This window comes from Cornus florida, unplaced genomic scaffold (genome assembly GCF_030987335.1).
Source record: "Cornus florida cultivar Cherokee Brave unplaced genomic scaffold, ASM3098733v1 CherokeeBrave_3.0.0_Hap2_Chr04, whole genome shotgun sequence".
NCBI classification, from domain to species: domain Eukaryota; kingdom Viridiplantae; phylum Streptophyta; class Magnoliopsida; order Cornales; family Cornaceae; genus Cornus; species Cornus florida.
Window position 1 is genome coordinate 53846661 of NW_026775574.1, and position 144179 is coordinate 53990839.

Consider the following 144179-nt stretch of genomic DNA (forward strand, 5'->3'; position numbering starts at 1 on the left):
TTTATGTTTTTAATTAATCCAATCTAACAATGATTTTTAAACAAATAAATTTAATCTAAATATTGATACTCAAGGTGATAAACTTATGGATCCTAAGAGGAGAGTTAGAAAAGAACTTGCATGAAGGTTTCAAAATGAAACCGACGCTTCAATCTTGGATTGTCTCCTTCAATTCCAGCATCCTTTTTCTCAGATCCGATCTACTCCTTGTTAACTTCATCTTCTTCTTCTCTCTTTGTTTTTCTTATTTTTCTAACGTGTAAACTCTTTAACCCTAAACCTTATGTGTATATTTATACACATTAAAACCTAAATCCTATTCCTAGTAGGACTACCAAATAAAATAATAAAATAATAAAAATAATACTCTTAAAATAATATAATATATATAAACACATATTTTATTACAAATACATATATATATCTCTCATAATTAACCATTGGTTAATTAAATCATATATATATATATATATATCCTTCCGTAAAACTTATTAATTAATTATATTTTTATATATAATTAAATATATATTTTTATAATTATACCAAAACTAATCATTTAAATCATAAAATAACCATGGGACTTTATTAATTAACCTAATAAGGTTTCATTTCAGCCCAAGACTATATCCTTTTGTCCAACTTCCCTTAAGCCCAAACCAATTAATCTAAATAAATAAAATAATTAAATAAACACTTATATTGAAATAACTAATTACATGAAACACATAAACAAACAAGAATTTACACCATACTAATAAAATTAACACGTCAACAATTAAATCAATAATTATGCACACAAACAATCAATCATCATACATAATCATGAAATATAAATTAATACAAACAAGACCATTAAATCATAACACTCACTTAACTAAAACAAATCATTTAAAAATAAAAATAAAAACGATTAATCCTAAATAAATCAAGCAAATTATTTTAAATTAAAAAAATGATTAATCCCAATAAATAATACCTTTAAAATATTGGGGTATTACATTCTTCCCCCCTAACAAAAGAAATTCCGTCATCGGAATTCACGAATCCATGACATGAAACTCTGGTTATTTAATCCAAATTTTCATTCTTCCTTTTATCCGTGTAGAAATTAACCCATCCCCACATACTCATAATTAGCAAACACATCTCGTAATTAACTAATTCCATATTTATATAATTGATAAATATAAGTACACACTAGAGACTCTCACTGGACTAAAGTAGTCTCAACCGGATAGTGGGTATCTCATGTAAAATGCACACAAAGGTGGTCACTAGTCCTCCTTCTACCAGGGCCCACACATCCTTAAATCCAGCTACCCATCTCAATCGGCAATATACACCTCCATCCTAACCACTGATCCTAAGATTCAAGCTCATATCATGGCACATATATATGTATATATATATATATAATCCATTATATCCAAACATAAAAGTAAACTATCCAACCATATTATTTCAATGGTATGCCATCCAATTATTTCGTTGACCTGACACGAATAAGTAGGACTTAACGCTATGGTTAATTCGTTCCCTTATAAATATATATGTAGGACTTAACTTCTTTGGTTAATCCGTCTCTGGAATACCACCGTCCCATACCGGTGCATTAAACCATACAATCCATAAATAAATAGGTAGGACTTAACTTTTTCGTTAATCCGTCTCTAAAATACCTCCATATTATTGTAATGGTGCATAAATCTATAAAACTCATAATTCATGCAACATATATAATTATACATCAAATAAACCAGAAGTAAGCATAATATAAATCCGATTAATACATGATTATATTATATGCCAATACATGATTAAAATCACATAAATTTAAATTGAAATTGTTCGAATAATATTAAGCAACTAAATCCTTCATTTACAACATGTAAGTTAATTAAAAATTCTATATTATTCAAGTCCTTAGCATATTAATGTATATTATGCCTTCTGAGATTTTAACTAGTTTATTTCAACCATTTAAATCACCTAATTTGATCTAAATAACCTTAAAACACCCCAATCCTCAAAACAGAACTTAAAAACCAATTTTGCAACTAAATTCATCATTCCTGAACAATACTAAGTGTAGAAGTAATAACTTTCCACAATTCAGTTAGCTACTCTATCTCGCATCTGTGTTTACTATGTGAACGTAAACTATCGACCTTTTTAGTCTATGTCATTCAATCAGTTTCTACATTAAATACTGTCTCCCTACGTACTGATTTAGCATACGATCTTGGCACTGATCCTTTTTCCTCCTCAAATACCTTCCAAATCGATGTCATGCTATTTACTAATAAGACTAAACGATTTAACTTTAGAACGCACTAACGAACCGAATTTAGAATACAATGAATCTTAAACTTAAGCTCTAAGTAAAAGAGTACACAACGCGGAAGTCACACAACGAAAAACACCCTAGCGACACTTGAACCTGGAGTGCTCTGATACCAACTATGATACCCCCTAATTTTGGAACATGGGTTGATCAAGTCCGCGTACAAGATTAGGGGATATCAAAATAATTAAAGTATTTAAACAAGCACAGATTACAAATTGAAATTAAGAATAAATAATACGCTGAAGAAAAACTAATAAATAATAATTTCCATTAATAATTCTCCAATGGTTACAACTCGGAAATCCCGTAACTCAAAGACCCCTTAACCAAAATCTATTATCCAATAAAAACAATACTACTTAAAAGTAAATAAGATGAATAGATGAATGACAGTCTCCCAGCTGCGGATCCTCAAACTCGAGACTGGAACTTCTAATAACTTGAAAAATATATCGTGGGTTAAACCCTATGAGCAAGTTCTCTCTACCAAACCTCTGAAAACCAATAAGTAGATCATCTCTGATCAAAACCATTCCTAATAAAGTTTTAATTTTAATATACAACGATACAAATATATATAAACACTTATATATAATACCATAATCCTACCTATTAATAGGTTCATTAAATTATCAAAACCATTCACCAATGATTAATTAATAATTATACATAGACCAATCAACAATTTCTTTTTAAGGAAACTCCTCTAACCTTAATCCCATCCTAGACAACAATTTAATAATTTAAACAATAAAATATAATTAAAAGAACATTATATTTAATTCCAAAACCAATAACGACTTTAAGTATTTAAATCACACAATCCATATCTAGGCTTTGACAAATCATCCATGTCACCACCAGTATTATTTTATTAATATGTCTAAAATAATACATTAACCTGTAAGTACTAGACTATTCTAATTGAAGAATATCTAATCATAATTCAACTTACAAACAATAACCATAGATGATATATTTTAATCATTTAACACACAACATTATAATTACACTTTGGCAAATCAGCCATGCCATTATAAATATATTTATTTATATATTGGCAATTCAACCATACCTCCTGAAAGTATATTTATTTATACCTTGGCAATTCAACCATGCCTCCTTAAGTATATATATTTATACTTTTAACTAAGCAACTCATCCATGCTTACTATTTATATTTTATTCATCCCTATACTTAGGCAATATATTTACGCCTTTGGCAACTTATCCATGCCTCCAATTCAACCATGTACCAAATTTTAGAAGTTAATTTACAAACCAAACAATTCATACATAGGCAAATTAACTTATCAACAAAACAACACATACCTAGGCATTTCATGCATATCATATGCATATAATTAATTTAATAACAGCCTATCCATATATACCAAAAAAGACTAATAATTTAATCATCTTAAGTGATATATACATATACAATATACTATACAAGATATATATGTATAATACCTTCCATATATAATATATATATATATATATATGTGTGTGTGTGTGTGTGTGTGTGTGTGTGTGTGTGTGTGTACTTCATTCCATACTAATCACAAGTTGAATAAACTCACAAGTTAAATATATATATACTTCATTCCATACTAATCACAAGTTGAATAAACTAACAAGTTAAATAAACCACATATATACATATATATATATATATATATATATATATATCCACCTTTCTTTCCATCACAAAAATATTAATTAATTATGTATACGCCAATTAAATGCTACTAATACCGTAGTAGTACTCTATGGCTCTCAGAACACCAAGAATACCCCTTCAAATGGTTGCTCTCAACCCTAACGGCTAAAATATCAACTCTGGGAATTCACCAAACCCCACAGGAGCTTTCCGGGACTCCAAACACTCCCTCACGCGCCGCCACACGTGCCTAGACCCGTTGCATGTGCATCCACGCGCTTCCCTTCTTTAGCAGCCGCGTCCACGCGCTTTCCTTACTCACGGAGTGAGGTGGCGTCTTCTGGTTGGTTGGATCCATTCTGCTTCAATGAGCTCGCCACACTGGATCCATCTTCTTCGTTACACCTCATCCAATGGTCCAAAATCCATGCGCTCTTGAACACACCGACACTGGATTTTCCTACACCCATCAACTCCTTCCAACGACCCAGATCATTAAGTGTAAACTCTTCCCATACACCTGACTGCACTAGATCGTTTGCTGGTCATCAGGATCATCAAATGGTCATGCCTTGTGGTGCACCAAAGTGCTGCACACCGCAACTTACCTAATCCTCACCTATGTGATGCGCTGATGTATACTGTGCATATACTTTATTATAAAAATAATTCAAAAATAAATCCTAAAATATTCCAAAAAAATATCAAACCCATTCTAAAAATATTCTAAAAATCTAGAAAAATTACAGAAAATTTCAGATAAATTCGAAAAAATATAAAAACCCTGATTAATCCTTTTGGGTCACAAATCCACCTATACATTGATTTTAAAATATATATACAACACCTAATATATATCAATTCAAAATCCAAAATTTCAAAAGATCAGTTATAATAATTTATGTTTTTAATTAATCCAATCTAACAATGATTTTTAAACAAATAAATTTAATCTGAATATTGATACTCAAGGTGATAAACTTATGGGTCCTAAGAAGAGAGTTAGAAAAGAACTTGCATGAAGGTTTCGAAACGAAACTGATGCTTCAATCTTGAATTGTCTCCTTCAATTCTGGCATCATTTCTCAGATCCGGCCTACTCCTTGTTAACTTCCTCTTCTTCTTCTCTCTCTGTCTTTCTTATTTTTCTAATGTGTAAACTCTTTAACCCTAAACCTTATGTGTATATTTATACACATTAAAACCTAAATCCTATTCCAAGTAGGACTACCGAATAAAATAATAAAATAATAAAAATAATACTCTTAAAAAAATATAATATATATAAACACATATTTTATTACAAATACATATATATATCTCCCATAATTAACCATTGGTTAATTAAATCATATATCATATATATATATATATATATATATATATATCCATAAATATATATATCCTTCCATAAAACTTATTAATTAATTATATTTTTATATATAATTAAATATATATATTTATAATTACACCAAAACTGGTCATTTAAATCATAAAATAACCATGGGACTTTATTAATTAACCTAATAAGGTTTCATTTCAGCCCAAGACCATATTCTTTGGTCCAACTTCCCTTAAGCCCAAACCAATTAATCTAAATAAATAAAATAATTAAATAAACACTTATATTAAAATAATTAATTACATGAAACACATAAACAAACAAAAATTTACACCATACTAATAAAATTAACACATCAACAATTAAATCAATAATTACGCACTCAAACAATCAATCATCATACATAATCATGAAATATAAATTAATACAAACAAGACCATTAAATCATAATACTCACTTAACTAAAACAAATCATTTAAAAATAAAAATAAAAGTGATTAATCCTAAATAAATCAAGCAAATTATTTTAAATAAAAATAAAATCATTAATCCTAATAAATAATACCTTTAAAATATTGGGGTATTACACAAGTGTCCTTAGGAGTATCTTTCGTTATGTGACTTCCGCGTTGCGTCTCTTAAAACTTAGAGCCCGTATTAGGATTCATTGTACTCTATTTACGGTTTGTTAGGAGGAACTGATGTCAATTATATTTTGTAGTCATAGAATGATTGGCACTAGGAAAAGGATGGGTTCAAGGCGAAAGCGATAAAGACCCAAAGGAGTAAAGGGGTACGTTATTGATTTCGTTGCCAGAAGACAGAGTTGGATCGATGGTCTAGATTCGTTTAGCGTTACTTTAAAAGTATAAACCAATGAAGGATTTAGGTGTACGTGATAGGTCACCGCATATCGGGGCCAACACGACTTCAGTTGATCCTAAAAAAGGAGACAAACGAGGTGTAGGAGCCGAAGAGGATCCTAATGGAGGAGATTTATGTGTATCCAATAGAGAGGGTACTAAATCTTGAAGATGGATGATCGCGCGAGGTGATTTGAATTGCTAGAAGTATAACAAATGTTATTAGTAGAATTGGAGTTGATTAATCTACAAATAATTAAGCTTTCTTATCATCTCTAAAAGAGGTATATAAAAAGTATTGTTCAGGAGTTTGGGAATCGGATGTGTTCTTATCAGAATGAAATACATAATTTTTAAATCACATACAAGAGGGCATTGGTATTATGTTGTGACGTTCTAATTCGCTTTATAAAGACAAGTTAGACAGTTTACATTCTGCATATAAGAAGGATGAGGGTTAAGCCCTAAGTATTTGCTTAGGCAAACATTTGTATTTTTAAGCTATGTTTTAAAGGATATGTTTTGAGATTGGATGATTATTTACAAAACTATAAAAGGAAATTTTGAAACAATCTAGTAAGGTTGATTTCAAAGGAGACTTTCTTTTCTAGAAAGAACAATGTCCTAAGTAGGAGTATATTTTATTTTATTGTGTTTATCAAACGTGTTTTATTTATTTATTTGTTAATTACTCGGAATTTGGTATGTGGATTAGTTGGGGACACAAGTGTGTGATCAACCAACTATTGTTTTAATAATATGGAATAATAGCACTATTTACACTAAATTTGTGAGCGTACGGTTGTAGGATTTGGTAGATACACATAAATCTAGCCAATCTATTGGACCTGGACATGTGTCATTATGATGTGTTTTGGGATGGGATAATTAAACCATCACTACGAGTCAAACAATCTAGAATGATTAGTTTGATATACTTTACGTTAGGTATAGATTCGTATCATATTATAACGCCATGATATTGGTGGTTGTTAATGTTTCGGTATGCGTGAGGTAGTGGTAAATAAAGATCATTGTAACGCCATGATGATATATTAGAGGTGCTGGATTTACTGAACATCTTCTTGAAAATTTTAGATGTTGTGACCAAGTCGGAAGGAGGATTTAGTACTGGATTAAGTACTTATTGGAATGACACTGAGTGAGGATAGGAGACTGAATAAATATTCATCAGTAAATTCCTAATCAAGAATTTATTCAAGATGGTGTGTCATTAGGAGGAATTTTTCAGCGTTGCACATAGAGGAAGAAACTAAGTCTCTTCATTTCCATAAATAATATGGAATTATTTTTTTAGTCACAATTTGCAACAATTAGCTGTTGCAAGGAAATTGATGACTTACGTAGAGGATGAAAAGATTTCATATTCTTTTGAAGTTAGACAAAGAAGTTGGATTGTCATTAACTTGTTTTAAAGAAGCAGTGTGTGTCAAAGACAAGATGGTGAGATCAAACACCTATATAAAGATGAGATGCATGGTATGTATGGAAAGGTCGTAATTTGTTGACTTTTGTTGAGTTAAAGTCATAATTGACTATTGATAATGCAATTACTGATTGATTTTCAATATCGGCAAGTTTATCACGGATCAGTGGTGGATAGATTTAGTTACAAAATTCACTTTTGAAGGTTCTCCAATTTAAACGTTGGATACAAACGAAAGCTGGTATTACTGAACTAATGGTAATTTCTATAGACAAATTGGATGGAGGATGTACGGACTGAGTTTCACAACTTTTAGTTCTTCATCTTAGTGGAAACATGATGCTTTACGATAGGCAGGAGAAGGGAAATAGTGATTTCTCTCTAAGTCTAATATTTATTAGATAGTGGAGATGGACCATCAAAGATCACTAGCTCCTTTGCAGCCATTTCCTATACTAAAGTGGAAATGAGAGAGCATTTTATAGATTCAGTTGCGGGATTTCTGATTTTACACAAGGGTCAGGATTCTGGATGGGAAATTGGTTGACTGATACATTAGGTCAGCTTGATTCTTGTTTATTTCGAACTGGTAGGACTTCAGTTCATACGAATAGAATGGATCACGAGACGGTTTAAATGGATTATAGTGGTGATTCACACTTTATATCAAGTTCCGTCTGGTGGAAGCAATGATGTAAATGGATGCTCTCAATAAACGATATAATATTTTAATCTTTCGGTTAGTTGTTAAGTTATTAGATGCATTTATAGTAGGTGCAATAATAACACTTGTTATTACTACGGTAATTGAGAAGGTCAACTTTGAATATTGGAGCTGACCTTGGAGACAGTGTTACCTTACTCAGATGGAGTTTAAGGTACTCGAAGAGGATTTAGTAATTTATGTAAATAGTGATATGATGGTCGGGCGACTGAGCTGGAAAGTTTAAAATTTTTCTCGGTGTGCTCAGACGGTTAGAAGGTACATCATGACATCAAATATCAGTTTTGGTAAACAGATACAGATAAGGATGCATATATAATTGCCCTAAGTGTAAAACCTGCTACAAAGGTGGAAAGTTTATCATCGAATATCATAGGAATCTTTAGCCACTTCCTATAACAAATATGGAAGTTGAATTAACTAGGAGTAACGGTCGGTGGGAAGGATCGACATTGATTTGGAATTTCAATTTTCCATATGGAATCCGAGTGGTGGAGTGAGAAAGATCGCTTGAGAACATAAATTTGAGTGATGTTTATTTTAGAACTTCATAGTAGTTCTATAGTTCAGTGATAGTGGTATTATAACATGTGGATGTCCATATTAATGGATGCAAAGTGCTATTTCGAAGGAGCTTTATGAAGATTTTGGAGCAGCAGCTCTACTTCATATCTATAAACGAAGGAATTAATTGAGAGATTAAATTAGACCTTAAAGGATATGTTTGAGGTGTATATCATAGATTTTCATGGACAGTTGGAAGTGTTTACTTCACTTGTCGGAATTTTATCTATGATATTATTGGCACAAGGAGGCTAGTGTGACAACTTTGGAGGTTTTGTATCTTTCACAATGCATACCTCTCATTTGTTGGTTGGAAATGAAAGTAAAGATTGTACAATCAGACCTTGGCTTCATTTAAAAATATGTCAGAAAGAGACACTTCCCTTTGTATTGAACTGCGCGTGGTTGGGAGGCGACAATGGGATGTTGTAAATAGTTGAACTCGTATACTAAAGTTTTTCAATCAGGGAGTAGTTTGCTCGTTCTGTTTTCCATGTAGGAAGAAAGACGATTTTTGGAGAAAGGACAATTTTACTTATTATATTGACTTTTAGAGGATTGTATTTTGCAATTGAGGCAGTCGCCTCTGAATTAGCGTTACCAAATTATTAGCGCTGGGTGCATAGGAGTTTGTGCGTATATTCTATGGCACTTGGAGGTATGTAGATCATTCCCTTGTCAACATGGGAGGATTACGTTGTTAAATGATGCAACCTATGCATTGTATAATTATTTTGTTTCCTAAAATATAGGAATCATGTATACCACTTGGTATATTAGAGTTAAATGAAGCCCTTATAGTGAGGTTACGTCTACTTGGGAATAGGAGGATGTTTTTTGCTCACAGTTTCCAAGCATAATGGAATAAAGTAAAGGCGAATTCTGAGGACAGAATTCCTTTTGTTAGGGGGGAAGAATGTAATACCCCTAATTTTAAAAGAATAGTATCGGTATTTATTTATTTGTTTTAATTGTATTTTTAATTATTTAATTGATTATTTGACCAATTGCTTATGTGTTTAATTGAATTAGGTATTACTTGATTATTTGATTACGTGTCTATGTATTATTTGTATTTATCCATGTGTTAATTGTTTAATTAGATTATGTGCTTAAATGGTGTTTTGATTAATTGTAAATTAAATATTTTCTTTTCTTTTATTATTTTATTTTATTTTTCTTTTATGATTATGGTTAGTAGTAATGGGCCAACCAATTGGGTCCCATTGACTACTTGGATATGAGGTTGGATGTGTATGGATTATTGCGCATGGATAGTTGTGTATGTATATATATATAGATATATATTATATACATATATAAAAGGGAAAGTAATTTATTAATTACTTTTATGCTAATTTTGGTAGTAATATTTAATCTGATGTATATGTTTTATATTTAAATAATAAAAATATACATAAATTTGATACGAGCTATGTTTTAAGTTACTTTATAATATTAAAGTAACTTAAGTATTATTAGATAATCCATTAAAAAATAATTGAATGTGTATAATTTATTTATTTAATAAAGATATACATAAATTATATACGTAACATGTTTTATTTACCTTTTTAATATATATAAAAGGGAAAGTAATTTATTAATTACTTTTATGGTAACTTGGATAGTAATATTTAATCTGTGTATATGTTTTATATTTAAATAATAAAAATATACATAGATTTGATACGTGTTATGTTTTAAGTTACTTTATAATATTATGTTAACTTAAGTATTATTGGATAATCCATTAATAAATAATGGGATGTGTATAATTTATTTATTTAATAAAGATATACATAAATTATATACGTAACATATTTTACTTACCTTTTTTAATATATATAAAAGGGAAAGTAATTTATTAATTACTTTTATGGTAACTTGGGTAGTAATATTCAATCTGATGTATATGTTTTATATTTAAATAATAAAAATATACATAGATTTGATACGTGTTATGTTTTAAGTTATTTTATAATATTATGGTAATTTAAGTATTATTGGATAATCTATTAATAAATAATGGGATGTGCATAATTTATTTATTTAATAAAGATATACATAAATTATATACTTAACATATTTTATTTACCTTTTTAATATTTTAATATTTATTTTTTAAGTTGACTTGGATTGGGAAAAGGGTTAGGGTTATTTTATTTAGCCTATAAATATATAGCTATAGGTTGTAAAAGAGGGTTAGAAATATTCACGTGATATATTCTAGAGAGAGAGAGAGAGTTAGAGAGGGAAGAAGGAAAAGAAAGGAAGGAGGAAAAAATTCTTGTAGAGAGAAGATCAAGGAAGAAGAAGTTTAACTTTCAATCCAAAGTTTAAGGCAAGTTCTTCTTCTATCTCTTTCCCTTTGATTCGTGTTTCTGTACATGCCTAGGAAATTCCAGGATTTATTAAATACATAAAATTAAATAATTATGCATGTTTAATTGGATTAGAACATAGGTTTTATGAAATTGGTTCATATCTGTTCTTGTGTTATGAATTGATAAATGCATGATTTTGATTTGATTTCCCGTATGAATTTTTATATGTTTAAATTATGTATTTTTCATATCTGTGGAATGATGGAACGTAGAAACATGCCTAGGATTCCTGAACATTAAATAGGAATTAGGTTTGGGTTTAAATAAATTTAAATAGACTCAATCATAATGATGCTTGCTATTTGAATGTTTTAAACAAACGATCGGATTTAATCTTTTAAAATGTTTTAGCAATTGAGATTAAATGTGTAGGATGAATTGGATACGGAGAATGCTTATTTGATGGTATAATAAAATATCATCATGTATAAGATTCAGTTTGTGTAAGACATATGATATAGGAAGCTTAAATAAATAATAAGTCATTCCTATTTGGTGATAACTTGATATCATATTACGTAGTTATTTTTGGATTGTTTGATGTATTTCCTTTATCGTTACATCAATTGTTAGAGTATGTGGTTTAATGCACCGGTATGGGACGGTGGCATTCTAGGGACGAATTAACTTATCAGTTAAGTCCTACCTATTTTATATAAGGGAATGGATTAACTAAAATGCTAAGTCCTACTTATATTCAAATCAGGTCAGTTGAACAAGTTGAATGACTTATGGAGGATTAATTTATTATATAAGGGAATGGATTAACTAAAATGTTAAGTCCTACTTATATTCAAGTCAGGTCAGCTAAACAAGTTGAATGACTTATGGAGGATTAATTTATACTGGATAGGATGGTTACTAAATTATATATATATATATATATATATATATATATATATAAGTGTGGTGCCATGATATGAGCTTGAGTCTCAAGATCAGTGGTTAGGGCGCGTATATCGCCAGAGATGTGTAGCTAGATATAGTGTAGTTGTGTACCCTGGTAGGTCTAGGTACTCATGTTCACTATATGTGCGTTTTTCATGTTGCCTACTATTCAGGTTGAGACAACCCTATAGTCTAGTGAGGTTCTTTTAGTGTATGTATATATATATATATATATATATATATATATATATATATATATATATATACGGACTACTAGTTACTGTTGGATTGACTAGGATGTGTACGTGTATCGGATCTCTGCTTGGACTGTAGTAAAGTAGAACTTGTTTGTGGACCTGACCCACCATTATTTTTCAAGTGTTTATCAGGAATAGAGGTAGTTTGTGCTGAGCAGGGATCAGTCTACTTTATTCTTCCGATGCTACATAGGAATTCCTTTATAATTCAGTTTCCTGATTTAGACAGTTATTGCTATTATTTGTTTAGTTTGAATTTTCTAGGGTCCACACAGTATGGATTCCCGAGTTGTATTTTGGAGGATCAGTTGTATCAGAAGAGTTTATTAATTAATGGAAATATATTCTGAGGTTTATTATTAGATCATCATTTTAGTTTCTTGTCAGCATTTTATTTATTATTCTTATTTTTTTTGTACTCTGTGTTCGTTTATTGCCGATTTGTTTTTGATATCCTCGAGTATTCGGGCGTGGGCCTGGCCAACCCACATTCGGAAATCCGGGGGTATCACATCCTGTATCACTAACATGAAATTTAAACAAGTTTATAATCAATGAAAATCAGAATTTAAGCAAAAATCATTATCAACCACAAAACAGTTTTATTCAGCGCATTTAAATTTAATTCAAATAAGCTTAAAAGACCAATTTTAATGTCAATTTAAACCCTGGAGATTACCTAGGCATGCACAGAACACAGGTTTAAGGGAAGGAGTTAGAATAGGAACTTGCCTTCGGTTTCAGTTTTGAAACCTTAAACCGCCGTCTCTGAGTTTGCCAACGATTTCTAATTATTGTCAAACCTCCTACTGCTCTTGTTCAATCCACAAGCAGACTTCCTCCCTTCCTCCTTAGTCCGACCTTCAGCCAAAACCCTAACTCTCTCTCTCTGTTTGTCTCGCAAAACTCCCTCTATTCTCGAAATTGAATGTGTGGCTTAAACCCTAGGCAGACACAATACGATACATATATAGGCTTTTATAAAACCAAATTCTAATTCCATCCTAATTAAAAGGCGGCTATATTAACCCATGAAATTTCATAAAAACATAAAACCCTAATAGTATTTTATATAGTTAAACAATTAATAAAACAAAGTTAATCAAATAAACCAATTAATTCATTTAAATAAAATAAATAATACAATTAAACCATTAAACAATTAAATTAATTAATTCAATTAAATAAAACAAATAACATAATTAACTCAATTAAGCAAATAAACAAATAATCAAATAAAAATACACTAAAACAATAATTAAAATGCCGAGACTATCCTTTTAAAATTAGGGTATTACAACACTACAGGCCAAATGCAGTACACTCGTGACAATTTGTGGTTGAAGATTTGCAAAATAATATTTGTGAACTAAACGCCAAACACTTACAAATAACGCTTCAAAAGTAAAGGAAGAGCAGAGCTGGATCTTTAAAGATTCTCTTTTTATATATATGATCGAGGGATACAAAAGACAGACTTTTTCAGCCTGATAAAAAAGAACAAACAACAAAATAAACATTAAACAAAAAGAGAATATCCCTAAACACCCCTCTCGCTCTCTTGGACTGACCCCGCATCATCTCGGGCATCTTCCACCACCTCGTCCCTTCGGGATAGAGAGTCAATTCAGATAACGTCTTCAGAGTTGTGGGCATGACCATCAGATGAAAGAGTATGTGGGGGATTATTCATAGGCTGAACAGTAGGGATAGGAGGAATAACCCCAGAAGTCACTATCTCTTTGCACTCCTCGAAGATCAGCTCGGCTTGGTCAGGAGCTAGATCGGTATAGTTCCCGAGCGGTTCAATGCAAAGATCTCGATTACACTCATTCGGATCAGCATACAACCTCTTCTGTCCTTCGGGAGCAAAACAGTCAATGAACCCATCCCTTTACCCTTGGGCATACCGAAAGGCTCTTCCTAGAGAGAACGACCATGCCAAGCATTCATCCCACCTTCCACTCTGCCTATAACGCCCAAGAGGGCTGTGCGATCATCCAAGGCTTTCTTTTCCACTGCAGTCCGTGCGTCTCGCTCAGACTCCAAGGCACCCTGAAGCTCATCCCTCTCATTCTGAAGGGCGGCCAACTGAAGGTTTAATTGTTTCTTCTCATCGTTGGCTTTCTTCAGGTTAAGGGACACGGACTTGAACCCTTTGGAGAGGTTGAGCGCCCTCTTATCAGCGACCTCTAGATGCCTCTGCATGGTAACCAACCCAAATAGGGTCTGGATACAAACACAAGAAAGCTATTATGCTCAAGGTAAGCTAGCTAGACATAGATAAAAAAGATTAAAAGAGAGAAAAAGTAAATACGAGTTAACAACAAGATACATGCAAAAGTTGGTTTTTAAGATTCTGTTTGGCAATTTGGTGTATTCCTAAGTTGTCTAAGTTGCTTTAAATGATTTAAATAACTGCTAGGGACGTATAAAACTACTGGAAAGCATGATTACATTAATATGCTTAAGAATAGAACAACATAAAGTTAAAACAGAAAACCTGCATGTTGAGTATTGAATAGTGAATTAAATTGCTTACTGGTATTTCGCAATTCTTCTATACATGATTTAATAGTGTTAATCATGTTACAACATGTTATAAACGTAGTTGAGTATTTGGAAGTAATTATGCTTTGATTGGATTAATTGATGTTTATATTACATCAATTATTGGACTGTTTGGAGGATTTAAATACTTAGTCTTATTTTAGCAATTTAAATGATTGGAACATGATTTTTAAATCTTGCATTGGATGCATAATATGGTCATATACATATTAGACTCTATTTATGCTTACTTTGGAGTATAATTGATGAACCACTTATTTCTGTTTTATCAATTATTGGACTGTTTTGCAGATTTTAATTGATGTTTAAATTTATTATTTATTGCATCAATTTATGGATTTGGTGGATTTATTTGATGTAGTACTTTGGGTGTTGCATCATTTATAGATTTCGTGGATTATATGCACCGGTATGGGATGGTGGCATATTAGGGATGGATTAGATCAAAACGTTAATTCTTACATATTCATGCATAACGGAATGGATTTACCAAAAATGTAAATCCTACACATTTTCATGTTAGGTCAACTAAAACAGTTGAATGACAGACCGGATGTTTGTTATTTATTTATTTATATTCTGTATTAAGAAGGATATTATATATACATATGATTATAGTACCGTGATATGAGCTTGAGTCTCAGGATCATGGTTAGGGTGTGTATATCACCTAGGATGAGTAACTAGATATAGTTGATGTTCCCTGGTAGGTCTAGGTATACATGGCCACTGTAAAGTGCGATTTACATGTTACATTCTATTCAGGTTGAGACAGACTTATGGATTAGCGAGTGTCCTATAATGTGTATTTATACATATACGGACTACTTAACTATTGTTGGGGTTGTCTAGGATAAATCTGTGTATTGGGTCTCTACTTGGATTGTAGTTAGATTAAAACTTGTTTGTGAGCCTGACCCACCATTATTTTTCAGGTATTCGTCAGGAGTAAGGATTGTTTGTGCTGAGCAGGGATCATCTACTTCACTCTTCCGAATTATTTACATAGAAGTGTTCTTTTTATTTTAGTGTTCTGATGTAGTCACTGTTCAGTTGGGATTTTCTAAGGGTCCACATAGTATGGATTCCCGAGTTGTATTAGTAATGGAGGATTGGATGTATCAGAATATTTTCTTATTTATAAAATTTTATCTTGAGGTTTTCTTATAATGGATTATCGTTTGAGTTTCCTTTCAGCAATTTTATTTATTCCTATTTATCATATTTGTATTCTGTGTTCGATTATTGCTGATTCGTTTTGATATCCTCTGGTATTCGAGCATGAGCCTGGCCAACCCGCATCCGGAAATCCGGGAGTATCACAGTTGGTATCAGAGCACTCCAGGTTCAAGTGTCCTTAGGAGTGTCTTTTGTTATATGACTTTCGCGTTTCGTCTCTTAAAACTTAAAGCCCATAGTAGGATTCGTTGTACAATAGTTACGATTCGTTAGGAGGAGCGGGTGTCAATATTTTTACTGTAGTTACGAAATGGTTGACACTAGGAAGAGGATAGGGTCCAAAGCGAAAGCGATAAAGACCAAAATGAGTAAGGAGTATTTTATCGATTTCTTTACCAGAAGGCAGAACTTGGGATCGATGGTTTAGTTCTGGGTTAGTATTACTTTAAAAGTATAAGATAAGGAAGAATTTAGGAGTATGTGATAGGTCACCACATATCGGGGCCAACACGACTTCGGTTGTTCTCAAAAAGGGGACAAGCGAGGAGTAGGAGTCCGAAGAGGACCCTACTAGAGGAGATTTCAAAGTATCTAAGAAAGAGGGTACTAAATCTGAGAGACGAATGATTGATCGAAGGTAAATAAGAAGTATTCCTCTAGAGTATGGGGATTAGGTTATGACGTTCTAAGTTACTTTATAAATCCACATTAGACGGTTTGCATTCCGCTTATAAGGAGGATGAGGGTTAAGATTTGGAATTTGCTTAAGTAAACGGATGTTGCTATTAAGTTATGTTTAAATGATATGTTTCAAGGTTGGATGATTACCTACGGAACTATAAAAGGAAATTTTATAAAATAACTTTTGCAAGTTGATTTCGAAGGAGACTTTCTTTTCTAGAAAGAACGATGTCTTAAGTAGGATTATATTTTGTGTTATTATGTTTTGTCATACGTGTTTTTATTTTTGTTAATTATTCGGGATTTGGTATGTGGTTTAGTTGGAGACACAAGTGTATGATCAGCCAACTACTGTTTTTAATAACATGGAGTAATTTCGCTATTTACGCTAGGATTGTGAGCATATGGTCATAGGATTTGGTAGATATACATTATTCTAGCCAATCTATTGGACCTGGACATGCGTCATTATAGTATGGTTTCAGGATAGGAAAATTAAACCATCATTACGAGTCAAATAATCTAGTATGATTAGTTTGATATACTTTATACATAGTATGGATTCCCGAGTTGTATGAGTAATGGAGGATTAGATGTATCAGAATATTTTCTTATTTATAAAATTTTATTCTGAGGTTTTCTTATAATGGATTATCGTTTGAGTTTTCTTTCAGCAATTTTATTTATTCCTATTTATCATATTTGTATATTGTGTTCGATTATTACCGATTCGTTTTGACATCCTCGGGTATTCGGACTTGGGCCTGGTCAACCCGCATTCGGAAATCCAGGGGTATCACAGTTAATCCATTCCGTTATATATGAATAGGTAGGACTTAATGTTTTTAGTTAATCCGTCTCTAATATGCCACCATCCTATACTAGTGCATATAATGCATATGATCCATAAATGATGCAACATCCAAAGTAATACATCAAATAAATCCACAGTTGATGCAATAATTTAAATACATCAAAAATCCAGAAATAAACATAATAAGATCAGGCCAAATATATGACCATATTATTTTGCTAATGTATGATTAAAATCATATAACATCCATATTAATTGCTAAGTTATTTTTAAGAAATTAAACAATACATCAATTAATCAGAGATAAGTATAATCAAAATCAAATAATTAACTGAGCACATTATACTGCTAATACACAATTAAAATCATACAACATCCATTTAAATTGTTAGAATAATTTTCAACAATTAAAACATCCATTAACAAAATGCAAATTTAATTAAAATTTCATATTGTTCCAGTTATTAGCATAAGAGTATAAGTTATGCTTTTAGGGATTTTAACAAATCCATTATAATTATTTAAATGCCCATGATCATCCAAAACAACCCTGGAAACCCAAAATCCAACAACAGTATAAAAAATAGTCATCCCGTAAAAGTCCCAGCATGAGGGCATGCTCCCAAAACAAGGGAGCAAGCTCTATCCTGTTGGGAGCTAGCTCCCTCCAAGTGAGAGTTGGCCCTGTCCATGAGGGAACTGGCTCCCTCCAAGTGGGAGCCAGCTCTCTCCCTAAGAGCCGTGTTAAAAACCATTTGGGATCCGACTCTATGCCCTTGGGAGCCGGCTCTCAACCTGCTACCTCCTTTCTTCTTCGTCTCCGGCATTCTCCGATGATTCTAATCATCTTCCTTAAGGTTCCTAACCTTCTGTTCTTAATCCCAGATGATCCCAATAAACTTATAAAGTTCATACACATCCTAAACACGAATTAAAACTAAGTTCGAAACAATAAATTTTAAGATCAACAAAGAATACATATAAACCCATATAAACATATATATTCCATTTTAATTCAGTTTAAGCATGCATATAAGGTTAATTTATTATCTGATTAATCCCTGGAATTAACTAGGCATGTATAAAACACAGACATAAGGGAAAGAGTAAGAATAAGAACTTGCCTCTAGGTTTTGAATTGAAACCTTAACCTCTTCGTTCTAGCTTTTTCGGCGATCCTTGGCCGCCGTCGAAGCCTCCTACTACTCTGGTTCCAACCCCCAAACAGCCCTCAATCTTCCTCTTTGGTCTGGCCTTAAGTCCTTAGCCGAAACCCTAGTTTCTTTCTCTTTGTGTTTTTCGTATTCTCTCTCTCTCTCTGTGTATATATCACGTAATATCTATATCCTTCTCTCACAGAGTTATACTAGTATATATATATATATATATATATATATATATATATATATATATATATAACATATAACCCTAATCCTAGTTTAACCCTAAGTCTGCCTTAAGGAAAAAGAAAAAAAATAAATAATACAACTAATATAGTAATAATAATACTGCCATATAATATCGCGTATTTACATATATGTATATCCATATATAAATATAATTATATATATATATATATATATTAATATACTAATACCCATGGGTCATAATCCTTACCCATTAATGTCCATCCAAGTAGTCCATATGACCCATTTATTTGGTCATTACTACTATTCAAATCCACGTCCTTTAATTTAAATAAAATTAAATAAACAACATAAACAATTAAAACATATCACTACCACATAATTACAAACCAAAACACAATTAAGTCACATAGATCACATCACACAAATACACGCAATTTAATTCATATCAACAATTAATTCAAATAACACAGACAAATAGACAATTAATCAAGTAACACTTAAATCAATTAAACACATAAGTAATTAGCCAAATAATCAATTAAACAATTAAAAATGTAATTAAAACAAATAAATAAATACCGAGACTATCCTTTAAAAATTAGGGGTATTACATCATAAGGGATACCTAGTGAATGGCAAAGGAATGAGCAAAAGCGAGGAAGAAAAATTTCACAAGGACACTCGCTCTTATGTTTTTTATATTTAACATATAAGGGGACTGAACACTCGCCAAAGATGGTTGGGATGGGGAAATCCCAGGATGATGGGGCTTGCTAGGCCCCACTCACCCCTATGAGGCCTTTCTTCCAACCCTTTTCAGAGCCAAGCTTATTTGTATAGATCGGTCGATTGACTAGAGGAACGAGATGATAATACATATCCTCCTGCCTGATCTTACAGATCCTATAACACAAGAGAAGATCAATGAGGTCAAGGTTAATTTCCCTATCATGATTCATAAACAAAAGGACTGACAAGACCCTAAAGAAATTGGGGTTTACTTGCAAGGGGCAAAGGTTTAATTTATTGAATACAAAGAAAAGAAGGGGTGAAGGGGGAACCTAATTAAATTTAGGTGAAGTGGAGAAAACAGGATCTCCCTTTCAAGAAAACCCTCACCAGTCTTCGCGTTTAGATTCCTAAGATAACGCCTAATGAGAACATCATTGGGGATTTCATACTTTTCACGGATGGACTCTAATCCATTCACTATGGCAACAACAGAAGAGTCACTCGGGAAAAATTAAAAGATAAGAGAAAGAGCTTCCCAAATAACAAGAGAGATTGAAAACCTTAAGGAATGAATTCAAAGAGGTCACCACAGAAAGCTGAGAAGAAAAGGTCTCTTTGGAGGACTCGTCGGAGAAAGATTTCCTCGCTGATAGGTAAAAACAGAAAGATTGGATGCTTGAATGAGAGATGTGAAAGACAGAAGAAAATCTCCAAGGTGCAGGTCAATGGCTTTATAGAGGACCGTCATGCTGGCCGAAGTGTCATAGCGCAATGATGAAGCTTCAAGTTTTCAAACTTAAAGTTTGGATCTCTGTGCAAACCATTCGTATTCCCATGTCATTGCTTTGAGCCGTCACATTAATAATGACGTCCCATCATTAATCTCACCCTCATAAATGAGAGAGAAATTAAGGGGCAAATGAAGGAGCATAAAATCCCACCGGGCCAAGTCCGGCCCGGCCCGCCAATTCAGAAGGAAGCCCAGTGATCTCCCAACCCATTCTCTTTCATGTGAGGCCTGTTCTAACCTAGGAGTCAACCCAATCGAAGGATGAGGCCTATTTTATCTTAGGGTTTAGAAAGGCCCAAAGAGTGGTTAAGGCAAGGAGAAACTTTTATAAATAGAAGAATGAACAAAAATGTAAAGGATTCGATTGAAGTGTGATACATTACTTTTTGAATATAAAGCGCAATTTATTGCATCTTCACTAACTAACGAAACAAGGTTGTTCCATTTCAATTGTTCAACTTAAATAATTTTTCTAATAATTGTTTGCCTCAAATCCTGAAAATATTATGCAAAGAAAGATTTTCACGTGTTTGATTTCTAAATAACAAATTTTGCCTTTCTTTGCTTTTCTTTTTACCCATCCCTTCTCTGTAGCGCTACAGACAAATTTCATTTAAAAATGTGGTAATTATCATTATTGGGCAAAGTATATTTTAATGGTGAGGTGTCCAAAGAATTGAAATATTTACCTAAAGCAGGGATATATGTTAGTTTGTGTGAAGTGAATAAATGAAAAAAAATTAGAATATTTACCTAAAGTATATTTCAATTTTAAAAAATGCTAGACCCATATGTTTTCTTCACATGCAAGTTATGGATTTATTATCAAATCATTTATTTAGTATGAAAAAATGGTTGGGAACATTAGACTTTGAAAATATCATCTGATTGAAGAGACTTACTAGTTTGGGGCTGAAATTTTTAAGATTTATAGGCTTATAGCCGGTATATGGTTTGAAAATTTTATGTAATTAAATGCACGAATTGATTACAGAGTCAAATTTTGTTTTACTTAATTTCACTGAAAATTTAATTAATTTTGATTTTTCGAAGTTGGCTTGTGGCTGGCTGTGGGATTGTTTTATTTAGCAAAATTTCCACTACTGATTTGGTTATAATTATTGACCAGTTTAACGACGTTTTTGAATGATATATATTTGTCTTTTAATAAAATGTGTTTGAGTAAATTATTATATTTTTCCCTACTCATTGTTTGTTCTCATTAATTGTTCAGTTCTTTTTTCTAGAAAGTACTGACATTTTTTTTCTTTCAATTGTTCAAATAAATAAACGGGACAGTAGCTTAGTGGTATCAGTCCCTTACTTCTCAAAGGGAGGTTAGGAGTTTAAATTTCAAAAAAGACAAGTGTGTGTAAGTACCAACTAAAAAAAAAAAAAAAATTCATAAAGTATTAGTAAAAAGAAATTTCCAAAATATTATTATACAAATTCAAAATGATAGTATCCATAAACATTATGAAAAAACAGAAAGAGATGGTCAAAACAAATCACTAAAAATTACTAACAAAAATTAAAAGAATCGAGCCCCGACGTGATCAAAAAAGTGTGTGTGTGTTTGCTTTACCATCTGAAGAACAGATCTTCACATATCAAAACGAGTTGGTCTAACTGCACAGAAAAAAAAATATATCAATATATAGATTCAATACTAGCTGTCCAAAAAAAGAATATAACAAAATAATGACATGAATCGTGTAAACCAGAGAATCATATATCATTACCTCTTACGGTACCCTTTAATCAAGAGGGTGGTAAAAGTAAACTATCCACCAATGAAACTGCATTGGTGTTATCTATCCAAAGCTCTCTTCCAAATTCCGGATATATATACGAGTGGGTGTCTTCATTAGGATAACAGCCCGCCAATTCTTTATGTTCTTCATCAACCATCATCACAATTTGACCTTTCTCCGTAACACAAAAATGTGCGGTGGACCAAAAATTTAGATATGGGCAATTAATCCTCAACTGAGTCCAGGAATTCATCTCACCATGTTCCATCATCACCCATACCTCACCGCATCGCCATTGGTGTTCTCCATAAACACGGCGTCTATAAAATAAACCAAGGCATCCTTTCACATCCATCAAACTAATACAACGTCTATCCCTTTCTATACAAATTGGTAGTGACACTTCCTTGAACTTGTCATTCACTGCATCGAAGAAAAAAATTGCACCTGTTTCTGTGTAGAAACTGGCAGAGGTCATGTCGACAGAGGACATGACTTGTAAGTGAAACACGCCGCTCACATTAATACTATTTCGACCTAAATCAGGAAAAGAAGAGAACCCTCTAACCTGTGTCCAAGCTTTTTTCTTAAAATAGTAAACAACATAAAGAGTTACTCCATTGTAAGGATAAGGTTTACGGATGAGAACCACCTTGTAATCATCAATGGAAGAATCATAACATAGTCCACCAAATATATAATCAATAGGAGATGATAACTGTTTGTATGCTCTAGTGGATGGATTCCACAATATACACGTTTTGCCATAGTCACACGGATCCAATAGTACTAAACCATTACAAGAACCGAGGGTTTCAACTTTCGGTATTTCTTCAGTAAAAAATACAGGTTTTCTTCGGATTTATTGGAAATTTCAGAGTAAAAACAGGATGGATAGAACTCCTGGTAAAAAAAGGTTTGGCGTTCCAATTTAATGGATTGGTTTAGGTGAGTTTTGATGAATTCGGGTTCAGAGACTAAAAGACGCCATGATTTACAAACGCACCTGAATCGCAACACAGACCTGAATCGCAACACAGACTTTACAGGTAGTCTTGAGAGTATATTGTATATGATGTCAAACGGAAGAGTAGGTGTAATGTGGCCGCCTTCTATAGCTGCCTTCTTTTGGTTTTTCCTTCTCCCTATTCTCAGATACTTGACGGCCGGTAGTCTGGAGGGGCAGCCTTCTATTGCTTCCTGTCGTTGCTTCTCCATTCTCTTGCACTGAGAGAGAGGGTTTCTGTTGAGAGGGTTTAGGTTCTGTGACCGAAACTCAAAACACACCACACAATTGATTGAAGCCTAATGGGAGTAAAATTAGGACTGGGACGGGTATAATGAACCATATAAACTACTATTACCTATTTCTTACCAAATTTAGATAATTTTCCTCTATCGCCATGAGTCCTTGGCAAATCTTTTCTAATAAAAATTTAAGGGCATTGCTTAGGTACTCATTGGTGAATAACTTCACCCTACTCATCTCTTAAAGTGTTCCAATAACAAAATAACATATCAGTTTTAATAAAAAAAATCAATAAAATAATAAATAAAATAGATAAATAAAAGAAAAAGAAAGTCGGATCCACCCATTTTAATTGGTATCACCCTTTCTCTTTTCTCTCTTCTCTTTCATTGAATCCCAACCAAAGCCCTCCTCTCTCCACTGTTCTTTTTCACCCTCTCGCTTCACAAAATCAATTGACAAAAATTAATTGTCAAAATTGCCGGGGATGTTGCAATTTCACGGCAGGGGGTTTGTAAGTGAGAGCAATGATTCGGTGGCGAACAACTTCTCCCTGTCGGTGGATAGCAAAATTGGCTTATGTGATTATTCTTGGCAAATCAAATGAAAAGTTATGTGATTGTTCTTGGCTAATCCTTATTCTGACACCTAAGATCATATAACTCACACCAAGGAACCTCAAAGCGAATGACCAGGTTTGCTTTACGAATTAGATCCCCAAAGGCAGAGAAGAAGAGGTATAAGCTTGCGCCGGAGAATCGGTATCTGACGACCTTTGAAGATGGGTTTAAGGTGTTGCATTGGCTGACAAAATAGGCGAATTTGTATATATATATATAGGATTTTTCTTCTAAGGGCTAGGGTTTACACAAATCGGAGAAATTGTTGTGGTGATTGAGTGGGTGCAGAAGATTGCACAATAAATCAATGCCACAAGTGATTTTGATTGACTCTTTAGGGTTAAAGTTGGACTCAATGTAGCCACAATTTCACATGGCCTGTTGTCTTGTTTCAGTCCTGTTTCTTTTTACACTTCTATAAACAGATTTAAGTTATCCTATAAACAGATTTAAGCTATTCTTTTGGTTTAGTTTAATTTTGTCAATTAATTTTGTGAAGTAATGAAAAAGAGAAATAAAAAGAGAAAGGGTGAAGAAGAAGAAGAACAGAGAAGGGTGTGGGTTGGGATTCAATGAAAGAGGAGAGAAAAAAGAGAAAAGGTGATTACCCAATTAAAACGAGTCGATCCGACTTTCTTCTGTTTTTTACTATTTTTCTAATTATTTTTATTAAACTGGATGTGTTATTTTGTTATTGGAACACCTAAGGGTGAGTAGCTTCTCACCTGTGAATAGCTAAGCATTGTTCAAAATTTAAAATATAATTTTTTTTTTTTTTTTTTTTTTTTTTGCTATATCTATAAAAAGGAATGATATGAATTTTGGTTATTTTTCTCAAACACCATTTTATCCAAACCTCTTTACTACTCTCAAATATAGCATTAATGAATTTTGAAAAAAATAAAATTAATGACCCTTATAATGAGACATTCCAAATATAAAAACACATAAGGGGAAAATATAAATGTGTTAGAATTAAAATATTAACGACCAATATTTACATTCCAAATATAAAAACACATAAGGGGAAAATATAAATGTGTTAGAATTAAAATATTAACGACCAATATTTACATTTTTGTATACATAAACATTAACCAAAATTTGCACGAATGATATGAATTTTCAGTTGTTTTTCTTTTTTCTTTCTTTTTTTATTATTTTTTTATTTTTGGAGAAATCTTTATTACTATCAATATGTACAGGATGATATGTTGGGTTTTATTTCAATAATTCATGTAGAAATCAAGTATACTATAATTAATTAAAGAGTAATTTAGATATCATACTTGTTTGATAATTAAACCACATAGTACCTTTAGAATATCCATGCAATCATCTCTGAGTTCCTGCAAAGCATTAGAGTGTTTTACCCCCTTCTGAAAGTGGTCCTTCGATAGGATTGAATAAGGGTTTTAAAACCCTTATATAATAACAACAGGAGGAGACAGATTCTCTACAAATAAACATACATAAGTCTTCCTTCCTATCATGGAAACTTAGATACAAATGGTTAGAAATAAATCATACCAAATAAGTTAGAAAACAACAATCCAACCGTATAAAATCATACTCCTAATTAGACCACCAAATTGGAAAGTACAACCCAATACATCAAGTATCAATAATTACATTGCAATCCTATTTTAGAAAACGTAGTGCATAGGACCATAAATAATTTTTATTATTTATATATATAAAAATTTCCAACAATCTCCCACTTGGTCTATGCACTCCAAGTTTTATAAAAAAAAAAAAAAAAATGACATTATGGATTGCAACAAATTTTAGAAAAGACGAGTGACCACTCAATTTGTTTTATAAAAATAAAATTATCGAAATAGATGAATTGATACTTTAGAACACTCTCCTCCATAGACTTCCTCAATAGTGGATCATGAATACATAGACAAGTAATATATTAGTCTAAACAGTTCCTTGATCTCAAAATTGATTCCATCTAGGATTCAAGCAAATGTAGTGGTTTTTACTGTATTTCATGAGATATGCAAACTGTATATGGTCTAAACGCACACTTCACTATCCTTCCTGTTTCATACCATCGCGGTATATCATCTGAACATATAACAGCAAACTGCTAACCTTCTATTTAGTGTGAGGGTTTAACGATATGGAGCCAATCCCATATCTAGCCGAAGCTATCCTCATAGAGTGTGAAATACTCCCACAAGCAAATTTTAAGATTTATGTTTGGATTTACTAATGTGGTGTCAATCTCACATCTAGTCCAAACAACCTCATGAGTGAAATACCACTCCCAGACAAATCTTATATTTGGATTTACCGATATGGTGTCAATCTCATATCTAACCCAAACAACCTCATGAGTGAAATACTGTAACGACCCACTCCACCACATGGTATGATATTGTCCGCTTTGGGCCTGAGCCCGCACGGTTTTACTCTTGAGCTTCATCCCAAAAGGCCTCATACCAATTGGAGATGATGCACTTACATATAAGCACTTCACCTTTCCTCTACCCAGGCGCTGTGGGACTTGTGCACCCGTAACTCGCCAGTGTGGTAGCCTGACAGTGTCTCTTGCACCCGCCCACGGCACACCCGCCCACAAGGTCATCACAATCCACCCCCCTTGGAGGCCTGACGTCCCCGTCGGCACACTTCCGGCTGGGTCTGGCTCTGATACCATTTGTAACGACCCACTCCACCACATGGTATGATATTGTCCGCTCTGGGCCTGAGCCTGCACGGTTTTGCTCTTGAGCTTCACCACAAAAGGCCTCATACCAATTGGAGGTGACACACTTATATATAAGCACTTCACCTTTCCTCTACCCAAACGATGTGGGACTGTGCACCCATAGCTCGCCAGTGTGGTAACCAGACAGTGTCTCTCGCACCCGCCCACGGCACACCCGCCCACAAAATCATCACAATCCACCACCCTTGGAGGCCCGACGTCCCCGTCGGCACACTTCCGGCTGGGTCAGGCTCTGATACCATTTGTAACGACCCACTCCACCACATGGTATGATATTGTCCGCTTCGGGCCTGAGCCCGCACGGTTTTGCTCTTGGGCTTCACCCCAAAAGGCCTCATACCAATTGGAGGTGACACTTACATATAAGCACTTCACCTTTCCTCTACCCAGGCGATGTGGGACTGTGCACCCGTAGCTCGCCAGTGTGGTAGCCTAACAGTGTCTCTCGCACCCGCCCACGGCACACCCGCCCACAGGGTTATCACAATCCACCCCCCTTGGAGGCCCGACATCCCCGTTGGCACATTTCCGGCTGGGTCAGGCTCTGATACCATTTGTAACGACCCACTCCACCACATGGTATGATATTGTCCGCTTTGGGCCTGAGCTCGCACGGTTTTGCTCTTGGGCTTCACCCCAAAAGGCCTCATACCAATTGGAGATGATGCACTTACATATAAGCACTTCACATTTCCTCTACCCAGGCGATGTGGGACTTATGCACCCGTAGCTCGCCAGTGTGGTAGCCTGACAGTGTCTATCGCACCCGCCTACAGCACACCCGCCCACAAGGTCATCACAATCCATCCCCCTTGGAGGCCCGACGTCCCCGTCGGCACACTTCTGGCTGGGTCAGACTCTGATACCATTTCCAACGACCCATTCCACCACATGGTATGATATTGTCCGCTTTAAGCCTGAGCCCGCACGGTTTTACTCTTAAGCTTCACCGCAAAAGGCCTCATACCAATTGGAGATGACACACTTACATATAAGCACTTCACCTTTCCTCTACCCAGGCGATGTGGGACTGTGCACCCGTAGCTCGCCAGTGTGGTAGCCTAACAGTGTCTCTCGCACCCGCCCACGGCACACCCGCCCACAGGGTCATCACAATCCACCCCCCTTGGAGGCCCGACGTCCCCGTCGGCACACTTCTGGCTGGGTCAGTCTCTTATACCATTTGTAACGACCCACTCCACCACATAATATGATATTGTCCGCTTTGGGCTTGAGCCCGCACGGTTTTACTCTTGAGCTTCACCCCAAAAGGCCTCATACCAATTGGAGATGACACACTTACATATAAGCACTTCACCTTTCCTCTACCCAGACGATGTGGGACTGTGCACCCGTAGCTCGCCAGTGTGGTAGCCTAACAGTGTCTCTCGCACCCACCCACGGCACACCCGCCCACAGGGTCATCAAAATTAATGTGATACCCCCTGATTTCGGAACACGGGTTGATCAAGTCCGCGCACAAAATCAGGGGATATCAAACCAATTAAAGTATTTAAACAAGCACAGATTACAAAATGGAATACGAATAAAATAAAATGCTGAAGAAAACTAATTAATAGTAAATCCATTAATAACTCCCAAATGGTTACAATTCGGGAATCCCGAAACTCAAGGACCCTTTAACCAAAAGTTCCTATTTAGAATTCCAGGAAAATAAATACTAGTATCAACTGAAACAATAATAATATCCTACTCCTAGATATACAGAAGGAATGGATAAGTCTTCCAGCTGCGGATCGTCAACCTTGAGACTTGACCTTCTAATAACCTAAAAAAATAAATCGTGGGTTAAACCCTACGAGCAAGCTCTCTCTATCAAGCCTCTGAAAACTAATAAACAGATCATCTCTACTAAAATCATCCCTAATAAAGCTTTAACGTTAATATAATATGCTACGAATATATATATAAATACTTATATATGTAATACAACCATTCAATATGTTAATAGGTTTATTAAATTGCCAAACCATTAACCAATGATTAATCACCAATCGTACCTACACTAATCACCCAATATATGTTTCTTTTAAAAGAAGCACCCCAATTCCTTAATTCCATCATAGATAATAATTTAATCATTTAAGCAATAAATTACAATTAAAAGAGGAACACATTAAATCCAAAACCCAATAGTGATTTATAGTTATTTAAATCACATAACTGAAACCTAGGCCTTGCCAAATCATCCATGTCACACCAACATTATTCTATTAATATATATAAAATAATGCACTAACCTGTAAGTACTAGACTATTCTAGTCCTAACCCAACCTATACATACAATACTCACAGATGAAATTTTAATCATTTAACACATAATAAATTTAATTATGAAATGGCAACTCAACCATGCCATTCTAAATATATCTATTTATATATTAGCAATTCAACCATGCTTCCTGAGGTATATTTATTTATACCCTTAAATAGCAATTCATCCATGCTTTCCACTTATGAAATTTATTCATAAATAATAAGGCTATCTATTTAAGCCTTTGGCAATTCATCCATGCCTACATTTTAACCATATACCAAATTTTAACACCGATTTAACTATAAACCAAATCATACCTAAACCTTCCATGCATATTATAAGCATTCCATTTAATGTATCAACCAGCTTATTAAGATATACCATCACACCATCTTAAATAGTATATACATCTACACATATATTATTTATAAAAAAATATATGTATAAATTGCTTCTACAAAAAAAAAAAACAAAGAATTCCTTATTATTAGAATAATATATATATATGTATGTCAAAACATATATGCATACATCCATCCATCCGCAATTATTAATTTAATAAATTAACGCCGTTGAAATACCCTAGACCTGCTCTATGCCTCTCAAGACACCACAAACCCGTCCTCTGATGGTTGTTTTCCAACCTTAACAGCTTAAAATAAATTTTGGGAATTCATGGGACCACACGGGAACTTCCAGGGACCTTAAACACCCCCGCACGCGCCCCCACGCGTCGCCACTCACCCCTAAACCCACTGCACGCGCTTCCACGCGCTATCCCCCATTGGTAGGCCGTCCACGCGCCTGCACGCGCCCACACGCACCAGATCTACTCTCAGCGCGTGTTGGCTTATTTTGATTGGTTGCCCCTCTCTACTTCTGTAAGCCGCGAAGCACTAGATCCGTTCAAGGGTTGACCGGACCTGGTTAACGGTCCAGATGCCCATGCGCACCAGATCTCCATACACTGTACCACACTAGATCATTTCACCATACATCAACTCCACCCACGGTTGAGATCAACTTGTGCACCATCTATTCATGAAGCGCAACACACTGGATCGAAACCCCTTTGTAGTGCGCCGATTTGTTAACCTCCAATGTATGTGTGTGTGTGTGTGTGTGTGTGTGTGTGTGTGTGTGTGTATATATATATATATATATAAATTACAGAATATACACAATAAACCCTAAATAATATACAAAAATTATAAACTCCTTCCAGAAAATTCCAGGAAAATTCCCAACAGCCTTATTTATTATTTTGAGTATAAATTAACATATATAATTATATTAAGATATATTTCCTTCCATTAATAATGCTAAACTAACTCAAAACAAATCATACTAATTACATAAAATAAAAACCTAATTAATATAACCTCTCATATATTGAACTAAATTATTTTTACAATTCATATAGTTATTCCCATGATTAAATCTATCACTTTGCAAAGAAAACATGATCATTTAATTCAACCAAATAAAAATATAATTTATATTCAAGGTGATAGGTTTATGAATTTTAAGAGGAGAAATAGAGAAGAACTTGCCTTTTCTTTTCCAAATCCGGTCTTCTCTTACGTTCTTTGATCCGGCCTCCTCTTCGTTAGCCCTTCTTCTTCTCTCTCTAATTTTCTTATTTTTCTAACGTGGAAAAACTCCTAACCCTAAAGTCTTATGTGTCTATTTATACACATCCAAAAACCTAAATCCTTTTCCCATTAGGATTATCATATAAAATAAATAATATTTATCTTTTAAATAATATATATACATACATATATTTTAATATAAATATATATATTACCTTCCATATATAACAATTAGTTAAATAAATTATATATACCTATATATATCAATATATAATTATATTGACATATATACCCCTCCACATGATTTAATAATGAATTAATATACACATGTAATTATATAGGTATAATTATGCAAAGATAATTATTAAATATCCTCACAACCATGGGCCTTTACCAATTAACCCAACAAGGCTTCCTTCAAGCCCAATACCACATCCGTTGGTCCAACTTCCCTTAATCCCAATCCAAATAATTTAAATACCTAAAATAATGAAATTAAATTTAATAGCTACTAATAATTAACAATAAAGTTACACCAACATAAAATCACATAAATCAAATAAACAATTCACTAACTAGCATTCCACAAATCAAACACCATATAAAAGAATAAATAATGACCTTGTGGTCACAAGGCCCAAAGCGGACAATATCATACCATGTGGTGGAGTGGGTCGTTACAAATGGTATCAGAGCCTGACCCAGCCTAAAGTGTGCCAACGGGGACGTCGGGCCTCCAAGGGGGGTGGATTGTGATGACCCTGTGGGTGGGTGTGCCGTGGGTGGGTGCGAGAGACACTGTTAGGCTACCACACTGACGAGCTACGGGTGCACAGTCCCGCATCGCCTGGGTAGAGGAAAGGTGAAGTGCTTATATGTAAGTGTGTCATCTCCAATTGGTATGAGGCCTTTTGGGGTGAAGCCCAAGAGCAAAACCGTAAGGGCTCAGGCCCAAAGCGGACAATATCATACCATGTGGTGGAGTGGGTCGTTACAAATACCACTCCCAGAGAAACATATTTAGCACGTGCATAAACCATATATATCAAGATAATAATAGTGATGCATCATAACTTTATTTTGGATGCAAATAACTATCAGCATAAGATGTAAACTAGAGGAAAATTAATTGTCACCATAAAGCGTAAAGAAACTAACTGCAATGTAGCACATATAGAAGAAATACCGGACATCATAACATAATGACTCTCGAACACTTCTCTGAATCACGTGCTTTATAAATACTTTATTATCTTCGGCTGAAGACCTTTAGTGAGAGAATATGCAACAATCTTTTTGTAACCATATGGGGAAATCTTAATGGCACTTAAACCTTAATTTTCCCACGCTTGAAAATGTACTTTATGTCAATGGGCTTCCTACGCTTGGTCATTCTTATATTTTTTCATATATTTAATTACTATAAGTCTTTAGAGAAAGTCCAAGTATTCCAGTAGTGTGATCTCTATAAATCCTAATGCCAAGGACATACTTTGCATACCCATATCCTTCATGTTAAAGAATTTACATAAAATTCTTAATATCATGTATCACATGAATGTCATTGCTACCTTACAAAATATCATCAACACATAGGACAAGGAAAACAAAAATGACTCCTATGTACTGAACTTGAGGTATATGCATTTATCCATGACATTCTCTTTGAACCTAAAATTAGTAACTACTGTATCAAAATTCAAATAGCACCATTGTAAAACTTGTTTAAGCCATAAATGAGCGATAATGAAAAAATAACTCTTAAAAATTCCTTTAATGAAACTGGAGAAAAAATCAAAGTTATCAATAATTAACTTTTGGTTAAGCACTTAGCTATCAATTTTGTCTTAAATCTATCATACACCTCAAAATCACTAACTACAACACACTTCCAAGCTCTAAAAGATCTCCTAAGCTAAACAGGCTTAGTAACTAGATTGAAAACTAAAAGAAATCCCTGTAAAGGAGAAATAACTAAATGAGTGTGAATAACTGAAAGAGTGGGAATATTAACTTTAATTGAAACCACTAAAGAAAGTGGAATGAAGCCTGAAATAAATAGAATTGATGCTGAAAATACTTTTTTGCAAAAGAAATTACAATATCTTAAACTCCAACTAGATTCGCCACTCTCATCAAATTTGTATGATATATATCAATAATCTCCATAGGTATACTGAACAGTAAAAAATCTTTAATCATTTAATCTTTCAGGATGCCAAATAAAATAATCATTGATAGTGTGAGTATCAAGCTCCTTGATATATGCATTATATAACTCTGCCTCTATAAGACATCCCCACACTTTCTCTTTTTTATAACTTTATTTTGCACAGAAGAACTAGGAATGGTGTACTGTGGCACAATGTCCTACTCTTTAAGTATATACTGAAAGTACTACGATTTATACCCTCCTTACCATTCTTCCAATAAAACTCACCACCTTAGTCCGATCTTAAAACCATAATCAATATACCTAACTACTTTCAACTTTAGTTTGGTATATTTTACACACATCAAGTGTTTCGGACTTCTGGTGGATTAAGTATACAACCATACCTTGAGAACCCATCAATGAAGACAATGAAATACCTTTTTCCCGCAAACGAGCTACAATAAGAAATGGATCACAAATGTTGGTATAAATATAGTCCAAAAGACCAAATGATCGACTAGCCTCAAAATTGTGTTTCTTAGCATTTGTCATTTAACACAACCAACGCAAAAAATTTGTTGCCCAATAATCTCATCCTTGACCAAGCGTTCAAGTCTCTTTTGAGAGACATTCCCCACTATCCTATGCATAACATAGATGAATCATCTCTAACCAAAACACACGATTTTATTCGGACAATATCGAGTCTATTGAAAAACAAGAAGCAAGTAGGATCACATCTGGATTCATCTACCATGTCTATATTTATACTTTTACCAAGTTAGGCTCAAATATTAACATGACAATTTTCTTTCAGACTTTTTTTTTTTTTTTTTCACCACAATAGCCCTTTTCTTTTGATGTTATTTTATTTCTACAGAACCAACATTTATGATTCAATGATCAATGTCTTTTCATATATTGTTCTATCTTTCTTTATTCTTTTTAGCCTTATACTACTTTCTTGCCACCTAGTTTCTTCTTGAAACTATTTTTGATGTCACGGCAAGATGAGCTGACTCAGTTTTTGTAATACCCCGATATTTTAAAGGATTTATTAAGTGAAATTAATTACTTTTATATTATTTTTAAATGATTTATTTGATTTAATTTGAATTAATTGCGTTTATTTTAATTTTTAATTGATTTTTTTTATTGAGTGCTTAGACTTATTGTTTTATTTTATTTATATTTCGTGAATTATTGATATGATGATTGTTGTGTGTGTGGTTAATTATTGATTGAATTGTTAGCGTGTTGATTTTATTGGTATGATTTGACTTTGTTGTAATTTATTGTTTTGTTTATGTGCTTAGTGTAATTAGTTTTTAGTTTTTTTATTTAAGTGTTTATTTAATTATTTAGTTTATTTAAATTAATTGGATTTGAGCTTAAGGGAAGTCGGACCAAAAGATATTGTATTGGGCTTGTATGAAGCCTTATTGGGTTAATTAATAAAGGCCCATGGTTATTTAATTATTTAAATGATCATTTTTGTATTAATTATAAATGTATATATAATTATATATAAATATAATTAATTAATAATTGTTATGGAAAGATATATATATAGATATATATTTATTGATATATATAAGTATATATGATTTAATTAACCAATAGGTTAATTATGAAAGGTGTATATATATATATATGTGTGTGTGTGTGTGTGTCATATAATATATACTTATAGATATAAATTATTTAAAGATTATTATTTTAATTCATAGTCTTAGTTGGAATAGGATTTGGATTTTAATGTGTATAAATATATACATAAGGCTTTAGGATTAAAAGTTTACACGTTAGAAAAATAAGGGAGACAGTGAGAGAGGAAGAAAAAGGGTTGACAATGAGGAGACCGGATCTAAGAAGGAAGACGTTTGGATTGGAAGAGACAATCAAAGCTTGAAGCATAGGCGAGTTCTTCTCTAACTTTCCTCTTAGAACTCATAAAGATTTCACCTTGAGTATCAAGGCTTTAATTAATTTTATTAATTAAATCATGGCTATATCTGATAAATTAAAAGCATGAATTATTATATTATAATTTTGTTTTTTTTTTTAATTGATAGATGTATATGTTGTATTTATTGTTAAATCAATTGTTGTGCTTGATTTTTGACCCAAGAGGGTTATTTAAGGGTTTATAGAATTTATAGGATTTTTCTGTATTTTCTGGGATTTTTCTGGAATTGTTTTATAATTTTTGAAATATTTTTAGAATTAATTTAATAATTTTTGGGTAATTAAATAAATTATTAAAATAAAAGGGCTGGCGATTCAGTACGGCGCGGTACATGGAAGTATAGTGTGCCGCGGATGTGAGACATATATGTGCGATGATCAAAGGTAGATTAATCCGGTACAGCACGGTCTACCAGAGTTATTATATGCGTGGATCTGCACCATTAATGGGGGATCAGATCAGTGGATTGATTCAGTGTGGGCGAGCTCACCGTAGCGCATGGGCTCAGCCAATACCAGCACACACAAAGGCTTGGATCCAGCGCATGCAAGTGCATGGTAAGCGCGTGGGCGCGTGTGGGAAACTATTGTTGGCCTAACTCGACACTTGAAATTGAAACGGTCATAACTCAGTCATTTTAAATCGAAATTGGGTCATTCTTGAGCTCAATTTCAAGGATTTTTTGTCCTCTTTCTAATGATACCAATTTCATTATCATATTCCTATCCTATTAGGAGATATTTATGTTTTAGTAAGACGGTGTCGAAAAATTATTTAAACCAAGATGGAATATTTATGGAAACCGATTTGACAATATTTAGTAGCATTTAATTTGTTACCAATATAATAAATTAATAATTAATAAATTATGAGTTGTATAGATAGATGTATATATGTATATATAATTGTGTATATATATGTATATGTGATTTTAAATAATTAAGGATTATTAAGGAAAGATTATACACATATATATTATATAATATATGTGTATGTATATTAATTAAGATTATTAGTGTTATTATTCTTACTTGATATATCTGGACTAGTTATTAAACTAGTGATATGCTTATAATCTGCATGAGATATCTTTGTATGAATTAACTATCATTGAGTCTAAAATTGGTACGTGGATGAATTGTAGGTATGGGTGAGTTGCCAAAGGCTTAAAAAAAATATTGCCTTATTTGTATGAATAAAATATATACATAGAAGGCATGGTTAATTTGCCAATGTATAAATAAATATACTTATAGAGACATGGTTGAATTGCTAGTGTATAAATAAAAATACTTAATGAGGCATGGTTGAGTTACCAATATATAAATAAATATATTTATAATAGCATGGTTGATTTGTCAAAGCGTAATTAAATTATTATATGTTAGATGATTAAAATTTCATCTATGGTTATTGTATGTATAGGTTGGATTAGGATTTGTTATTCTTAAATTAAAATAATCGAGTATTTATAAGATAGTGTTCTATTTTATATATATTAATAAATATAATATTGGAGAAGGCATGGATGAATTGCCAAAGCATAAATATTTGTTTTATGATTTAAATAAATAAAATGATTCATTAGTGGTTATAGGGTTTTGGATTAAAGGAATTATTCCTTAGATTATGGTTTATTATTTAAATGATTAAATAATTATTTAAAATGGAATTAAGGTTAAAAAGTTTCTCTTTAAAAGAGAAGGAGATTGTGGATTGGTTTAGGTAGGATTATGTTTTAATCTTGGTCTAATGGTTTTGAAAATTAATGAACCTATTAATTGATGTTAAAGTTATATTGTATATAATTATTTATACATCTATGTATCTTTATTAAACTTAGAACTTTATTAGGTTTGGTTTTGATCAGAGATGATCTGCTTATTGGTTTTCAGAGGTCTGGTAGAGAGAGCTTGCTCGTAGGGTTTAACCCACGATTTATTTTTTTTTCAGGTTAGTAGAAGTTCAAGTCTAAAGGTTGAGGATCCGCAACTGGAGGACTTATCTATTCTTTCTATTTTATTTCAAAGTAGGATATTATTGTTTCAATGATTATTAATGGATTTATTATTTTATATATTTTCCTTCAGCGAGTTATTTATTCTTTTTATTTTATTTTTGTACTCTGTGCTTGTTAAATACTTTAATTGTTTTGATATCTCTTAATTTTGTGAGCAGATTTGATCAACCCATGTTCCGAAATTAGAGGGTATCACAGTTTTAACACCTTTAAGTCGCTCCTCTTCAATCACACAAAGTGATAACAGTTGGTTAATGACACATTTAACTTCTTGTGAATTATAATTCATCTTGAAAAGTTAAAAAAACCTAAGCAAATAATAGATCACAAGGTGGACTAATAACTTATCATTAACTATGATTCCCTACTACCTCAGATCATTAACCAGCTTGTACATCTTATAGATGTACTCCCTCACTGAACCATTGCCATTATATCTCACTAACATATATAAACCATGTCAGATAATAATATTGTAGTTGCTTCTTGATGCCCATTAACTCTTTCTTGATCAAATCAAGAAAATCCTTGGCAGTATCAAAAACCAGAATACCATCCTAAATATTATCACCAATAGAAACATAAAATAACCTAATGGCATGGTAGTACCTTTAGTCAACATAAAAATGTAACAACTTTTCTACCTAAGAAGACTCTGCACTGGGCATATGGGTTTTCTTCCTTAAAAAACACAGACTCGTGGTCCAAAAAATCTAGTATAATATCAAAACATGTCTTCTAGGCAATATACTTTTAACCATTCAATGGTTCAATCCCTATGAGCTATCATTAAATTACGAAAGCGTTTGTAATCTGAATAGATGTTATTTTGAATAACACCACATAAACAACATATAAAATAATATGTCACGGCTTTAGGGATTATTACTTTAATTCGTGCTTGGGGTTTTGAGCTAAATTTCTTAGGGTGTTATACTATGTGCAAAAAACCGTCCACCCTGCTGGAATAGATAAAATGCCATCAAAAATCACCTTTTGATAGAAATTTAAATTTTACTTTACCCCCCAAACCTGCGATAAAATCGCAAATAGACCTTTTAGATTATACTTGAATTATTGCTAAACACTTCCACTACCTTTTTGGTAAGAGGGTAATTTAATTATAATTCAAGCACTCTCAAATATTTTACTCACTTGTCCCACACTAAGACATTGATCACCTTTTGGTAGAACAAATGCCCTCGTGTAGGTAAGTACACTGTGAGACCTTAATAAGACCAATGCCTTAAAAAAAAATTTAAAAATAATAATAACTTCAGTGAGCGAGTCACCTTTTGGCAGACATCACCCACTTTAATTGGCTATCACCTTTGAAACGGTCACTTTACCTGTCTTTCTAAACCCCAAGGAAAGACCTAAACTGTATATGTTCCATTTTATTTATGTTCATATTTATTTAGTGCACATAAGCCAAACTCAAAATTATAGAACACTTAATTTCACTGTAACACAAATGGCTCAAACACAAATAAAATAAAGCCTCCCCATACATATCAAGAAATTACAGTGAACAATATAATAATAACATGCACATCAATCATGATTTAAAAATCTCAATTCTTTATATACTTTAATTAAAAGAAACCTTAAAATCATGATGCATGCATATTATATTTCCGATAAATAATTTAAAAGTACCTACATCTTTAAATCAATTAAGTTCATGCTGCTTGTTTATGGCACACAAGTTCCATAGGTTTTTCAACCTAAAATTAAACAATTAAAACTGAAATCTTTAAATCAATCAGATTAATAAAACTTGTTTATGGCACGCAAGCCTCATAAGTCATTCAATTCAAATTTGAACAAGTATTATGAATTACCCAAAAATATTAGATGTATGGCTAAACCGCCATGCAACTTCACATTAAACTAAAAATCACTTACGTATGTAATTCAAGATCTATGCCTCATAATGAAGATCTCAAATAATACTTCAAGAAGCATATGTAAAACTGTGCATGTAAAGTAAGTTTTAATACCTCAATGTACAGTAATTTGAAAAGAATTTCAATCTCAATGTACATATATGCATTTGATGTATGTATATGTAAACACATTCAAATAACTAAACTCACTTTAAATTCAAGAAACCACAAATTTTATTATCCTTCATGTTCTTACTGCACATATGTGGTCATTCATGACTTCAAATAATGTACTAAAGCCAAAAAAATTAAACAGGGAATATAATATCCAATCATACTTCATACTTTATCCAATCAAACTTCACAATTTGAAGTCTCCTTAAATAGACTATTAACATACATATTACAACCGTATATATGTACTTGGCAGATCAATCTCTCCTTAACATTATTTAATTCAAGGAGTTCGAGAACACAAATTCATCTATTTGGGTTAAATACTCATCAAGTTTCGACTTGACATCCACTAGTTTATTAATTCATGCATTAGTACATAAATTGGATATTATATATAAATTAAATACTCAATTAAACGTCAAATTCATATATTTTTCAAACAGATTTATTCAAACACGTATACAATATTATATATGCTGGACAAGTCATGTTTCAAAGAAACATGTATACCTAATGCTTTAGTTCAGTACAAACAAAAAACTCTATAATTATTCTCGTTCCGCATGTCATTAAATTCAAGTTACATCAGACCACCTTGTTTAATTGAAGAATACCGATGACGACTCTACCTACGAAGCTATCCTTGACCCAATTTTCTTTTCATCAAAATCGAGATTAACAAACCCAAATAGCTTGTTCATATCAAGAATAGTTTTTTCAACAGGTAACAAAAATTCTGTTTGAATTAATCAGCACGTTTAACAAATTTTGCCCATATGCAATTTTGAATAACGTCAGTGTAATAGATACAATGAATGTCCATGACAAGAAAGAACAGTACTGAACCGAAAACAATAATTGGATAATATAAATTACGAGCACATAAATTTAAATGATATATTTAATTACTTCAATTTTGATTTCTACAAAATTAAAACCTTATTATAACCATGGCTTTGATACCAATTGTTGGGTTTTATTTCAATAATTCATGTAGAAATCAAGTATACTATAATTAATTAAAGAGTAATTTAGATATAGTACGTATTTGATATTTAAACCACATAGTATCTTTAGAATATCCATGCAATCAAATGTGAGTTCCTGTAAAACATTAGAGTGATTTACACCTTTTTGAGAGTTGCCCTTCGATAGGACTGAATAAGGGTTTTAAAACTCTTATATAATAACAACAGGGGGATGACTTCTGTACAAATAAACATACCTAAGTCTCCCTTTCTATTATGAAAACTTAGATATAAATGGTTAGAATTAAATCATACCAAATAAGTTAGAAAATCACAATCCAACTATATAAAACCATACTCCTAATTAGACCACCAAATTAGAAAGTACAACCCAATCCATCAAGTATCAATAATTACATTGCAATCCTATTTTAGAAAACGTTGTGGGTAGGACCATAAATAATTTTTATTATTTATATATATAAAAATTCCAACATGACAACACCGGGCAGCCCCTTTCATTATCTCACACCTTGCTCTCTATTCTTGATTCTATTTAAACAAATAAGTCTTATTGGTAGCTTTACTCTTCAAATAATTCATTCATCTACCTTTCAAAGTGGATGGTGAGATTCAAATTCCCATAGGAACAAATGGGTGCCTATCATCCGTAGGAAGGAAAAAAATTGAATGGAAGGGAGAGAAGAAGGGATGACTGAGACATCCCCAGGGAAGAGATTAAGTATTTCTTTCTTTTTGTTCTGTTGGATAGAAGAAAATGAAAAAAGCTGATAATTTAATTTGATCTCTACTATAAAAGGAAAGATAAATTTTACTTTTTTTATGGAATTTATTAAATATTTAGGAAGGGTGATGTAGTAATTTAAAACTTCTATAATAGGTTCACTTGTCTTTTCTCCTATCAGTAAAAATAATATAAGGAAAGAAATAATAATAGGAAGGATAAGTCATCCTTTCTCTTTCACAAATTTTCATTACTTCTTATTTTTCTTCCACCCCCCTTCTTTCCTTTCTACCGAACATGGCATTAGTGAATTCAAGCCATATGGTCTAGTGGTCCGAGCCACACAAACCCAAATCCGATGGGGTGGAGCCATATATTCAAATGGTCCGGATCAAGCCCAATTCATTATTTTAGCAGTTTCATTGCATATTTTGAGTCACATGAGAGAGAGTTACACACTATGAGTTCTGTAGATAAATCAATTATTATATCATGTAAATTGTTTTAAAGACATTGTATTTAATACTAACATCGGTCCAAGTCCATTATATTTATTTATTAATTGTTATTAATTGCATATTTAATTAATTATGTATTAGCATACTATTATTTATCTCATAATATTAGTATACAGTTTGTTTTATCTTAAATACTATATAAAACATATATTTTCAACAACAAATACACTGCAGTCTCACTAGCCATCGAATTAGCTTCCTTGTAAATAAACTGTAACTTAAACTCCCCATGGGAGATCAACAAGTTGCTTATGTCCATCACAATAGTAGCTAAAAGAAGGAGAGCCATAGCACCCGCATTAACTGAGCTCACCAAAGCTTCTACATCAGATTCAGATATCACCTTCTCAAATCCCCAATCAATAGCCAAACAAAAAAACTGTTCTAAGAACCATAGCTTTCGCCATTGAAACACTTAAAAAGAAATCTGAGCAGCTTCATAATCTCAATCTGCAGCTTTTCAAAGTAGAAGGGTTCAAGTTTCTATAAAAACAAAGTGAATGTGTAAATTTCTTGTTTGGATAGATAAATATATACATTTTTATTATTATTATTTTTTATTCAACTTGGCAAGGAGGAGAGAAAATAGGGTGAGTCAAATCTGAACTCTCATACAACTCAAGGGAGTGCCTCTACCAACTAGAATACCCAGTTCATCCCATAAAAATAAATAACTTGCTTAAGCTTTATCTTGATACTTTCATTCACTCTGTGATGATTCGGTTTTTCAAATATCTTATGAGGAAAAAATAGAATAGTTTTATAAACATTTTTGTCAAGTATTATCGACGTTTGGATTTTATCATAACATTTTGAAAAGAATAAGTTTTGAACTTTCAAAATAGTATAATTCAATATGAAATTTATTTTATATGTAAATGTGTTTTCTTAGATTATATATAGATAGATAGATATATAGAGACACTATTTTTTTTTTTTTTTTTTTGAAAGTTTATATAGACAGTATTTGCCAAGGCTTATCACGGATCGAATCGATTCGATTTGGGGGTAAAGTTCAATCCAATCTGATTCTTACGGATTGGTGAAATTTGAAACCGGGGACCTTCAATCCGAACCAAACCGATCCGTGAAATAACGGATTGGATCAGTTCGGTTTCCACGGATTGGATTTTTCAAAAATCCCAATATGATTACACTTTATGACCCATTAAAATCTCAAATTAGTAATTAAAAACATGTAACTAACTTTTTAACATATATCACCACAAACTTAAATTACCTAATAACATAATAGAGTTATAAATCATCCAAAAGTGAAAATAATATTACAGTGCCAAACTTACCCAAAAAATAATAAACTTACCCAAAAAAAAAAATATTACAATACCAAATATAAATTATCTAAATAGAACAAAACAAAACACTTAAATAGTAGCATAGTAGCTGATTAGCATAGAAAAAAAAATTTAAATAATGAATAAAAAAATAGAAATACAACAAGTATATATAAAGTCATATATATAATATTAATATATAATTAAGGTAACGAATCGGATCGGATCGGATCGGTTTTTTCAGGGTCCAATCCGTTAACCGAACCGCAAATAGCGAATTGTTATTTTTCTAAACCATCATCAAACCATGAGATCTGAAAACCAAACCAAACCACACAAATCGGATTGGTTCGGACTGGATTGACGGATTATTTATTTGCCAGACGATAATGGTACTAGAATCAAAATTAAAATTCTTATAGTTTTCGAATTAATTCAAAAATCACGGGTCTTATTGCTTCGAAAAAATCACCACCCTACTTTTTATGATAATTGATCTCTTTTAATACTCCAACAATTGGATTTTTAGCGCCCAAAATATTGGATTGTGGTCTAATTTAGTAGTTGATTTACCCAAAATCGTAGACGGTGAATAAACTGAGGTTTAAATGAAAAACCCATGGATCAACAATAGAACACATTCTATCATGCCCCTACCAGCCTGCTATCTAACACCCAACTCCACTTGCAACTCACAACAGAATACGGTTCAATCGTATAGAAAACATTCTGTTTACACCTTACTTTTCAACCAATGACCAATTAACACATGGCAGGATAAAATATAACTTACCATTAGCAATGTCAGCAGGAGGGTTAGCGAGAAATTCAATTAAGAGCGGCCAAGAGTGGTTAATCACCTACAGAAGGACCCATGAGAAGAGTTAGAGCCAGGGACCAATTAGGTGAAGACATGTGGCGAGTTTTAAATAGAACTTGCCCCATATCAATTTAAAGAACTACAAAAGTCCAAGCCTAGGAAAAGATTGTATGCATTAAGGCCCATGGGAATCGATGTTGGTTTATATGAAGAAAGTGCCATGTAGAAGTGAAGGAAGTTGACTCCATCAAAGGAAACGTGCCAACCAAAGAGTGTTTCACACACGCAGAATTGTTTCCTAAAAACATGCAAAGGAGTCCACGTTCTGGCAACCGCTAACAAATCAATAGTGGAACAATTACAGGAAATTGACATTTTTGAAGCGTGGATGAAGAATTGCAGGAAACAACACACGGACAGTTAGCTTGAAATTATAAAGTGCATGGTTGTTCATGTGTTAGCATCACGAAGGCTGAAGATTGCAATAGGACACTTGGCATGAACCGAACTAATCCACTTGGAGGCATCTAAAGTTGGCAATGAAACAGCCAATGATAACTACCGTTACACAATTCTACAAATAGGGCATAATATTGTAACTTTAAAGGCCTGTTTAAACACACAACTCAAGCAGCATTTTCAATACAATTTAGTTTCTTTACATTCCTGCAATGTTTCTTTCGATATGTGATGTAGAACTGATTGCGGAAGCCTTTATGGCCTGTTTGGACCGCCAAGGGGCCAAATGCGCATATTGACTGATTTTCTGGACTAACCCCGAAGTGAACCAGGAAAGAGCCCAGATTTATCAGAAACGGCCCAACTAACATATATCGGCAGCTTTGCTGCCGAAGTAGGGCGTCTTTTGGCCAAATTCAATCGTTTAGGGCTCGGGAATGGCGTTTTTTCATTTTTGAATATTTTGGGATTTTTGTTAGAAGACTAAACGGATTCGATTTGTTTTCTTGTTTGGTATTTAGTAGTTTTTAGTAATTAGGTTTCTTTCCTTATTTTTTAAGAATTTTCAAACCAAGTTTGTTTTTAAGCAGTTTCCTTACGTTGCTAGTTTTCTTACGTTTTAGGATTTCCTTTATGATAGTTTCCTTACATTTTAGGATTTCCTTTATGATAGTTTCCCTACGTTTTAGGATTTCCTTTATTCTGTTAGGGTTTTTAGTTATAAATACATGTACTGCAGAGAAGATCAATCATTCAATTATCAAATAATATATCAGATTTCTCTGAATTCTCTTTCTGTTTTGTGGATTCAAAACACCCACCTTGTGGATTTAAGGTAACCTATTCCTCGTGAACAAATTTATCGCTTCCGCTTACGTCTATATGTTTAGTTCAAGTCCTGTACTTTCAAACTTTACATTTTTGCACCTTGGTTTCAAGGTTAGTTCATTTCCTCTTAGCCATATAGCAGTCCCGAAGTCCTTGGAGGTGCAAAGATTTAGAGCTCACAACCTATCTTTTACAGATAACCTCTTCCTCCTATGCTATGCTAACTCCTCATCTATTAACACCCTTAAAACAACCCTCTCTTGCCTTCCTATCAGCCTTACCTGTAATTTCATCTAGATTGAGGGCAGTGGACTGCAAGACCTTTGTGGAAAGAATCACAACCAGAATTAGCCACCGAACTAGAAATCATCTTTCCTATGCTGGGAAAGCTATCTTAGTGGTCTCACTTTTTTTGGTCCAATATTTTTAGGCTTCCTAAAAGTGTTATGAATGAGCTTAATGGTATTTTCAGAATATTCTTGTGGTCAGGCTAAAAATGAAGGTGGCGGTCTTAGAATTCCAAATAGTGAAATTTCAAACACGGCAAGCATAATGAGGCATCATATATAGGCAATATTTGAAGATAACAAGCATAGTATTTGGGTCAAATGGGAGAAAGCTTACCTCATTAAAGATCACTGTTTCTGGGAGCATCATCAAAATTCCTCAAACCAGTTCTTGGTGCCAAGCATTTCATCAAATAGACGATAGGCAATGGCGCTCCTGTGTTCATTTGGCAAGACAATTGAGCTCCCAATAGTGCTCTTATCATTGGAAAATCTCTTCTGCATCAAATAACCTATGCAAGCTTGCTCTGGCATCGTCTGTTAAACACCTCTGGATGGAAAGGGATGCTCGGATGTTTCGGAACGAAAAGTCTTCCCAAAATGTTGTGCTCCACAAAATTGTGCAATCTATCAATATAAAATGAATAAGTTGCCTAATGAAATTAAGACAGCCCGCAAGGAAAAAGAATCATCCACGATTGGGAATCTACACCAACTTGTTCCATTCCTGTGCAGAACCAGATATCATCAAGACCACCACTGATAGCGAGGCTTTTGAATTTAACCTCGATGATCTTGCTGAGGCTTTAGCTTGCCCACTGGCATTACCGGTGGATGATGCGGGCCTGCCCCTCTATCGGACATTGTAGGGGAGATTTGCCATGGTCAATTTACCGGCACTCGAACCACAAGCACTAATAAGTCATTCTTACCATGCCAGCTGTGGTTTCTAGATTCAGTCCTAGCCAAGAACGTCCTTCCCATACCAGGCCACTCTGAGCGTAAGGGGGATTTTCTGAAAGCCCTCTACGCCGCTAAAAAAGAGCATTAGTTTTCTGTCCCACAGCTTGTCTGGGACCAAATCCTCAAGATTTACAATTAATTAATTTTGGTCAGGTCGAGCAGTGCCATCGCTTGGGCATTTCCATTTCCATATCTTGTCACCCGGTTGCTAAAAAATGTAGGGTTCCTGCCCCCTCGTCATGAGGAGAAATAGAAGGATGTGGTTGATTTCAACCTTGGGGTCTGGAAGTCAAGCACGGTTCAGCTCAAGACTTCCCATCAGGCCCGAATTGGGGATGAGTTGGATTAGGTTACGCCGGCTCCCCCTGTGGCTCCTACTTCCCCTGTTCATGATGCCCCCGCTGCTCCGGCTGCCCCTGTTGCGCCACTGCCACCTGTTATGACTCAAGCTCATTATTTTAATCTCAGTGCTCACCTTGATGCATTTCATATGCGCCTCGAAAGCATAGAGAGCACCGTTAAGGCGACTCAGGAGAGTCAACAGGTTATGCAGGCTATGCTCCAGACTTTGATTGATCGTGCGCCCGGCGCACCTGGCGGTTCCTCCACCACTCCGATGATGAAATGATTTTATGCTTCTAGTTTTATTTCCCTTTTCAGTAGTACTTTTTAGACTTCTTTTGGGCCGCGTTTGGCAATTGTTTTCCATCTTTTTTTAAACTTATAACTGCATCGCTTTTGCTACTTTGCATGGATTATAGTTTTTAATTGAATAAATTTCAGTTATTTTCATTCATTTTGGATTCATATGATATTGGCTGTGTATAGATGCTTTTGACAAGTTTTTGCAACCAAGTTTGGGGGCATGTTCATGGAATTCACGAAATGGCCTATTTTTGCACTGCCACTCAATTCATCTTCAACTTGGTACTATTGTTCTTGTTGCTCTCTTCCTTTTTCATTATTTATCCTTTGTCTTCTCACATTGAGGACAATGTGACATTTAAGTTTGGGGGTGCATTGGAATTGTTGCATTTTTGAGATAACATAACATTTTTGCTTGCATAACCGTATCTTGATGCATGTAAGTTAATAAAATCATTTTGTTGGAAGCAATGATAGTGTAATCATGGAACTTATTGGAGATGGAAGCATATGTTTAAAACTTTGTGTATAGAGGCAAATGATATTTTTTTGAAAATAAAGAAAAAATTGAAATGACCATGTTGATTCATATCGGTTTGTATAAACACTTCAATTAGATTTTCGTTGGATTTCAAACTCTTCTATGCTTCACATTGCACAGATGCACACCGGGAACCTAATTGTGAGGTATGCAACCCAATTGACCTTGACCATGACATAGTGGATTTGAATTGATGGCCCTAATGAATGGATATCTTTGGCATGTTTTTGCGAATTTGAATCAAAAAAAAAAAAAAAAAAAAAAAGTAATCAATGATAATGACCAGTTTGAGTTCATAGCCTTTCCAACTCGAGTTATTAAGCCCTAGGAGTGTCCTACAGTTAACACCCTAAAGCCATCCGGTTTAGGGGTTGTTGGCCTAACACTTGCTACATGGATTGGTTAGAAAGCTTAAGGGACTTAGACATTGCACGGTCATTCACAAAAAGATATAAATAAATAAATATGGCTCGTTGAAGTTCTTAGCCTTGCCAATTCAAGTTATTAAGCCCTAGGAGTGTCTCTACACTTAGCACCCTAAAGCCATCCGGTTTGGGAGTTGTTAGCCTAACACTTGCTACATGGGTTGGTTAGAAAGCTTAAGGGACTTCGGCATTGCACAACCATAGTACGTATCATTTTGAACTATTGAATAAATTTTCAACAAGCAACAAAAGTTGCATTGTGAATAAAGTCATGCCTTAGAAACCCCATTTAGAAGGAAATTGAATGATTTGAAGGCTTGTGTTTCTGAGATTGGAAAAAGAAGGTAAAAGCCGCATATTGGGAATTTGGTTCACTTTCACTGAAGTTAGAGTTCAATTCTCTTTTAGAAATGACAATTGAAGTGTTTATATAGACTATGATGATTGATGCACAAAAGTTGAAATGTGTTTTACCATTTTTGTTTATTAAGGCATCATATATGCAAGGTAGTCTGCTGAATGATTCTGTCTCCAATTTTCTGTTGTTCCAAGTTACATTTGAGCTTTGTAGGTAATTTCTTGCTTTACGATTGACGCATGTTGTCAGCATTTCATATGTTATCATTTTTGTTAGGTTCTATATTTTGGTTTTGCTATGAGACTAGCAAAATGTAAGTTTGGGGGTATGATAAGCACCGAATATTGCATATTTAAGTGGCTTTATTTGCATTAGTTAAGGCCATTAGTTTATAATAATGTATAGTTTAGCTTTATTTGTTTGCTTTCGTCTATTTTCAGGTTGGTTCGCCCGACTATGATTAAAAGAGCGATTTTGACAATCCTTTGAAGGATCAGAGCACGCCATTGCTGGGGACCGTTATTTGAGCCAAGTTTCTTGAGTCAGCATGTGCGTGAGTTTTGCGGCCTTGCATTAAAAATGATGACCGTGTCACCGGACCAATCAAAATGGCTAAAGTGAGGGCTGAGTGTTCTGAAGACAAGGCTCCGCGGGCGCCCGCCGTGTAATACCCCTAATTTTAAAAAGGATATTCCTGGTATTTAATGGTATTTAATTTATTATTTAAGTGCATTTTATTTGATTATGTGTCATTATTTTTTTTATTAAGTGCTTAATTGTTTTCGTTTGTGGTGATTTAATTTATTTAAATGATATTTATTTTTAGTTATTTGATTGGAATTACTTGTTAGTGTTTTAATTATTTAATTGGCATTAATAGTTTAAGTGTAATTGGTTTAGTTATTTGATTGGAATTTCTTGTTAGTGTTTTAATTATTTAATTAGCATTAATGGTTTAAGTGTAATTGGTTTAATTATTCTATGTGTGTCTTATTTTATGTGTGTCTTATTTGGTTTAATTGGGTTTACTAATTATTATTTTGTTCAATTAGATTATTTGTTAAGTATTTAATGGTGAATAGGGTAATTAGGTAAATACATCTAACTATGGTTTTAATTACAGTATAAATTGGGTTTTATATTATAGCCGTCGTAGGTTTCTACGTTAATTGGATGGGCCGGTTAGGATTATGAGTTGGACTTAAATGAACCTAGGGTTTAGGAAAACTCTATAAGTATAAGGTAGACATCCGTGTAGGGTTTTTTTTAAACAAAACACACGTTTTGTGGAAGTGGAGAAGGAAAAACGCAATTTTTCACATTCTGCTAAGGTTTGATCAAAGCTCTGATCCCGCTTCTTCCGGGGTCCGATCGAGTTGAATTTTGGAAGAGAGGTTCATGACTCAGTGACGCACAATCTGAACGGTGGAGATCAGAGTTTGACCTCAGGAACAGTGATTCGTACTCGTGAACAGTAACTGGGTCGCACAAGTTTTTTTCCATTCTGCCCAAATTTCATCAAACATCCGATCCCGTTTCGTCCGTGGTCCGATCGAGCTAAATTTTGGATGAGAGGTTCACGACTCAGTGACGCACAATCTGAACGGTGAAGATCATAGTTTGACCTCGGGAACAATGATTCGTACTCGTGAACAGTAACTGGGTCGCACAGGTTTTTTTCCATTCTGCCCAGATTTCATCAAACATCCGATCCCGCTTCGTTCGTGGTCCGATCGAGCTGAAATTTGGAGGATAGGTTCATAACTCAGTGTCGCACAATCTGAACGGTGGAGATCAGATTTTGAGTTCAGGAATAGTATTTCGTACCCGTGAACTTAAACCTTGTTTTGGAACTCGCCGGGATTTTTTAAGAAGACGACGTTGAAACTTTGAACAAAAGTTTCTAAGGCAAGATTCTATCCTTACTCTTTCCCTTAGGCTTCATACTCTTTGCACTCTTAAATGATTCCAGGATTAATGAAGATTAAACCAAACTAAAATGATATCTGTTTTGCTACGAAACTGGTAGTTACAGTAGTGTTGTATGCTTGTTCAACCTAGACTAAACATGTTTGTGGATGCATTGTGGTTCTGTGGTTCACGTTTTTCCTTACCACTGCTAGTATAAATTATTGGAAGGATGGGTCTAGATGATAGCTATCTTAACTTCTGTAATAGCAACTGTTGGAACTTAAATACTAGGAGGATTTGAGTTTAAGACTAGATCGGTTTTATGGAACACTATAATTTGAGCATGTCTACATACATTATCACAGTTAGTATCAACTGTGGAGGTTAGGATTTTGTGATACATACCCTACATATCTGTATGTCATTTGTAAGGTGTTAAATGGAAGTTTTAATTAATTATGTCTTTATATCAGACTAAAGGGAACAACTTAAATTGGGCATGTATATGTTGTTGTTGTGACCCTATTTATCAATGCTTATTTTATCACTGCTAACATTGAATGTTGGATGTTGGAATTTAGTTGATATATACTTGATTTATTGGTATTATTGACTACTGGAGGATTGGAAAGTAGGCACCGGTATGGGACGGTGGCATACTAAGGATGGGTTTGGTTTTTAAATCAATACCATTACCCACCTACTTGGAATAAGAATGGGATTAACTAAAAGTTAAGTCCCGTGGATTTGTATTCTCATAGCAACTACTTGTTGAGCGGCAATACCAGGGATTTTGGATGGATTTTATATATGTACTGTTATGGTACCTCGGTATGAGCTTGAGCCTCAGGACCGATGGCTAGGGAGTGTATATGCATCGGGATGTGTAGCTGACTACGATGGTTGGAGGTGTACCCTGTTTAGGTATAGGTACATATGCCCACTTCGTGTGCGTTTTGGCATGTTACCTCTATTCAGGTTGAGACCGGCCTGTAGTCCAGTGAGAGTCCTTTAGTGTGACTATATATATATTTACGGACTATTAGCTATTGTTGAATTGTTTAGGTTGTACATGCGTATCGGGCCTCTGTTTAGATTGTAATAGTATAGAACTTGCGCGTGGGCCTGACCCACTTTTATTTTTCAGGTACACGACAGTTCCAGGCTTAGACGTGTTCGTGCTGAGCAGAGGTCTCTATTCACTCTTCCGACGATGTAGGGCTCTCTCTATAGTTTTATTTCTAGACGTTTATTACATTTGTTCTATCTTCCGTTTGGATGTTTAATAGGGGTCCACTAGAGATGGATTCCCAAGTTGTAAACTGATGGAGTTTTGGAGTTTGGGTTTGATGGATTTTAATAATTATAATATTTTGCGGATTCTATTTTTAGTTCCTTCCAGCTTTAATTTTATTTCTTAATTTATTTTGTATTCCGTGTTCATTATAAAATATTAATTGTTTGATATTCCCTCGGGTTTGGGCCTGGGCCTGATTAACCCGTGTCTCGGATCCGAGGGGTATCTCACGCCGCGCCACCGCGGGCGCCCGCTAATCACTCCAGAATGCTGCCTTCATCCACGGGGACCCGCAGTGATCCACGGGCCCCCGCCGCAAGCTCCGCGGGCGCCCACCGTGCCACTGCGGGCACCCGCCGTTTTGCCCAGTAGCCACCTTCGGGATGCAAGCACCCGCGGGCACCCGCCGATCTATAGAGAGCAGATTACCTGCTCCTGATTTCTTGCTGCATTTGGTTCCCTAGTGACTTTCTGTGGTCCTCCTTCCTCCTTGGGTAGTTGGAGCTCGGTTTTGAGCGGTTAGAGGAAGGATTTTGGCTAGATAAGAAAGGAAAAGCTTGTATTTAGAGGATATCTCACATTTTTGCTAAGTGCTAAAGAGAGAAGTAGAGTTCTTGAGGGTTTGTGTATTTTGGGTCTTCTAGGTGCGAAAATGGAAGGGAAGATCTCTCCTTCTCCTTCATCCATTGCTCCTATGGATAACTAACTCCTTTCTAGGGAGGTGATGAAGCCTTACATTGTAAGCATGCTCTAGCTTTTTGGTTTATTTTGGGGAAAATGATGTATATATATGATTACTTCACAATCTAGAGGTTACATTTGATGTAATGAATCTAATTTCTTATAAATGATTATGATGAATGTATAATCTTGTCTTAGATCTTATTTTCTCATAATTGTATGGCTTGCATTTTCATAGTGACAATAGAAATGAGATTGTGAAATGGGTTTCTTGGCATGTTGTATAAGAATCTTGATATTCCATAGCTTAGGACCTCCTTTGATGGACTATTCTTGACTCTTGACTTCATGTGCTCTTACCATGTGATTAAAGGCTTAATAATCTCTAGCTTAGCAAGCATGTTTAAGACTACACCCTAGTTTCGGTAGTTCAAGCATGTGTAACTTTGATAGGTTATTCTTGCCATTAATTTTATGAATTTCTTGAAGGAATGTAGCAATTTTGTGTTGTAGCATTTCATAGTCACATATTTGTGTTGTTTCCCCTAAGTTTACCTCAATTAGCATGCTTATAGGGTAGGTAGTAGATTCACTTCCCTAGTCTTCTCTACTTATATCTCTTCCTCTAGGTTTCTTGCAAATTATTGCTTTAAGCACATTTTAATTTCAAGTGACAAACCAAACAAAACTCTACACCTCTCTTCAAGCTAAAAGTGAATTCAAAGACCTTGGTTGCCACAAACTAGCAGTCGCAGTGGTTCGACTTACCCGACTAATAGTCCTATTTTACAATGATTTGTGCTATTGCAAAGGTTGATGTATAATTGACAACCGATCACGGAGGTACCAAGGGTCAGGGACAGTAGCCAATCCTTCTCTTGTGTCGCTGCGGAGTCACCAAAGGACTTGTTATGTTAACGGTTTGAACAGTGATTGATGGTTTCGAAATTGGGAGCGACATAGCAAGGCATTGCATTTCATGGCATGACATTATTTGTTTTTAGTCGAAAATTGTAATTGTATTCTTCCTCAGTGTAGCATGATCCCGCTTCTTTATATTCTATTCATTGTGTGGATTCACGGGGTCTCAAGAGGTGTATCTTAGGCACTACCTACTGAGCAATTTTACTCACCCCTTATTATTAACATTTTTTAGGTCTCAGAAAGAAAGTGGTGGATGACATTCCTCCACAAGCATGAGGGAGAACTTGAAGTGTGTTTTTTTGCAACTGTTTGTAGACTTGGGCCATCATTTTTGTGAAGCAACATCTTGATATATATTAAAAGTGTTTAGCATGGCCCTATAAATTTAACAATGAGCCTTTGGCCTAATTGATGTAAATTTGGGACAAAAGTGTTAGGGCCTTGTATTCATTTTTATTTGAATGGAAAATGATGTTGAGATCTATTAAATTTTTTATATAAGGGACCACGGCATGTAGATCATTATTTTGCATTATGTTGGGACAGGTTTTGAACTAGGATTAAGGTCACCAATGGACCATAGGAGTGCCTAAGTGCACAAGTTCATGATTTCAGGCTTTCAGGGCATTTTTTTTTAGTTTCTGGACTCGGGGAACCGGTACCACATCCGGGAACTGATTCAAGGGGTACTTGGTTCACGTTCCGGGCTCTCTGTCCATGTGGAACCGGTACCAAGATTTGAGAATAGGTTCCAGCCCTCCGGTGGGCATTTTGCCCTTCAACTTTTTTTCCAGCTTTGATCACTTAACTTCGGACGGTCATAACTTCTTCGTTCCAAATCCAAATAGGGTCAAATCTTGAGTCCATTTTCAAGAATTTTGAGTTAGCTTTCCAATGAGACCAACCTCATCCTCAAATTCCATTCATGTAGAGAGTTATAGTTGTTTTAGTGGAACAATGTTGGATTTCCCTTGAACCGGATAAGGGCATTTTTGGGAAATCATATCCGGTGACCGTAGAACTTCACCGAACATTATAGAATGTCTAGAATAATTGTTTTAAACTCCATTTGACTAGTTTAAGGTCTTATTACCCTCTTACATTGTAAAATGACCATTTTACCCCAGTGTGTATTCGAGTTTAGTTAAGGACCCAGTTAGCAATCCGGACCTCCGGTTTGGGTCCTTACAAGGTGCACTGATTCAAGCTTGTGTACCCACTGAACTAAAATAGACACGCCTTTTCGGTTTTTTTTTTTTTTTACTCACACACACATGCCTCTTTAGAGGCTTGAACCCTTGACCTTCGTTTAGAAAGTAAACATCTGATACAGTTAGGCCACTGACCCGTTGGTACACGCCTCTTAGATTTGAATTAATTCTCTGGACATCTCCATCCCCTTCTGTTTTTCTCCCAAGAATTTTGACCCGTCATGATGGTCTCCCGCTCCAAAGACAAGCCATTATATTTCCCATCTGATAAAGGACGGATGGAGTTTCCGATCCGTTAAAAACCTATAGGCTATAGAAGGATTCTATAAACAGGTTGACCATTCACAACAGTCATTTCAGTAATTTCGCAAGAGAAACAATTTCTACGAAATTATACAATATATAGCATGAAATTCATGGGGGAGAAAAATTCAAATTAGTGATCTCTCCCTGCTTCTAAGAGTGTGTGTGAGTACTGAGTGCATGTGGGGTGTATTGAATAAAATCATGACATTCTAGTGTGCGGACAGTCATTTAAAATGTGCCTGGTATCGAAGGTAATGGGGTTGTTCTTACACTTACCAGTGGATGTATATAAATAAAAATTTATATTTATATATAGCCATATTTAAGTCATACCCGTATCTTATTTTTTTAAAATTTAATATGTCGATGTGTTCGTATCGTGTCGTATCCGTGCCCCGTGACAATGTCCATGCTACATATCCGTGTCCATGCTACATAGCTAGTGATTTAACACACACCTGTCTGATTCAAAAGGTCCTGATATCCCATCAAAAGTCTAATGTAATCTATAAAGTTTGTGATAGAACCAGTTTAGCTGTAAATGCAATATAAAAAGTGAAATAAAATTAATTGAATAAATGTCAAGAAATTGTGCCTAGAATGCATAAGTAATTTCACTATCCTCTTGTTGCAATTAAACACAAGAATTGCTTTCAACATGCTTGCCAATAAATTGTTTTCTCCATAAGACAATATTGTCCCTGTTCTAAATATACAATGATCAAAAAGCAATCAAATAGAAACAAGTATATGTACAAAGGAAACACAGCCAATTCCTATAGAAACAAGTATATGTACAAAGGAAACACAGCCAATTCCTCCACTCATGTTTGGAAGCTAGAAACCAATTCAAATCAAACAAAATTAAACCGAAGAGTTCGCCTCAACAGGGAACTCAACTCATCTCCTCTCACGCAAATACATGACACAAAACATATATCAAATGTTTGTTATTCAATTTTGTGTCAAGTACAAACATCTTGTTGCCAGACACTCAGAGTGGCCGTGTTATGCTTTTCATCTTTTCCTTTCCTTTACAAGCTTCTAAACAGCAACTCTAACTGTTCGAACAAACTACTTCTCTTTTTCTAGCTAAATAAACAACACTATTGCACAATAACTTACAAAAAAACCCATATTGGACAACAAAGTGAGATTCTATTAGGTACGTCCTATGGAGACTAAAGTAGTATAGAAAATTTAGGTCCATCAGCTACTATTCTGAACTGGTTGTGTCGAACATCTATTCTCCATGGCTTGGGAGGTCAGTATCTTCCGTAGGGAACGATACTGTAGGCGAACATTCTCTCCGCTTCCAATAATCTTAAGCAAATACCTGCAAGGAAATGAGGGAAGTAACTCGTAGGATTCCAGAATTGTTTCAAGAAAGATAGCAATTGGGTCAGCGATATAAATAAAAAATCCCCCAATTTCCTGTCATTAGGGAGAGTGATCAAGAAAAACTCAACAGTCCAACACCCTAAGGAGAGCTAACCTTAGTGATTCTTTTTTACGCCCTCCAGTCTTTTACATGTATATGGGAAATAAGAGCAACTTGCAACACCAGTGTCCTATATGATCTTTTTGAACAATCTGAGTCCTATGAGAATCTCTTCTTCTTCTTTTTTTTCTTTTTTAGTTGGTACTCACACACACACAAGCCTCTACTGAAACTTGAATCCCTGACCTCCCTTTTGGAAGTAGGAGTCTAATACCGCTAGGCAACTGACCCGTTGATTCCTATGAGAATCTTAATTTCATCTCAAATTCCACATAGGTCAACCTCTATATTTCCTTGCTCAACATATATATATATATATCTATATATATATATATTATTATTATCAGAACTGCAACTATTCCCTTATCCAATAATTCTTTATATACAAAGTCAATTTTCCAAGCCCCTAGCGGATTTGATACACCCATCATGCACTTAAAATATCAAGTTGAGCAAATATATGTTGCTACCTAATCCAAATAGATACATTGTAAAATATAAAAAATATTTCTCTTTTTTTGAATTTTTTTGTTTTATTTGTTAAAAATTAGAGATTCTACTTAAATGTTTCTTGTCATGTGAAATATGTCATTTTGTTGAACATGAAATTAGTTGAAGGATTTGTTAATTTTGAAATGCACTCTTGTGCTGGAAATAGAACTGAACATGAAGGTTTTTGGACTGAAATTTCTATACTCTTGACTTGTCATTTGTAAATGAGATCTTGGAATATTAAATTACACTTGTTATGGAATTTTGAAGTTGGGGATAGTTTGCAGTGGAAAAGTGATTTTTAGTGCAGAATTTTCCTACTGTTTTCCACAATATCTGACCCGATTAGTACAGGTATTTATTAAAGTAATTTGTTGAGATTAAAACATAGTCTGTTAGCTTTCAATTGGTCCTGGTTTCACATAAATTGAGTTAGAATGCTATTTTTGGTGAAATTTTAATGAAAACGTGTTTTGCTGAATTTATATAAGTTTTGGGCCAGCAGTACCTTAAATTAAATTTATTTCATATATACCATTGGATATAGACTTCAGAAGTCAAAATAATTTGGTGTATTTACTATTATCACTAAATCAAAAAGGCTTTTCCTGAGATTGGTTTGAGGTGTTATTGTCACTTTTAGAGTTAAATGTTATCTCGCTCCCGAGGAGTCGGGGGAGTGACATAATTAATTTTATTAATTTGAAGTTTAACCGGATAGAATAGCCCTCAATATGGCTACAAAAGTTACCGAAATATGTCAAGGACAAATGTTGGCATATTCCGAGAAGACAATTTTGGTCACATTCATAGAGTTGAGTCACTTCAACAGTTGGATCGTCATCGGCATTGAAGTTGTGATTGCAGATTATAGACTGAGCCAAGATGACATCAATATAGTTCTCCAAGAAGAATAATCATTCAAGTTAGGAAAGGTAAGTAAACTAGAAGACCACATATTTAGATTGTTACCTAATAATTTGTAACGCTTAGAATCTTACTAATTAATTAGTAAAATTAGTTCAAACCAATTACGAAATTGTGAAATAGTTTGGACTTCATTTGGGATCAATGATGAAGTTGACTTGGATTACTTCTAAGTGTGTTCTAAAGTGTTTCCAGAAGCAAAAATGTGTTTTGCAATTGAAACAGATAGCTGTACTGGGGGATCAGATGTTGTTAGAATTTGACATATCTAATCTCCTAAAAAAACCTTGTATGTCCACAAAACAGACTTTATAAACTTTCCCACAACATATGATTCACTAATTTTGTATTCCTTTAACCCTTAACAAAGTCCAAAATGTCTAACCATCTGTATGAACTTGTGAATGGTATTTGATCAGATATAACCAGACACTCATGAGAGTTACATACAGGTATAGAAAATTATGCACCGGTGCATAACATTCGAGAGTGTTATGTATAGATGCATAATGTGATTTTTGAGTAAAAAATACCAGTTTCTAAATACAAAATTGTTTCTAAATTACCAAAAACACATCCAATAGTTTTCAAATTGAATTCTAATCATTCAAAAACTGGGATTGGGGTTCTTAAACACAATAACAATCTTTTAGGGTCTTCAAGGTATAGGAGACAAATTAATCAGTGAGGGTTTTGAGAGAATGCTTTTTCGAATTCTTTTGAGAGATTTTAAAAAATACCATCTCTCAAATAATTGTTCTATACAAACTTTCTTGAAAACTTGAATATCATCAACTACAAGATAATCCATCAAGGACTCATAGTCGCTGCAACTACAAAATAATCCATCAAATACTCATATTCGCTGCAATTATTCTTGACTATCAATCACAGTGAAAGGAGGATCGTAGGGGAAAGGTTGCTTAGAAAGAGTCACAAGACAACAACTGAACTCACGGGAACCAACCACCAAACATAAGACATCACCAGCAAATAGGCTTGTTGAGCCAAGTGTAAACCAGGCATGAGAATGGGGACATGGACACCAACTGGTTTCTTGACAAGCAGTTCCAAGCACAGTGTTGGACGTAAATGAACAAGCTGGTAAATCAGAGAGTAGTAGTCTGTAATTGGCTAATAATTTTGTACTTTGGCTAGGGAATTGATTAGGATCTGTACTGGGTCCGATGAGTTCTCCATTTTGATTTTCACTTAAAACAGTGATTTCTAGGCACGTGGTTATATTCATGGTTGTGTGGATGAATGCCTAAAAACATAGAAAAAAATAAGCAACGAATTTGATTTAGACACATTCATTCCCTTGTCCTGTTAGCTTTCACAAGCACAAATCTTACGTGGTCTCAAGCATAGCGTATGGGGCATTATTCCTTTCAAAAGGTATCAAAATAGGTTCCTTAAGGGTGAGGTCATTTCGATTATTTATTTATTTATTATTCTTATTATTAACAAAATAGATTCTCAAGATGGTCTTTCAATTTTTTTAAAGCTCTAGGTTATAATATTTCTAGTATATCTTCATTTCCCTTATTGCTTCTGGTTTTCGGTCCCACCCATCAGATATTCGAGTTGAAGGGTCGGCAAAGATGAAACCAAGGTTCAATGCAACAAAAATTAGCTTTTTTAAGTATAAAAGGACTTTTATGTATTGAGTTGGCATCTAAAATTGATTTAAGGTGTGTTAGTTCACCTTAAATGACTTTCAGAAGCTTAGTTTAAGTCTTTAAGAGTGGAATGTCTCTTCAAAATGATCTCCATGAATTTTTTTTTTTTTTAAATTATCCTTTTTGATTAGTAACTCCGTATCAAGCTACGTGAACCAAAGTTCGATCACAGGTTCACTTACGTATAAGAAAGGTGTTAGGGGCCCTAAAAAATCATGAAATCATGGATGTTAACTGCAAGGTTTCAAGCAAGGGAAACTTGGTAATTTTGATGATAACACACTATTCATGTGATAATTAAAATAGTCTACTTGAGTGTGATGAATTTCAGGTTATTATACAAAACTCAAGTACTATGTTAGATCCATGGATTAAATACACAAAGCTCATATGTGGATCAAGCTCATGGCAATGGAACTCAAATATGAATAACAAGTTCAAGACCATGAGGCTAAGGGTTTGGTGAGAACTAGAATCTTTGTAAAGTAATATCATGTCGCATGTTGATTCGAAAGCTCAACCGTTAGGAATTAAGATATGGACCTAAGCTTAAAGTTAAAACCAAAGGTTTTCAAGGCCATTAGGAAAAATGACTTCATCCAGACACTTAAATGATTTTCATGAAAAGGGGCAATAGAGTCATTTGGGGGTCACTTGGCATCCATTCAGCGCCAAATTACTTTAATTCAAATTTGAGAAGTGAAATAGAGGTTGCTTGTTTGTACAAGTTGTCTATACCATATGACATGGCCAAGGCAGTGGATAAACATCAAAGTATCACGCAAGGACGTAAGAAGACTTGCCAAACCTCGTAAATCGTGGTGTTTTGTGTTTACATCTCTCTAACCTTAACTCCTTACATACTGATGTAGTACAGCAATGAACAGTGCATGAGTATGAACAGTGTTTTCTAGTTTATATTTTCTGTTTTAGGAAAGCTTTCATTGTTTTAATTTCCTATTAGTTTTGTGTCTGTTTTAGGAAAGTTTTCATTGTTTTAATTTCCTAAATAGTTTAGTCTTTCTTTTAGGAAAGTTTCCATTGATTTAATTTCCTATATAGTTTAGGACTTGCTTAGGCCTATAAGTACATGCTATTGTAATAGTTTATGAATCAAACTATCTCTTTTATCAATATCAGAAAATCGAAAGTTCCTCAAAACCTCTTCTCGTGGATTCAAGTGTTTGAAGAATATGTTACTATTCTTATTTATTTTAATTGCTTTCATTGATCCGCTGCATCAAGTTGGGATCAGAGTCTTGATTTACCCTAGGCAAGATGACGATTACTGATTTTGGTAGCACCCACTTTGCCGACAATGATCGCAGAGTGAAGGCCCCTTGGGTAGCCATGCATACTCAAGATCGGTTCGTAGCAACTGGTTTTGGATTGGTGGCAATTAGGTTCGTGGTTCAGTTCGAGTTCGCGCTGATGATGTGTCTAGCTGCCAACCGAATATGGTTTATGTTATTGTTTATCCACGTAGGCCTCCAACCTATGCGGATTATTTCAATGATTCTTCCGATGATGAGGAGTTCGTATTCAGTGATCGAGGTAGACGCAACAATCGTGAATTTCAAGTAAAACTTGATCTACTTACTTTCAATGGCATTTTTATTATTGAAGATGTCTTGAACTGGATTGAAGAAGTTGAAGAATTTTTCGAATATTTTGATGTAACTGAAAACAAGCAAGTTCCGCTTGTTGCCTTCAAGCTTAAAGGTCGGGCTTCAACTCGGGGGGAACAAATAAAGTTTTATCGAAGTAAGCAAGGATCACAGCCTGTGCAATCGTGGTACAAGATGAAACAACTGTTCAAGGCTAAATTTCTACCAACAAATTATGAGGAACTGATGTTTCAGAAATATTAGAATTGTCAGAAAGAGAGTCCATCTATCAAAAAGTCTTCAAAGAATTTTTACAATAGAGATAGTCGCTTCAAGGTTGATGATAATTTTGTAGAATCAACCCGTGCTTCTCAAGAGTTTGTTCATTAACAAATTTATGATGCTTCACCTATTGTAATTAAAGTAGAAGTTAATGATGTGAAAACATCAATTTTTTTGCACAATTTGGTAGATGAAGAGAATGAATTTAGTATAGTAAAGCAAGAAGATGGAAACCAGAAATTTACTGTTCAGACTGAGCAACGTGACTTAATTAATGAGGTCGTCAATGAAGTTTTCCAATTGCATGTCCAAAATGATGTAAAGGTCGTCAATGAAGTTTTCCAATTGCATGTCCAAAATGATTTAAAAGCTGGCTTTGATGCAAATCACGGCAAATCTGTTATTGAACAAGTGATTGATGGCAGTGAGATGTTGAGTAACGTAGGTAGAGTTGCCAAACCTCGTAAATCTTGGTGTTTTGTGTTTACATCTCTCTAACCTTAACTCCTTACATACTGAATTATGCTTACTCTGCTTTTGTGCTTTACACGCGTCTATATCTGTTAGCACACCGAGCACTTAGATCATGGTTTCTTAAAGTAATTATGTTAATCATGATTTCTTAAAGTTGAACTTTGTTTAAAAATTAGTTCAAAAGTGGTTGACTTTTGGTGTTGTAAAACAAATAAAATTGTTAATTTGAATAGGTATAAGGCATCAACTATGTAGCTATAGAATTTAGTTTAGTATAGGATGGTCTTGATTGAAATAGTCTCAAAGTGAAAAAAAGAGGAAGTCAGATATTAAATAAAATAAAAAGTAAGAACAACGAAAGAAAATGAGAGAATTTAATAAAGATGGTGCGATTTACGTTGAAATATTCGTCATCATAAAGGCTTGTAAATGGACACTTCTAAAAACCTATTTTCGAAGGAAAAAGGGCCAAATTTGAATGTTTGTTGACATGGGGCTATTATAAAGGGCTATTAAATCTCTTAAAACATTTGCCGTTAAAAAATCACAAAGAGGAAAAATTTAGGGTGTTGCATTGGTGAAAAACATAAAAAAAAAAATGAAGATTTGTAAACACGGGCTATATTAAGATAAAAAAAAATAATAATAATAAAAATAAAAATAAAATCCGGAGTATTGAGATAAATTAAAGTTATGAATATTTCGGCATTATAACAACATAGGGGTGAAAAATGGTCATGATGTTTTTATGGAAAAATAGATTGATTTGCAAGTATCTCGAAATTATGACGGATTGAAGAATTGTTTGAATATTGTGAATTGACTTTGAAAATCAGGTTTGAAGGAATTTAAAAAAAAAAAAAAAAAAGAAAAGGAAAAAAGAGAAGAATGAGGGAATACATATTTTGGTACACAACATCCTTTTTCAAAGTGTATTTCTGAAGAAATGTAGGCATAGTAATAGGCCTAATGGCTCAAAACAAGAAGTGAATTTTCAATATTGCATAATTCCACCAAGAATTGGGTTTCACTAGAATTCACGATACTTGTGGCCTTGGATTTTGCTAGGGTAATTTTTGGCATTACATCGGAATTGTAGCATGTTTCTTAGAAAATTCTCTAAATCACTCTAACCAAAGGATTGTGCTGGTGGTGATAAAAATGTCCGCAAAAGAAGAAAAGTGTAGATGGAGAGGAAAAGGGAGCAATGAAGAAAGGAATGAAAGACAGGGAATTTTGAAGATGCTTGTACTTTTGAAATACAGTTATTCCAAATTCTATTTGGTGCTATATGCACCATATTTGTGATTTTACACCATTAATATTAGAGCACATAGACTATCACTTTGAATCTATCCTTTTGCAGCTTTACACTTTGATGGATTAAAATCTTTAAGGAAAGGAAAAAGGTAGGTAGAAAGGAGGAGAGAAATAGTAGGATTTCAATCTCTCTCTCTCTCTCTCTCATATTCCATAACTCTCAATCCCAAAGGTTTGTCGTATATGAACTTCTCTTTTTTATTTAAAAGAAGCCAGCATAGAATGTCATAAAACAACATATTAAGGTTCAGCCGACTTACCAGCCATTAAGACATTGTGATGTGATAATTGCTTCCTTGCCAACAAATTTATCTGGTGTCCTCCTGTTTCCCTGCAGATTAAGTTTGCACTTCAACACTGCTCTTAAGTGAAAGTTCACAGTCTGGCAGAAGATTATTGCAAAAAATAGCACAATAGCTCACCTTAATAACCACTTTCTCATTTACTGAAAATGGATATTGTACCCCTCTATGTGGCCCACTATCACCAGGAATATCCCCATTTTCCTGGAAAGTATAAATGGTAAATGTGTTTCAGTTTCCAGATATTCATACTTATTTCAATTCCATCATTGAGCGTTCAGTTATGTCAGCAATAAAAATGAAACACTCGACTCCAATCCTACACTGTTCTACAAGGATTTTAGCTCACTGAGCAGTAAATTTCTTTACACAATTCGTTTTGGAAATTTCAATGCCATCGATTTTAACAAGAAATTTTCACATTTTGCTTGGACACCACTTGCTTTAACTTATATCTATCATCCATTAAGCTTATACACGTGGTAACTCTGTTACTGGGATATAAGCAGTTATAATGACTCTTTATCTTTTTGTCTTTCCTTTTCTTTTCCCTAATACTAAATACATCTGACTTCTTATTAAACACTATTGTCACTAGGTCATTTTATGCTTCCATGGATTGCTAATTCAAAGAACGTAAATAATGCCTCTAGGATTTTCAGGGAATCCATTTTCAATGAATATTTCCTTTCACTGGAAGCACCAAGGAGTATCAAGGAGACATGGATCCTCTGCGGGGAAAATGGATTTCCCAACTCGAAAGACCTTGCCCTTGACATTGAGGCTCCTCATAGTACTCCTAATACTTCATATTATTTTCAGTCGCTAAATGGATATTATTTTATGCTCACCAATCTTCAAATAACAGTTTTATGCCATTGGTTTCCTATACTTATTTCTTGCAGCACACCACACTTCTATTCCATTTCATTGCCACTGTGTAGTACCGAAACTGGTATTATAGAATCAATATCACCACTATGCTTGTGTGCCTGAACATGCCAAATATAAATAGACCAATCTATTTAAAGTCGGTCACTTAAATAAGGTGTACCTTGTGGTCGCCCACTTCTTTCCGACGCTTACGTAGAGCTGTATTATAGAAGAGCCTGCGATCATCCTCGAGCTTCACAGCTGCAGCTGCAGCTCTCAGAGCTGTGGATGAAATCAATTTAAAAGTATAAGCTAGAAAACAATGGAAGAGAGTGATAGAAAGTGAATTGAAAATTTCACATCATTAAGTGTCAAAGTCAAGGTAAAAGGAGATATAGAGAGAGATAAAATAAGAGAAAAGCAACTCAAAAAGTGAACTGGAATATACCATGGTTAGGGATTAAAGACCTCTCGATTTCCGTGTTGCAGAGAGTACATCTTGACTGTTATGCAAACAATAATTGCAGTTATAATTCTTGACTCTTCCCATCAAGTGGTAATAAATTGATAACACAAAGCTATACAAAGTGAAATGACAGGATTATAAATCTCATTATAATCCACATTTCAGGGTGTCATTCATCTTGTCACGTTACAAAAGAAATCATAAGGTACATATGATACAGCCAATAAGAAGTGAAACTAGGAAATGCACCTAACCAGCATCATAATCAACAGAAGCAACCTAACTATCACATCAGCATGAAATGGGTGCAGATGTGGAAGTGTATGCAGGGGGCAGGAAAGGGGAAGCACTGTTGATAGAAAGTTTATAAGCTGTAAGTTTGTTTGGGTATGCACACATGCATTATATATATATATATATATATATATATATATATATATGGTTAAGCCGTACCTAGTCCACCCCTCCTAGAACCCTTTTTCATAAGTTACTATATGCATATATTTGTATTGACTAAAGAGTTTATCACACTACTACTAGTATTACAAAAGGCTCACTCAACGTTGAACAAATGGAGAATGCCAAATATTTATTTTCTTCAAATTTTCCGTGCCAAAAATTGCAAGTGAAATGAATTGAATATTTCATAAATGAAAGTATTCTGAGTCTCGGTAACTTCTCTCAAGATGATTGGAGGTTTTCTCATACTCATGTTAGACATTCAATCCTTGTAAGAGAAATTTGACATGATTTTCACAAGGTTAAAAGAAAGATGCATGGAACCACACTTATTTCGTTTTACGACATCAGAGGCTATTACTAATTACATAGACGGGGAAATATAGTGGTGAGAGTGGCAATTATAAATTAATACATCAAGAACTATGGTCAGAGAGATGATTGAGAATGAAAAATAGACATGTAAACATCCACAGTAATCAATCTTTCAAAGACCACTTTACGAACCTTATTCTATACACAAAATGGTTGGTCATTCTTTGCACCCGAAAAGGCTATTTTTGTAATTCAAAAATCCAGTTCCATATAACTCATCAAAGCCATCGTGGCTGCACATTCATATAAAAAATAGGAGATTAATTCAGCTTACAGTATCGATGACCCTCTTCAGCATGAGACCACCAAATGAATGTCCACATGAAACAAACATAGCATCTTCAAGGAATGCACCACTGAAGCATTAACAAATCATCAAAAAGAAGTGGAAAATTCAATCAATATTACATGTGATCCAAGGAAACACTACATTATGTTATGATGGATAAGAAACGAAGCAATTAAAAATAGGAAAAGTAACTCGCGAGAAACATAATCTCAAAAATTTGACTGATGAAGATTACCATGAACTTATAAAAAGAAGTAAATCAATTATCAGAAATGAAGGTGCAAGGATGAATAAACTTAGCGCAGCGTGTCTTCTAGTTAATAGCCATATCATGGTGGCCACAAACAAAGGAAATCAAGATATCAAACAAAAGAAAATTTTCCCTTGCTAAGAAGGTGTTATACATTGACATATACAAACTTATGGAAACTAAGGCATGTGCAAGTGAATCTTTAAGTCCTGGTCATTGGAAGTCTCTCAGGCCATATTAGTTAAAAACATTCAAGCACATTATGGAGAATGACAACATAGAAACACACAACGCAAAACAATCAAAAGGCATCCCTGTTCCAAATTGTTGCATCATTCTTTTCTTTATCATTTTATTTGTACTTTTATTTTTAGGTAACTATTTATGCATTTTGAGAGAAAGTGGGGGTTAAAAAAAATTAAAGGGGGAAAAGTTGAAAAGAAAAGGGAAAAAACAGCCTATATGCAGGCTTCCATCTCTGTTGACTTTTTTCATTTGTATCACCATCTTCACATGACATTATTCACAATAAAGACGAACAGAAAGCCTAAAATCTAGGATGGCACAATTATACTTGTTACAATATTTTGGGTCATTATGTAATTACATATAGTTGGTAGGGTCATTGTGTAATTAGCTGAGACCTGTACTCTATATAAGCCACTGTAGTAGGCTTAGGGTTTGAGATATATGAAATACACATTATGTATCCACTGTGTTCTCTCTCTCTCTCTCTCTCTCTCTCTAGTTGCAACATGGTATCAGAGCGGTACGAAACAATGGGAAAACTAAGATTATGGTTGTGATTGCATCTGTGGTGTTCTTCTACAAATTAGAATCGAGATCGAAGTTGATTCTGTTCTTCGCGACAGGTTTGGCCGTCGCTCTGTTCGAGCCGGAGGTTTGAAGCTGTCGGAGGTTTGAAGCTTCTTGTCTGTCGTTCTCAAATCTGAAGCCCTTCGTTTTGTAGGCCGAGGCTGCCTTGGCTATCGCAAGTTGCAGAGGTTGCATCATCGCGAACCCTCTCCGCTTGGTTGTTAAATTGCCGCTTGTGTTGGGTTGCCGTCGTCACCGCTGCAAGGGCTTGGGTGTGTACTAGCCTTGATTCTTCATTGCGAACCTTGGGTGATTGGAGTTTATGGTCGGTGGCATAGATCTGGTTCTTGCCGGCGCTGATTGTAAAGGAGAAGAATGGTGTTTAGCTGCAGGCGTGAAGTTATTCCAACCTCGGATTACTAAAAGCGGAATAGCAGAGAACTGGTTTTGATTTGGCCCGTTTGTCCAGATCCAAACCCGTTTGCCCAGATCCGGCCCGTTTGCCCAGATCCGGCCTGCCTGACCAGATCCGGATTCAGTTTTTTTTTTTCCCAGGTTCGGTTTTCTTCGCTGTTTATCCTTCTCCATGGCTGCTGCCGGTTCCGACCTGTTTTCTTCTACTTCTTTCAATCCTCCCATGACTTCTGTCAAGCTCAATGGCAAGAACTATATTTTATGGGCCAAGTCCGTAGCTATTTTTCTGAAAGCCAAAGGCTTTGGCTCTCATTTGGTTAAGGATAAGCCTAAAGCAAGTGATGCAGATTTCAGTTCATGGGACCAAATGGATGCTCAGATCATTTCCTTAATGCTGAATTGTATTGAACAAGATATCAGCTCCCACCTGTTGTATTTGGATACTGCCAAGGAGCTATGGAATCGCCTCCAACAGCTATATTCAGGTACTGGTAATATCACCAGAATTTATGAGGTGTGCAGACAATTCTTTGACCTCCGGCAAGGTACTCATAGTCTTGCAGAATACTTCTCCCAGTCAATGGGAATTTGTGAAGAAATGAACTTGTATCAGCCTATCAGCTCTGATGTAAAGAGCATGCAACAACAACGTGAGGATTTTAATGTTGTTCGATTTCTCACGGGGTTGTCACCTGAATATGAATCAGTTCGTGCACAGATTTTGGGTAGCCCTACACTTCCCTCTCTTCCTGATATGTTCTCCCGACTCCAACGTGCTACTCTATCTAGTGGCGCTTCTGGAAGTGCTTCAAGTGGTGTCCCTGCTCCTCCTAGCAGTGAACGTTCTGCGTTAGTTGTGAACTAGGGTGGTTATCAGCGTTCTCATGGTGGTGGCGGTCGGTTTACTCGTGGTCGTGGTCGTGGCAGAGTTAGAGGCAGAGACTCAAAACTCTGCACTCACTGTGGTCTAACTAATCACACTGTCAATTAGTGTTGGGATCTTCATGGGAAACCACCACCTTCTTCCTATGCACATCAAGTAACCTCTAATAAAGGGGATTCTTCTTTCTCTACCACACCAAATGCTTCACAAGTGGCTGTTGAGCCTGCTATGGTCACCATGACAGTTTCCCGCGATGAGTATGCTCAGTTTATGTCTCAACAACGGCCTTCCACCTCATCTTCCATGGTTTCCTTTGCCCAATCAGGTAGTGCACCTGCATGTCTCTTATCCTCTCGTCAGAGTCCCTGGATTCTTGACTCTGGCGCAATCGATCACATGACTGGTAGTTCTCATCTCTTATCTGATTTTCAGTCTGTTTCTTCATCACAAAGGGTTACTCTTGCTAATGGCTCCTCCACTAAAGTTTGGGTGTGGGAACCACCCAACTCACGTCCTCTTTGTCCCTTTCCTCTGTATTATTTATTCCTCAATTCCCTTTTAATTTGATGTCCATTAGTCAAATTACTAAATCTCTTAATTGCTCTGTTACATTTTATCCCTCGTGCTGTATTTTTCAGGATCTCAAGACGATGAAGAAGATTGGTACGGGACATGAAGTAGGTGGCTTGTATTACTTTGATATTGGGCCAACTCCCACGGCTCTTCACTCATTTTTGTCTCCTTTCCAGTGGCACTGTCGTCTCGGCCACCCATCCTTATCAGTTTTGCAGCATCAAGTCCCCAGTCTTAGTCTTAGTCGTGTTGAGTCCATGCCTTGTGAAGTATGTCAGTTTAGTAAGCATTGTCGTGTATCTTTCAAACCGAGAGCTACCAATCGTGTTGCTAGTCTTTTTCAGTTAATTCATTCAGATGTATGGGGCCCAATAAAACATATTTCTCTTAATGGAATTCGTTATTTTGTGACTTTTGTGGATGATCATTCTCGTATGACTTAGTTGTTTTTAATGAAAAATCGTTCTGAGTTATTCTCTATTTTTCAAATATTTCGCAAAGAAATCAAAACTCAATTTGGATGTTCCATTAAAGTTTTACGTTCTGACAATGCCAAAGAATATTTCTCGGACCCGTTTGAGACTTAGTTTCATGCTAAAGGCATCATTCATCAATCATCTTGTACTTATACTCCTCAACAAAATGGAGTAGCTGAACGTAAATATGATCATCTCCTCGAAGTATGTCGTGCCCTTTTATTCCATATGCATGTTCCCAAACGTTTTTGGAGTGATGCTGTTCTTACAGCCTGTCATCTTATTAATCGGATGCCTTCGTCAGTGTTAAAAGGGAAGTCTCCCCATTCTGTTCTATTTCCCGACTCCGCAACGTTTAATCTTACTCCTCGGGTCTTTGGATGTGTGTGTTATGTCCATAACCTTGGGCCCGGTCTTGACAAACTCGACCCCCGTGCCACTAAGTGTGTTTTTCTTGGGTATTCTCGCACTCAGAAGGGTTATCGTTGCTACAGTCCTCATTTTCAGCGCTATTTCACTAGTGCTGATGTCTCTTTTTCTGAGTCTCTCCCATTTTTTTCTGATTCTACTACCCCTCTCGATATTACTCTAGCGCTACCTATGCCAACTGTTTCCTCTCTGCTTCCTGCTTCCCCACCTCCTCGCTCTGTTGTCCCCTTGCAGGTTTATACTCGACAACCTCGACCGCCTACTTCGCTCCCTCCATCTCCTTCAGAGTCTTCGGATCCGACGCCTTTACCTGATGATTTGCCCATTGCTCTCCGTAAAGGTATTCGGTCGTGTGTTACTGCACATCCCATTTCTAACTTTGTCTCCTACCATAATTTTTCCTCCTCTTTATCTTGTTTTTTATCCAAAATGTCTGCCACGTTTGTTCCCAAGACTTTGCAGGATGCTCTTTCTAATTCGGATTGGCGTAACGCCATGGTAGATGAAATGGATGCCCTGCACCGTAATCGGACTTGGGATCTGGTTCCCTTACCTCCGGGCTCCAAAACGGTTGGTTGTAAGTGGGTCAACACTGTTAAATACCTTCACGATGGGTCTATTGAGCGGTTGAAGGCTCGTCTGGTGGCAAAATGGTACACTCAAACTTATGGTATTGACTACGATGAGACCTTTTCTCCTGTTGCTAAGATTTCTTTTATTCGGGTACTTATTTCCATTGCTGCCAATTGTCACTGGCCTTTGTTTCAATTGGATGTCAAGAATGCCTTCTTGCATGGTGACTTAGTTGAAGAAGTTTATATGGAGCAACCACCTGGGTTTGTTGCTCAGGGGGAGTATCGTCACACTGTTTGTCGCCTTAAAAAAGCCCTGTATGGATTGAAACAATCTCCACGGGCTTGGTTTGGAAAATTCTCTGAGGCGGCATTAGAATTTGGTCTTAACAAATGCCAGACTGATCATTCGGTATTTCACCAGCGCTCTAAAGCTGGCTTCATTTTTCTTGTGGTGTATGTAGATGATATTGTGATCACGGGTGATGATTCTGAAGGAATTGCTAAGTTGAAGTTGTTTCTGCAAAATCGATTCCATACTAAAGACTTGGGTAAACTTAGGTATTTCTTGGGTATTGAAGTTGCTAGATCCAAGAAGGGTATAAGTTTATCTCAACACAAATATGTGTTGGACTTGTTAGAAGAAACAGATATGTTGGGTGGTCGTCCAGTTGATGCTCCTATGGATTCAAATACAAAACTTGTGTCTGATGAGGGTGATCTAATTAATGACCCGGGCAGATTTCGTCGCCTTGTTGGGAAATTAATTTATCTCACTATCACTCGACCTGATATTTCATATGCAGTTAGTGTTATAAGTCAGTTCATGGGAGCTCCTAGAATGCCACATTGGGTTGTTGTTCTTCGAATTATCCGATATCTCGAGCAAGCTCCAGGTTTTGGGTTACTATATAAATCAAATGGTCATCTCAGGGTGGAAGGTTTTTCAGATGCTAACTGGGCTGGTTCTCCTTTAGACAGGCGATCTACTACAGGCTACTGCACATTTGTAGGAGGAAATCTTGTTACATGGAAAAGTAAAAAGCAAACGGTGGTAGCTCGATCTAGTGCTGAAGCTGAGTACAGGGCAATGGCCCATACAACTAGTGAGTTGACTTGGATACAACATTTTCTAAAAGAACTTGGATTGATAGTTGAAACTCCTACTCCATTGTTCTGTGATAATCAAGCAGCTGTTCACATTGCATCAAATTCTGTGTTTCATGAGAGAACCAAACATATTGAAGTTGATTGTCACTTCATTCGGGGAAAAATTTTAAGTGGGAGCATCTCTACTCCATTTGTGAAGTCTGAAGATCAGTTAGCTGATATGTCTACCAAAGCATTGGGTTATAATCGATTAAGGACTATTTGTTCCAAGCTGGGATTATTTGATATATACTCTCCAGCTTGAGGGGGAGTGTTAGAATATTTTGGGTCATTATGTAATTACATATAGTTGGTAAGGTCATTGTGTAATTAGCTGAGACCTGTACTCTATATAAGCCACTGTACTAGGCTTAGGGTTTGAGATATATGAAATACACATTATGTATCCATTGTGTTCTCTCTCTCTCTCTCTCTCTCTCTCTAGTCGCAACAATACTAATCGAATTAAAAAAAAAAAAAAATCATTTGACTAAAAATTTTCATGCAATGATCAAATGTTACCCTTCTTTTTTTTTTTTATAAGTAAATGATCACATGTTAATTTGTTTTATGCTTTGTTTGGTAGGAGGGAAGCAAGAAGCTGAGAGGGAAGATAGGAAGGGCGGAGCAAGTCTCCATTATTTGGTACAAGGGAGAGTTGGGGAGAAGAGAATGACGAATTGATGACGCATCCTTCCCGGTCAAACATTTTTCATCCATTTAAAACTGGACATAAGAGTTGAGTAAAGAGAAAGATTACTATTATATATAATGTAAAGTGGCATTATTACCCCTATCAAATCTTGCCATATCAGGTTTACCTCTCTCACACAACACCATATCTCCTGTTAATTTCTCAATCACACCGGCATTGACAACAGGAGCAGCAGCAACTTTTATGGCTGCCTCTGAAACGCATCAAATTTTAGTGGCACAAGTTACCAATGTGCACATATCCAAGGCATCTATGCCTACTTTCCTATGATATGACCTGTAATCACATATTCTATGTACATTCATCCGTTCCATGATCGAATGCCAAGGCCACCACAAAAACTTTATAAAGAGTGTTGTTGAAAACCGTTGTCACGTCATTCACCTTGATCCACAATCACACTCAACGGAACAACACAAATAGTCACACTGCATGTGAATATCAAATAAACACTCGCAATCTCACAAGTGTATGCAAAAAATACTCAATGCAAGCAAAAAGTGAGCTTGAGTGCAAAAATACAACCTGAACTCTTTATATGCTCTCTATTTGTGTATATGTATGCCTCTCCTATTAATGCATGAAAGACATATATATATTTTTTGATAGGTAAAGCTTCATAGGAAAAACGCGCTCAAGCGGGGAGCACATCCCACAAAAGCTACACAAGGACCAAATAAGGCCCCTAATCTCTTAGAATGTCCAAAAAATCCACCAGCTCCCCCACAGATTTACAATTCCTCCCAAAAGCCCAATGAAAAAGAGAACTAATTTAAAATAAAAAATAAAAAATAAAAAAATAAAAAAATAAAAAACATAAGCCCCCCTATAGGAGTCTCCACACCATCCAAGGATATCCAATTTCGTTCCCTCCACAAGCCCCACCAAATAAACAAGCGCCACTCTCCAAAAGTCTTGGACTTGGGAAGGCACTGTACATCCTCTCCAAGCCTCTATCATGCTCCTCAAAGACTGAGGCATAACCCAAAAGACCCCAAACAAACCTCAAGAGCATAGCCCAAGTGTCCCGAGCCACCAGGCAATGCAAAAGAAATTGGTCCATGGTCTCCTCATCTCTCTTGCACATACCTCTCCAGAAGAGTCATCCAAGCAAAGAAGACCACCTTGAGAGGAGCCTTGGTGTGTCAACATCCTTCCACAGGAAGGCAATCCCTAAAGCATCCAAGAGGCTTCTATAAAAAGAGCAAGCATCAAAACTCCCCTGAGATGAGATCGTCCATACCCAAGTGTCGGGCCCTCCCCATCCACCTCCTGGCAGTACAACAAAGCCAAGAACTGTAAGATGTCCTCCAGTCCAGGAAATGCCTCACAAACACACATCCCGGTCGTCCTACCACTATCAAGCCAATAACAGTTGGCAACCGATGCCTGTCTATCCCATGGCAATCCTGAAGATTCTCGGAAAGGCGCAAGCCAGTGTAAGGCATATATCTAGAGTTAAAGTAATACTTATGATATGCACAAAAGTATCCCAAAATGCCTAGGAAAACATGCTACAAAAAAAAAAATAATAATAATAATAATAATAAAATAATTATAAGGTCAAGAAGATTTATTTTGGCAAATTTTGTTTAAAACATGAAATATGTATATTTGTATTAGCTTTCGACTAGATTTTTCAAAGGGTACTTTAGTTGTGTTACCCCGGTCCAATAATAGCTTATACCAGAAGTCCGACTTCAATAATAAGCAGCACTTTCCAAAGTATTTTAGTGCTATCCGGCATAAATTAGAGAAAGGAGAAGACCAATATTAATGTCCGTTGAGATATCAGGGAAAGAAATGGCACAATGTGATTAACTGAATTTAAGTTTAAAATGATAAAATAAGATTCATTCATCCAGCACCATACAACCGAGCCAAGACTTTGCTGAGTATTCTAAAATCTCCAGTGAGTACCACTTAAGAACAAGACATATTGATGTTATGTATCAGTATCACTAATCAACAAAACCAATCCAATACTAAGATTGAGCAATTAAACCCAATCCAATACTAAGATCTCAATCTATGACAAAAAAAAGAATAAAATCATCACAATAGTTTATCAAAAATGCAACTAAGGAACAAGAATAAAGACAGAAATTCAACTTACGATAAGGGATCCGAGAGAACACTTCTTAATGACGGTTCTCTGTTCATATTATTTTGTGCCACCTGCTAATCCAAATCCAAAAAAGACTTGTTCACATGAACTGTAGTAAATATTTCATTTTCAAGATGAAGATATTGCGGGATCAAAAGAAATAAATTTATTCTTTAAGGAGAAAAGGCTAGCCAACCAAAACCTTTGCAATCCAACAATAATAATAGGTCTCCCACGCAAGCAACAAGGAAAATATTGTCAATAAAAGATTCTACAAGTAGGCTCTCTCCATTCCAAAATAGGTCCCTTACCTATTTTGGGATGTTTAACTGTTTTTTAAATAATCAATGCAAAAAATTTGAACTTTCCTGCATGTCTTGTTCTTCATAAGGCTGTTCCTTCTTACTTACTTAGGAAATACAGAGGTATCTCTCTCCCGTGTGTCATAACTGTTGGAATGCTGAACATACTATAGACCACTTGTTTGTTCAATGTCAGTTTGCTAGGGCTGTTTGGACATGGCGGTCTTCTGTTCTGGGTATTAATCTTCTTAGTTTCACTTCTATGTCTGATATGGTGGGATGGATTCTTGGTTCAGTTACTGACACTGAAGTTAGATACAAGTTTATCAAAAGCTCTTTTGTTACTATCATTTGGAATATTTGGAAGGAGAAGAATGCTAGAGTTCATGAAGGTCCTGTCAGATCTGTCTGCTCTTATTGGGGTTGATTATGCCTTGGAATCTGCTACCTTATTAGGGATATCAGTTGGAGAATTGAGTTTGTTATGATTGTTTTCTGCAATTTATGCATTCTCTTTGTTTCTTATCTTTACTGGAAGTAGTTCTTTTCCCTCTAGTCTTGATGAAATTGCAGGGGTATGCCCCTGCTTGCTCTTTTGTCCATCTCTTTAGTTTCTTTTATAAAATTGCCCCGTTCAGGAAAGAAAGAATTTTTTTTTTTAACTTTCCTGAATTATTCAAAGATTTTGAAAATTTTCCAAATAAATAATGCATCTCTTTAAGTTTGAAAAACTAGTTTGGAATTTCAAAGAGAGACATGCACTTACTGGCTTACTGCATTTCCGCTTAAAGTTGGGGGTCCCCAAAAGGGACAATTGTTATGGGACTGAGGGAGTATTAATAAAAGAAAGGAAGATGAGTTATGAGCTCTGCTTCCTCCATCATGATGAGCCCAATAGCATCAACCTTCTCTTGGTTAAAATTTCATAACATAAATTGAACAAACTTATTTAACAGAGCTTTTCAATAGATTCCTCATTCCTCAAAACCAGTGTCCCCTGTCAATGGAAAGGTAATCAAAACCAGGCAGTTTGAAACTGCTGCTTCATGAAATGATTGGTCTAATAATAGCCCCATTTTTGCAAGGAACATGAGGATTGTTGCACTTATTAGTGATTTATTCAATCTCAAAGCTGTCATTTTACAGTTTATCTTCTTTTACTGTAGTTTATCAAAATAGTTGCTTAGAGACATAACTCACATTGGTATTATCAGAGCGATTGCACAATATATCTTCCTCGGCAGAAAGGTCGTCCATAAATTGGCTTACAGATATTCGTACATAGCTCTGTGGAACGATATGACCAGCTGCTTCAATTGGAGAACAATCTAATATAGCATTGCTTTGTGGCATGAGCCTAAATGCCAATGATGTCCTACACGCAAATTTCAGCTCCTCAAAAAGGTTGTTAATCAAAGCAAAGTATGAGGAAATTCAGTTGCGACAACTGCAAGTCTGCAACACATGCTTCAACACCGCAAGCATAACAGTAACTGATCAAAATAGAGATATCTACCTTCCACTACCACCACTGCATGGAAAATAATCAGATGCAGCCCTATATGAGGCAGCGGGCCGAAGGCCGGCAGTGGCATGGCTGAGTGCCTTGCCTGTAAGTAGCAAAAGATCCCCGGGAGTTGACCCTCCATCTGCTAAGTACCAACGACCATTGGGGTCACAAACCTATGGGGGAAAAAAATAATAATAAATAAAATAAAATAAAATAAGAAGAAGAAATGATTCAATGGACACAACAAATCAAAGCACCCCAAAATAGGATAGAAGGCTCTTGTTAATAAAACTTGACTTGGGAAAAGAATAAAAAAAAATAAGGATGAGAATCATTTCCTAGGTAAAGGGTATAATACAAGATTTAGCGGAAAGCTATAAAAAACAATTCCACTAAAAAAACACCATCTATTACCAATAGTGGATCTGTAATCAAGTAACAAATGGTTACCTGAAGACCAGGAGTGTCTGAAGAAATCAATGTCAAAAGCCCCTTCTCAAATTCGCCACTCATTGCCAGCTTACCTCCCCCAATAGCCCCTTTTCCATTTTGCAAGGATGTATGAGAATAGGTTGAAACAAGCATCGAAGAAGATGCCTCATTAGCAGGCAATGGGGTATCATCGAGTAAATGGTTAAAAACGCTGCAGAATTTGCATGTTTGAAGTAAAATATAGTTGGAAAAAAATAAACAGTCGGAAAAGCACAAGCAAGTGGCTTCAGAGAAATTAATAAATCCATAATCACCATCCTTACTCGCTTCGCAAACGAAGATGCCTTGCAATTGCACACAAAGCAGAACGAGCTGCCTTTCCCATGCATCTAAAAACATCAGCCATGCATGGGGGAGATGAGTCCATATCTTCTAAAGCCCTGTTACATGTAATGAGGCGTTAAATTGCAAGCCTAAACTGATATATTAATAATTAAAATTAAATTAAATAAATAAATAATCTTACTCCTACAAAATTGCTTATATATAACTGGAAAAAAAAAAAAAAAAAACAGAAATTGGAAAAGGAAGATATAGATGCAAATTGGATTATGAGATACCATGCTGGATCACAAAAGAAATAAAAAAGTGAACATCAACCAACAAGTTAGCTGATGACCTCATCATCACCATCATGGACAAAACCTCATCCCAAATATTTGACAGAGTGACATGATAAGGACAGTGTCATAACTCCTCTTCTTAAATTAAGTACACCAAGACCCATATAATTATAATAAAGCATGAGACAAATCATAAAAATCAACCCAATAGATGTCAGTACGACCCCTCTCTCCCCCCTTCTCTCCTCTCTCCTCCGCCTCTTTCTTAAATTAAGTCCACAAAGTGCCACATAATTATAATAAACCATGAGACAAATCTAATAATCAACCCAATAGATGTCAGTACGACAAATCCTTCATCATATTCTTTGCTGGTATGGTTTTGGTGCGGTTTGGACTGCTTGGGTGATGCAGTGAATTACTTCAGTTCACTTCTAAGTCCTTGTGAATGGAGTTCCAAATGGATTTTTTGCTGCTGGTAGGGGTATTAGGCAGGGCTGCCCTCTCTCCCCTCTGCTTTTCTGTTTGGTCACTCATTATTTGTCTCAGATGATTCCTAATGCAGTTGTCCAGCGGAATCTAGACTTGTGTCATTCAAAGAAGAAGGTGGGGAGCTTCTGTTTTTTCTTTGCAGATGATTTGCTTCTTATCTTAGAAGCTTTAGTGGAGAATGCTAGGAATCTTCAAGCCATGTTGCGGAAATTTGGAATTTTTTCTGGTTTAGGAGTTAGTCCAGACAAGAGCCTCTTGTTTTCTTCTACATCAGTGAGAAGAAAGAGGTGTATCTTAAGGACTTTGAATTTCCGAGAAGATATTCTTCCCGTCACTTATCTTGGCCTTCCTCTTGTTGACAGAAGGTTATATAAATCTCATTGCTCTGCCCTTCTTGATAAAGTTAATTCACAGATTTCTGTTTGGAATGCTTTTATTCTTTCAATGGCAGGCAGAATTGAGTTCATTAGGTCAGTTGTTTCATCTTATTACTACTATTGGGATGTTGTTTTCTCCATCCATGTTGCAGCTGAAGAGATTGAGAAGAGGGTAAGAAATTTTCTTTGGGGTGGCAAACCTGATAAAAAAGCTTATCCTATGTTAGCTTGGGACAGAATCACTTTGCCAAAGTCAGAGGGTGGGTTTGGTATTAGAAGTTTCAAGAGTATTGATCTCCCTTGGAAATCTGCACTCTTTTGGGATTTCTTTCAGCTCAAGAAGCCTTATGGGTTAAATCGTTCAGAGACAAGTATGTCAAGAGGGCAATTTTTTGGCATATGAATGGTAAAGGTTCTGATTCAGTGATTTGGAAGACTATTTTTGGACTCGGGGAGTTTATGGTGCAGCATTTGTGTTTTAAAGTGAGCAATGGGGCTTCCTTTAGTCTCTTTTTTGATCCTTGGTTTAATAGGGTTTCACTTCAACAGAGGTTTGGTCTTAGAAGATTACTTTCTGTTGCTTTTCAACCTACTGATACCATTGCTGCCCTTATATCTTCTAATGGCTGGTCTTGCCCTTCAGTTTGGCCTGTTGAGATCTCAAATTTTCTTTCTCAATTTCATGATCTTGGAGTTGCTGATTCTAATTCTTGAAGGCATTGGCAGTTCTCCTTCAAAAATGCTTGGAATGTTTGTAGAGATCATGATGTTGAAGTGCCTTGGTTTAAATTGGTTCGGAATAGTTGCGGACCTAGGATTTCTATGCAAACAGTCCTAGTTCTGCAACATTTCATTCCTTCTTTTTATTATTTGAGAAGAAAAGGATTCATTTCCCCATCTATTTGCCATAACTGTTTCTCTGGTGAGGATTCTATTGACCACCTGTTTTGGTCTTGTGACTTTGCCTCTCAAGTTTGGTTGTGGCTTGCTCATTGCTGCAAGCGGGAGGATCTTCTTTTGATGACATCCTTTGCTGATATGTTAGACTGGTTTGTGACTCATTCTAAGGATGCTGGTATGAGAATTAAAGAGCTTAAATGTTTTTTTTTTTACTTCTACTATCTGGTGCATTTGGAATGAAAGGAACAGGAGACTCCATGGTGGTGCAATTCCCACTGCCCAAGAATAGCCATGGAGTCTTGTTTTGAAGGCCTTGGTTCACTTGGTTAAGCTATATCAGACATTGCTGCTTTGTTTTGAGTTTTAGCACTTTTTGTTGCTGCTGCTTCTTTTATTTTGTTGTCTTTTAGTATGGGATTTGCCCTAGGCTGTTTTTGTGGTTAGTTCTTCACTGCCATTGTTGCTTTTGTATTGAACAATATTGTTCCATTTTTTAATAAAACAAAACACTCAGGAAGAGACAAAAAAAAAAAAAAAAAACGAACATGCTCCTCATCAAGTTGACCCTCCCGCCCATTGAAAGATACTGCTTCTTCAAGCCCACGAGCCTCCTCTATCCTAGCATAGTACTTATATAGGCAACAAAGTAGAATAGACAAATTAGGTTTAGCAAAGTATAAAACCAAGTTGGAAACTGATTTTTCAAAAGGTCCCATCGATTGATCAATGTCTTCTGTATAATAGACAGAAAAATTTTCAATAGGAAGTTTGCAAAAACTCTTTTCATGCAAGATTAAAATAATTTAGGGAATCAAAATAAGATTGAATTATGACAACTTAGGAACCTTGGATATGCATGCATGAACCTTAATTTGATGAACGCATCAGTACCTTTACCCCCTTGTATACAAAGATTACCATATTACCCTTCAATGTAGCATGAATTCTCCTTGACCTTGGGAGGTAACTAACTAATTTTAGAAATTTCCTAATTTAAGCTAGAAACTGAACAAAAGTTGCAAACTCGGTTTTGCTCTACGAAATTGGGCTACCCAAGTCCTATAAACCTAACAGTTAAAGGCCTTGTTGAGTTGTTCCTTAGGCTCGCATAGCTTGGCCCCTCCCCTGCCAAATAAAAGAGGGGTAGCATCCAAGAAAGAATCAAAGAACTAAACCAAAAGACTTTTTGAGTTTAGTTAATTTTTTCTTTATTCTTTATGTGCTATTGTACTATTTTTCATCATCACCTTTTACATGTTTTCAGTGTGACAATAATATTTCACTTCAATGTTCAGTTGACTCGCAATGGCATACACATCAAAGGTAAGTGAGTGTGTGAGGGAACTTAAGATATCATTTTTATTTTTATTATTATTTTATTTTAGAAATAACTTAAAATGCTTTTGAAAAGTTGGGATAAACATTCATAGTTTTTTTTTTGGCTTTTTATGTAAAATAGAAAAATATGCATCGATGCAATTTTCTTTAGCACCACTACACTTGTCAAAAAAAAATTTCTTTAGAACCACTACACCCTTCAAAAGTTGTTTTCAAGAAATTTACCTTAAAGAATTGTGCATCAGTACACTAAATTATGATTAAGAGTTTTGCTAATTCAAAAACATCTTTTAGTAGCTGGAAAAGGTTTCCATACTCAATTGAGAGAACTTGTGGATAGGTTGAGAGCTGATCATACTACACTTCCTAAGCAAAGGTTAAGATCGAGAGCTGATCATACTACACTTCCTAAACAAACAAGCAAAGTTAACTTTGAACATCCAAAAAGGAAAATTCACAAACTTCATCTCAATCGGAATAATCATGAATTATATTATAAAATTCATAACAATAACGCTTTTATGACATTCCCTGAAATGCAAATTCATTCAAAAGCTGACCTGGGTTTGTTTCATAATCAATAGCTTTCGAGATAAACCATAAAGATAAAATAGAAATTAATTAATGATAATTTAGTGCATAAATCAATAGATGAACTTAAAATTTATAGCACATACCTTCCTGCCCTATACATATAAAACCCTCTACTTCCCTTCCCCAAGCTGCCACCACTCTGAGCCCTAGTCCTAAAATACAACCTGGATGATTCCAATCCGCACCGCATCAGTGCAGCCTCATCGCTCCCGAGCTCAATCAACGCCGCATTATGCCTCGTGAGTGAACCAGACAGTGCCTCCACAGCCCGGACATAGGGCCCGGAAGGCGCCCCGTCGTAATGGACTATGTCAGAGAGGCGAACTCTAGCGAGCGGCGGCGGCGCCATCACCAGAGCAGGCTCGCCGGATGGGTGCGCAGCCGCAATCGGCACCGCCGGCCCGATAACATGGTCGGGCAGGGGCGGCGGCGGCGGCGGCAGCTGGCGGTGCGAGACGGAAAGAGGAGCGAGAGAGAGGGGGGAAGGAAGCTGGGAGTGAACTGGGGATCTAAGGGAAGAAGATGAAGGGGGAGGATTGATTGGGTGTGACGCCAGAGCAGTGGTCTGCTGCAGCTGCTGCTGATGCTGCTGCATCATGATCATCAATCATTCTGTATGAAGTGTTGTTATGGTTTGAGCGAGTGGAGAATTTGAGAGGAGGGTTAGTGGAAATGAGAGAATTAGGGTTTTGTCTGGTTTGGATTTGATAGGTGAGAATAATTTTCAAACAGGGATGTTGCTTTTATAGGGTTTGTAAAGGTTCAGTTCCATTAGCTCCCGGAGAAAGAGCTCAACGGAAAGAGAGGAAACAGGGAAGGAGCCCTCTATTTCCTGTTTAGCTAGTCTTGTTAATTTTCTTTTTCTTTGCTGACTCTCTCTCTCTCTAATTTTTCACCTTTAACCTTTTTTTATTACGCAGTCCAATTTAGTGGGGAGAAATGAAAAAATATAAAATTTTGTAAAACGTAAATAAGAAAATGTTTAGTAATTTATATCTGTCTCCCAAAATAATGAGGAACGATATTTTTAGCTTTAAAAAAAAAAAAAACTCAAAAAAATCATGTATAAAAAGAATAATGATGAATTAATATAGTCCTCACAATTGAGTTTTGGATTATGAGGGTTTCTTGAGTGTAAACAAGGCAGGAGGTTTGAATTGGAAAAAAACCAGATGACTATACATTTAGGACATAATTACTCTTCAAGCACTTAATTTGACTTCATTGAATTGCCTTTGAATTACAAATATAATATAAAACAAAAAAATTATCAGAAAGTAAAAAGTCTGAACTGCCCACACTAAAATACGATGAATCAATCCATTTGGTCGTCTATACACACTCATGCAGCATCAACCAACCGAAGCAAAGCCAAATTAGGGTTTAAACTTTAAAGTTGGTCTCTCCTTCTCGCCATTAACGGCGACAACACAGCTTCAAATCAAGAGCAACTAAGCAATCTGCGACCCACTCCGGCATCAAAGAACATATCCACTTTTGTAGTTCAAACTTATTAGATTCCCCCTAGACCCAGATTAATCAAGTCCTCACCCAAAAATAAAAAATATCAAAATAATTAGTAATAAACAAAAACTAACAAATGGAATAAAATAAATATCATAGAAAGAAAAACTAAATAATAAATTACCAATACTCCAAATAAATTATAAACCTCCAAAATACAAGGACATCTGATACCCTAATTTAAAGGTCATGGGTTGGTCAAGACCACACCTAAAACTAGGGATATCCAGAATATATAAGGATAAATAATAACGCTAAAAATGGAAATAATAAATCCTCTGAATAAATCCAAAAACTCCCAAATATAAAGAATCTTCCAAAATACAACTCCGAAGTTCATACCATGGACCCTTAATAAAAATCTCATAACTAAAAGAAATAATAAATGTCTAACACTGAATAATAAAGACATAGTGAAGAAATCCTATGTCAACGACACCGAAAGGGTGATGAATAGTAGTCTCTATTATGCACGAGCAACCTCTAAGCCTATTACTGATGAGAACTTGAAAAATATAACAAAGATAGGTCAAAAGACTCAAAACACACGAACAAGTCATTTCTACAACAACTCAAAAAGACCTGATGAATGATATATCCTTATCTAACTCATACAATATCTACATAATCGATATATATATACACACACACACTAAAGACTCTCACTGCACTAAGGCAAACTAAACTGGATAGGGAGTATCTTCTGCCAAGCGCACATAAGGTGGTCATAAGTCCTCCTTCTACCAGAGTACACACATCCCTATATCCAACTACCCATCTTAACTAGCCTTATACACATCAATCCTAACCACTGATCACGAGACCTCAACGAATCATGGTACACATAATAATATAATTATTTAACCATATCCTAAAATTGGCACAACCACATATAAAATAAAATAAATAAAAATAAAAAAAACTACTTTGTACTGAATCTATTTGGCGCCTATGTGTCAATAATGTGGGCCTGACTTAAAATATAGTAATATCTGTTTAAGGAAGCTACTACCTTTTCATATTCTACCAAAATAATACTTCCTTCCTATTCATTTCTTGTCTGTTCATCATCTCCTCTGTTTTCTCTCTTCATTCTTATCTGTGTTCATCGTGTCTTGCTTGTTTCTCCTATGTTTCTGTGCTCTATTCATCCCTTGGTTTATAAGTTGCCTCAAGCTTAGTAGTTGCAGTTTCCTTTTTGAGTCGTTTTGCTAAGCCTCACGCAACAGACCAAAAGGAAAGTTTGATCACGACGCAGGTCTATTTGTATTAGCGACAGAGTGTCACACAGAAGGTGTAAACAGCTGTAAAATTTGTCAAAGAAACAACTATATCAGGAGGTATGGATTCTAGTTTACATAATATGTTTTCTTCTTTTTTGTATGGATCGTTCTTCTTCATATATATATATTTTCATATTGAAACAAGATGGGTTTTCTCTCTGTATTCCTCTCTCTTCTGATTTTTTAAAGAGATATTTGAGCAGTAAAATTGAAAGATGAGTTTGCTCTGTATATTTCCTTTCTCTTTTGAATTTTTTTTATTTTTTTAAGAAATACATGAGCAATAAAATTGAAAGATGGGTTTGCTTTCTGTATTTTCCTTCTATTATGATTTTTTTTTTTTAAGAGATATATAAGCAGTAAAATTGATTTTATAGCATGCCTGTTCATTTATTTATTCATTTTGTATTTATCAATATGAACATGATATTCCATAAAGGGGAGAGAAGAGGGGGGGGGGGGGGGAAGAGTTTATTTTTGAAGACATTCACTAATACTTTTTGAAACCCATAAATTGGACACTAGTTGATATCTGGAGCAATATTTTATTTTATTCTTTTATTGTTCTTCCTTGTGTTCTGGAAGACTTTTACGATGTTGAACTCTAATAGTCATGGCAATTATATTTTGTTCATTTGGAGGATTTTGATGTACTGAAGAAATAGTAATAATGTATGATAATATGTGAAACTATAGTATTTTTTAGAAGATATTTGAGATTTAATGTTGCAAGTTTTTCAATAATGGGATTGACAACCATGAATGCTATGTCTTTTTACTATAAATATTATTGATTAGTACTTTTAATTCAATTAAAAAAAAAAAAAGCTTCAATTGGGTTTTACTCATTGTTTGGTGAAGAGGCATGCATTTTAATTACTATAAATAATAATAATAAAAGAAGTACACTTTTTTTTTCACATTTTAATCTAGATAATATGCATAAAGATTTTAGGTAGATACACTATATTATTTACTTAGTTTATTCTTTTTTATTTGTATAATCAAGTACTTACCATGCATGTAATTATATTATTAGAAATGGAAGAAGGTTCTCATATCCTGGAGACCTCAAACAAAGATATCAATAGTAAGCAGATTAATAATGATGATAAAGCAAACGAACAAGAGTTGAAAGAAATTTTACCTGGGGATGAAGTTGAAAAACCTGTGGTTGGAATGGTTTTTTGTTCTAAAGAACAAGTTCGTAGTTATTATAACAACTATGCTAGGAGTCAAAGTTTTGGTGTAATAAAAGTCAGTGCAAAGAATGGTAGTGACGGAAAATCAAGGTACTTTTCATTTGCATGCGCTCAGTATGGAAAGCAAAAATAAGACTCTTTTCACCCAAGGCCATTAATCATGACTAATTGCAAGGCTAAAATCAACGTTACGGCTAAAGATGATGGAAGATTCATTAGTGCTCGTGCTTACCTCGACCATAATCATTAGGAAAGGTACGACACTTTAGGTGTAACAAGGCATTAGATTCTCATGTCAAAAGAAGATTGGAATTATATGACTTAGCGGGTATAAAGTTGAATAAGAATTTTCATTCAGCAGTTGTTGAGGTTGGTGGGTATGAAAATTTATCATTTGGTGAAAAGGAGTGTAGGAATTACATTTCAAAAGCAAGACAACTCCAACTTGGGATTGGAGATGTCGAAGCCCTTCGTAACTATTTTTTTTGCATGCAAAAAAGGAATTCAAATTTCTTTTACATGATTAACATGGATGATAAAAAGGCGTTTAAGAAATGTGATTTAGGCAGATGCAAGGTGTCGTGTTGCATATGAGTCATTTGGAGATGTTATTACATTTGATACTACTTACCTCACAAATAGGTATGACATGTCGTTTGCCCCGTTTGTTGGAGTGAATCTGTTGGGATTTATATGCCCTAGCATAGCAAATTCCTATCTGGATTATAGTGACATATCTGAAATATTTATGATTTATATAATTGGTGAATTCAATGTATTATGTTTCGATTCACTATGAAATTGATAGTGTCCATGTAATTACAAGAAATATTTATATATATGTATGTGATGGCAATCAATGCATGATATATAAATAGTAATTATAAATTGTTCATAGTCGGTAATTATGGATGGACTCATAATTAATTAAGACTTGAACTGGATCCGCATTAGGTTGAGATATATTGCGAGAGCCGTCGTATGCAATTACTCCCTATCACCGTCATGGCATTTGACTCTTAAGCATGAGAAAAGTATAGACTCTTTTATTAATTAATAATTACTTTGATTTGTTCGGCGGATTCTTCGGGATCCTTAGACTGACACTTTGGGTAGTTATGTAATTAATAGTTAGAGGGTTATATTTTCAATATTTGCATCATTGCTACTTGTATTTATTTTGTATTGATTATGGTTGATCACAAAGTAAATTCGAAGGCCTTCGTGTGTTTTTAGACAAAATGATTTATTATATATTTATTTATTTAAATTATTATTTTTGTCAAACAAATGTTTTATTATGATCGAGCCAGAAATAATCAGAGATACCAAAATAGATATATTAATTAAGTAGTCGGATTGATGGCTTTATTTATCCGATAACTAATTATGCATAGAGGGGTCAAAGTGCAATATTGACTTAGAGGTTATTTATTATTTAATTGGAGTTCAATTAATTTCTTTTAGTGGAGTAGAAATTAATTTATGAATTAATTGAATTGGGTCCATGGACCGGGCCAATTATTAATTCATTGTAGCCAATAAAATAATAGGCCCAATGGATTCTCACCCATAGCCCAACTTGATATTGGAATCATATTAGATTTGAGACATATAAATTAGAGATGGAGAATGATTTGTTGTTTCCTTTTCTTTATTTTTATGTTGCCTATAAATATACATGGTCTATGTATATTTTAAGGGGTGATATTTAATGAGAAGGAAAAAGGAATTTATTTTCTCTATCTAGAAAATTAGGGTTTATGTTCTCATCTAATGGAGGCTCCCACAAGCCTAGTTTTCCAAGGTCATTCATGGAGGCATATGAGTGATTCCTAAAGGCAAAACAATTACCAAGAAGATGGAGATCCAAGAAGAAGGTATCTTGCTAAGGGATCTACAATAAGTGAAAACATTCACTTTAGAGGAAAGTTTTAAAGGTTTACTCAGACCTTTGATGTAAGTATTCAATCTGTTAATTGAATGATACATCATATTTTTATTTTTGCGTAAAACTTGTCTCTATGTGATAAATCAAGATTTATGAATCAAAATCCCTCGAAAAGTTTTTAAAACTTGCACGTTTCCCAACAGTGGTATCAGAGCATGGTTTGATTCATTACTAGAGATCATGATTTTATGAAAATCATCATTCGTGGATCCAAAATTATATTCATATATATTTTTATTGATGTATGTTGATGTATGATTTAATATGTTGATATATATTGATACATGATGATATGTGAATAATTGTGAATGAATGATGATGTATGGTTGGGTTATGGATGAAGTTTATAGGTTAAATTAATGTAATTTTATCTTTGGATGAATGTAATTAAGGCTTTGATTTAGCCGTTTGAAAGTTCAATGATGTAATTTAATTTTTTCCACTGTATTTCAAATTGTAAATATTTTTAAAGCTATGTAATCTTCGTCAAAGGATGCTATGAAGCTTCAAGAAAGTCCAAGAGGGTTAAATTAGGCTTCAGGAATTTTCTGGGATTTTTTAGAAATTTTCCGGAATTTTTCTGGAATTTTTTTAAGGCCTAATTTAATTTCTGGAATTTTTCGGCGATTTTCCGGCGACCGGAGAGTTGTTGGCCGCAAGGTTTTGGCCGGAGATCAAGAGGGATTGATGGGAAATAATCCCATGTGACGCGGCTAATGATAGACCCTCGCGCATTACTTAGAGCATATAAATGTTAAAAGCTGAATCCATTGGCCATTTAAATTGCTTCTGTCTGTTATTTATTTATTTAACTGATGCATGGAATAATTAATTGTTTATTATTATTATTTATGCATTGGATCCATGATATTTAATTAAATGACTTGATTTATATTAATTAAATTATGAAAATTAATTGGATTTGATTACTAATTAATTTGAGAGCACTTATTGGGAAACGAAAAAATTATTTTTGTAAATTATTTTTAAAGTGTGCCTCAAATTAAATATTAGTGAATTGTTTAAAGTCCAAATATTTTCTAAATTTAATTGGATTAAAATCAAGACGTTTTGCATGCATTATATCATGTAAATGAATAAAATGAAAACCCTAATTATGGATGATTAAAAATTGAGTGGGAGCGGGGATTTTTATACATTGCCCCATGGCCTTCGTTATTAACACCATTGTAATTAGATCTTCAAAAATAAGGCCCCACGCATGATTTGAAGAGTCTTAATATTACAAGAATGGTTATCTCATAAAAATAATAATATTAAATGTTCATTGTAATTAAATCTTTAAAAATAAGGCCCTACGCATGATTTAAAGAGTTTAGATTATAATGACAAGATATTTAATATTTTATTTTTCATTAGAGCTTTAATAACGTTATACACTCAATCTAAAATCAATAGTGTTAGCTTCCCAACGGAGTGGTCTACACTAGGTGATTTTAGAAAGGCTAAACATAATTGGGAATCATTTCATATAGATAGACAAGACATTGTCTTAAGAAATATGGAGATGATGGGATTTGCCCGCCAATAACAATAATGAACTTCGCCAACCGAATAAGTTATTGGTGTATTGGTTATCCGATTTTTCATGCAGTGGTTAAGGGACCCACATATTATTTTAATGGAAGTGCTCACCTAATAGCAAATGAATCTCTACAATAGTAATAATGAACTCCTCCAACAGGATAAGTTATTGATATATTGATTGGTTGATTTATTATGCTACAGAGTTGAGGGACCCACATTAATTAAAAGGGATTGTTCACCAATAATGATAATGATCTCTTGTTCGATTGAGATTTATTATATTATGTGGTAAACAAACTCATTTTAATTTTAAATATGCATGACAGTATTAATAATTCACCTTGCATATTGTATGAATGCAATTATATTCAGACTAATTATGTCTAATCCATTTTATCTGCTTGCTAATTTCAATGTATGTGGACTTCATTTATAATGACTAGAAAAGGAATTTAGATATTTTATTCACAACGTGGTGGTATAAATGTATTTACTACTCCTAAAACCTAATCCTTTTACTTTAAGATACCCAAGAGAACATTAATGCTTTGAATAAGTAAAATAAGGCAAATGAGATGACCTGGTGCAATATTTTAGAGTTTACCTCGAATACGCTCCAAAACTAACATTTACATTATTTTATTTTCTTCAAGCATCATGTTAAAATTTAATAAGATGTTTTGGTGAGATTAGATAGAGAGTATGCCAAAGTACTATGTCAGACTTGAATAACATCAAAATAGCCTAAGGAACTCCAGTATGAAATCGAATTTTGGAAAATGATTGTTTATTATTTAAAATTAGCTGGAGATCAATAGGGCTGACTTGGGTGGCAAGTTTCAAGTTGACATGATTATTGCCTTGTTACCAAACTCGTTCGACTCTATTAGAGTGAACTAAATAAGGAATCAGTTTGAGTTCACACTCGCTAATATTCTTATAGAATTGGTAACAGATGAAGGGATAATCAAGAGTTTGGGCGTTCCTATCAATCTAACCTAGTCTATACCATCTTCTTCTAGGCCCAAGTGGATGGGTAAAGCAAAGAAGAAGGATGATAATACGACTAGGCTAGCACAAAACATAGGTATCTAAAAGGTTAAAGGGAATAAGGCAGTGTATGTTGAGGGCGAATGAAACTGTTTCTTTTGCCGTTAACTAAAACACTATAAGACGAACTATCTAAGCAATGACGTGGCATAAGAAAATATATATTTAATCATTGAGCCATGTTATGTGGTTGCATCTATTAATTCCTAATAGATAGATTCTGGAGCCACTAAACATGTTTGCAATTCATCGTAAGGATTCAGGAATCCAGAAGCCTTGATGATATGGATATATATTTATCTTTTGACCTGATGCCAAGGTTGTAGTTAGGTCAGTGGGAGTATTACATCTGAAATTAGAGAGTATGAGGATATTAGTATTAGAGAACTATCTTTATGCACAGAAGTTAGATGTAATCTAATTTTTGTTTCACTTGTGGTTTATAAAAACTGTGTTGTTATTTTGTAAAACTGGTTTTATAAAATTGAATAGATATGTGATTGCTTCTGGTGCATTGAAAGATGGTTAATATACTATAATCACAAACTCTTAAGATTTGCAAGATGTAGATACTAATGTTGCATCTTCTAGATTGAATGTTAAGAGAAAAATTGTTATTCCTGACTCATTGTATTTTTAATGTCTATTTTTGGGTTGTTATCAATCAAAATAAGATTCAAAGATTGGTCAAAGAAGGTTAATTACCTAGTGAGGCAGGGGAGCCTAAACCAAACTTGTGAACCCTGTTTTGAAGGATAGATAACTCTTAGGGCTTAATCAGCCAGATGAAATAGACATAAATGACAATTGGAGTCGGTACACACTGACACGTGTGGTCTTATGAACATCCAAGCAAGATTACTCACGTTTTGGATAAGTTTATCTGATGCAACACAAGTCTTAAACTCTTGGCATTTTCTGAGAAGGTTAAGACTGATGTGGAACACATATTAGGTAAACTTATCAAGACACTTCGATCTGATCGAGGATATGAGTATTTCTTGGGATAGTGCAAAGACTATATGGTCAATGAGGGTATTATGTACCAGTTTTCCGCAATTGACGCTAAATGTATTTAGGTGTCAAATAGGAATAACAGAATTCCACTTAACATGGTTAGATCGATGATCAGCTATGCTACATTATCTCTTTCATTTAAGAGTTTAGCGTTAATGACATCGATGCGCATTATGAACTGCATTCCATCTTAGTCTGTCTCAAGGATACCGTTGAGCTGTGTTTTTTTACTAAATATTAGTTTGAATCACATGTACATATTGGGTAGTCTTGCACATATGCGCTTGATATGGACAAGTAAGTTGGAAACAGATCATACGCATGATAGATTTGATAGCTACTCTAAAAGTCACTAGGATGGATTATTTTATGATCTCAATGATAAAAGTTGATTGTTTACACTCACTGTTTATCTATAGGAGGATCATATTATGAATTACATACCTAGTAGCATAATGTTAGAGAATTTGGTATGAGTACCAGATGTACCACATGTGAACACACTTATTATAGAGATTGAGAATAATATATGAATTCCCTATTGATGCGTGAGCATCATCTACTACACAGATTCTTGCATCGGTACATTGATGTAGTGGGAGGATTATCATCCAATTCGACAGAATCATGTTTTTAGGTGAGACCATTATGGACATCCCTGTTAAACATGAGTTGGACCCAGTAAGCTACACGGAAGCGTGAACCGATGTGGATACAGATCGTTTTGGTCAGTTACTATGAAATCAGAGTTGGAATCTATATATTCTAATAAATTCTGGGATCTTGTAGAACTTTCTAGTAGGGTGATTCCTATGGAAGGCAAGTTAATCTACAAAAAGATACCAGAAGATTTCTTAGTGAATAAATCACGAGTGTACAAGGGAATGTCATTATTTTTCTAATTCTATATATATTGATGACATCCTACTCATTTAGAATGATGTGGAAGTTTTGTCATCAATAAAGAGGTAGTTGTTCAATTACTTTTAAATGAAGGATTTTCAGGATGTAAACTAGATTCCTAGGATTAAGCTTTTGCAAGATCAGGTTAAAAGGAAAATAGGCTTATCTTAATAATCCTACATTGATAAAGTTTTGACCAGGTTTGGTATGCATAACTCAAAGAATGAGTTCTTGCTTTATTGATATGGATGGCTCTCTCTAGTAAGTAGTTTTTCAAGACTATCAAAGGAGATTGAGCAAATGAGACTGGAACAATATGTTTCGGCATATGAGAGTCTCATATATGCCATGGTCTATACCAAACAGGACATCCGCTACATAGTAGGGATAGTCAGTAGAGATCAGTCCAATACTGGACTTGACAACTGGTTGATTGTGAAAAATATCATTAAGTACCTAAGGAGAACCAATGATATCATATTCATTTATGGATGTGATGATATGGTCCTAGTCAGGTATGCTAGTTTTGATTTTCAATCAGAAGTAGATACTATGAGGTTCATGACTTAGTGTATGTTCACTTAATGGAAGGGAGATCAGTTGGTAGATTGTTAAGCAGATTTCAACTGCTAACTCAAACCTGTAGGTGGAATATATTACAGCCTTAAAGGCGGCAAAGGAAGCCTATTAGTTTGATCTCACTGATTTAGAGGTTGTGGAGTATACTAGCCTGCCTATTGAGCTATGTTGTGACAATAGTGCAGAAGTAGTCCAAACCAATGACCCAAGGTTCCATAGAGGAACAAGATACACTGAGAGGAAGTATCATGTTCTACATGATATTGTCCGGCAAGAAAATGCACTTGTAGTTAGAACATTGCATTGGAACACAACTTTGTTGATCCATTGTCAAAGGTGTCATTGATCAATAATTTTGATCATCATCTGGATAACATTGGAGTCAGGTGCAATTTGAATTGGCTATGAGGGCAAGTGGGAGCTGTTGGGATTTATATGCCCTAGTATAGAAAATTCCTATCTGGATTATAGTGACATATGTTCCTGACATATCTGAAATATTTATGATTTATATAATTGGTGAATTCAATGTATTATGTTTCGATTCACTATGAAATTGATAGTGTCCATGTAATTACAAGAAATATTTATATATATGTATGTGATGGCAATCAATGCATGATATATAAATAGTATTTATAAATTGTTCATAGTCGGTAATTATGGATGGACTCATAATTAATTAAGACTTGAACTGGATCCGCGTTAGGTTGAGATATATTGCGAGAGCCGTCGTATGCAATTACTCCCTATCACCGTCATGGTATTTGACTTTTAAGTATGAGAAAAGTATAGACTCTTTTATTAATTAATAATTACTTTGATTTGTTTGGCGGATTCTTCGGGATCCTTAGACTGACACTTTGGGTAGTTATGTAATTAATAGGTAGAGGGTTATATTTTCAATATTTGCATCATTGCTACTTGTATTTATTTTGTATTGATTATGGTTGATCACAAAGTAAATTCGAAGGCCTTCGTGTGTTTTTAGACAAAATGATTTATTATATATTTATTTATTTAAATTATTATTTTTGTCAAACAAATGTTTTATTGTGATCGAGCCAGAAATAATCAGAGGTACCAAAATAGATATATTAATTAAGTAGTCGGATTGATGGCTTTATTTATCCGATAACTAATTATGCAAAGAGGGGTCAAAGTGCAATATTGACTTAGAGGTTATTTATTATTTAATTGGAGTTCAATTAATTTCTTTTAGTGGAGTAGAAATTAATTTATGAATTAATTGAATTGGGTCCATGGACCGGGCCAATTATTAATTCATTATAGCCAATAAAATAATAGGCCCAATGGATTCTCACTCATAGCCCAACTTGATATTGGAATCATATTAGATTTGAGACATATGAATTAGAGATGGAGAAGGATTTGTTGTTTCCTTTTCTTTATTTTTATGTTGCCTATAAATATACATGGTCTATGTATATTTTAAGGGGTGATATTTAATGAGAAGGAAAAAGGAATTTATTTTCTCTCTCTAGAAAATTAGGGTTTATGTTCTCATCTAATGGAGTCTCCCACAAGCCTAGTTTTCCAAGGTCATTCATGGAGGCATATGAGTGATTCCTAAAGGCAAAACAATTACCAAGAAGATGGAGATCCAAGAAAAAGGCATCTTGCTAAGGGATCTACAATAAGTGAGAACATTCACTTTAGAGGAAAGTTTTAAAGGTTTACTCAGACCTTTGATGTAAGTATTCAATCTGTTAATTGAATGATACATCATATTTTTATTTTTGCGTAAAACTTGTCTCTATGTGATGAATCAAGATCTATGAATCAAAATCCCCCGAAAAGTTTTTAAAACTTGCACGTTTCCCAACAGAATCATCATGGACAATCTATGTTGTTCGGTTCATGGTTGTCAAAAGCGCGCCTGAGCGCGTGCCTGGCACAACAATTGCACCTCACAATAGCCCAAGCGCAACGACCTCCACTAGGCGCGCGCCTGGGCTGCGCCTCATGTATTATGCGGCAACCACCCAATATATTTTATATATTTTATGTGTTTGACTGTTTGCTAACTTTTTTTTTATAGTTTATATTATTATATATTAGTAATTTAGTATATACATACAACTTTGGAAACTAAAAAGGTTTTGGAAACTTAAAAGTAAAAAATGGTAATTTTGTCATCTTGTGAGGCGACCCATCAAATCAATAAAATTCAATTAAGCAAAAGCTGTTGTAGAAGAAACATGAAGGAGTGGGAAAGTCAAAAGTGGGAAAGAGAAGAGAGAGAAAGAAAGAAAAAAAGAAAAGAGAAGAGAAGAGAAAGAAAGAGAAGAATTTGTTGCCTCCTTCCAACGAAGCCAAGATCAGCCTACCAGGTTAGTAATTTCATTTCAGTTTTTTTTTTCCTCCTCTTCTCTCTCTCATCTAGTTTTTTTTTATTTTTTTTTATGGGTCTCTGTTTTTCTTCTTTCTTTTTCTTCGTGTAGGGACTCTATTTAGGGGCTCTATTTTTTTTCCCCCCTCATCTACTCAGAGTCTTAGACTACTCCTTTTTTTGTCTTATCTCTGGCCAAACTAGCCTTCAAATTTTTTTTTTTTCCCCTTCATCTACTACAATTCTCCTCTGTTTTTTTTTTTTTTTTTTTTTCCTCCTCATCTTCTTCTCTTCTCCTCTTCTCTCTCTCATCTGGTTTATTTTATTTTTTTTTTAATTTTTTTTTTGGGTCTCTGTTTTTCTTCGTGTAAGGGCTCTGTAATTTTTTGGTTCCCCTCCTCTCTGTCCTTCATCTACTCCTTTATTTTTTCTTTCTTTCTTTATTTTCTTCATCTACTTTATCTCTTTATTATTATTATTTTTTCAATATCTGTCTCTCATTTTTTTTTCTGATTTCTATCTCTCATTTTTTTTTCCCCTTCCTGGCTTCTTCTTTTGAATGCAATTTACTGAAATCTGTTGCATGCTGTTTGTTGGAATTTGCTGGATTATTTAAATTTTGAATGTTTGTTTCTGAATGCTATTTGCTGAATTGCCTAAATGCTTGTTTGCTGAATACTTGTTTCCTGAATTTAACTTGGTTCATTGACTCCATTCTATTTCTCATTGTAAATAGATAGGAAAAAATGTCAAAGGATCCGGGTATGAATTATTGTCACCTGCAAAACCCACAAGATAAGAATGCAACAACGTGCAATTTTTGTGAAAAAATTTATGGAAAGAGGTATTTATAGGGCTAAGCAACACATTGTAGGGGGATATAGAAATGTACAAGCATGTAAAAAGTGCCCTAAACATATGAAAGAAGAGATTGGAGAATACATGAGCAAGAAGAAAAGGAACACGCAAATTTGTTGCCTGATTTTGATGACATGGATGATCAAGATGAGGATGATGTAACAATTATTGATGTTAAGGGTAAAAGAGTGGCAAGTGGAACTAGAAGCAATAATATTCAATCAAAAAAGCAAAAGCAGAAAGGTCCTATTGATTTGTACTTCACCCCTCTTCCGGAAGTAGTTGTGCAAAATAGAAAAAATGATTAGGGTAAGCAAACAACAATTGAAAATGCTTACAAGAAAGAACTTAGAAACCGAGCATGTCAACAGTTTGCAAGATGGATGTGTAATGTTAAGATATCATTCAATGCCCTTAATTATGATAGTTTTACACAAGTTCTTGAAGCTATTGGCCAACATGGTCCAGGAATGAAACCTCCTTCTTATCATGAGGTGAGAGTTCCCCTCCTCAAGAAAGAACTGGAGCATATAGACAATTTAATGTGGGATCATAGAGAGGAATGGGCAAAATACGGATACACAATTATGGCAGATGGATGGGAAGATAAAAGACACAGGTGTTTGATTAATTTTCTGGTGAATTATCCTAAAGGGACAATGTTCATTCAATCTGTTGATGTTTCCTCTTATTTAAAGACCGGTAAAAAAATGTTTGACTTGCTTAACAAGTTCATGCAGCAAATTGGAGCATCAAATGTGATTCAAGTAGTCACTGATAGTGCCTCTTCTAATGTTGTGGCAGGTATAAATTTCAATACGTACTTGATGTGGAAATTTTAGTTTATTGCTTCTAGATTTCTGTTAATCCATATTTTCTTTCTTTACAATAGGGAGAATGTTAGAGGGAAGACACTGACATTTGTATTGGTCACCTTGTGCTGGACATTGTGTGGACCTAATGTTGGAGGACATTGCTAAGATCCCAAATATAATGAGGTCCATAAAGAGAGCTATAATGTTAAATGGTTATATTTATAACCATCCGGGTTTGTTGAACATGATGAGGCGTTATACTGGACATAAAAAGTTGAATAGACCTGCAACGACTCGATTGCCACTTCATTTATCACGTTATCAAACATCCATCATCAAAAGGATTGCTTAAGGAAGATGTTCACTTCATAAGAATGGACCTCCAGTAAATGGGCGAAAGAGATACAAGGGAAAATGTAGCACAGATTGTGTTTATGCCTACATTTTGGACAAGCATTGTGTACTCTCTCAAAGTAGCAAGCCCTCTTGTTCGTGTACTTAAGTTGGTTGATGATGAAAGAAAGCCTCCAATTGGATATATTTATGAGGCTATAGAAAGGACTAAATAAGCGATAGCTAAAGCTTTTGGTGGGAATGAGGAGAAGTAAGGACATCTTTAAGATCATTGATACTAGGTGGAATATCCAACTCCATCGCCCTTTGCATGTAATTGGGCATTTCTTGAACCAAGAATATTTTTATAGCAATCCAAATATTGAGCAAAATGAAGAAGTGAAGGGTGATTTATATCAATGCATAGAAAGATTGGTTCCAACCACTGAAGTGCAAGATAAAATTCTTTGGAGTTGAGTAGATATATAAAAGTTGATGGTCTATTTGGCTTATCAATTGCTGTTACAAAGAAAGTCAAGGGCACCAGGTAAACAACTCAATTAATCATTTTTTAGTATATTTGAATTTTAATTTTGTTAATTTTTTACTAATAATATGTAAATAACAACCGATTGGTGGTCTACATATGGTTCTACAACTCCTAATTTGCAAAAGTTTGCTATTAAAGTGCTTAACTTCATATGTAGCGCATCTGGGTTTGAACGAAATTGGAGTGTATTTGAACATGTAAGTTTGTAGTATTAGTAATTCAATGATAAAAAAATTAGATTATAAATGGTTATACACTTATACATATTAATTATTTGAATTAATGCAGCTTCATAATAAGAAAAGGAACCAATTAACTCAATGTCAATTGAATGATTTAGTTTTCATCAAGTATAATAGAGCACTAAAACGACGATATGACATACGTGATAGGATCAATCCCATCCTTTTAAATGGTATAGATGACAGCAATGAGTGGTTGGTTGGAAGAATGGATGAAGATGTAGATGCCGAAGATGAGTTTGTGTTTGAAGACGACTCTTTGACATGGGGTACAATTGCTAGAGCTACCGGGGTTGGAAAGTCTAGCCATAATTTAAGATCAAGATTAGCTCCAAGGGCAACAAAAAGGACAACACCTTCATGCTCGTCTTCATTACGAATCATAGATGATGACGAGACAGACTCTGAGGAGACAAAAGAGGAAGAAGATGCTGAGGTTACAAATATTTTGATGGGGATGATGATGACACTATGTTGTTGGTGAAGAGGATGATATTTAGGTCCTTTAAATTGTTTGGTAACTTTGGCTTTAGGAGTCCTTATTAAAACTCAAAACTAAAACTAATATTTTGTTACTTGGTTTGTAGATTTGGTAGGCTACTAAGTATTGACTATGATACTTTATAGATTTGTAGGCTACTAAGTATCTTTTGATGGATTTGTTTTGGAGTCAAATGATAGCTTTTGCTTAAGACATCAAGTACAAATTTATAATATATGGTTAATTGGTTTATGTTTTGTTTTTTTGAATCTTTCTTATGAATAAATAGCTTTATTAGTTTAATTATTCTATTTTACTGGTTTCTTTATTGGTTTAATTGTGATATATTTAGACTAATTTAGTGTTTTTATTATTGGATGTTCATTGTTTCATTATGTTATTTTTGCTAAGAATTATTATTTTAAAATTTTACTTGTGCGCTTCACATCACTCAGGCCCGCGCCTCACCATGCGCCTAGGTCCAAGGGACCTCTAGAGCCTCGGTGCGCTTTGGGCTTTTAATAACATTGGTTTGGTTGTGGTTTATTATCTAAGGACGATACTGACACTTATACATGGTTATTTGATACATGGTTAACATGCATGCATGAGTGTCCTCCAAAAGCTATTATTACAGATCAATGCAAGGCTATTCGATCAAGCAGCGTTTGCAAAGGTGTTTCCAGATTCTTGTCACCGTTTATGCCTTTGGCCTATCATGAAAAAGGTTCCTGTGAAACTTAGCGGACTTTCTCAATATAAAGCAATTAAGAAGACCATGAAAAGCATTGTGTATGAATCGATTAAGATTGATGAGTGTAAAAGAAGTTGGATGGAAATAATTGATGAATATGGCCTCGAGAATAATGAATGGTTGAAGTCATTATATGGCGATCGCCATCATTAGGTTCTAGTATTTTTGAAAACTACTTTTTAGGCTGAAATGTCAACTACCCAACGAAGTGAAAGTATGAATGTTTTTTTTTTTATGGGTATGTTCACTCAAAAACCACGTTGAAGTAATTTGTTGAGCAATATGACAATGCCTTGAAAAACAAGGTTGAGAAAGAAATTAAGGCATATTTGGTTTCTTTTAATACCTCCATTCCAACAATAACTAAGTTATCTATCGAAGAACAACTCCGAGAAGTTTACGCCCATGATGTGTTTAAGTTGTTTCACAATAAATTAAGGGATTTAATGTATTATAATGTCTCCAACATTAAGAGAGAGGAGTCAATGCTTACATTTAAAGTCACCAAAAGTTTATAAGAGAAGATGGAATATGTTGGAAGGGAATGGATTTTGAGGTTATTTACATCCAAACTAAATGTAAAGTGAAATGCATATGCCACTTGTTTGAATTTCGAGGGATTTTGTGCAAGCATGCAATTTCCATATTGATAAAATAAATGGTGAATGAGTTCCATCTCATTATATTTTAGAACGTTAACTAAAGGACATTAAGCATGGGTATACTTTTATGAAAAATACTTATAATAATGTTAGCAATAGTGAGCAAAGGCATCAGAGCAATAAGCTAAATCCACTTTTTTATGAGCTTCAAGAGCTTGGAGCATACTCTGATGATAAGAGTGAGCTTCTAATTGAATTATTGAAAGAGACAAAAGAAAAAATTCTTGCCATAGACTCAAATTGTGAGAATGGACAAATCAATCAAGTTTCATTAATACATACTGTTAAATGTAATAATAAGCTCCATGGAGTTTCAAATGTTCACAGTAGGTTACTTACTCCATCAAAGGCACGAGCTAAAAGTCGTCCTCCTTCAAAATGAAAAGAAAGTAAAGTTGGAAAAATAATAAAAAGGGAAAAAGGTATTAAAAAACTTTTATTTCTTGCATTAGTTTTTTACATTTAATTATATTATATTCTTTATTTTTACCATTTTTGTTTTAATGCATTTTAATAGGTCTCTCAAACAACAGAAATGGAGCCACTTGGTGAAAATACTGACTCGCGAGTTAGAAAAAGAAAAAAAGGAACATAAACATATCTTATTATTGCTCTAATTGTCATATGTTAATTATAGTTACTATAAGTATTGCATCTATAGGTATGTCAAAGCACTCCAACAGTTATGAATGATGTTGGTTCAACTACTTATATAATGTTGACAAAATTTCAATCCAATAAAGTCACATAGTAAACTAGAGTGTCTGTGTTATAATCATTATATTTTTTGTATATTTATTTAACTTACCATAGTGTAAACTTCATAATTGTATTGATTTATATGTGAAATATTTTTTTTCGTGGTTAATTAGATTGCTCCAACTCATCTTTGGAATGGTATGTATTCTCGGACAGTTATAAATTATTGCAATTTTGGAAAAAAGTCACTCTAGGTAATTTATAAAGTAATTTTATTATCCTACAAGTCATTATTTCTTACTTTTGTGATTCTTTTATAATGATGATAGGTGTACCCACAATACTAAATGTCGATGAGCAACCCCTCTGGGCAAAATCATAACTTCAGCCATCTTTTATAGGTTGATATTCATTTTGATTGTATATATATATATATATATATATATATATATATATATATTTGTATATTTATGCCATGTTTTACAAAAAATTGTTCAATACTAATTGAATGTAATGTTGCAGAGCAATGAAAGATTTGGTTCCAATAATTCAATGGATGATTCTTTTCCTAGTGAAAAAAATCTTGAGCCTAAGATTACTAATGAAGGTATGTTTTGGATCTAGTTAAAACAAAGTACACAAGACATATTTCTGGTTTTTTAGTCTTCTTCATTCGTAGTTCGAGCAAGTGTTGATATTGACCACAGCACCTGCATTCTTTGGTTCCGGTTCCTCACCCCCGAATGCAAAAAGAAATCCTATCATACCCTCTCATCATCAATACTTCTTCACCTGGCCCCATTCAATATAGTCAAATTCAATACAGTAAATAGGTAGATAGAAGGGAGGCCCGCCTAATACAAAAGGCGAAGACTTACGTGCTAATAAGAAAATGGGCAGCAAACTCAACGAGAAACTCAATGAAAGTCAAGATGTCCCACCCAAATTCTCTTTTTGAGTTTGAACAACCCTAGTTTCTCCTTATTTCCTCTTCCTTTTCCGTTTTGGATTGAGTGTTTGTTTTATCTCCTTCTTATAATAATAAAGGTTTTTGAATGTGGGCTCCTCCCCGAGTTGGGTATATAGTTAACACCAAGGTCAATAGCAAGCCATGTGGGAGTAAGGGTCGAGCTGTACCCTATCGAATTAGGTGTTTTAGACATTTCCTACAGAGCAAGTGGTTGCTCACCCCTTATTTAACAAATTTCAGGAAAATGGCCTATTGTGGAGGAGTTTGCGCGTAATACCCCTCGATTCTAGAGCCACGGGTGATCAAGTCCAAGCATAGATCCGAGGGATACTAAACAATTAATATGTAAATAAGCACAGAATATAAAATATGAAATAAGAATAAAATAATAAGCTGAAAAGAATTCTAATTATAAAATCTTCAAAAGTTATTATTGTTAAAACCAATAATCTAAAACCTCCATTTATTTAACAACTCAGAAATCCATCTGGTAGACCCCTACTAAAATCCCAAACTGGAAAGGAAAAACTGAAACAGAATAAAAAGCTAAACATGGAAAGTAGTCCTACGTAGTCGGAGGAATGAGTGTCTGTATCTACTCTGCACATCCAAGCTTTAACCCTGGAACTGACGAACACCTGAAAAATAAAAAAGTGGGTCAGGCCCACAAATAAGTTCTAATCTAATTACAATCCATACAGTGACCTGATACGCAGATACATCCTAGATATCTCACAATATCTATCTAGTCTATAAATACATATATATCCAGACTAAGGGACATTCACTGGACTACAAAGGAATCTCAACCTGCATAGAAGGCAACCTGCAAAATCGTACCCAAAGGTGGACATGAGTACCTAAATCTAACAGAGCACACCTTATCCTATCGTAACCAGCTACGCATCCACTACATATACGCACCCTAACCGGCGACTATGAGAGTCAAGCTCATGTCGTGGTACTATAAACATATATCTAAAGTCCGTCCAAAACCAGAGTATGTCATTTAATTGTTCATTAATCTGACATACGACCTATAATCCAGTTACTCACTCAACTTATTCAGTTGATATGATTTAACTCCTAACAACAGTTAATCCATGTAGTCACTCAACTTACTCAGTTGATCTGACCTAAATATAAGTAGGATTCAATTTTATAATACATTCCCTTATTCCAATAGGGCAGGTATTAGTGTGTTGAGCTAAACCATCCCTAGTATGTCACCATCCCATACCAGTGCATACCATCCACAACATCCAGATAATTGACAGAAATTAAATATCATAATTCAGCAATTATAATCCAACACATAAATCCATGTAATTGACATAATATAAGTTAACAATTCCTCAATCAAATTCCAGGTTACTTCCATGTAAATTACGGAACCTAAGTATTAGTTCACCAATTTAAGTCCAAAACCATGTAAAGTACAGAATTATAAATAGTAGTTTAGCAACTAAGTCCAAAACCATGATCAAGGTAATTACAGAATAGTGTATAATAACTCAGCAATTAACATCCCAGCCTTAACCTATGTAATCACAGAAACGAGTTTAATCTTTCGGCAATTGAAATTCAGAATACGCATAGGTCAAGTCTGATAAATAAATGACCCTACGTGCATCTAAAACAAGATTTAACATCATGCTATAATCCATTAAGTCACTAAATTAAAATTAGGCAATTAAATCATTTCCATCAGTAAACAGCATGCATAGTTGTTTAAATTTCATATTGTTCATTCTATTAGCATAAATGTATAAACTATGCCATGAGAGCTTTTAATAACACATGAATTAGATGTTAAATACCCACAGTATCCTTCCAGAACAGTTAAAAACATTTAATTCGACCAAACAGTGCCCACAAACAAACCCAGAACACATCAAAACATGGGAGCCTGCTCTCAAAACTTGAGAGCAGGCTCAATTGCCCTTGGAGCCGGCTCCCTAGCCCTTGGAGCTGGCTCTATCAAGGGAGGATCCGGCTCCCCACCTCCTGGAGCCGGCTCTTAACAAGAGGGAGCCAGCTCCCAACCTCCTAGAGCAGGCTTTCTCCTCCTGTGAGAGCGTTGAACCCTTTTATGGCCTTCTGCTTCGTCTCCGGCCACTTCCAACTCTTCTGTTCCTCTTGAATACTGAACCTAAGAGTCTTATTTATACCCAGTGGCATTCTAATGATTTGTTTGCAATAGTTGGAATTAATTACAGTGATTAAAACCGCTACCAATTCATTATGGTTTAACATGGACCTTGAACTCCAACTTGCAATAACAGTTACAGATTAAATTAAAACACATACAGTCGATTAATTTAACACAAACTAGGCATGCAAGATTCAGTTAACATTTAATTAAAACCCTAGAGACTATCTAGGTATGCACAGAACACAGGCCAATAGGAGAGAGAAAGAAAAGAAATTACCTGTGTGGTTTTGGAATCAAAACCCTGTCGCCATCTTCCTAAGTTTTCCGACGATGTCTGTTTACTGTCCCTCCTATTGCTCTGGTTTAAATCCACAACCACAACCTCTCCTTCCTCCTTGGTAGCCCTAACTAATGCCTCTGTTCTCTCAACCCTCTCTTTACGTGAACAAAACTTATGTTTATGCTTTTCAAAACCCTAAGCCACTGTAAGGATATATTTATAGGCTTAGAAAAAAATATAACCCTAATTCTAATTATGATCCGAGAAGGAAAATATAACAATTAAATTTGTAAGCTAAGTCGGCTAATACATGACCCCTAATGACTAAAACCCTAATTAATTAACAATACTCATTTAATCCAATTAATTCCATTTATTCCATTTAAATTAAGTAATATCCCATTAAAACAGTTAAGATAAGTAACTTAATTAAAGAAAATAAAACAATTAAACAAACAACAATTCAATTAAATAAAATAAATTAAACAAGTAATCAATTAATCAAACAATTAAAGTAAACAACAATTAATCAGTTAATAAAAATACACAGGCACATAAACAATTAAATAAGTACCAGAAAATAATTATTAAACAATTAATGCAAATAAACACGCCAATACACAATTAAACAATTAAAAATGCAATTTAAACAATTAATTATATACCAGGACTATCCTTTTAAAATTAGGGGTATTGTATTGCGTGCAGATTTATTTTACCTATTTGGAGATAATTATGGATATGTATTTTTAGAGTTGATTTATGTATATTGAGGATGTTTGATGTAATTGATATGGTCCTGAGAGATTTTTTATGTAAGTGAGATTATTAATGTAATAGTTTTGTTATGAAGTTTCAGGTCGTTACATTCAGTGTTGTGTACTTTCGCTCGTTATGAGTTATATGATTAAGGTATGATTAAGATTCTTGGAGCAATGTGTATGATTGTATAGCTGTTGAGGTTATGTAGAACGATGGATGGACGATAAATGAATCTTGTGGTTGTCCTATAGACTGTATAAGATTATATTTGAGGTTTGGGATGAGAACGACATCAGTTTTGAGATCAGATCGATGATGAGAATGGATTGGCCAACTATTTCTCCTGAATTGGTCTATTTTTAACACGATGTCGGGTCAAAGGTCAATGATTGCTCCGAATGATAAGTGGCAGTAAAAGCGCGCTGTTACGCATTATGTAAGTGTAACGGTATGGATTTGGTTGGAAATAGATTCTCATTTAGAGACAAAGGTGACTTATGGATTCAAGTAGTGCTCAAATTTGCTAGCTATTGACGATTTGTATTTAGAGGAAATCTTTGATTTGTTTATAGCGGTACATGATTTTAAGAGATTTGTCTATTTCTAGAAATTAGCGATCAGTTATTTCCTTCCTTTTTTTCTTTCCCTTGTAAATTCTATAAGTACCTGCCTTGTAAATCAGTTTTGAGATATGAATCATACAACTTTGATTCCAGTTTATCGTGTTTATGGTATCAGAGCAAGGTTGCTCTTTTGTGTCGTAGCACTAAAAGAAAAACCCTAGTCTTTTTTTTCCCTAGCCTTTCAGTCGTTTATTTCCTCACCTAAACGGAACCAAAAAAATCTGCCATCATGTCAGAGTCTTCCACTGTTGTCTCCATGAAAAACAATGAAACCAAAATAAGCCATACTGAGTCTCATTCTCATTCTGTCCAGATTACTACTATTCGACTCAATGAAGGAAACTTCCTTTGCTGGTCTCAATCTGTACGAATATATATCTGAGGGAGAGGCAAGATCGGGTACCTGATTGGTGACATCAAAACTCCTAGGAAGACAAACCCATCGTATGCTACATGGGATGCGGAGAATTCCATGATCATAGCGTAGCTTGTGAACTCCATGGATAAGGATATCAATGCCAACTATATATGCTATCCTACTGCGAAAGAACTCTGGGACAATGTTGTTGAGATGTATTATGATCTCGACAACCAATCTCAGATATATAAATTGCAATAAAAATTTGGTGAAACTCGGCAAGGAGAAGACAATGTGTCTAAATACTTTAATGTCCTTAAGGAACTCTGGCAAGTGCCTAATTTTTAGCGGTATTAATAGCAGCCATAGCAGAATTTTCAACAGGTCCTGCAGCTCCCTTCTTGCCCAGCATAACACTTCGACGGCTTTCATCTCTTCTTACTTCCGAAAAGGCTTCTCCAATGGAAGGAAGGGGTTGTCTGCCAATAATCCTTCCCTTAACCTCATCAAACTCAACATTGATTCCGGCCAAGAATTTAAAATTTGTTACACTCTCCACCGTTTTCTTGCGATGATTCCAATCGTTAAAACTTTTTCATTCATAATCATTGAACAAATCTAGGTTTACTAAAAATCAACCTTTTTTTTTCCCAATCTAATCTTCAGGGGGAAGAAAGAGAATAATGAAGATCAGTTTTGGCAAACTACAATTCCTATGCCTATTATTTTTTCGAATTTTGAAAATAACTCTTTAAGTTAGGAAAAAGAGACTTTAAATAAAGAAAAAGAAGGAAATCCTAATCAATAGGTCCCAAGCATAGATGAACCACAAATAGGGGGAGAAATACTACATAACGAGCCTTCTTCTGAGCTTCGTGTTTATACTAGGTGCAAGTTACATCGAAATAGTGAAGATCATCTCACAATTCCAGAGCCTGGTCAATTATCACCTCCAAAAACTGGCCATTCAGAAAATACAGGTAATCCTTCTTATGTTATACTTCCTGTTAATGAGCCTTCAGACCTTGATATTCCCATAGCTTTGAAGAAAGGAGTCAGAGCTTGTACCAAACATCCTATTGCTAAATATCTTTCTTACCATAGGCTTTCCAATAACCATAAACCTTTTACGTTTAATATTTCTCACCTGTTTGTTCCAAGAACCATTCAGAAAGCTCTTAATTATTCGGATTGGAAATTCACAATTCTAGAAGAGATGAATGCTATTCAAAACATTGGCACTTGGGAGATTGTTGATTTACCAAAAGAAAAAAAGACTGTGGGATGCAAATGGGTGTTTACTATTAAATACAAAGCTAATTGCAGTGTAGAGAGATACAAGGCGAGGCTTGTAGCTAAAGGGTTTACACAGACTTATGGAATAGACTACCAGGAGACTTTCATACTAATGGCCAATATAAACTCAATTCGAGTTTTATTATCCTTGGCTGTACAGTCTAACTAGCGGTTACACCAGTTAGACGTGAAGAATGATTTCTTAAATGGGGACTTGGAAAAAGAAATGTTTATGGAACTGCCACCTGGATTCCAAGGTGAACTGGGTGAGAATAAACTATGTAGATTAAAAAAATCTCTATATGGACTCAAACAATCTCCTATAGCCTGGTTCAAACGCTTTGGAAAAGTTGTGAAGAGTCTTGGTTATGGTCAGGGCCAAGTCGATCACTCTATGTTCTACAGACACTCAAATGAAGGACATGTTGCTATTCTAATTGATTACGTTGATGATATAATCTTAACAGAGGATGATAGTATTGAACTCGAGATATTAAAGAAGGCACTTGCCAATGAATTCGAAATCAAAGATCTAGGCACCTTGAAGTATTTTCTTGGTATAGAGTTCGCGAGGTCGAAGAAAGGGATCTTTGTTTCACAACGGAAGTACGTGCTTGACTTACTTGGGGAAACAAGTCTATCAGGGTGTAAAACAGCTGAGACACCTATAGATTCTAATTTAAAGCTATAATCGGCCAAGCCTGAAGTGGTGATCAATAGAGATCAATTCCAACGACTGGTTGGAAGACTGATATATCTCTCACATACACGTTCTAATATAGCTTTTGCGGTCAATATGGTAAGTTAATTCATGCATTCTCCTGGACAGGAGCATTTTGATGTTGTTCACAAAATTTTAAGATACTTGAAAGGAACTCTAGGTAAAGGCCTATTGTTTGAGAACCATGGGCATCTTCAAGTGAAAGTACTTACTGATGTAGACTGGGCTGGGAGTGTAATAGATAGAAAGTCAACCTCTAGCTATTGCAGCTTTGTTGGAGGAAACTTGGTCACTTGGTGCAACAAGAAGCAAAATGTGGTAGCTAGAAGTAGTGCAGAGGCTGAATTTAAGGCTTTTGCTCATGGAATTTGTGAAGTATTGTGGATTAAAAGAATTCTAGAAGAATTGAAGATCTTTAATCCACTACTTATTAACGTGTATTGTGACAACAAAACTGCTATTTCTATTGCCCACAATCCAGTACTTCATAATAGAACAAAGCATATTGAAGTTGATAAATACTTTATAAAAGAAAAGCTGGAGAGTGGACAGATATGTATGCCTGACATTCCTACTGGTGAACAAATTACGGACATACTCACAAAGGGACTTCCAAAGAAATAATTTGAAATTTTAATGGGCAAGCTGGCTATGGAAGATATCTTCAAACTAGCTTGAAGGAGAGTGTTGGAAAATATTTTGAATTAAATAGAATCGTATCTGTTGATGATATGATCAGATTTGCTAGTTGTTGACGATTTGTATTTATAGGGAATCTTTGATTTGTTTATAGCTGTACATGATTTTAGGAGATTTGTCTATTTCTAGAAATTAACAATCAGTTATTTCCTTCCTTTTTTTTCTTTCCCTTGCAAATTGTATAAATACCTGCCTTGTAAATCAGTTTTGAGATATGAATCATACAACTTTGATTCCAGTTTATCGTGTTTAATTCTTGAGTTAAGTTTTAGGGATTTGTGTCCTGAGTACTTGATAATACACCTTATGGTTTGAGTAACTTGTGTTTATACAGTTGTTGGAAGATTATTGGATAATGTTGTTGGTAATCACTTGTACGATTATGTGATGGTGTAGCTATGTATTAGGTGGAATGTGTGTGATTTGTCTGAGATGTGTTGACTTGGATTAGGACTTAGTATGTGGTAGTCGGGATTCCTTTTCTTAGGTTTTGCGTATCCTTGAAAAGATAAGCTAAGGTTGGATGTCGTCGTGTTCAGTGGTCTCATGACCATTTTTCTTGTGAGCCTCAGAGTTCTATGTGGATGTGTAAAGTGTGTCGATGTCGATTTTAAGCTAGGTATAGAATCTAATGGTTTACGTGGTAGGATGTTGTGTGATGAGTACCCACATAGGGTGGTAAGCATTGTGCTGCTAGTGGCAGTAGTATATGAGCTATTAACATCCGATGTCAAAGGCAATAAGGTTTGTGAGCTCATAGTTTTGCGATTTTTGTGAGGTGTTCTTCGAGAAGGTGAACGGTTGTGGGCCTTCTTCTTAAGGAGGATAGATTTCGAGTACAAAATCTATTTAAGGAGGGTAGATTGTAATGTATCAGATTTTTTAGATTTTTTTGAAATTTTATATTATTTATTTTTCATACATCGTTTTACGTGCCATGCGGGCCTGAGGGCTATTTAGGTCATTTCTCTATCCAAGAGTTTTAGAAATTTATTTTTATTTATTTTAAGCCAATTAGAAGTGACAGGATTAATTTTAGAATTTTTTGGAAGTCGGGACGATTCTGGGGTCAGGAATTTCTCCTGCTTTTATCATTTACATTGAGGGGCATTGTGGTCTTTTCACACACATATACATACATCTATATCTATACATTGAGGTAGATATTTTGGGAATGTAAATGGTATTGCAATGGATGAGTAAGGGCAAGGGGGTAACTTTACCAAAAGTTAGTATCCACTCAAATGTTGATAAGTGGCATACTTTGGACCATGGGGTCATTTACAAGACAAGCCAACCTCCTCCCTTCTTCCATGCTTTAAATTTCATTTTGGGAAGTTTAGAGTAGGATTTTGGTGGAGCCATAGATGGAGAAGTTAGAGGGTATGGCAAGGACTTCCATTTGAGACCAATATTGCAAGAACTAGGAGGATTTCAAAATTTGGCTTGGCTTAGGGGATTGTTTGGCTTGCTCCATTGAAGTAGGGATTTCCAATGCCTAAAACTTTGCCTTTCATTGAACATCCTTGCTTTGATTTATTTAAAATTCATTCTTGGATGTGAAAATGTGAATTGCAATGACTATGTGTTATATTAAGAAATCATGCTAGTAATTGAGGTGAAATGTGTTTCTTTCTTTGCTAAAGAGGTGTATGACATGGTTTTAGTGCAAAGTTACTTAAATTGTAAATGTTAGCATGAATTGAGATGATATGAAATACTATAATGAGCATACTTGTGTGTTTCTTTCTTTGCTAAAGAGGTGTATGACATGGTTTTAGTGCAAAGTTACTTAAATTGTAAACGTTAGCATGAATTGAGATGATATGAAATACTATAATGAGCATGCTGTTGGTTGGTTTCAATAAAATGCCATGCTTGTGCTTGAATTCTAGAGAATGTTATGCTTGTATTCATGTAATAGAAATTGTCATGCTTGTGCCACTGTTATTATGCTAATGAAATTGATGAAAATGATCATATGCATGGCATGGTGGGAAATTTGAATGAGAAGGATATTGGCCATTTTAGAATGGTAAGGAAGTGGAATGAGATTGAAAGTAAGCCATCTTAGAATGCACGGGAAAGAGGAATTTAGAAATGGACAGGGTATCGCGAATCCGGTGCTAACTTGACCTAGAGTGAGCACGGTCTGGTATAAGACGTGTAACGTTGGTACTAGGCCCCAAATGGTCATCAAATTGAGATCAGGGATAGTATCAATCTCGCCTCTGTAGAAGGAAGACACGTGGAAATATAAGTTAAGAGTTGGAAGTGGCAGTAGCAAATGAGGTTCAGTTTGTCTAAGCTGATTTCCACACGCGCGTACGCGTATATATCTGGCCTTATTTACTGACCTTCGCAACCAAGCAATTGTTAACTTTATAAAGTAATATTATTAATTCATAAATATATCGAAACTCAAATTTCAGAAATTCCACAGACAAAAAACGCTTTCATCTCTCTCTACCTTGCTCTCTCTACACTAGCCTTCATTTTCTTCCTTCTGCACTCCCTGCTCCCTTCCATGGGAGTGGGGAGTTGCTAGCTTGTCTCCCATGGTAGCAATAAATTCGGCGTGTTCGAATAAGTGTGCTTCGTGGGTGTTTTTTACGCCGTTTTTGTTTTTGTTTTTGTTCGACTAGATCTGCTCATATTTGTTTCGTTTTCGGCTCGCCTGGGCAAATATGTTGTTTTTCTCCGGCTAGTTCTTTGATCTAGGCCAGTTTGGGTTTTCCCTGCCTAGATTTGATCTTTTTCTCCTTGATTGGATCTTGTGCGGAGTTTTGTGTGTCGGAGCGCCTTGTGGTTATAGCTTTGAAACAGTTGCCGTACTGATGGCCAGACCTTTCGGTATCTCTAGTTTGCTGCGTTCTCCCATGGTGGTTTCATTTACAGAGTGTTGGGCTCTGTTTACTCCACAAATCTGAAGTCTGTTCTTAATTTATTTGCTTTGCTTCAAGATTTGTATGCCTTTTCTGGCTTGGCTTTGTGCCCCTGTACTGCCATCTTGGTTTTAGGCCTATGTGCCTTTGAATGACAAAAAAAAAAAAAAAAAAAAAGGAAAGAAGAAGAAGTTAGTTAAGACTTTTAGCACACAATTTAAACATATATTGTAGGATCTTCACTGTGCTCTATTTGAACCATTTGTGTAGTGGTCCAGGCTCCCAAGAATGGTCTTTGCCATGTTGCAAGTCAATATACATAAACAATATTGGTTATGCCTACAAAGTCCCCCAACAACTTTACTTCAAAGTATGGGAATTGAGAAACTAAATTTCAGGAGAGACTAAAAGTTGCTCCTAATCTGGACCAAATATAAGGATTAGTAAGTTCTGTAGTGATTACAAAAGGAAAATACATACATATAATGCAAGGAGGTTTCAAGTCCAAAAACCAAAAATCCTAATCATGTCATAGATTTTGCTCAATTCAAGTGAAAAGTTAAGTTCAAATTTTCACGTTCATGCCCCAAATTCACAGACTCTTCTTCTTATGGACTTTTTTTGAGTTCTTGCCCCTGCACGGATAATTTGTACCTGAATTTCTTTGCTGCTGCTTCTTCCTCCACCAGGAAAGAACTCAAATATGCACTTGTCATTTAACCTGAGGCTGTTATCCTTCAAAAATTTCCTGAACCCTTGGGCAAAATCCACCCGACCATCCTTCCTTGAAACAACTCTCACAGGCCACGACTTCTGATTCTGATCACGGAACACCATTTGTGGCTTGATGTTAATATTATTATTGTTCACCAAGCATTTAGGAATGTTCTGTGGCCACATATAATGTTAACAATAAGTAAATCTTGTTTAGAAAAGCACAATAACAATACAGACAGAAAACAACCACACCAGGTGTGGCTAACCATTGTAATTTCAAATTCATAACTGAAACCTCCTAATAGGTTTTCTACCGTGAAATATACTGCAATAATAGAATCAAAATTCAATCAACTGTACTTGGTTTAACAACGGATTCTTCCATCTAAAAATGAAAATAACTTTGTAATTCAAATATACTGATCAACGGAATCATTAAGGGGATACTTTAGGTGTTCACATCTTATTATCAAAGCAACTATTGTTTAGGAATGGTAATTTCCTCTAACCCTCGGGTTTCCGCCCCCACCCCGATTATATATGTACCTTTAAAAGATTTTATAAATATATATTTAATATTTTTAAGACCTTATTACTTTACTGGAAGTGTCCGTTAATATATTAAATATTCACTACTTAGTAATTTTAAAGTTGGGTCAATTTATTTATTAGCTCAATTTGAGTACTTTGGGCTAGTTTTATTTTACTAAATAATGAAAGTGGTATAACCCACCTCGTCCCGCAATTAAACGGAGTATGCGAGGCGGAGTCGGTACTTTATTTGCCGGAATAGGAGCAGAGATGGTATACCAATTATAAACCCATCCAGGAGTTTGAGTGGAGTTGGTATGACGAATTATCTAACGGGGCGGAGTAAGGTTTAGCAAACCCGCCTAAACTCCGCCCCGTTGCCATCCCTAATTGTTCAAGCTCCTTGGAACATAATCTGTACTGTGCAAATTAACATTCCAAATAATAATATACATTATAGCATGATGAAATTGGAATTCAACTATCAGAGTGGATAACATATACAAACTCCAATAATCAACTCTATTCTGTAATATCTCGGGGGGTTTGAGCCTTTGTTGAAACATTACATCAAAATAGAGAGGGGCTTAATATCAGTAGATGCATTTATTTCTTCTGGGTTCGTTAAGATACATATAAAATGATTTCACATCAACTGACAAACATGAAAGGTAAGAGTAATATCAATCAAGATGAGAATAAAATGTCTGGAATTCCCTGAAATGATCTTTAAATAATAAACACACACAAGATAGCAATCCCTAAAATTATTTTTATTAAATCAATAAAAAAATGTTTACTGCCACCCAACTTTACACAAAAATAGGAGAGGTAAGCTTGAACCCCTAATTGGTAGCTTTTACATGATTGTATCCAGTACCATCATCGAGAAAATCAAGAATGGCCACATGTAAAAGGTCTAGATGTCTAATGAGAAATGAAAATGGTTATAATTTATTAGATAGAGCAGGCGCAATTTTATCCTCGACTTTAAAATCATGGGAAAAAAACTTGGATGTCCTACCATATCTATATCCTATTTTTTTAGATTCATCGTGTCGATATCGTGTCATATCTCTTTTATTTTACCTTAATTAGTTTTCTCAATAACAACCACACAGTATGTTCCTGCTCTTATTTGTTCAGGAAATGACTTTGCCTTAATTAGTTTTCTCAATGACGACCACACAATATGTTTCTCCTACTATTTGTTCAGGAAATGGCATGGACCTACAGGCTACTGGTTAAAAATGTAACATGCATGGAGGGTTTTCTCCAGCAACATGACCTTCTGAGTTTTTGTCATGTGGACGAAGTGAAAATCCGAATTTGCAACTTTTAAAAACAGAGACCAGAAAAAGTTCACAAGCCCATGCATTGATAAAGAACACTTTTGATGACCTAGAAGACCTGTAGTTTGTCAAAAACGTGCTTACTCCTTTATATAATAATTATTATTCCAAGCTAATTCAAATGACCTTCTCTGCAAACATCTTTCCCCTGAACCTCCTTTCAAGCCTTGATACTAGCTTAAAATCTTGGAAAACAGTAAAGCATTTGATTGCTGAATCAACCTATACTTCCAGAAAGTAATATGAGGAACCAGATGCTGATGAACTCAGAGATGGTGCCATCTACCATCTCCACCCAAGAAATTCTCGTTTTCCTATATCATCATTTTCCCTTCAGCGTCCTCTCATTTAACATATATCAATGGTCTGATGACTCAGATCTCCCAACTAAATTATCTATAATTTTTGTAATATTATAAGTGATGACCATATATGGTTAAGGACCAAAAACATTATTGCACTAGGGGATCGGACTAACAATGAATATTGAACTTTAAAAAAAAAAAAAAAAAAAGAATAAAGGAAGACATTCTTAACCAAGTTAAATTTGAAACTAAATAAAGTAATCTGTCCAGTATAAGAACCGTACTCACCAGAGCGTATGTCCTTGACGTACGAAAAGTTGCAATAAAATAAGGATTTTTTGGTAAGGTCGTCTTTGCTGTTTCAGAGACCTTCTGCTCTTGAATGCTTTCGGAAGCAATTCTTCGGGGCCTAAGCTGAATTGGTCCAAGTAAACCTGTAAAGGTACATTAGATATATAAAAGGAAAAATGCAAAATGTCAACAACGAAACTAATTTGAAACAACTCACCTATTGATCTTGGAGATCTTTTGCAGCTTATTTCGGAATACTTTCTCTTGCGAACGTTAGTGTGCTTGGGAAAAGTCCGCTCTGCTTCTGTTTCTTCTTCAATCTTAACACATGTGAGAGTCTTCTCAATAGCTAAAGAATCTTCCTTCCCACATCCGTTCCTACCATATATTCTAACATTAAATAAAGAATTTCCATTGTATCTAAAAACTAAGAAGTCTCCGAGCTCTACAGAATAATGATTCACAAAGCATTGCCAGCCATTCTTAATAAAGACACCATTTTCAACATCTTCCATCTCCACATGCCAACATTTCCCACTGAGATCTTTAAGGATGGCCTTAGTTGGTATTGTTCCATTAAAATGCTTGATAAAAGCTGGTGGCACACACTGCAAAAATGAGATATTTAACTTTGCTGGTTACAAATTCAAAGAGCAGATAAATTATTCATATTGCAACTAGGAAATACTTCTACCTATAATTCACATTTTAATTTTTTCCATCGTACTCAACCAATTTTCTGTAAATAAGAAAGTAGGATACAACAAACATGGGCCTGTTTCTCTTCCGACAAAAGAGGTGCTCCGCTCCCATTTGGTTGATCGGAAAACAGGAAAAGGAAAGAAATTAATGTTTTAAATCTTATACGTAAAAAAATTGGGACCAGAGCAAACAAAACCTCAATAAGGGTTAGTCTAATGCATCATATTTTTAATCTGTATTTCTGGAAATCCAAATATTGGAACCAACAACTGAAGGAAGAGTAATTTTACTGAAATAAAATCTGATAGGATATGAAATAAATTAACAAAGCAAAGATATAGAGCCCCAAATAGCAGAAAAAAACTGCCATTTCTCTCACTAGTCACTAATTTGTGTAGAGGTTAGGTTTTCTGGGCATTGGATTCTCACCAATGTTTGCGTTACTCAAGCCGACATTCTCACTCCTGCTTCGTCCACCATTGCTTACACTAGTGCTTCCCTCTAGGTGGAACGCTCCCCTACCAATGTGTCTTTACATCCCACAGTTCGGCAGATCGTTTAGCCCCGTTCATCTTCAGCGCAAGAGTGCTCCATAAATAAGATATTACGCACTCTTTCAAGAGTGGCTGCTTCTTAGCAAACCTCCTGGCTGTATCTGCACCCCTACCTCCTTTATCATTGACCGGTCATTTAGGGGCCTTAGCTGGTGATCTAGGCTGTTTCCCTCTCAATGATGAAGCTTATCCCCATCGTCTCACTAGCTAACCTGTTATTTTATTTTGAGGTCATATCTAGTATTTAGAGTTTGCATCGATTTGGTAATGCTCTCGCACCCCGCACCAAAACAGTGCTTTACTCCTAAATGTCCAGCCAACTATTGTGCCTCAATGCATTTTGGAGAGAACTAGCTAGCTTAGGGTTCGAGTGGTATTGCACCCCTAACCACAACTCATACATTGATTCTTTAACATCTGTCGATCCGGACCTTCACTTAGTTTCACCCAAGTTTCATCCGGATGATGGATAGATCACCCAGGTTCGAGTCCATAAACAGTGACAAATTCCTTATGAAGACTTGTTTTCACTACAGCTTCGGTGGGTTTGTGATCCTATTAAATGATTTGCAGATAACATGTCTTCCTCTAATAGGAGAGCATGACAAATTGTGCACGTTGGAGGCATATAATTCACAACAGAGAATTAAAAATTTTCATAAAAGTTTTGCCTTCATTCTATTCTGTCATGGAATGTAGAAAAATTATAACTAAAGTAGTTGCTTAGACCTTATTGATAAGTGCTAAAATGTGACGCGTTTTAGCACCTAAGTTAGGGTATTTTAGTCCATTCATCTATCTTACTTTCATGTTTTGGATACTTATTTATGTTTTTGCCTATTTCAGGTTAATAAAGTTCAAACAGGCTAACAAGAGCCATTTAACTCAGTTTTGGAACTAAGGAGCAAAGTTCGAAAGGAACAAAGTTCGAAAGAAGCCAAGAAATATACACCAAAGGAACTTCGATCGATCGAAGGGGAGTCCCGATCGATCGAAGAGGTCTATAATCAATCGAAATGAGGCGATGCCAGCTCAGCCAATTGGATAAGGCCTGGAAGATATTTTTGATGCCACGTCAGCTTCGATCGATCGAAGCTAAGTGTTTGATTGATCGAAAATCTTCGATCGATCGAAATGCCTGCTGGCAATGAGCTGTCTAATTCCCGAGTGCTCCGATTTCTACCTAACTTGTGTAGTTGCGAATTTTCTCCAATCAGAGGCTGTAATTCTGACTTGGTCCTTACTCAAAGGAGTGTGTAATTGATTTATTGAACAATTATTGTATCAATCATAGATAGAGATAGACATTAGAAAATAGAAAAAAAAAAAAAAAAAAAAAAAAAAAAAAAAAAAATTCTCTCTAGAACTAGGGTTTTGGGAAGAAAGTAAGGATGAAGATGATGATGCAAACCTCCAAGCTAGCCCTTGAGGGTTCCATGTCTACTACAATGAGTGGCTAAATCCTTCTCTTGGGGCTAGAGATAGACCCTAGGCTTGCTTCTCAAACCTAGCTTTTGTGTATTTTTGGGGATTTTAATTGTAATAGATGTTTTGACCATGAATAAATATAGATCTTATGATTTCTACTTAATTTGTGTGGATTAATGCTTTCAATTGATCATTTGGCTCTAGTCATATGTCTATGTATGCTAGAATTGATGTTCATGTTTTTATCTCTAGATTCAATGAAATTAATGCATGTCTATGTGTGTTGATGGTGTTAATCTAGTGGTGGTCAAGGCATGGTGCTTAATGGAACACTCTTATGATTTATTTGATGGTTCACACTTGTTTCTTGATGGATTGTATCACATCTCTAGTTTAATTAGTTTAATTTCATGTCTCTAGCCTAGTTGTAATGTAGTTGTTTTAATTTCTTAGGTAGGTGAACAATCCATTCTTATTTCTTGATGTTCTATACTTGTGAATGCAAAGAGTGTATGTCTCTAGATGTTTGTGTGTGCATTAATTGAATGGATTTTGGTCTTATTTGATAGGTTGTGCTTTTCATTAAAATTGGCTAGACAATCTATACTTATTTGCCATCCATGCTTAGTTTCAATTGATGTCACACACACAAGTTACAATTTAAATTTTCCCATTAATGTACAATTGCTAATGTTTGATAAAGTGAAGCTTAATGGTGACTCTAAGCCCCAAGACCTCTCTCCTATATGTTTTCCCTACTTTCTAGATTGCTCTCTTTTTACTTGCATTAATTTTTAATTGCATTGTAATTTAATTAATCAATCACCAACAATCTTTGATCACTCGACCTACTAATCCGATATTAATTTCCATCACAAATACACCTCCTTTCCTTTGGGACGATCCCTACTCACCCTAGCTATATTTATAGTTAGAAGTGGTAGTGGCAATTTCTAAATTTAAACTTGGCCACACTACACACTTTTGCATGATTTGGTTTAAGGACACACCACTTATTTATCAACAGATTTAAAAATGTTCAGAAACTCCTTAAGCAACAACTCAGTTTCATAATCTATCACGTTTGGTAACTCACAATTAGTTATCAATTAAAAAGAAAATTTTTACTAAGGATCTAAATTTAAATCAACAGTGACTTGACTTACTAAAATGTGACGAGTGAAGAGAAATTTAAAATGTAGGGTAAATTACATTGACCTTGACTGAGGCTATGACCTTAAATAGAGCGGAATGGAATCATAGGATTCATATAACCGATCCCAAGTAATTGGGAAAAGGCCTGGTTGTTGTTGTAGGTGATAAATTACATTTAGCTCCGCTAATGTTACACAAAATTACATAGACCTTCCTTGTATTTTCAGTAATTATACTAACCTCCCCAGTAAGAAACAGTAGCATCGAGTACTTTCTATGGCAAATAACATAAAACTGAAAACATAGGGCCTGTTTAAAAGATTGTTCTCTCAAAAACCAATTATAACTAAAAACATAGGGCCTACTTGGTTTCTCATTAAAAAAACAGTTGTCAAGTCCATTGTTTTCAAATAATAATTATAAAATACAAATCTCCGTAAACATACCTTTTTTAAAACTAAACTATCATAATTCTCAATCAAACAAATTTTTATACAGTTAAAACTGAACCAAGTAGGCCAATGGGGCCGACTTTAAAGATTGTTTTCTCAAAATCAAATGTCTCTTTAACTCGTTTTCTAAACTTTTGGTCAGTGATAAAAAAATGATATAGTTGAAGTAGTTAAGAGTTTCATGTATTCTAGACACATCCTAAAAAGCATTAACCATACTAATATTACTTTAACCCCAAATTTAAAACCCAACATTAGTTACCCAATTTCGGTCAATTTCTCTCTGTAATGTTTTATACAAAACTATTTCCAAGGTCCTCTCAATGTTTGCGACCAATTATAAGGAATATTATAGGAGAAAATCAAACTGCATTTGTCTCGGGCTGCAACATTTCAGATAGCATTCTTATAGCTCACAGAATTTTACATTTAATGAAAAATAAACGGAAAGGGAAAGAGGGATCCTTAGCTATCAAATTAGACATGAACAAGGCCTATGACAAAGTAGAGTGGGGCTTTCTAAAGGCTATGCTTAATCGTTTGGGGTTTCATTAGCATTGGATTAGATTGATTGTGGAATGTGTTTCTTCGGTAACATATTTCTGTTGTTATTAATAGTATTCCTAATGGTTTTTTTTAAACCATCACGGGGTCTCCGACAAGGAGATCCATTATCTCCTTTCGTGTTCTTAATATGTGCGGAGGGATTATCATGGTCCCTTCAACAGGCAATGCAACAAAGAATGCTCTCTGGTGTTCAAATTAGTAGATCGATATTGTCCTCCTATTTCACATCCATTTTTTCTTTTTTTGCAAACAACTAGTTTTTATTTTGCAAAGCAATTTTTTTTTTGAGATTCAGAATTTGAAGAGGGTGTCGCAAACATACGAATGAGCTTCAAGACAACCAATCAACTTTGAAACATCAGCAATATCTTTTACCAAGAATACATCAGTTTGTGTCCTTAAAAATTGTGCCGAATTATTGGGAGTCTGCTCAAAAATAACTCATCCTAGGCTTGGCATGGTATAAAAAACTCAGCCGACACAAAACTGATGTGAATCCCCGACAAGATTGGGTTGTTTGAATTTGTGATCTTCATCATTTCAACACTGGTGGACTGATGTGGATATCGGTTTGGGGTTGACTGCATACCAATGTTGGGCACTTTGGAAAGCACGTAATGAGTTTGTAATTCATAACAATGTATGGGAGGAGAGCAGAATTGTAGCTGTTGTGCAGTGTAAAGTTTCTATGAATTTTTTGATGTTTTAGTAGACCAACCAAATGGTGTAAATGTTGGGTATGGTCGGGTTGAGAGAACAAGTTATTGGGAAGCTCCGTTCGTGACTGTCAAGTAGAAGTGTCGTGCTTGTTCGACAGTGGGTCTACAACGGGTGGTCATTGAAACGGACGCTAGAAGCATTGCTCTGGCAGTGAATAATAGAATGAAAACTCCTTTCATTCTCCAAAATATTATTTCGAGATGTGCGATCTCTATTGCAAATAATGCATGTGTTCTGTTGTTCGTATTGTTAAGTCTTAGAGAGGCAAACATTGTGACACAAAAGTTCGCTAGTCGTGCTAGAAGCCTAGAACTAGCGAGAGATGTTAGTCGTCTTTGGAGACGACTATGTATAACCCAAGTCACACACAGTGCGAGCTCAGAATACGAGGGTGTCGACACCAGTATTATATGAGTTAGGTGGGTTTGTGAAGAAATAAATAAATAAACGTTTCGAATTGATGATTTTTTTTTTTTTACCAGGTCAGCCTATATGAAGTTCCAATCTTTTTCTGTTTTCTTTTACTCTCGTTTCCAGGCAACCAAAACAGAACAACTTCGTGATGATTAATCTGGTCTCTCAAAAGTTGCACTAACTTGGTGATGATTAATCTGGTCTCTCAACAGATGCACTAACTTGGTGATGATTAGATATATAGACTATAGAAGAAAAAAAATAAATAAAGAAAATAAGAGAGAGAGAGAGAATATTACCAGTTGCTGAGAGCTCTTCTCGGGAAAATAAACTTTGAAAAACTCAGGATGGTTATTGGAGGCTTTTCGACGTCTCACCATTTTTGGGGGTGTATTATGAACCGTATTTACCCTAATGGGCAGAGAACGAGACACCCGAAAGCATAATTAAACCCTAATCGGGATAAGAGACGAGAATAAAGTAACTACCTACCCCATAGGTCCGACAAAACTGGACGTACCGAATTGCTAGATTCGCAGACCATTATTTAATAAGTAGACAGCTTTCATTTTAGGGTAAAATGCCAAAAAAAATCACCTGAATTATTGGAGAATCACCAACTAACCCCTGAACTACTAAAATTGCAACTAACTCGCTGAATTATGCATTTTTATTACAGTTTACCCCCTCTGGTGAGATTTCAGTTAGATTTTGGAGTTAAAGTGATCATGTGACACACAGTATTACTTTAATGACCATAATGCCCAAATGATCATGAAAAGACAATAATGCCCCTTGTGTTACCATCATCACCCAAACAAACCCTTATGCACAATGTTCATTGTCAATACACGCAGGTGTGTATATATATATATATATCATTATTAAATGTGCAGAGTGTTTTAGTGTTTCAGTATTTATTTATTTATATAAAAAATATTTATTAATTCATATAAAAATAGTTTTTGTAAAAATAGCTTCTATAAAACTTTAAAAATTACTTAATAAAATCAATCACATTCTATATAAAATTCTTATTTTTAGTTATTTTTTTATGGATAATTATAGTTTCTATAAAACTCTAAAAATTACCTAATAAAATTAATCACATTCTATATAAAACTCTTATTTTTAGTTATTTTTTATGGATTATTATTACAATATAACCGGCCCGGCCCAATTATGATTATGTCATTATCAGAAAAAGACACATGTCATCATCCTATTCATCCAATAAACTTATAAATAGAGGCATGGAGGAAGGAGGAAGGGGTACAGAAATTGAGAATTCTATAAATCCAGATTTCCGCCAAAGAGTTTAGTATTTATTTATTTATATAAAAAAATATTTATTAATTGATTGATATAAAAAGAGTTGAATTCCAAAGTAAAATACAGAAGCTCTGTCAAGACTTTATATTTATTTATTAATTATATAAAAAGAGTTTTTATCTATACTATTATTAGATGTGTAAGGAGTTTCACTATTTATTTACATAAAACAATATTTATTAAATGATATGAAAAGAGTTTTTGCAAATATATATATATATATATATATATATATATATATATATATATATATATAGTAAAATCTACATAATAAAATTTAAATTAACCTATTTATCTATTTATTATTATCCATTTTTAATAAAAGAAAATCTAATTAGACAAGTATATATTTAAAGAAAATAAAATAATTTCAATAAAACTCTATTACAAATTACCTATTTTATTATCAATAAAACTCTATCGATAAAGATATATTTAAAGAGTTTCTATAAAACTCTAACACAAATTACCAATTTATTAATTTATTATGAGTTTTTTAATAAAAGTAAACCTAATTAGACAAATATTATTAATATAAAAAATTATTTATTAACTGATACAAAAAGAGGTTTTTGAAGAGTTTTTAAAACACAAATTACTTATTTATCTATTTATTTTGATTTTTTTTAATAAAAGTAAATCTAATTAGACAAGAATAATTAAAATAAAAAATATTTATCAATTGATATAAAAAGAGTTTTTAAAAGAATTTATATTAAACTCTAACACAAATTACCTATTTATTTATTTATTACAAGTAAAAAATATATACACATATAAACAGTAAAATCTACATAATAAAATTTAAATTAACCTATTTATCTATTTATTATTATCCATTTTTAATAAAAGAAAATCTAATTAGCAAGATTTACTAATATAAAAAATATTAATTAATTGATATATAAAATAAAATAATTTTTATAAAACTCTACCACAAATTATCTTTTATTATGAATCTTAATAAAATTAAATCAAATTAGACAAGTATATATTTAAAGAAAATAAATTAATTTCAATAAAACTCTATTACAAATTACCTGTTTTATTATCAATAAAACTCTATCAACAAAGATATTTTTAAAGAGTTTTTATAAAACTCTAACACAAATTACCAATTTATTAATTTATTATGAGTTTTTTTTATTAAAAGTAAACCTAATTAGACAAATATTATTAATATAAAAAATTATTTATTAACTGATACAAAAAGAGGTTTTTAAAACACAAATTACTTATTTATCTATTTATTTTGATTTTTTTAATAAAAGTAAATCTAATTAAACAAGAATTATTAACATAAAAAATATTTATCAATTGGTATAAAAAGAGTTTTTAAAAGAATTTATATTAAACTCTAACACAAATTACATATTTATTTATTTATTACAAGTAAAAATATATATATACATATAAACAGTAAAATCTACATAATAAAATTTAAATTAACCTATTTATCTATTTATTATTATACATTTTTAATAAAAGAAAATCTAATTAGACAAGATTTATTAATATAAAAAATATTAATTAATTGATATATAAAATAAAATAATTTTTATAAAACTCTACCACAAATTATCTTTTATTATGAATCTTAATAAAATTAAATTTAATTAGACAAGTATATATTTAAAGAAAATAAAATAATTTCAATAAAACTCTATTACAAATTACCTATTTTATTATCAATAAAACTTTATCAACAAAGATATTTTTAAAGAGTTTTTATAAAACTCTAACACAAATTACCAATTTATTAATTTATTATGAGTTTTTTTATTAAAAGTAAACCTAATTAGACAAATATTATTAATATAAAAAATTATTTATTAACTGATACAAAAAGAGGTTTTTAAAACACAAATTACTTATTTATCTATTTATTTTGAGTTTTTTAATAAAAGTAAATCTAATTAGACAAGAATTATTAAAATAAAAAATATTTATCAATTGATATAAAAAGAGTTTTTAAAAGAATATATATTAAACTCTAACACAAATTACCTATTTATTTATTTATTACAAGTAAAAAATATATATACATATAAACAATAAAATCTACATAATAAAATTTAAATTAACCTATTTATCTATTTATTATTATCCATTTTTAATAAAAGAAAATCTAATTAGACAAGATTTATTAATATAAAAAATATTAATTAATTGATATATAAAATAAAATAATTTTTATAAAACTCTACCACAAATTATCTTTTATTATGAATCTTAATAAAATTAAATCTAATTAAACAAGTATATATTTAAAGAAAATAAAATAATTTCAATAAAACTCTATTACAAATTACCTATTTTATTATCAATAAAACTCTATCAACAAAGATATTTTTAAAGAGTTTTTATAAAACTCTAACAAAAATTACCAATTTATTAATTTATTATGAGTTTTTTTATTAAAAGTAAACCTAATTAGACAAATATTATTAGTATAAAAAATTATTTATTTACTGATACAAAAAGAGGTTTTTAAAACACAAATTACTTATTTATCTATTTATTTTGAGTTTTTTAATAAAAGTTAATCTAATTAGACAAGAATTATTAAAATAAAAAATATTTATCAATTAACACAAATTACCTATTTATTTATTTATTGCAAGTAAAAATATATATATACATATAAACAGTAAAATCTACATAATAAAATTTAAATTAACCTATTTATCGATTTATTATTATACATTTTTGATAAATGAAAATCTAATTAGACAAGATTTATTAATATAAAAAATATTAATTAATTGATATATAAAATAAAATTATTTTTATAAAACTCTACCATAAATTATCTTTTATTATGAATCTTAATAAAATTAAATCTAATTAAACAAGTATATATTTAAAGAAAATAAAATAATTTCAATAAAACTCTATTACAAATTGCATATTTTATTATCAATAAAACTCTATCAACAAAGATATATTTAAAGAGTTTCTATAAAAGTTTAACACAAATTACCAATTTATTAATTTATTATGAGTTTTTTAATAAAATTATACCTAATTAGACAAATATTATTAATATAAAAAATTATTTATTTACTGATATAAAAAGAGGTTTTTAAGAGTTTTTAAAACACAAATTACTTATTTATCTATTTATTTTAAGTTTTTTTAATAAAAGTAAATCTAATTAGACAAGAATTATTAAAATAAAAAATATTTATCAATTGATATAAAAAGAGTTTTTAAAAGAATTTATATTAAACTCTAACACAAATTACCTATGTATTTATTTATTACAAGTTTTTTAATAAAAGAAAATCTAATTTACCTAATAAAACCAATCACATTCAAATTAAAATTAATTGAAATTAAAAAAATATAAAAAGAGTTTAATTCAAATTACAAAGTCCCACATCGGTTTTAAATAAAAAAGATTACATGAAAACCTCTTATAAAACTAAAGAACTAAAAAAATAATAATCACACCTTCTCGGCCTTTTGGCTAACCTTTCTTGGTCTTTTGGCTAAGATCAAATGTTGTACTACTTTCTCGGCTTTTATCTATTTATTATTATGAATTTTTTAATAAAAGAAAATCTAATTAGACAAGAATTATGAATATAAAAATATTTATTAATTGATATATAAAACAAAATAATTTTTCTAAAATTCTACCATAAATTAGCTTTTATAAGGAGTTTCTTAGTAAAATTAAATATAATTAGACAGGATATATTTAAAGAAAATAAAATAATTTCTATAAAACTCAATCACAAATTACCTATTTTATAAAAAGATAAAAATTACCTAATAAAATCAATCACATTCTATATAAAACTCTTATTTTTAGTTATTTGTTATGGATAATTATCACAATATAACCGGCCCGGCCCAGTTATTATTATGTCATTATCAGAAAAGGACACATGTCATCATCCTATTCATCCAAGAAGTCTATAAATAGAGGCATGCAGGAAGAAGGAGGGGGTACAGAAATTGAGAATTCTAAAAATCTAAAATTCCAGAGCAAAATATAGAAGCCCTGCGAAAGTTCAGTATTTATTTATTTAAATAAAAAAATATTTATTAATTGATATAAAAAGAGTTGAATTTTAGAGTAAAATACAAAAGCCCTGTCAAAGAGTTTCAATATTTATTTATTTATGTAAAAAATATTTTTTAATTGATATAAAAAGAGTTTTTATCTATACTATTATTAGATGTGTAAAGAATTTCAGTATTTATTTATTTATATAAAAAAATATTTATTAAATGATATGATAAAACACTAAAATCCACATAAAAAAATTAAATTAACCTATTTATTTATTTATTATTATCAATTTTTTAATAAAAGAACATTTAATTAGACAAGAATAATTAATAAAAAAATATTTATTAATTAATATATAAAATAAAATAATTTTTATAAAACTCTACTATGAGTTTCTTAATAAAATTAAATCTAATTAAACAAGTATATATTTAAAGAAAATAAATTAATTTCTATAAAACTTATTACAAATTACCTATTTTGTTTTCAATAAAACTCGATCAACAGAGTTTCTATAAAACTATAACACAAATTACCTATTTATCTATTTATTATAAGTTTTTTAATAAAAGGAAACCTAATTAAACAAGTATTATTAATATAAAAAATTAACTGAAACAAAAAGAGTTTTTAAAAAACTCTAACATAAATTACCTACTTATTTATTTATTTTGAGTTTTTTTTTTAATAAAACTAAATCTAATTAGAGAAAAATTATTAAAATAAAACATATTTATTAATTGATATAAAAAGAGTTTTTAAAAGAGTTTATATTAAACTCTAATACAAATTACCTATTTATTTATTACAAGTATTTTAATAAAAAAAAATCTAATTGGACAAGAAATATTAATATAAAAAATATTTCTAATTGATATAAAAAATAAAATAATTTTTCTTAAATTGTATCACAAATTACCTTTTATTATAAGTTTTTTTTAATAAAAGCTAATCTAATTAGATAAGAATTATTAAAATATAAAAATATTTATTAATTCATATAAAAAGAGTTTAAAAATATATTCTATAACACCCTAACACGCATTACATATTACAATATTTTAATAAAAGAAAATCTAATTTTTAGAGTAAAATACAGAAACTCTATCAAAGTGTTTCCGTATTTATTTATTTATATAAAAAAATATTTATCAATTGATTTAAAAAAAGTTTTTATCTATACTACTATTAAATATGTAAAGAGTTTCAGTATATAAGTATCTATTTATATAAAAATATATTTATTAATTGATAAGAAAAAGGTTTTTATAATAATAAATAAATAAATAAAAAACTCTATCAAACTCCAAAATCTATCTAATAAAATTTAAATTAATTTATTTATCTATTTATTATTAAGAATTTTTTAATAAATGAAAATCGAATTAGACGAGAATTATTAATATACAAAATATTTATTAATTGATATATAAAATAAAATAATTTTTCTAAAACTCTATCACAAATTAACTGTTATTATGAGTTTCTTAATAAAATTAAATTTAATTAGACAAGGATATATTTCTAGAAAATAAAATATTAAATACACAAAGAGTTTCAGCATTTCAGTATTTATTTATTTATATTAAAATATTTATTAATTGATATGAAACAAGTTTTTATACAAAATAATAATAAAAATAACTCTATAAAACTCTAAAATCTACCTAATAAAATTCAAATTAACCTTTTCATCTATTTATTATTATGAATTTTTTAATAAAAAGTAAATCTAAAGTATCAGTATTTATTTATTTATTTAATTTTTTTTTATTAAATGTGGAAATGGTTTCAGAATTTTAGTATTTATTTATTTATATAAAAAATATTTATTAATTGATATGAAAAGAGTTTTTATAAAAATTAAAAAAAAAAAAAAACTCTATAAAATATACCTAATAAAATTAAAATTAGCCTATTTATTATTATTAATTTTTTAATAAAAGAAAATCTAATTTTCAGAATAAAATACAGAAATTCTGCCAAGGTGTTTCAGTATTTATTTATTTATATAAAATATATTTATTAATTGATATAAAAAAAGTTTTATTTATAGTATTATTACATGTGCAAAGAGTTTCAGTATTTAATTATCTATTTATATATATAAAAAAATATTTATTAATTGATATATAAAATAAAATAATTTTTCTAAAACTCTACCACAAATTAACTTTTATTATGAGTTTCTTAATAAAATTAAATCTAATTAGACTAGATATATTTAAAGAAAATAAAATAATTTTAAAAAACTCTATCACAAATCACATATTTTATTTTCAATAAAACTATGTCACACTAGACAAAGATATAATATTTAAAGATTTTCTATAAAATTTTAACACAAATTTCCTTTTTATATATTTATTAAGTGTTTTTTAATAAAAGAAAATATAATTAGACAAGTATTATTAACATAAAAAATTATTTATTAATTGATCTAAAAAGAGGTTTTAAAGGAGTTTCTATAAAATTCTAACACAAATTACCTTTTTATATATTTATTATGAGTTTTTTTAATAAAAGGAAATCAAATTAGAGAAGCATTATTAAGATAAAATATTATTTATTAATTAATATAAAAAGAGGTTTGAAAAGAGTTTTTATAAAACTCTAACACAAATTACCTATTTATCCATTTAGTATGAGTTTTTTAATAAAAGAAAATCTAATTAGAGAAGAATTATAAATATAAAAAATATTTGTTAATTAATATAAAAAATATTTTTTAAAGAGTTTCTATTAAACTGTAACACAAATTACCTATTTATTTATTTATTATAAATAGATTTCCAGAAAAGAAAATAATATCTATAATATCTATTTATTTATTATCTATTTTATTTTATTTAAAATTCACATATAACTTGTTTTTATCTATTTATTATGAGTTTTTTAATGAAGGAAATCTGATTAGAGAACGATATATTTAAAGATATAAAATATTTTTTTAAAAGAGTTTATATAAAACTCTAATATAAATTACCTATTTATGTATTTATTATGAGTTTTTTTTTAATAAAAGATAATATAACTAGACAAGAATTATTAATATAAAAAATATTTAATAATTGATATAAAAAAATAAAATAATTTTTCTAAAACTCTACCACAAATTATCTTTTATTATGAGTTTTTTAATAAAAAAATCTAATTAGAAATGGATATATATATATTTAAAGAAAATAAATAATTTATATAAAATTCTATCACAAATTACCTATTTTATTTGTAATGAAACTCTATTACATTAGAGAATGATATATTTAAAGAGTTTTTATAAAACTCTAATACAAATTACCAAAACTTTTAGCACAAATTAACTATTTTATTTTCTTTTATTTATTTATTTATTATGAGTTTTCTAATAAAAGAAAATCTAATTAAATAATGATATATTTAAAGAAAATAAAACAATTTCTATAACTCTATCACATTAGAGAATGATATATTTAAAGAAAATATATAATAATATAATAATACATATAAATAAAATATAAATGTTAAAAAATTTGAACATTTCAGTATTTATTTTTTAATATAAAAAATATTTATTAATTAACATAAAAAGAGAACTCTATCACATATAAGTATATAACCTTGTATTTATCTATTTATTATGAGTTTTTAATAAAAGAAAATCTAATTTTACAAAGATATATCTAAATAAATTAAAATAATTTCTATAAAATTCTACCACAAATTACCTATTTTAAGAAAATAAAATATAACCTAAGGTCTTCCAAAAACCACAAACTCCATATAATAATTTTTTATATCAATTTCAATCTAATGTATGATTAGTGTAATTGAATTTCTATTTTAAAATTTAATTAAAAATTAATATAATTGAATTTCTATTGTAAATTAAAAATTATACTAAATTTCAAATTACCTAATAAAATTCAAATTACAATTTACCTAAAAGAATTTGTTACTTTGCAAAACTCAAATATTTCACTATTAAAATAAAAAAATATTAATTAATAAAAAATAAAATATATATATTTCAGTAATAATATAAAAACGTAAAAGAATTTATTAATTTACGAAACCTAAACTGTATCATCAATTTCAAAATATTTCAGTATTTATTTATTAATATAAAATAAATATTTATTAATTAATATAAAAAGAGTTACAAAAAATTGTAATTTATTTGTAACGTTTATTGTTACAAGCTTTAAATCAACAATTAGAAAAAAAGAAAAAAAAAAAAAGAAAAAAAAAATTTATAAGTTACAAAATAAGTTATAAATTTATTTGTAATTTATAAGTTACAAAAATTTATAAGTTACAAAATTCAAATTAATTCAACTTAACAAAATATAGAGAAATTAAGCACTCAAAAAGTTACGTACGTGAGGAATATCAAATAACAACCTCCTCCATTGAAAGAACCTACTGATGATAATGAGCACCACACCAGAAAACCACGCCAGACAAACCAGAAAATTAGTTACATACTTGGTTTGGGTACTTTAATATCATCCATCTGTTGCATCTAATTAAACAAGGCTAATTATATATATATATATATATATATATATATATATATATATATATATATATATATATATATATATATATATATATATATTGACCCAGGCATATTATAAGAGTTTGTAATAATTGAGAACAAATATATTTCGATTCACTGGATTGGATGCGACTTTTTTTGCAGAAAAAGAAAAACTATATATATATATATATGTATATCAATGTTGATACACTTCTTCACAACACCAGTAGTAATTTCTGATATAAAAAAAAAATCCTCTCAAACACCCAAACACCCCTCTTTAAAGTTCATGGATGTTGTATAGAGCTCTGAGCTCTCAAAAACAAACATCACCGGAATTGCCACTGCTGCAGAGCAAGCCATGCAGAGCAATAGTCTTCTTTCTCTCTACTCTTTAATCTTTTATTTGAAGAAAATTCTCAATCCATAGTGTAGACACTAAAATTTAGTTGGCTTTGGTTTTAACGAATGGACCCATTAAATATAGGCCTAATGTTTAAATAAATTATTTAATTTACCAGGCTTGGTCCACTTAAATTATTTAATTAGCCCAGCCCAGATAATTAAATGAAACGATAATTATTCCTAATAAAATATATTTTGAATAATTATCTTTAAGGATAATTATCACAATATAACCGGCCCGGCCCAGTTATAGTTTTATCCTTATCAGGATATGACACGTGTCATCATCCTATTAATCCAAGAAGCCTATAAATAGAGGCCTGGAGGAAGAAAAATGGAGAGGATTCAGAATTCAGAAGTCTACAAATTCAGACACAAATTCAGAATTCAGAAGTTCAGCGACTCAGAAATCTAGAGACTCAGAATTCAGACACAAATTCAGAATCGAAACTCAAAAGCGAAGAACATCAAGCACATCCAACAACGTGCCGTTCTTCATCAAATTCCACAGTGATTCAAGAACAAGCTCGTGCAGCCCTTGGATCCAACCAACCAAAAATAAGGAGATCGACTCAGAGGACCATTCTTTTTTTATAAAAGATATTACAAAGGACTGTACTCCACATTCATAAATTAATAAAATTCTATTTTGCTCCATATTTTGTTTCTATTGCAGACTTACAAAATTTGTGTGTACAAATTTGTGGCACGCCCGGTGGGACTTCCTTTGCCTCTCATCTCTTTCTCCTACCATCAAGTTTCTTCTCTATCAGATTCTATGGCTCCCCCTAAGATTCAGACAGACAAGAAAGCCCAAAAGAACATCGCTATTGCAAAGGTCGACGCTAAAGCCACCATGAAAAGTGGCACGAAGACCAAATTAAGCGATGGAAGTACCTTGACGGGCCCTGTGACACGTAGCAAGTCCCAGGCGATGGCGTCATTCAAACTTCAGCAAGATGTGGTGAAAACTAATCCTGCAACACCGACGAACGTGAAAACTCAACATGTCAAAAACCTTGACATTGTTCCAGAGGAGGCTCCACCACCAGATTCACTTCGTTCTATCTATGATACTCACTCTAGTGTCGGTTCACCCCCAGAGTCACCACGTCAGACTTCAAAGCAATCAATCACTTCAAGGAACGTGGATTCTCAAGGCCTATCATATTCAGATGTGGTTGCTGCTATGATGACTGGAGCTGCTACGGTGGAGGAACAACTAGCAACTATGGCTCATTCCATTGAGAACCTCACAAAGACTATTGAAGAAAAGGACTTGCAAATCGCTACACTAATGAATAAATTGGAAGTTCAGACCTTCGGTGAAACACCAATGCCATCCGGGAATCGTGCAACTTTCACACCACCACCGTCTGGGAAACCTACATCTTCCACAGCAATACTAACGGAGAATCCTAATTATACAGCACAAGGTACTCACAGGGAGAATCCCAAACAGACGTCGGTGACAGAACAAGCGACCAGTCAAAACCAGACGCCGGGGATAGAACAGGCGACTGGTCAAACCAATCATACCTCTTCTTCAGTCTCTTCATTATCTGTCGAACAATTGCAAGATATGATAACGAATACAATCCGAGCTCAATATGGTGGTGTCTCACAGAGCACTCTCATGTACTCAAAGCCCTATACAAGGAGAATCGACAGTATGAGAATGCATGTAGGATACCAACCTCCGAAGATTCAGCAATTTGACGAAAAAGGTAACCCCAAGCAACACATTGCCCATTTTGTCGAGACTTGTAACAATACCGGAACAGAGGGGGACTTACTAGTTAAACAGTTTGTCCGGTCCCTTAAAGGAAACGCGTTCGAGTGGTACACTGACCTAAAGTCAGAATCAATTGATAGTTGGGACCAGATGGAACGAGAATTCTTGAACAGGTTCTATAGCACTCGTCGTACTGTGAGTATGATAGAGTTGACTAACACGAAGCAATGGAAGGATGAGCCTGTAATCGACTACATTAATCGGTGGAGAGCCCCCAGTCTTGACTGCAAGGACCGTTTGTCAGAAGTATCTGCTGTGGAGATGTGTATGCAGGGAATGCATTGGGGCCTGCTATACATTCTGCAAGGCATAAAACCTCACACATTTGAGGAATTGGCTACGCGTGCCCATGACATAGAGATCAGTATGAAATCACATGACGGCAAAAGTCCCGTGACTATAGAACCACGCAAAGATAAGAAGGACTGGAAGAAGGGTGACAAGTCATCAAAAAATGCGGCTAAAGATTCAATGGCTATCTCAACCACCCCAATCAAGATATCTGTTAAAGATGACAAGAAGGATGATAAAAAGCCTCGCCAGTTTCAAGAGAGGGAGAGACAGCGTCCTACGCTAAAGGAGTTAGAGAAGAAAGAATACCCCTTCCCCGATTCCGATGTTCCTGGCATCTTGGAATGTTTACTTGAAAGTAAAGTTATAGAACTCCCTGAATGCAAACGTCTTCCAGAGATGGGACATATTAACGATCCAAAATACTACAAATATCATCGCATTATCAGTCATCCAATTAAGAAGTGTTTTATCTTCAAGGAGGTGGTGATGAATCTGGCAAAACAAGGAAAAATCTTGTTGGATATAGACGAAGTTGTAACTTCAAATCATACTACTGCTACTTTGACAACCTCTGTCATGGGGAGTGCTCGTTCTCAACCTTTAACTTCGGAGGTATCTTGCACAACTATCCAGTTTGGTTCATTAGACCCAATCCCAATCTATATTGGCCAAGGGAGTGTACGTGACATTTCAACATTTGGAAGGGTTTTTCCTCAGGATGATGAAGAAGGATGGACTCTGGTGACAAGAAAGAAACCACGGAAGCAACAAGCTGATATTTTTCAGACTAATTATTCTGACAGAGGGCAAAGGAAGAAGAAACCCCAATATCACCATAAACAGTCTGGCCATAACAGAAAATGGGTCAAGAAGACACAGTCAACTAAACACACCTCTATAAGCAAAAAGAGTCAGAAGCCTATGACTTTGCAAGAGTTCTTTCCAAAAGGATACCTAAATGACGAAGTTGTAACAACTTACATGGTTTCAACTAAGAAAACAAGCCTTAATGATGAGAAGAACGAGGATCAAGATGAAGTCCAGACTGTAGAGAACCATAATACAGCCATCATTGAAAAATCTGATGATGATGTGGTCAGAGGTACGTTTGAGTCATGTTGTGCACCAATTTTTTTAACGGACGAGGATCTTCAGTTGGGTTCGAAGCCGCACAATTGTCCTCTCTTCGTCTCCGATTACATAAAAGAACGAAGAGTTACTCGTATTCTTGTTGATGGTGGCTCGGCGGTGAATCTAATGCCAAAATTTACGATGAAAAATCTTGGCATCACAATTGACGAGTTATCGCGTAGCCGTCTTATTATTCAAGGTTTTAACCAAGGAGGACAGAGAGCTATCGGCATGATTCGGGCAAAGCTAACTATTGGCGAGCTCCAAGCAGAAACCTTATTCCATGTGATTGATGCAAAGACGTCCTACAATTTGTTGTTGGGAAGGCCTTGGATACATAGTAATGGCGTCATTCCATCGATTCTTCATCAGTGCTTCAAATTCTACGAAAATGGCGTACAAACGGTTGTGGCGGATCATAAGCCATTTACAGAGGCAGAATCTCATTTTGCCGATGCCAAGTTCTATATCGATCATGATACACCTTCGGAAGTGCTCGTCCTAAGCCTTCCGTCTACACAAGAGATTCAATCTACAAAAGCAAAAGAAGCATTAAGTGATCCACTAGACGTTTCAGTGACAGACATTGTAAAGGTAGTTAAAACGCGAGGGGTCTCGATAAAAACACATCGGACGAAACCTATTTTAAAGTATGTTCCAAAATCTCAGCGACAAGAAGGGCAGGCACCTGTTATCGAGATAATTGAAACTAAGGAATTTAAATTAAAGATGTCACAAACCAAGGAAAAAGAAGATATGCAAAAGCTTAAAGGAAAGTTAACTCTTCCTCTCCCTAAGATTCAGAAGTCTTCGTTTTCCAAGTCTCCGTTAAAAGGGTTCGTGCGGCCTTCTCAATCTATGGTTGATCATTTATCACTTCCAAAACAAAGGACCGACGAAGGATTCTATCCTAAAGCATACCAACTCTTGGCTAAGTCGGGGTATGATTTTACAAATCCTGCAAGCCTTGGAAAACTGAATGCTGAGGTCACCGGTGAGAAGGTGCATGGCCTCAATGAGACACAGAAGAAGTTGAAAGACCAAGGGCATAAAATCATGTCACCTAAGTCTGGTCTCGGTTTCGTAACTTCTGAGCCACTTCGAATTCAAATCACAAAGAGGGATAAAAAGTCAAGCACCTCATACATTGGGTTTGAAGAAGTTGAGGATGAACAAGATCAGCAGACTGGGCATCAAAAATCAGTCTTTGACCGTGTAAGAGCTCCATGCGATCGAACATCTGTATTCAACAGGTTGTCAAGCCGAGAATCAAATGTTTAAAGTTCTCATATCAGCAATTTGCCTCGTAACTCTGTTTTTAACAGAATGAGCTTTCATGACCAAGGAAGAGATCTGCACAACCTCAATCTCGAAAGAGTATGGAATGACATGTCTCTTTGGAGAAACAAAAACTACACCTGCTCCAGCCCCATCTGATCGTGCTGCCCCATCGAAAAACATCATCCATGGAGGGAGGATGTCCACAAGGAAGACTTCTTCATCAGGAAAATCTTTAGAAATTTCCCAATTGGCTGGAATAGGATGGTCAGCTAAGAAATCAGCTAAGACTTGTCCTTTTACTGCTTTTTGTGGCACATAAATAATTTCAAATTCGTTGAACAAAATTGACCAGCTCGCCAATCGTCCGGAAAGGACCGGCTTAGATATGACATATTTGAGAGGATCTGCCCTTGCAACAAGATGTATCGTATGAGCCAAGAAATAATGCCTCAATTTCTTAGAAGCGAAGACAAGTGCGAGGCATGTTTTTTCAATTGGAGGATAATTTCGCTCCATCGGAGTGAGTCTGCGACTTAAATAATACAATGCCTTCTCTTTATGTTCTTCATTATTCTGAGCAAGTAAGGCACCCAGCAATTCTTCTTGCGCAGCAATGTAAAGTATGAGTGGCTTTCCAGGTACCGGTGCTCCCAATACCGGAGAATTGAGAAGGTACTTTTTGATGCTATCAAAAGCATTTTGGCATGATTGGTCCCAATTAAATGGAACATCTTTTTTTAGGAGTCGGTTAAAAAGCTGACAACGACTCGCTAAATTTGAGATGAACAGACGAATGAACGCAAGTTGACCTTGTAAACTTCTAAGTTCACGTAAATTCTTTGGTGGCGGCATCTTTTGAATGGCCTCAATTTTATTAGGATCAATCTCAATACCACGATGACGTACGACGTATCCCAGGAATTTCCCTGAAGTCACACCAAATGCACATTTAAGGGGATTCATCTTAAGTTGATATTTTCGAAGGCGATTAAAGACAATACGTAAATCCTGTAAATGATTTCTTCGTTCTTTTGTCTTAACCACCAAGTCATCAACATAACATTCAACAATCTTGTGGAGTATGTCGTCGAAGATCCTTTGCATAGCGCGCTGGTATGTTGCTCCCGCATTTTTTAGTCCAAAGGGCATAACTTTGTAACAATATATGCCTTTAGGAGTGCGAAAGGCAGTTAACTCCTCGTCCCTCGGAGTCATTCTTATCTGATTGTACCCAGAGTAACAATCCATAAAAGAGAGAGCTTCATGTCCAGTGGTTGCATCTACAGTGAGCTCAGGGATGGGAAGAGGAAAATCATCTTTTGGGCATGCCTCATTCAAATCACGAAAGTCCACACAGATTCGAATCTGTCCATTTTTCTTCTTCACTGGAACAATGCTCGAAATCCATGTTGGATATTTGACCTCACGGACAAACCCTACTTCAATCAATTTGTTGAGTTCTTCCTCTATCCTTGGAACTAGCTCTGGACGGAAGAAACGTTGAGACTGCTTAATCGGACGTGTCCCACGTTTGACAGCGAGATTATGCACTGCAATTTTAGGATCAAGACCGGGCATCTCTTTGTATGTCCAAGCAAAGACATCCTTGTACTCAGACAATAATTGAAAGTAATCATTTTCTTCTGAGGGGTTTAGGAATGCACTAACAAAAACTGGTTTGGGTTGATCGTCAGTTCCTAAGTTGATTTCTTTGAGTTGATCAACAGTAGCCTGCCCCCCGTCTTCTAGTGTTGGCGGAGCTTTCTCGATATCATCTGGTTATTCACAGTCAGGTTCCTCTTCAACAGTGATGTGGTATGAAGTAACACAAGACGATTCGCCAGTGCTTTCTATTCTATCCACTTCTGCTGATTGATTAGTAAATACAATGGTTCGCCTTCGAGCTTTCAACGTAACATCATTGGTGACATCTATCTCTGTCTTACGTTTCATTCGCGAAGGCACTAGGCTCTGAACCTCACTATTATTCACCACGTCGATGTTAGCTTCTTCTGACTTCACAATCTTGCTGTTTTTTAGTGGTGCATCATGGATAGTACCAATTCGAGAAAATACTGACTTTCGAGATTGAGATTGTGCAGATTTTCTTCCTTGGTCATAAAAGCTCATTCTGTTAAAAACAGAGTTACGAGGCAAATTGCTGATATGAGAACTTTAAACATTTGATTCTCGGCTTGACAACCTGTTGAATACAGATGTTCGATCGCATGGAGTTCTTACACGGTCAAAGACTGATTTTTGATGCCCAGTCTGCTGATCTTGTTCATCCTCAACTTCTTCAAACCCAATGTATGAGGTGCTTGACTTCTTATCCCTCTTTGTGATTTGAATTCGAAGTGGCTCAGAAGCTACGAAACCGAGACCAGACTTAGGTGACATGATTTTATGCCCTTGATCTTTCAACTTCTTCTGTGTCTCATTGAGGCCGTGCACCTTCTCACCGGTGACCTCAGCATTCAGTTTTCCAAGGCTTGCAGGATTTGTAAAATCATACCCCGACTTAGCCAAGAGTTGGTATGCTTTAGAATCGAATCCTTCGTCGGTCCTTTGTTTTGGAAGTGATAAATGATCAACCATAGATTGAGAAGGCCGTACGAACCCTTTTAACGGAGACTTGGAAGGCGAAGACTTCTGAATCTTAGGGAGAGGAAGAGTTAACTCTCCTTTAAGCTTTTGCATATCTTCTTTTTCCTTGGTTTGTGACATCTTTAATTTAAATTCCTTAGTTTCAATTATCTCGATAACAGGTGCCTACCCTTCTTGTCGCTGAGATTTTGGAACATACTTTAAAATAGGTTTCGTCCGATGTGCTTTTATCGAGACCCTTCGCGTTTTAGCTACCTTTACAATGTCTGTCACTGAAACGTCTAATGGACCACTTAATGCTTCTTTTGCTTTTGTAGATTGAATCTCTTGTGTAGACGGAAGGCTTGGGATGGGCACTTCCGAAGGTGTATCATGATCGATATAGAACTTGGCATCGGCAAAATGAGATTCTGCCTCTGTAAATGGCTTATGATCCGCCACAACCGTTTGTACGCCATTTTTGTAGAATTTGAAGCACTGATGAAGAGTCGATGGAATGACGCCATTACTATGTATCCAAGGCCTTCTCAACAACAAATTGTAGGACGTCTTTGCATCAATCACATGGAATAAGGTTTCTGCTTGGAGCTCGCCAATAGTTAGCTTTGCCCGAATCATGCCGATAGCTCTCTGTCCTCCTTGGTTAAAACCTTGAATAATAAAACGGCTACGCGATAACTCGTCAATTGTGATGCCAAGATTTTTCATCGTAAATTTTGGCATTAGATTCACCGCCGAGCCACCATCAACAAGAATACGAGTAACTCTTCGTTCTTTTATGTAGCTGAGTATCAAGCCTTGATTATCGGCCTTCAAATGGCGAATGAGATGAATATCACGGATCTCGAAATATATGGAGACTCTAAGTTGGTGATCAACCAACTTCTTAAAGAATATGAGGTTAAGAAAGATGATCTAGTACCGTACCATCGTTACGCCTCTCATTTGTTGGAACGATTTGATATCGTCATACTAGAGCACATTCCAAGAAAAGAAAATCGGATAGCTGATGCTTTGGCAAATTTGGCTACAACATTGGCGTTAACTGAAGAAGACCTGGTTGTTGTTCCTGTATGTCAAATATGGGTCTTGCCACAAGTCTTGGAGGATAAATTTGAAGAAAGTAATGTGGTTTCTTGTTGGACACAAGAGGAAGAAGACTGGAGAATCCCTATCATTGATTATCTGGAACATGAAAAGCTTCCCGAAGACCTACGCCATAAGACTGAAATACGAAGGCGAGCACCTCGTTTCATCTATTACAACGATACATTGTATAGGCGTTCCTATGAGGGCCTTTTCCTTCGCTGCCTTGGAAATGATGAAGCAACGCATGCAATGAAGGATGCACATTCTGGGATTTGTGGAGCTCATCAATCTGGTCCAAAGCTGCACTTTCGCGTCAAAAGAATGGGTTATTATTGGCCCATCATGGTCAAAGATTGCTTGGAGTATGCAAAAAGGTGTCAAGCCTGTCAATTCTATGCTAACTTCATACACCAACCACCGGAACCATTACACCCTACTGTGACGTCATAGCCGTTCGATGCATGGGGATTAGATGTAGTTGGTCCTTTAGAAAAGTCTTCAAAAGGCCACTTGTATATCTTGGCTGCAACTGATTATTTTTCAAAATGGGCGGAAGCTGCACCCTATAAACATGTGAAAAAGGAAACAGTGGTTGACTTCATCAAGTCCAACATTATTTATCGATATGGTGTCCCTCGATACATCATCACTGACAACGGGACGAATTTTAAAAACAGTTGGGTAATTGACTTTTGTGAGAAATTTGGATTCAAACAACGTAAATCCTCTATGTACAATGCCCCTGCAAATAGTCTCGCAGAAGCATTCAATAAGACTCTATGTGAGTTATTGAAGAAAGTAGTCAACCAAACAAAGCGAGATTGGCATGAGCGAATGGAAGAAGCATTATGGGCATACCGCACTACGCATCGGACACCTACTCAAACAACTCTATATTCTCTGGTCTATGGCGTAGAAGCAGTTCTTCCATTGGAACAACAAATCCCTTCATTAAGGATAGCCATACAAGAAGGTCTTACAAGTGAAGAAAATGCCATCTTACGTCTTCAAGAACTGGAAGCATTGGATGGAAAGAGATTAGAAGCTCAACAACAGTTAGAGTGTTATCAAGCTCGACTTTCTAAAGCGTTCAATAAGAGAGTTCGACCTCGGTCATTTCAAGTTCGAGACTTAGTATTAGCTGTTCGTAGACTGATTGTCATAAATCGCAAGGGAAATAAATTTGTATCCAAATGGGATGGACTGTATGTTGTTCGCGGAGTTTATACTAACGGCGCATATCGCATTATTGATGAAGACGGAGTAAGAGTGGAGCCCATTAATGGCAAATTCCTGAAGCGCTACTACCCATGAAGGCAATGCTCCTGATCGTACAAGCTTAAACTGCACTATGCTCCTGACCTACATGAGTTAAAACTGTGATTGCCAAAAAAAAAAAAAAAAAAACCCTTATTTCTATTGAACTACGTGATGACTTGATCCCTCTTTTGAGGGTACATAGGCAGCTTAGACTTTTATTCTAAGTTCAGTGCGCCCAAAAAAAAAAAAAAAAAAAAAAAATTCTTTATAAACTCCTGGCCCGCAAGAGTATAAACTGTGAACGGTGAAACAAATAAATAATGATAACATCTTTGTAAATAAAATGGAGATAATAAATCATTTGTTTTATTGCTAAAATTCAAAGTTACAACTTGTTTTTTTTGGAAAAAAAAAAATGATGATCAATACTAAAATTCCATAGCGATAATTTCGTCACGTTCTTGCCATAATATTTCTTCCAGTTGCTTCACTACTTCAAGATCGCGATTCGAGATGACGTTAGCTTCTTCTATTGATTTTCAATCTTCCCAAAGTTTGGTGATGGCTTCCTTCTTCTGAGATAACTGTGCATCCGTTGTCGATATGAGGACTTTAAGCCCTTGAGTCTCTTCCCTGGCTTCCTGCAATTCTTTCACTAATCTAGCTTCTTTAAATTCAGCTTCGCTCAAATTAGATTGAAATGATTCTATACGCTTAGCACCATCATCTTCTATAGACCTAGCGTTGGTGATGTAATACCCCGATAATTTTAAAAGATTTATTAATTAGGATTAATTATTTTATTTTATTTTTCAATGATTTATTTTATTTTATTGAGTGCTAGATTAATTATCTTATTTTAATTAAGTTATATTTCGTGATTATGTATGATGATTGATTGTTTGTGTGGTTGATTATTGATTGAATTATTGGTGTGTTGATTTTATTGGTATTATATGACTTAGTTGTAAATTCTTGTTTGTTTATGTGCTTCATGTAATTAGTTATTTTAATTTCTGTATTTAATTAATTATCTTATTTATTTAAATTAATTGGATTGGGCTTAAGGAAAGTTGGACCAAAAGATGTGGTCTTGGGCTTGTATGAAACCTTATTGGGTTAATTAATGAAGGTCCGTGGTTATTTAATTATTTAAATGATCACTTTTGTATCAATTATATATATATATATATATATATATAATTATATATAAATATAATTAATTAATAATTGTTATGGAAAGATATATATATAGATATATATTTATTGATATTTATAAGTATATATGATTTAATTAACTAATGAGTTAATTATGGAAGGAATATATATTTTTATATATATATGTTTATAGATATAAATTATTTAAAGATTATTATTTTAATTCATAATACTAGTTGGAATAGGATTTGGAATTTAAGGTGTATAAAAATACATATAAGGCTTTAGGGTTAAAGGTTTTACACGTTAGAAAAATAAAACAGACAGAGAGAGAGGAAGAAGAAGGGCTGACAAGGAGGAGGTCGGATCTGAAAAGGAGGACGTCGGAATTGGAAGAGATAATTAAAGTTAAAGCGTCGGTTTCGTTTCGAAACCTTCAGGCGAGTTTTCTCTAACTTTCCTCTTAGAACTCATAAGGATTTCACCTTGAGTATCAAGGCTTTAATTAAATTTATTTGTTTAAAAATTATGGTTAGATCGGAATAATTAAAAAGTATAAACTATTATATTTGATTTTTAGATTATTGGATTTTAATTGATATATATATGTGTTATGTATATTTTAAAATCAATCTATAGGTGGATTTGTGACCCAAGAGAGTTAATTATGGTTTCTTTATTTTCTAGAATTGTTCTGTAATTTTCTGAAATTTTTCTGATATTTTTAGGAATTTATTAGGATTTATTTTCCTATTATTTGTTAGGAAAATAATTATATATATATATATATATATATATATATATATATATATACTAGGTAACTGGCGCATGTGGAGCGGCGGCACAATAAAGAATTGATCCAGTGCAGCGCGGTGTAGGATAATAGGGTGTATACGCCAATTAGGGCCATTTGATTAATTAAACTTATGTGAATTGATATGGTGCATCGCGGCGCATAAAAGTTTGGTGCGCAAGTGTATCTGGACCATAGAAGTGGTCTGGTCAACTATGGGATTATTTGGTGTATTGCAGACCATGAGAAGATGGTGCACTCGCTGATCTGGACCTTAGATCTATTATAGTTAATAGAAAATAATCTAGTGTGAGCGTGTTCATTTGCGCACTCATTTATGACCATTGGATGCGGCATAAAGGAAGTGATGGCTTCAGTGTGGTGAGCTCACGGTAGCTGAAAGAGCTTAGCCAATACCAGCACACAAGGAGGCTTGAATCCAGCGCGTGCAAGTGCATAGTAAGCACGTGGGCGCGCGTGGGAAACTATGTTGGCCTAATTCGACACTAGAAATTAAAACGGTCATAACTTAGTCATTTTAAATCGAAATTGGGTCATTCTTGAGCTCAAATTCAAGGATTTTTCGTCTTCTTTCCAATGGTACCAATTTCATTATCAGATTCCCATCCTACTAGGAGATATTTATGTTTTAGTGAGAAAGTGTCGGAAAACTATTTAAACCAATATGGAGTATTTAAAGGAAACTATTTCTGACATATTTAGTTGCACTAATTTGTGTAAATATAATAAATTAATAATTTGTTATGGAAGGAAGTGTATATATATATATATATATATATATATATATAATTATTTATATATGTGTATATATAGTTTAATTTGTCTATGAGTTGTATGGAAAAATTATTTATATATGTGTATATATAGTTTAATTTGTCTATGAGTTGTATGGAAGGATGAATATATATATATATATATATATATATATATGTATGTATGTATGTATGTATATTGATTTTAAATAATCAAGGATTATTAAAGAAGGTGTTAAACACATATATACATTAAATAACATATGTGTAGGTATATATATATATAAATCATTTAAGATGATTAATATTATCATTCTTATTTGGCATATCTTAATAGGCTGGTTGTTAAATTAATGATATGCGTATAATATGCATGTGATGGCTATGTATGATTTAGCGTATTGTTAATTTTAAAGTTAATTCATGGTTAAAGTGTGGGCATGGATGAATTGTCAAATGATTAAATATTTTACCTAAATATTTGTATGAATAGAATACATATATGGAAAGCATGGATGAATTGCTAATTAAATGTATGAATAAATATACCTGTGGAGGCATGGTTGAATTGCCAATGTATAAATATACATACACGGAGGCATGGTTGAATTGCCAATGTATAAATAAATATACTTATGGAGGCATGGTTGAATTGCCAATATATAAATAAAAATATTTACAATGGCATGGTTGATTTGCCAAAGCATAATTACGTTGTTATGTGTTAGATGATTAAAATATCATCTATGGTTGTTGTATGTATGGATTGGATTAGGGTTAGATATTCTTAAATGAGAATAGTTTAGTACTTACTGGTTAGTGTATTATTTTACATTAATAAAATAATATTGGGGAAGACGTGGATGATTTGTCAAAACTTGGATTTTGGATATGTGATTTAAACAATTAAAATCATTATCGGGTTGGGATTAAATAGAGTATTTCTTTTATTATAATTTGTTGTTTAAATGATTAAACAACTGACTAGGATGGGATTAAGGTCAAAGGAGTTTTTATAAAATGAAATGGTAGATTGGTCTAGGTATGAATATTATTTTAATAATTATTTAATAGGTATGGAAATTTAATAAACCTATTAATGGATGTGATTAGTATAGTATATATAATTATATATAGACATGTATATCGTGCTTTATTAAAGTTAAAACTTTATTAGGTTTGGTTTTGATCAGAGATGATCTGCTTATTGGTTTTCAGAGGCCTGGTAGAGTGAACTTGCTCGTAGGGTTTAACCCACGATTTATTTTTCAGGTTATTAGAGGTTCCAGTCTCGAGGTTGAGGATCCGCAGCTGGGAGACTGTCATTCGTCTATTCATCTTGTCTTTTAAATAGTATTGGATTATTGGATAATGTTTTAAGGGGTCCTTGAGTTATGGGATTTCCGAATTGTAATTGTTGGAGAATCATTAAGTAATATTTATTTATTAGTTTTCTTCAGCGGTTTATTTATTCTTTATTATTCATCTTTGTATTCTATGCTTGTTAAATACTTAAATTGTTTTGATATCCCTTGATTTTGTGCGCGGACTTGATCAATCCGTGTTCCAAAATTAGGGGGTATCACAGGTGAGCTGTGCATCAATACTGGCCAATTGTTGGGATTGAGAGTCTGAAGTCATCATACAGGCATATGAAGAAGATGTAGCAATATAATTGGCTGCATTATTGGTATATGAGTCAATTCGCCTCTTCAAAGCTGAATGGTCTCCAGGGAGTTTTGCGAGTCCTTCATAAAGTGTTTGAAGTTTAGGTGCTCGAGACGGTATTTTATCGGTAGGAGTATCGCGTATGATATTCTTTATGAAATCAATAAAGAATAAAGCAGCACGACGATGAACATCAAAAACGATCTCTTCCGCATTGAAAATTGACATTTCAGAAGGGGCAACACGATGCAAGGGTGGACCCTGTTCTCTTAAAATCAAAGAAGGGATAACTACATGATCTTTACAAATATTTTCAACCACCTTCATAGCTTGACTAGTCACTTTAGCAACCCCCAAAACATCCGAGTGTTGACTAACTCTGCTTCTTTGTAGTGAAATCTCTGTACCTTTTCCTATCGCAGTGGCCAACTCTAAGGCAGACGGTCCATAAATAGATTCTTCACTACATGTTGGGTTAGCAACAATGACGACATCTTCCCCAAGAAATCCCTTGCTGTCTTTTATCTATTAAAAAAATAATAATAAATAATGGTAATTTGCAGTACAAAAAAAAAAAAATATATATATATATATATATATATATATATATATATATATATATATATATAAAATAACAGTTACCTGTATAGGTTATGAACTGTTAGGTACCCCAGTAAAAAATTGATCAAGAGAAGTGGCAACACATTCCTGTACTGAATCAAGTCTCACTTTGTCGGTGACATGCTTCCAATTACGATCATCATCATAAGCTTTCATATCCTCATCTAACTCAATTGACAACTGACGACGGCGACGGTTATTGATTAGTGGTGGGACATCTTCTGCTGTTTGGTGATGGCTACTAGATCCTCCAACAACGTCACAGTCATTATGAGATTTGATGGTTAACTTTGGCACTGGCTTAGATGGGAGATTTGACTTCAGCCCCTTAATTAAAACCTTCCTGATTTTAGTTGGTTTCTCTGGTGGGGAAATCGTGCGTTTAGATTGCTCTGAGGTAGTTTCTTTCTGTGTAAATGGATCAATATATACG

The 144179-nt window shown here is 33.9% G+C and overlaps 3 protein-coding genes across 4 annotated transcripts; all 3 read right to left on the minus strand.

Moving 5' to 3' along the window:
- Positions 1-22380: 22380 nt before the first annotated feature.
- LOC132304972 (F-box/kelch-repeat protein At3g06240-like) lies at positions 22381-23591 on the minus strand. Its single transcript, XM_059802666.1, has 2 exons — positions 23380-23591; positions 22381-23227 (listed from the first exon to the last, which is right to left on the minus strand). The coding sequence occupies exons 1-2, from the start codon at positions 23589-23591 to the stop codon at positions 22381-22383; spliced, it is 1059 nt and encodes a 352-aa protein (XP_059658649.1).
- A 31411-nt stretch (positions 23592-55002) lies between these two features.
- Positions 55003-81142, minus strand: LOC132303257 (uncharacterized). 2 transcript variants are annotated; one of them, XM_059800444.1, is made up of 12 exons: positions 80336-81142; positions 76252-76368; positions 75947-76139; positions 75503-75669; positions 75187-75361; positions 73694-73758; positions 65286-65367; positions 64160-64214; positions 63893-63993; positions 62959-63042; positions 62797-62867; positions 55003-55587 (listed from the first exon to the last, which is right to left on the minus strand). In XM_059800444.1, exons 1-12 carry the CDS (start codon positions 80854-80856, stop codon positions 55461-55463), a joined length of 1758 nt encoding a protein of 585 aa, XP_059656427.1. In that variant the 5' UTR covers positions 80857-81142; the 3' UTR covers positions 55003-55460. The 2 variants fall into 2 exon arrangements, with proteins under 2 accessions (XP_059656427.1, XP_059656428.1); XM_059800445.1 differs by having other exon boundaries at positions 73694-73755; positions 80336-81141.
- A 29242-nt stretch (positions 81143-110384) lies between these two features.
- Positions 110385-119440, minus strand: LOC132304973 (putative B3 domain-containing protein At5g66980). Its single transcript, XM_059802667.1, has 5 exons — positions 119293-119440; positions 113219-113609; positions 112999-113144; positions 112532-112627; positions 110385-110693 (listed from the first exon to the last, which is right to left on the minus strand). The coding sequence occupies exons 1-5, from the start codon at positions 119371-119373 to the stop codon at positions 110385-110387; spliced, it is 1023 nt and encodes a 340-aa protein (XP_059658650.1). The 5' UTR covers positions 119374-119440.
- Between the last annotated feature and the right edge of the window lie 24739 nt (positions 119441-144179).

Bases quoted from the DNA above. Each gene is read 5' to 3' on its own strand.
- LOC132304972 (XM_059802666.1), bottom strand. From the start codon at position 23,591: ATGGAGAAGCAACGACAGGAAGCAATAGAAGGCTGCCCCTCCAGACTA. The intron at 23,228-23,379 runs GTGCGTTTGTAA...ATAAATCCGAAG, and splicing joins AGGTCTGTGTTGCGATTCAG to AAAACCTGTATTTTTTACTG.
- LOC132303257 (XM_059800444.1), bottom strand. From the start codon at position 80,856: ATGATCATGATGCAGCAGCATCAGCAGCAGCTGCAGCAGACCACTGCT. The intron at 63,994-64,159 runs GTATATTCCAGT...TTTCATCCACAG, and splicing joins GTCTTTAATCCCTAACCATG to CTCTGAGAGCTGCAGCTGCA. The intron at 62,868-62,958 runs GTGAGCTATTGT...CTTAATCTGCAG, and splicing joins ATGAGAAAGTGGTTATTAAG to GGAAACAGGAGGACACCAGA.
- LOC132304973 (XM_059802667.1), bottom strand. From the start codon at position 119,373: ATGGTGAGACGTCGAAAAGCCTCCAATAACCATCCTGAGTTTTTCAAA. The intron at 112,628-112,998 runs GTGAGTACGGTT...CTGGAAGTATAG, and splicing joins CGTCAAGGACATACGCTCTG to GTTGATTCAGCAATCAAATG. The intron at 110,694-112,531 runs GTCATTTGAATT...ATGTGGCCACAG, and splicing joins GAAAGATGTTTGCAGAGAAG to AACATTCCTAAATGCTTGGT.